Here is a 144179-nt window from a genome sequence, read left to right as displayed (position 1 = left end):
GCCTTTGCTACTCCTGTACCTAGTCCACCTGATGTTTCTTCTCATGAATCTCTTCATGAGTTGTGTCCTGATCCTTCTGGTCATGGTCCACAAATTCTCTTGGTGAACCTGGTAATCCCAGTGCTCCTGGTCTTCTTGGTTGCCCTTGTCCCTCTACTCCTCCTGGTCAGTCTCCTCTTCCTGGTCTCCCACCTGTATCCTTACATCTTCATGCTCCTGGTTTACCAAGTCTTCCTTTTCCTAGTCCCCCTAATCTTTGTGTCGATTTTCATGGTCTTCTTTTTTCTAGATATCTTCCTCCTGAACATCCTCTTACTATTCTTTCCCCTCTGCCACCTCATAGTTTTCCTCAAACTCATCCTCCTGGTCTTCATCTACATATTCTTGGTCCTAGTGTTCTGGGTATTGTTCATTGTTCATAAGGGGCCCTCATCCTCCTGAGACCCTCCTTCTGTTGGTAAATATTATCTTCACCATGGTGCTTCTTGCTGTGCCAGTCCTTGTTCTTCCTTTTGGTCTGAGTCCTATTGGTCGTCATGATCTTCCTTGTCCTTCTTCTTGTGGTCAAGCTAGTCCTGGTCATCCCCATCCTGGTTCTCTGAATCTTCTGGTGCTATTCCTCCTAGCAGATCTGGTGTTGGCCCTCATGATGGTCATGGTGGTGAATGTTGTTCTGGACCTCCTGACCTCCTATTTCTCTTCTTGGTCCTCCTCCTCTTTCTGGTCTTCCTCCTCCTTGGTTTCCTCTTTTTTCTCCTACCTCTTGGAAGTCCTTTTACTTTGCCTCCTGGTCTTGATCCTCTTGGTTTTCCTGGTTCTTGGGCATGATATTGGTCCCCTGTTGGTTCTAGTGTTCCAAATCCTTCTGGTGGTCTTGACGTTCCAAAATTTGCTGAGAGCGAACTTGACCCGGTATTGGGTATCAGAGCGCTTTACATAGCATCAGTTGCGTTACATGAGGACAAATTCCTTTTTTAAGGCACAGAGAGATTAAGTGATTTGCCTAGAGTCACAGGATGTTCAGCGTCATTGCCAAAACTCGAACCCGGTTCCCCAGATTCAAGGTCAACCGCCCTAGCCATTAGGCCAACTCCTCTCCCCACTTGACCACCTACTAATCATCCTCATGGTCATCTTCCTTCTCCTCCTCCTGTGTGAGGAATTCATAGTGGTCTAGGTTACCCTTGTGGATATGGCCAACTTTTTTCTTCTTCTTCTGGTAGTCTTCACCCTCCTGATAGTCCTCCTTTTCTACTTACCCATCCTTCTCCCCCTTTTGGTATTGGTATTGGTATTGGTATTTGTAAAGCGCGGCTGTCGCTCCGGAAGAAGCATCCCGGCGCTAACTGGAAAGTGTGCAGGAAATTGAATTTAGGCAGGATTAGATGGTGCCCCGCACATACTCGTCAGGTAGGCTGAAGATCCATGTTTTTAGTTGTTTCCTGAAATGGCTTTCCTTGGTCAGGGATCTCAGATGTTGGGGCATAGAGTTCCATGCTTTGGAGGATAGGTGGGTAAGAGTTTTACCCCCTTTAGTTTTTAGGTTGAAGTTAGCTAGTTTTAGAAGGTTATTTTTAGAGGATCTCAGAGTCCTCTGGGGGTTGTAGTGGGGATAGCGTCTGATTAGGTATTTGGGGCCAGTGTGGTTAAATGCCCGAAAAGCAACAGTTAGGATCTTGAAAAGGATCCTTTTGTGCAAGGGCAACCAGTGGAGGGTTCTTAGAGCGGTAGAGGCTGAAGATCTCCTGGGGAGTTTAAGTACCAGCCTGGCAGCCGAATGCTGAACACTCTGCAGTTTTTTGAGTGTGGCTTTTTTCACACCTGCCAGTAGACCATTACAGTAATCTATGCGCGAAAGAATTAGCGCCACAGTTACCGCCTTTCTGGCTTCTATTGGTAGGAAGTCAAAAATTTTTTTGAGGGATTTAATGATTCCAAAGCAGCTTCCTGCCACTTTCCTGACATGCTGGTCGAAGGATAGGTCAGTATCGAAGATGACTCCAAGGTTTCTTGCAGTTGCGACGGTCTGGGGGGGGGCTGTGGAATCCTCTGGCCACCAGAGATGAGGACAGAAGTTGACGTTTTTCCCCATGGGGAGGATCTCTGTCTTACCTGTGTAACACTTGAGATGGTTAGTTTCCATCCATAGGAAGACATCTTTCAGGCAGTTTGTTAGATTTTGTTCGGCAGTCGTAGAGTTCTCCTCTAGCGGGACTATGAGTTGGGTATCGTCGGCATAAGATGTAACAGTGATGCCGAATGATTCGATCAGGGAGATAAGGGGTATGAGGTAAACGTTAAAAAGCAAGGGGCTTAGAATGGAACCTTGTGGAACTCCTGATCGAATCTTTTTCTCTACAGAGCTGAAAGGTCCTAGTTTGATGGATTGGGATCTTTCAGTTAGGAAAGATGTTATCCAGTCTAATGCCAGGTCGGAGATGCCGATATCCCTAAGTCTGTCCAGGAGTATAAGGTGGGAGATGGTGTCGAACGCTGCTGTGAGGTCCAACAAGATCAATACGGCGTTTTTTCTTTGATCTTGGAGGAGTTTTATGGAGTCAGTCAATTCGATCAAGGCTGTTTCTGTTGAGTGCTGGGGGCGGAAGCCTGATTGTTGGGGGTGGAGAATATTGTTCGTTTCCAGATGGTTCTTGAGTTCCCTGTAGACTATTTGTTCTGTGATTTTCCCCAACACTGGGAGAAGGGAGAATGGGCGGAGGTTGGTCAGGTCCGAAGGGGGTTTGTTCGGTTTTTTCATTAGAGGTTTAACAATGCCATGTTTCCATGCACTCGGGACAATACCAGTGCTGAGGGAGGTGTTTACTATTTCATTTATGATGGAATTGACAGTTTCAATCAGTTGGTGAAGGATTCTGGGAGGGCAGGAGTCGGAGGGGGCGCCTGACTTGCATGCTAGAATGACTTCCCTGGTTTGTGCTAGGGTGACCTGTGAAAAAGTCTTTAGGTAACCAGTGGTGTTTCCTTCTTGTTCTTGAGTGAAGGGGGACTGGGAGTGTTGGTATGGAGGAAAATCTTTCTGAATGAGATTGATTTTCTCTTCAAAGAAGTCTGCTATTTGGTCGCAGAGATCTTGAGAGGGAGGTATTTCAGATTGCAAGGCTTTAGGATGAGTGAAAGACTTCACTATTGCAAACAGGGTTTTTTTCCGCCTTCTGGTTCTGGTTCTTCTGGGCTTCCTCATTCTTCTTCTCATAATGGTTTTACTGAGCCTCCTCTTGTTCTTGGTCTCACTGATCCTCATGTCCTGTTGGTCCCAGTCATCCTGGCTGTGTGATCCTCCAAGTCTTTCTCATGGTCCTCCTGCTATTGCTTTCTCGTCATTCTCCAGGACATCCAGTTCCTTGTGTTCTTAATCCTGCTGGTGGGCCTGGTCCTCCTCCTCCATTAATTCCTCCTCATCTGTGTGACCTCCTCTTCATTCCCCTGGTTCTCCCTCTTCATCCCAGAGGACCTTTAGGTATCTGCCTGCTTCTCAAAGTGCCCCACCCCCCACAATATAATCTCATACAAAGTCAACCAGATAAACCCCCAGCTAGAGGGCACACTGAGATGCAGCACGGGTAGATGGGACCTATTGAAAGGAAATCAGCCCCTTGTTTCCTGTTAGATAGTACAATACAGTATGAATTGGGGTGCTCCTCTAAGCCTGGATCCCGATGCCACTGCACCTGTTTCACTTTTAACATTTGTGGACCAAGGTTCCTTAATGTCCCCCTTGCAGCCCTGCAGACTGAACCAAGGGAGTACAGAGGTGCCTACATGTGGTAGCATTTGCTTATGAGAATCTAATACAACTTGGAGGCAGAAGCTGCAGGACAAAAGATGTGTCACTAAAAACAGGAACACATTTAGCTTCACCGATACTAATGAGGAGAATGCTCATCTACATTGAAGGCTCAGAAGAATCATCGGAAAAATTGCCTAAAATTAGGTGCATGGTCAGTATGTCTTACACCAAACCTTTGTGATTTGTTTTTTTGGTTTGTAGCTGGCTTTCACATGTTTATTCCAAGTGGAGTCTGTCAAAAGAAGGCCTGGTGGGGGAATTTGAACATCCTGTCCTTTATTGAACTGTAAGTGATCAGACGCACAGAAACTGACCCACTTAGAGCCTCAGCACTAATCTTTTATTCTAAAGCCTCTCCAAACAATATTTCTGTGGAAATGAAAATTGGAAGTTTTGAGAAGCAATGATCCCAATAATGTTTCCACCAAGCTCTATGTCTCTCTTGCTTTTTCATTAAATACAGTATGAACCCGAGTAACTGTGGACTATTTTCTTTGCTAATGTTATTTTAAAATTTCACATAGCAACCAAAAGTAGTATTCAATACTGCCAACAAATTATTGATCACCAACATGATACAATTCCAGGGCCCCTCTTAAAATTACCTTGTTTTACCTGTATGTTCGGTCACCAGGAGTGTAATGCAAAGTCAATGTGCTCTTTAGTGAAGGTCATTTAAAAATGTACTTGTCGTAGCCGACTTGTATTTCAAAGGGTGTAAGCAGCCCCTCAGACTACAATGTCCCTCTGTATGTTCTAAGTGGTCACCGGGGCTTCAGTATGCCTCATAGCTGCTCAGGACCTATCTCTGGGCTCTAGTGACTGAAGATTTGCTGTTCTGTTGTGATTACCGCACAAATATGGGGTGTCAGTATGCTTGATTTCACTTAAATAGCCAGATTTGACTTACCCAGTATCACAACCAGTGGAAAAATTGCAGCAAGGTTGATGTTTTTTAAATTCTAGCACAATTGTTTGGTTCACATTTTTCCTTCATTTATCCTGATTTCATATGTAACAAATAAGAATTCAAGTTTTGCTTCTCAAGCTGTCTTCACAAATTGTGTACAAATCAGAATTTAGCTGGTTTGATATTTAGAATGAATGCTTGGAAAACTATATTCACCGTAATCCCTTCATCGCTCCACACAATATACCAGTTCAAAGCCGAAGAAATTATCAGGCGTGAACGTGTCAAACAGTGGGGAGTTACAGTCTGAATTGATGTGGTATTTCTATTTCTCACAGTTACCTTAGGGGCAAACTTGGATTCATAAATTTTTCCTGTAACTCAAAATTACTGATACTCAGAACATTGGTAGTGTCAGGTGTGGAATACCAATATGTTGGCCCAAAGTGCACATGATGGCGGCCTGAACCATTGCACAACTCCACCTGTAGTGTAACTGACTCACCAATGGGATTCATTAGTTCCGTATTTGGTCCTCATTTCTCAGTAATTTATTATTTAATTGAAGCTAATCTCTCACTATGGGATAGGGTGTTCATTATGAGCGGATCACTTGGGATTGGTTGCAGTGGCAGGCATGGACAGCAAATGGAGGTCATACTTACCTTGAGCAAACGAAATGCCATATCAGTAGGCAGCTGGGGTTAAAGGCTTTCAACCTCTTTAACCAATCATGGAAGCTCTTTATCTAGTTGCTCCTCTGGCAGGACGGAGGCCAAATGTCCAAGAGTGGTGATATCCTGCCCCCAGACCTGTTAAGAGAAATTGCACCTGGTTTTCAGTTCCACACCCTTGACATTAACTACTAAGAAAACATGAGCCACATCTGGAAGTAGGCGGTTCTTTGGAGAGGCCGTGCACTTCACACCCGTTCTCCAGGAAGTGGTTTTGCCATGCAAAGGCAGAGGCTTTGTTTTACTGGCAGTATAAAAAAAATAGACAAGACTGATTCTGGAAAATAGAAATCTTATCCATGAATTTGTTTCCACAAATACTTCAAATAAATAATAATCCCAAGTTGTACATTTATCCTGATTAATGAATTTTATTTCAGAGTAATTCCCTCCAATTCCTTTGTTGAAATTGCATAGACCCTTGGGTTCGCCGCCATACCCTTCCTATCCCTCACAAACCTCTCTTCTTATTTGGATGAGAGTTCTACATCCACTCTCTCCACTTTTGTATTTTATATGTTTCCCCTGCCCCCACCACGTCTCTCAGCTGTTTTCAACAATTTCTACTCCCCTACTAAAGTCATCTCTTCCCCGAAGCCGCTCACTACCACTCCTGCCATTAATCCTCACTACCACTTTAAATCTGTACCATCATTTTATTCCAATACCCATTATTCTCCTTGCTTCCTCTTCATGTTAAGATTGTGGTGGACATAAAAAAGAGACTCCTGCAACTCTGATTCTATTAAATTACCCTAGAATCTCACTCCGTCACTTTCTTTTTCAAAAATAATTATTACACTTAATGTTCCTTAATACTTAAGTATTATAGCATTGTTTATCTTTGATTTTGTTTTACATATCTGACTTGATATGCATTAGATACTTGGTATGGTACAATACAGGGTTTTACAAACTTTAGTCATCTACAAGAATAGATATCACAAGTCTGGATCAAGAGAAGGAATTACATTTTGTTTGTATTTCATCGAATGAAGTGCATATGCAAAGGTAGAGGGAGGGGTAGTCTTGAGTATGAATCAGTCGTCTCACTAAATGGTACAGCTCTAATCCATCATCCTCTGCGCTCTGTCCTTTCCCCACTTTTCCAACTCACCTCCTGGAGACTGGGGATGGTTTCAAGAAGAAACATCTAACAGGCTGAGTAGGCTTCAAAGAGAAGTGTGACTAGAGGAGCGTCTACAGTGGCAGCAAACTGGCCTGCTAACATCTCAATGACTGCAGAAAAATAAAAAATAAATCACAGTTAAAGTTCAAAGGCTTAGGTTTTGCATTTATGTGCACATTTACCACCGTGCCTGGTAGGACATACTGAACAAAAACAGTGCAATGTGTCTACTGACAGCAAATGATTTTTTGCGGGTATTAGACTCAATTCACAGAGGTTTTCTTTGACTCTCATGGGTCATGTAATGTCATCCATTTCAGTCCTGCATCGTATTGCACTTTTTTAGCATTCTAGACTCTAGATATTACATGGTAATAATTCCAAATTACTGCAACTCACTGTATTGAACTCAAAAGAATGAAAGAACAAATATGTATCACCACGGTGTTTAATACTTAAAATTTGCAACAAAGTAATTCTATTTTGCACGGTGTTGTTGTTTGTGGAATAAGATTGGAGAAATTAGATTTTGCACAAGTTAATATTGTATGAAGATATTGGCCCTCTGGGCCAAATAACAAAAAAATGAATATAAAAATATAACATATGATGCATCAAAGCATTCCGTATTACTAAATATGTGAATAATTTAATGTGCTTAACAAAGAAGTGCTGGTTCGGGTATCACCAGAGTAAAAAGTGGTGTAATGATTCACTATTTTGCTCCTCAGGAAGGAAGAAACTGAACCAATTTAATCTCACACATCTGAAAAAACACTGATTCACTCAATTTTCTATTTTAAACATAACAAAAAGTGTGGAATCACATTTCCCCCTTTTCTGTCCTATTATTGTAAATGTTTAGTTGGGAGCAAATCGTGCTTCCCGCATTCTCTATTTTTCAAGTGGCAAAATTGGTTAAAATATTTTAACACCATGATTTGCACCAGTCAAAACCTTTACTTAATATGGTGCTTAGTTTGCATTGTGTGAGCTGTAGGTTGCAAAAAGATGTCTGTGCCAATTAAATGAACAAATACCTCTTGATAATTGTGTACGGTTTCTACAGATTTTAATGCTCCTCTTCCTATAGAGGTAATTTCATAACTTAAGACCTGATTCTGGTTTTGTCAGATGGGTATCCCGTCATAAACCTGATGGAGAACCGGTCCGTCTAATTACAGGTACAATAAGATATAAAGGATTTGTAATAAGTCCGCGGGAACAGACGCCAAGTTCCTAATGGAGCAATTCTTCCACCAAACTCTAAATCAGGCCCTTAGATTTTTGTTACTAAAAAGAATAGGTTGTTTCCTGGAGGTGTGCTCTTCAGACAAGAGCGATGCGGTCCCCTCATGACATGGTAAACTTGACACAGCAGCACACATGCAAGTTCAGTTGGCAGATGTACTAGAATGTAGTGTTGTTACACTTTATGCAGACCAATTTTGCAGTTGAATTCTGATTTGGGCCACAAATGAGAGTTCAATGAAGATAAGTTATCACTTGTTGAAAACTATGGGATGAATATGGACTGTTATTCTCTGCACTGATCAGACAGAGAGAAATTGTGTCTCTTTGCATGAAGGGTGTTCTCAGGTAATGTTACAAAAGGGAACTTAATAAAGGTGTCCTTTCCCCACACTCCCCCAACCATAATACAGAACCTCACCCTGCCACCAGTGCAGGTACACACCAAGGCTAAACCAATATTTCTGGTTGACTGTAGAAGCAGTCTTCATTACAGGATAGAACGTTCTGAGAATCAGACCTAGGTGTGGTTCAATTTCTGGTCCTGCAAGGGAAAATAAAAAAAACAATGTTAATTAAAAGAAAGACAAATGCCAACTTAAAATGACGAGTGTGCTGCAAACTTCATGTGTTTGTTACGATACATATTGAAAAATAACTTGGCGCATGGCTTTCTAAGATTTCCACTCAGCAACAAATGAAACTTCTAACCTCTGAGGATAAAGGGAACCAGATTTCACCAGATTTTTTTTTTCACAACCGTGTTTATTGATTGATTAGGCAGAGCATAAATACAGTTCTCCACAATCAGGAGGACACTGTCAAATGGCAGACATATATCAAGGTGTATTCAAACCTAATCACTCAAAACGCCCCCCGCCTGCCCCCCTCACCCCCCCTACCACCCAAGGCCCCAACTACCCACCCCTTATCCCACCCTAATCCAATGCACGTGATCACCTTCAACCGCAGTACATGAATAGAGTACAGCAATCATCGAGTCCCCATCTACAGGCAGTCCATCGTCCGAGTCTGTTGGGGGCTCCAAAGTTAACCCCCTGTAGTCTGCCTACCGTTTCCAGATCTTGTAATGTTTCCGGGGGCATCCCCTGGCTTCAAACACAGGTAACCCTAACCCCATGAAATAATCCAGGCCCGCTTTCCAGGCATTCAGTGGAGGAGCACGCTCACCCTTCCATGCCCTCGCCAGGTCTCGCTTGGCAACTACCAGGCCTAACAACAAGAGGTGACGTTTGTAGATGTTCCCACCCACATTCTCCAGGATATGCAGAAGACCCAGCCTGGGCGTACGGGGAAGATCCCACCCCAGCACCTCCGACAAACAATTCCACACACCGTTCCAGAACCGGGTCAGACCCACACATGACCACACCGTATGCAATAGTGTACCTCTCTCATTCCCACAGTGCAGGCAATCCGGAGTCGCAATTAGGCCAGCCTTCCATAGTCTCTCCCTGGTGTAATAGGCCCTATGCAGGTATTTAAATTGTATTAACCAGAGTTGCACGGCAATGGCAGCCCCACGGGGGGATTCCAGGGCCTCCCTCCAGTCATCCTCGTCCAATGGACCAATATCTGTTTCCCAGGATTCTTTCAGCGGTAGTAAGGAAGAGGAGCAATGGGTGACCAGTGTTTGGTAGATTTGGGATACTTTTTTATCCCCTAGGTCTCCCATGAAGAGCTTGGCTTCCACTGGACTGAATTCGGGGAGCTGATCCTAGCCAACCAGACTAGGTGCAAGCGCATGACGGAATTGTAGATATTTCAAGAATTCGGTCTTGGGCACACTAAATTCAGCGCTGAGTCCCAGTCACCAAACTCCGTCAGCGAGGCCAGTGCGGGGAGCTGTCCATTTTTCCACAGTGGGGTTTCTGCCGTCAGTCTACCCCACCAGTCTACCCCACCAGCCCATGCGGCGCAGTACTTGTCTCCAAATCATGAAGACCACCTGTGTGACTTGCGGCAGCCTCCTCCGTTGCCCAGCCGAGTACAATAGCGTATGTAATGTGGTATCTCCCATCAACAAGCGTTCGAGGGCGTATGCAGGGTCACTTCTATCGTCGTACCACCATTCATTTAGAACCAACAGGTTGGAGGCCTGATAGTAGGACAGGAGGTCAGATGTGGCCAGACCCCCACAATATGTGGATAGGAAGCAAGTACGCAGCGCCACCCTGGCGGCACCCCCTGCCCACAGGAAGAAAACAAGTTACTTACCTGTAACTTTAGTTCCCCAGTATTGGTAACTTTCATAGATTCCCATGCTTTGCATCATTCCCCGTCGTCGGAATTGGAGTCTCGGTAACAAAAATACCATAGCTGTAGGTACAAAAGACAATGGAAAAAAGGCCTAGGCCTCATTCCCTTTTGTAGCATATCACCCTCTTTGTATAAAAGAGACCAAACGTTGGCATCAGCCAATCAGAAGTGCTTCACCACTTAGAACCTTCCTGAAGGAACCTCAGAGCCTCAGATTTTCGTAGCCGTTGTGTACTTAGACACCATATCTGTTGTAGGCTGAGCTTTCCCCGGGGAGGTGGGTGGGCGCATGGGAATCTATGAAAGTTACCAATACTGGGGAACTAAAGTTACAGGTAAGTAACTTGTTTTCTTACCCCAGTATTGGAACTTTCATAGATTCCCATGCTTTGTATCAGAGTAGCAAGCAGTTGGCAAGATAATCACATTTTGCATCGTAAATTATAGCAATAGATAACATGACATTAGATACAAAATGTGAAAAATTGAAGGTGGGAAAGAAAGGAAAGCTCACCGTTAGTGGAAGAGGTTCCTCAGGACAGCCTGTCCTACTGCTGCATCATCTTGTTGCAGAGATTCCAAGCAGTAATGCTTGGTAAAGGTATGAACGCTGCTCCAGATAGCAGCTCTGCAGATATCCTTAATTTGCACCCCCGCGAAGAGGGCTGTTTAAGAAGCCACAGATCTTGTGGAATGTGCTCGTATCTTTCCAGTCAGAGGTTTTCCTGCAGCCTTGTGACAATGTAAAATGGCACTCGTGATCCATCTTGAAACACCCTGTTTGGATAGTGGAAGGCCTTTACTCGGTCCCCCGAAGGCCACAAACAGTTGAGAATATTTTCGAAAACCTTTAGTACGTTCCAAATAGAATTTCAAGCATGGCTGCACATCCAACGAATGCAATGCTTTCTCTGCTGGCGTAGAAGGTTGAGGGAAGAACGTCTTCAGAATGACCGGTTCATTCAAGTGGAAATCCGAGGGAACCTTTAACATGAACCTAGGGTTAGTCCTCATGATCACAGTGTTCCTCTTGAATTGAAGGAAAGGTTCTTGGATGGTCAAAGCTTGTAATTCTCCTACACGCCGAGCCGACGTGAGAGCAAGGAGGAGAGCCAATTTCCACGAAAGATATTTGATGTCAGAACGATGGACTGGTTCAAATGGTAAGTAATTCTTTATTGTTTGATTAATTAAAATCTTACAATACTTCCATTACAAAAACATTTTCAATTTATACAATACAATAAAAAAAGAAGGTATTTCTTTTATCCTTAAAATTGAGATGATTGGACTTAAATAAAAATATAGTAAATTTTTTTAATCTATTTATTTGTTTATGATTTCATAAAAGCTTTTTTCCTCAGCTACTTTTCTAATTTGGTAGTTATAATTTTTAAAAATTTTACAAAGGCAACGTTCATAACTATATCATTTGGATCAAGACAAATTTTCAATGCCTGCCTGCATGTTCTTGTGGCCCGAAGATTAAAATGAGGTTTAAGTAATGCACATCTTTCCCTGCTAAGGCCAGGACAGATACATAGGAGATGTACAATATTTTCTTCTCCACCTTTGCAAAGTCTACACAATAAACTGGAGTTAGTTTTTTTCCATGGCAGAGCGTGACTAAGGCCTGGCAGAATTCCAAATCTTGCATTCATGAAACATTGTTTACTTTTCTCAGACCACGGTATCTCCAAGTATTCTTGCACTTTCTTTTTTTCATATCCATTTATTACTCTCCACGCGTGCTTTCTTTTTGCCAGCACGTTTTTATCATGTAATAGTGATAAGTAACTGGTTGTTCGATTCACTATTTTTTTAAACGATCCATTGTTTATTGTATTGTTCCATATATGCATCAGTGAAAACTCCTCTAGTGCATCATGAAGATATCTCCCAGCAAGTGATTTTTTATTATTATTTACTTCTTGCCAGAGTATTTGTGAAATTTTATTATCATGGTCATTCTTAAACCTTCTTTTTTTATTGTATTGTATTGTATTGTATAAATTGAAAATGTTTTTGTAATGGAAGTATTGTAAGATTTTAATTAATCAAACAATAAAGAATTACTTACTTACCAGGTTCAAATGGACCCTTCATAAGTTGAGAAAGGACCAGATTCAAATGTCATGTAGGAGGAGGCGGTCTCACCGGTGGATAGACCCTGAACAAGCCCTTAAGAAATTGCTTGATTATCCTGGAAGACCACAAGGAAGGCCCGGATTCTGTCCTTCTGAACCGTGACAAAGCAGCCAAATGGACCTTAATTGATGAATGGGCTAGTCCAGATTTGGCCAAAGACAGCAGGTAAGGTAGGATCTGATGAGGCTTGGAATTGAATGGATCAATGCTTTGTTTTCGACACCAACAACAAAATCTTTTCCACTTAAGGCTGTAAGTTTTGTTCGTTGAAGGAGCCCTTGCTTGGGACAGAACTTCCTTAACCTCCCTTGACAATGGCAGGTTCATAAATTCTCGCTGTTCAGGAGCCATGCAGTCAGGTGTAACGACTGAGGATGTGGATGCAAAATTTGTCCGCCGGACATCGTGAGAAGATCCGGCAGAATCCTCAAAGGCAAGGGAGGAGCTATCGAAAACAGATGGAGCTCCGTGAACCAGAACTGCCTCGGCCAAGCCGGGGCTATCAGGATCATCCTGCACGGTTCCACCTTGAGTTTCCTGATCAGTCGTGGTATCAGAGGAATGGGAGGAAAAGCGTAGACAAATGTCTTCGACCAGGCTATCGAAAGGGCATTTCCCAGTGAATCTTGATGGGGAAGCCTGCTTGCGTAAGACCGGCATTTCTTGTTGGTCGGAGTGGCAAAAAGGTCGATGTCCGGCCTGCCCCACAGGCTGAAGACTTGTTACAAGACTTTCTGATTCAACTCCCATTCGTGGCTGACCAAGGATGACCTGCTCAGTCTGTCGGCGTTTTCGTTTAGGACGCCTGGCAAGTGTTCTGCCGTCAGTGACATCTTGTGCTGGATCGCCCATTCCCAGACCTGCTGAGCCTCTAGCGACAATGGGCGCGATCTGGTCCCTCCTTCCTTGTTCACATAGTGCATGGCCGTGGTGTTGTCCGTCCTGATAAGCACTTGTGAACCTTCCAGGCGAGGAAGAAACGCTTGCAGAGCCAGTCGTATCGCCCTGAGTTCCAACAGGTTGATGTGGAGGCGTTTTTCCTGGGGTGACCAATGACCGCTGACATGTAGGTCCTGCATCACTGCTCCCCAACCCTCCAATGACGCGTCCGTCGTTATCACTTGTGGAGACGGGTCGTTTGCGGAGGATAGACCTTGGGACAAGTTGTTTTGATCTGTCCACCATAAGGCCGCTTCCTTCATCTCTGGAGTGATTATCACCCTGTCGTCGAATGAACCGTGGACTTGCTTCCACTGATTGTCTAGTTGCTCCTGCTAGGGACGCATCTTCAGTCTGCAATGGGGAATTAGTGGGATACACGATGATATCACTCCCAGCAGAGACTTGTAGCGGCGTACTGAAAGAGACTTTCTTGTTTGTAAGTCTTGGGCCATGGTTTGTAATTTCTGCCTCCTCTCCGGAGTAGGAAAAGCTCATCCGGAGTAGGAAAAGCTCATGATAGCTTCGAATCCAAGATGGCTCCCAGAAAAAGAGCCCTTCTGGACGGGACCTGGCAAGATTTCTCGTTGTTCAGAGTGAGTCCCAGGTTCTGAAATAAATTGGTACATGCTTGAACCGCCTTCAGCGCTGCTTCTCTGGACGGAGCTTTCAGTAACCGGTCGTCCGGATAGGGGAAGACCTGAAACTTGTGTTTTCGCAGGAAAGCTGCTACTGGTGCCAGCACCTTTGTGAAAATTCTTGGGGCGGAGTCCAAAGGGTAAAACCCTGAACTGGTAATGGCTGTTGGCTACTGTGAATCGCAGAAACCTTCTGTGCGCTGGGTGAATCGGAACGTGGAAATAGGCATCCTCGAGATCGAGTGTGGCCATGAAATCCCCCGGGCTGATCAGCTTCAAGATGTCCTGGAGGGACACCATCCAGAAGGACAGAGAAATGAGATAGGTGTTTAGCCCCCTTAGGTCTAAAATGGGGCGCCACTTGTCGAGCGTCTTCTTCACCAAGAAGAACCTGGAATAAAATCCTTGACCTCTTTGGTTTGAGGGAACTGGCTCTATCTCTCCTTTCCGGAGCATCTGTTGAACTTCGAGCCGAAGGAGACGCTGGTGTTTTGATGGAGTGGCAGCCGGGGGCTTGGGTGGAGGGACTTGTGTGAATTCCAAGGTATGCCCTTTCCGAATGATGTTGAGCACCCAACGGTCCGATGTTATCTTGGACCAGTTCTGAAGGTATTTGTTGACCCTGCCTCCAACTGATGACTTCCTGAAGGAGGGTCCAGTAGGAAGAGCCAGGAGGCCGCTATTGGCGCTTGGACGAATCTCGTCCTCGTGCCCCCTGCTTTCCTTTATTGTAAGGCCTGGAGTAATTGGAAGACTGGCCCTGCCACTGCTGGTAAGGCTGACGGTATTGCTGGGAACCTGAGCCTGTGGTGGAATAGCGTTGTTGTTGGAAGGATCCTCTGTAATTACCACCCCTGCCTCTGGATCCCTTGAAAGGAGACTTCCTGTATTGAAGGGTCCCCAAGGACCTAGCAGTCTCTGTGTCCTTTTTTATATCTTGCAGGGTGTCGTCAATGAGTTTGCCGAACAATGCTTCTCCATCAAAGGGGAGATCCAAGACGTTATTCTGAATCTCGGGCAGGAACCAAGTAGCCTTAAGCCATCCTTGGCGACGGAGTACTGCCGCTCCAGCCAATGAACGGAATGCAGTAGTTGCAATATCCATTGCACAATCGATGATTTCCATCGACGTCGTCTCTCCTTCCTGTAAAATCTTCTTTGCCTCAGACGTAGATTTGGGAGGCAGCTGGTCAAGGTACGGGGCGACATCGCACCAGAGTTGGCGGTCGTACCTACCCAGAATCGCTAAGGCATTAGCCGCTCGCACCAGCAAACTTGCCATCGATGAGAATCTTTTTCCCACGTTATCCAACCTCCGCCCTTCCTTGTCCGGAGGAGTTGTTAGTGGTGCAGAAGGGTTTCGTGATTTCCTCTGCGCCGCCTGCGAGATCACAGAGTCTGGTCTTGGATGACCTGTCAAGGCCGCAGGAGCATCATCGATCGCCTTGTACTTTTTATCGAGACGCGGTAGCACCGGGACCACCGTCGCCGGGTGTGTCATTGCCTTTATGCCCTCTTTCCATAGGTGATCCACAATAGGAATGGACCTGGCAGTTTTCCGAAAGGGTTCCTTAAAATCATATAAGAAACAATCTGTGGTAACCTTAGGCATGGCCAATTTAAATCTTGCCGCAGCTCTCTCCATCAGCTGACGGAAGCCCCCAATGTCCGCTGGCGGGGAGTCCGCCGGGTCTGGAATTGGTGATGCGGGATGCTCAATAACATATTCATCATATTCCGTGTCGGGATTAGAGACATGATCTGACTGCTGGTCCTCATCCGAGGAATCATCAACATCATGGGTCCCTGGCAATCCAGAGGAATCTTGTTGGAAGGACGCTTGAGGCTGAGGGGAAGCTGGAGCCGGAAAAGTAGGTGGCACCAATGAAGCCGGAGTCCTTGAAGGCGTAGCAGGCGCTGACGTAACTGGAAGAGGTCTACTGGCCTTAGATTTATAGTCCTGTAGCATCTTATGCAGATCTTGAAGGAAAGACGCTGGCACTGTAACCATTTCCTGTTCAGGTTGCTGCTGCTGCAGCTGAAGATGACCACTCTCCTCGTGGCCGTATTCGCCCTCTGAGTCAGTGTCCTGGCATTTGACAAAAAGCTGGGAGGGACTATTGGCATAGCTATATGCATCTTGTTCATCCTCCTCTGATTCTTCCTCTTGAAGGAGCATGGTTGGTAACAGAGGGGACACAGTCCTCGGAGAAGTCATTTCTGGCATGATCCGCGTCACAGAAATGGTAATCCGCTTTTCTGTGGATAATATTGTCGGTTCCGTAGTCGACGGTTGTATGTGCGCCGTCGAGATAGGCGTCGTGGACGTCGTCGACGATGAAACTGTCGACACGCCAGCCATTGTCATAGTCACCGTAGTAGTCGGCGACGCCCTCGTCGACGAGACTGTAGTCGTCGACATCGTCGTCATCGTCGCCGTCGGTAACATCGTCGTCGGCACCATCGCAGCCTTTGTCGTCGACAGGACTTTCGTCGTTGACGGGGCTTTCATCGTCGACGGGACCTTCGTCGTCGACGGGACCTTCGTCGTCGACGGGACTGTGGTCGTCTACGACTCCTTCGTCGACACCCTTGTAGCTGATACCTTCGTCGTCGGCGTCTTCGGTTTCTCCGTCGACGGGGAGGACTCCGCCGTCGACGGTAGCGTCGTAGACGAACCTCCTGTCGACGGAGTCTTCGACGACGTCGAAACTGATTTAGGCGTCTTCGTCGACGGGCCTTCCGCTGTCGACGTCTTCGTCGTCGAGGACTTAGAACTCCTCTCAGAAGACTGGAATGAAGGTGTTTTGAAGGCTGTAGCAGTCTTCTCACCTGTAGAAGGCGTAGAAGGTCCATCCCTCTCCTTTACACTGCTGTGAGGAGATTTGCTGGGACCTGGGCTCTCAGACTCACTGGGGGTCTTTTTAGAGGCCTTTGAAGATCTTCCCAAAGAAGTAGAAGGGGAACCCCTACCCCTTTTCACTGACCTTCTTGTAGAGGACATCGATCCTGCATCCTCACTGTCACTTGAGACAGTATCCTTCCTTGATTTAAGCTTTTGAAGCCATGTCAGGAGCCTACCCTCACGGTCCCGGAGGGTTTTGGTGGAAAAAGTGCGACAGATCTTACAGTCAGCAGCCTGGTGGTCAGGATAGAGGCAATAAATGCAGTCATTATGCTTATCCTCCACAAAAAGCCTTTTCTTGCCACAGGTGGAACAAGGCTTGAAAAGGGCTTTTTTCTTCTCAATTTCCGACATCCTGGAAGGCAGCAACAATCCTGAAGTGAATCTGGAAGATTCTGAAGAAAATCCTTTAGAAAATCCTGAAGTAATCCTTTTGAAGAGTAGAAGTTGAGCAGAGCTCAAAGGAGACTCCCTAGCACAACGTGCGGTAGAAAATCTGAGGCTCTGAGGTTCCTTCAGGAAGGTTCTAAGTGGTGAGGCACTTCTGATTGGCTGATGCCAAAGTTTGGTCTCTTTTATACAAAGAGGGTGATATGCTACAAAAGGGAATGAGGCCTAGGCCTTTTTTCCATTGTCTTTTGTACCTACAGCTATGGTATTTTTGTTACTGAGACTCCCATTCCGACGACGGGGATTGATACAAAGCATGGGAATCTATGAAAGTTCCAATACTGGGGTAAGCGGCCCAGCACCGAATTTACCCGACTGAACCACTGTGGTTCGATCTTATGCGGGTGGTTCTGCAATTGATACAATAGGCGCGGAAGGGCGACCGTCTTGAAAATTGCAGACCTACCGTAGATGTTGAGGGGCATGCGAGACCATGACTTGATATCTGATTGGACTCTATCCCACACAGGCAGCACGTTGCTCTCCCATGCGATATCAGCGGACTCGGACAGGAAGACTCCTAGGTATTTCAGACCCCGACCGCCACCTGCAAGGCCGATGCCCAGGGGTATACACCCGTCTCCCCGCCCAGCACCCAGAGGGTGGACTTGCGCGGGTTGAGAAAAAGTCCTGACACCTCACCAAATATACGCATTATCTCCAGTATTCGAGGGCCAGATCGGTTAAGATCGGTAAGAAAGAAAAGGACATCGTCCGCATACAGCGCAATTCTATCTGAGAGTCCTGCTCCCCACACAAAGCCACGAAGCTGCGCGTCGATGCGCACCCAAGAGGCCAAAGGTTCCATGGCCAGCGCAAAGAGGTATGGGGACAGAGGGCACCCCTGTCGGGTTCCCCTGGCAATCGAGAATTTCTCTGAGATCGCCCCTGACACATGTAACGAGGCAGTGATGTCTGTATATAGCAGCTTGACATATGAAATAAACACCGGGCCCAGGTTGAGGCGTGGCAAGAGAGCGAACAGGTATGTCCAGCTGACCGAATCGAACGCCCTGTCGATGTCTGCCGGTAATAATGCCGCCTGTTCCCCAGTGGCCCCCATAGCGTCCACTGCCGCCTGCGCTCGTCTGATGTTGTGTCGTGTCGCCCTATGCGGCATGAAGCCCGCCTGATCCGGATGGACCAAGTCGGCTACATATGGGAGAAGGCGGTTTGCCAACGCTTTAGCCAGTAGCTTGGCTTCAATGTTGAGCAGGGATATGGGGCGATATGACTCATGTCAGTCAGGTGGCCTACCCGTTTTCTGAAAAACTACAATTTCAGCGTGGCGCCAGTCCGCCGGCAAGCTACCCTGTTCCCGCACTGTCTCCAGTGCCCTCCTATAGTGTGGTCCCAATTGAAGGTGGAACTTCTTATAAAATTCGCAGGGGAACCCACTCGGCCCAGGCTCCTTACCCGTGTTGAGTTGCCCTAGCGCATCTCCTAGGTCCTCAGCCGTAAGGGGGAGGTCCAGGGATTTCCTGGCGTCGTCTGAGACTGCACGAGGTGGCAGGTCAGCAATGAATTTGTCTGTTGCATCCGGCGGGAGGCTGTCCCGGTGAGCATATTGCTCCGCGTAGTAGTGGGCGAAGCTCGTCGCCAGAGTCGCGGGGTCCGTTATGGCAATTCCCTCACCGTCGGTGAGGCCCGGTAGTGTGACTGGCTGCAGGGTGTGCTGACATAGCCTATGCAGCATGGTGCAGGACTTATCGCCCCACTGATATACCCTGCTCCATGTGGCTAGCCACGCCTGCCGATCCTCGTCCATTAAGACAGAAGCGTAGGATTGCTGTGCTTGCAGGAGCAGCCGTACCGCCACTTCATCCCCCCTCCCCTGACACCGCCGTTCTAGCACCTCCACCCGCGCCGCGGCGGCGACAATGGCCTCACGGCGGCGGCGACGGGCCGCAGTACACCATGCTATGTCTTTGCCCCTCAATGTGGGCTTCATGGCCTCCCAGACTGTCACCCCGTCCACACCCTCAACTAGATTCTCCTGCCAGTAGTGGGCAACTGCACTTCGCATATGTTGAGTATAGTCTGCCTGTTGAAGATGCCACGAGGACATCCTCCATCGGAATGGTTGACGTTACTTGTGCAACTCAACCCGCACCGCAACAGGGGAGTGGTCGGACAGTCCTCTAGGTTGAATTGTGGCCTCTCTCCCCCTATCAAGGAACGATCCCGGCACGAACACGCAGTCCAGCCATGAAAATGAACCATGCACAGCAGACACATACGTATATTCTCGCGCCATGGCATGCAAATGTCTCCAAACATCCACCCAGCCCAATCCGTCCACCATCGCTCTCAGTCGTGTAGGGGAGGCAGCCACCACAGTCCCCTGTAGCCTCCTGCGGTCTAGGCTCATATCCATAACATCGTTCCAGTCACCACCTATCACGGCTAGGGATTCCGGGATATCCGCCCACAGTTCAAATAGCCTCTCAGCCAGGGACCACTGTAAAGGGGGAGGGGCATACACACTACCAAACACCACCGGTTCAGTACCAATCATGCCCTTGACAAACACATAGCGACCCTGCCGGTCAATCCATTGACGTTCATGAGTGTAGGACAACCTTCGATGAATCAGAACAGCCACTCCCCTTGAACCCCTGGAGAACCCAGCATGAAATACCTGTTGGTAACCAAATCTCTGCAGGCTAAGCACCTTTGTCCCCATCATGTGCGTCTCTTGCAACAGCATCACATCGGCTGAGTCCCTTTTACCCCATCGCAAGACTGCCCCTCGCTTAATTTTGTCCAACATCCCCCTGACATTCCAGCTTAATACACGCATAGATTCCCTGGCGAGTCCCTGCATTGACATATCAACCATAGTCACAATGGAAAAATCCTTGAGGAGCCCAGAACCCGGCCCAGACACTCAATGCTATAAACTTCAAGGTATTAGAGATCACGTGCACCCCCTCAAATAACCCCCCACCCCCCGTCACACCCCTCCAACACTGCCCCCCCAACTCCCAAACACCCTTCTCCCACCCCCCTCCCCTATACCTCATGGAACACTGAAGTACCTGTCGCGGCATGGGGAACTTCGGGCCCAAAACAGTGCGCCCAAAGCCAACCATGCCAATGGATCCCAACTATGCCCACCAACTAAAGAGACCCCCCCTCGGGCCCCCCCCCATCTGTGGGGGAACTAGGCAGCCCTACAAATCAGTACCCCGAACCCCATTCCACCACCACCCTCTGAGCCCAAGCGAAGAGAGGCAGTCAGGCTCCACCAATACTGTTCCCCATGAACCAAACCAAGGTCTGTGTTGTACAGCACCGGGTGCTCACTGTTCGGCTGATGAAGGAGTCACGCATAGCCCTCCGATGAATCCTTCAGTGGGCAAGTGGCAATTGAAGAGAGTCGGACTCCCACAGGGTTCAGTTTTCTTTCCCCGATTGATCGGTGTCGAATTGTGTCTCATCCGGCAGGCCACTGCGGGACAGGGAGCGTTTCCGTGACCGAGATTTCCTGTGTCGTTTACCCCTGGCAGCGGGGTCACCCCTCTCCTGTGACGATCCACGCAATGGTCCACGCGATGGTCCAGAGCCCAGGCCTGGTATGGCGTTCGACCGGATTCTGACTGTCTCATCTGTCCATCTGAAGACATCCTCTGGAGTATCAAAGAAATGGGTTTTCGACTGAAAAATTACCCGAAGGCGGGCTGGATACAGCAATGAGTATTGTATCTTTAGTCCACGCAGTTTGGCCTTCGCTGCCAGGAAGGAGTGATGTTGTTGCTGTACCTGTTTAGTATAGTCCGGGAAACTCATAATCTTATGATTATCGAACAGAAGAGCCTCCTTGGCCCTCGCCTCCCACAGTATTGCATCTCTGTTGTGGAAGTTCAGTATTTTGGCTATGACCGGCCGATGCCATTCTTCAACGGGTGGCTTCTGCATCAGGGCCCTGTGAGCGCGCTCCACCACAAAGCATTGTGACAGAGCGTCCGGGGGAAGCCAGCTCTCCAGCCACTGTGTCAAGAATCTATCCATGGGCCCCTTCTCACAATCCTCCGGAAAACCCACGAAGCGGAGGTTATTTCTGCGTGCTCGCCCTTCGGCATCCTCGGAGCGCCAGGCCCTTTTGAATCCTGTCCATCTCAGCCACCTTCTGTTTCAATGTGCTCACATCACCTTCCACTCCCGTGATCCTGGTCTCGGCCTCCGTGATGCGGGCTACTGCGTTGCAGAGATCCTGTCGCAGCAAGGTCACATCGGCCCCCACCGCTCCTATTTTAGCGTCTAGCATGTCTCTTGACTGGGTGATGGCCGCCATCAAAGCCGCGTTGTCGGGCCCTGCACCCTGGCCACCGCCGGAGGCACCGGGTCCCCCACTGGGTCCAGTAAATTTATCAATGGGCCCCTGTTTGGCGGAGCCACTTCCACCTCGCCTCTAGTCATGGCTGGGACGTCCAGGTGGGCTGCTCCGTACCAGTAGTAGATCCTCAGCTCACCACAGCCCAGGTCCGACGCCCACTAGAAGTGTCCAGGTCTACTGAATCCGAGGCCGGGGTGGACTCACTGGTCACGCCACTGCGCCACAACCGCCACCACACAGCTCCTCCAGGACCCAGGCGCCCAGCCAGCAGGGGCCCACGGTCGTCTCTCGGGCCGGGATCGCGGCAAGGCGCCGGAGATGTTCTTGAGGCCGCAGGCGGGTCGCCCAAGCCCCCCCGGGGAGGTCAGCCCCAGGTCCGATCCCCCGCCACCGGGGGTCGCAAAACTCCAGGCCCCGGCTTCCAGGCCCCCACACAGGCCACCACCGTCCTCACGGCCCCCGCCGCCTGCACAGAGATCGGGGGGGCGAAGGGGCACAGCAGAGCTCCCAGTAATTATTCGCCCAGTTAAATGGGCAACTTTCTTTTTTGAAAAATGTGACTGCAACTCCTTTTTAACATGGTTCACACAAGTAAGACCTAATCACAATTTTTGCATCTTTGTGCAGTCTGCATCTCTGCATCTACAGCAAAGTTTATATTAACTTTGCAGCAGGAAGCAAGTAGGGCATTTAGCCAACACAATGCTCCAGGCAATGTAACTTTTTACAGCTCATGTAAGGCAATCAGCCTCCATCAGTAAGCGAAAAATAAAGTTTCACATTGTCTTTTCCCTGGATTCCCTGGATTCCCTTGCACCTTTTTATAATGGTGATGAAGGAGTGCGGAATTAGAGCAGGATTGCTGCATTTTTACAGAAATCCAAAATCCTTGTACGTAGAAAGACTTCATAGATAAGTAGTTAGTTGGTGTAGAGATGTTTTAGTTTTTAACGTTGATTAGCAAGAGACATAATAAAACAACACCTGTAAGGAACATCTGGTGCTGGCATGTGGTGCTGGAATTGATTACGAAAGACAACAAATCTAAAACAATATGTATCTTTTTAACATAATAACCAAAATAGCAGCAATACATGTTTATCCTACAAAAATTGCTGTCGGTGTACCTATATTTAAGATGCAACCATTCACTTCAAAGGCCTCTTGCTGGAAATCCATATTGGAAGTAGCACTGAGATGTTTGTTTCTTTAATGAGCACTGTCCGGAAAGCTATCTTCTTAGAATTGATTTGCATACCCAATATGACATGGGGTCGCAACAGATAGTGTTGCGGTTTTATTTCTTCCTGTTCATTGTCAAATTCCTCACAAATTAAGTGTTTCAACTATATGGGTTGAAATGACAAAGTCATGGGCTTCTATTCTCAATGCCAACATTAGTTTGAAATATATGTAGAAAAGAACTTAAATATGCCCTCTGTGGCTTTTTTCCACTTTCAATTCGCATTGAACATTGAACATGCAATGCTAGTGATTGACCCACTTTCAAACAGCCCTGTAAAATGTATAAATCCACCATACTGTCATGGGCTTATACAAAATGTGACACACTTTATTAAGGGACCAGAAAGAAGAAGCCAACATCTGTCAGGGCATGCTTCAAAGCCAACTATCTGTGTATTTGAGTGGTGTGATGACATGAGCCAAAATAGTCAGATAAAACTATCTGCAGCCAGATTTAAAAGCAATGTAGAATGGATAGATTGCCACAGATCACAGTGTTCCATAATATCATACCATTTTTGAAATTACCGTATTGAATTGTTATTTGATGGATGGCCCAAAACACAATCTCCTCTGGAATAGATGGCACCATGAATAGATTTACGATCCCAGAAGATATTGACCGTGGTATCCACTTGGTAAGAGCAATTTGACACATTAAAGCCATCCTTTCAAGTTCAGCAGAATTCTCCTAAATATGTAGAAATAGGAAATATTGGTAATTTAAATGATTTATGACAAGGAAGACGAGACAAACAAATCCAAAACAAGAATTAAGTACAAAGTATCAGGTATGGAGATGATATTGTGAAACAGGAAATGCCTAAACACATCATTTTGGGACTGATTATGAGTTTGGCAGATGGGATACTCCGTCAAAAACGTGATGGATATGCCGTTCGCCATGCTACAAGTTCCATAGGATATACTGGAATTGTAATACAGCGGACAGGATATCCCTCACGTTTGTAACAGAATATCGCTGCCTACCAAGCACTTAATCAGGCCTTAAAACTCAATCAACAATAAGATAGACCCAGAGCAGATACGAGAAATGTATTCACTCCTTAAAATAGATGAAGTAGAACCAGGAGTTTCCAAAACAGACTGAGCACCAGCAGCAAGAACTTTTAAAGGATAAAAACGGGTCATATATAAAATTATAAATATAGTGGTGCACCCAGTACATAAATAAAAAGTCCATAGCAATATCAGAAATTTTTGTCTCTTCTTTATTTCACATCCAATATACTTATATTTTTATCAGTGTCTGTCTTTCTGCACTGCAGAAGTATTTAAAAGTGACTGATACCCTTTAGGGTGTGCACCAAATATATTTCATGGGACAAGCTGGGACGTGCGCGCTATTTTACCTAGCCGATTTCAGTATTTGTATGGGGCATATACAATAAGAAATAATTAATTGCATTTGGCTGTTCTCTAGACCTTTATTGCCTTAGTGTTTTCTACATATAAAATAGCTGACTTTAGGCTGTGATTTTATTAAATATTTAACCTCTTTTCAACACAACAGAAAGATTGCAGAAGCTTTTTGATCCAAACAAATAGTACTGCCTTTAAAAATATTGAATTGATTATTTTTACAAATATTTTACCTATTTTAGGACTAACACAAATGTATTTCAAACACTCTAAAAAGGATAGACTGTTTTAGATATAAATGCAGGGACAGGGAAAATCATGATAAAACACCATGACAGTAAATCAGAAGTACCTATAATAGTATAATACATAAACTGCATCCTAATGACAATGTGGGGAATTACTAAATATGTCTACAATTGTTTAATATCGTTGTATAGCTTGCAAAAAAACGCAACCTCTCTTGCGAAGTTCTCAACTCTCAGAGGCCAGAGATAGTACAACAGTGAAACATATGTGGCACTTCCAAGCTGCTGTTCTGTTTTGCACTGCCAGCATGCATGGCTGCATGTGGAGTTTGGTACAGTCCTTAACTCCATATTCCTTCAGGGGGACGCCTGGACCTCTGAGACTCTAAGTGTCCCCTACCAAAATGTTTCTTAGTAGCTGTGCTACCTTTGCACCACTTCCCTTAAACATGTTCTGAGATCCAGTTTGCCTTTGCCAGTGCTTAGTAATTTGATAGAAACAACTGGACAAAAGTGTTCACTAATTTGTATGGAACTGAGCCTCCTAACAAATGGTGTAATGCATCTTGACACAGTGTTGGGGTGAAATGGGTGTAAATACAATGCTTGTTACAAAAGGACCAAAACATGCCTTGGCAGCATCCGCTACAAACTGGTACGGCCAAAGAGGAGCAAAACAAATGATCTAACACCACCCCCCTCCTGTGCACTTTGCTAATCTAGTCCATGTTGTGAAATGAATGGAAATCCGATCTCTGTCCCCCTTCCTCTCTCTTTTCACTGTTTTTCATACACATAAACAAATACACACGCAAACACGTATAGACATGCAGACACATTTCTGTGTGCACATCAGGCTCTAAAATAGGCCATTCATAAAGAAAATACAAATCAAGATCTACAGGAGAGCTTAACTTTTAAATCTATAAGTTTGTTACATACAGATTAAATCTATTTTGTGTTCTCAGCCCTTGCCTACATGAACATGTGGGAGGTAAAGAAGAATCTGATTCTCGGTGGCTCTACATTGCTACCTTTGTAAGATATTTAAGAAGCAGCAGTTTCTGAAAAATAGAAAACTCATGACCTACACGCTTTGGGAGTTTTCACCTAAGGTATGTGGGTCATTATTGTTTTTGTTGTCCCTCACCGCCAGGTTTTCCTTGCAGTGATGGACAAAATGAAATCATACAGTTTGAGCTAAATAGAGGGGACTTTGTGATGCCTTTATTTCAGTTCATCAGATTAAGCATTCATCGACTGAGCTACCAAGAAAACTACTGACAAAAAGGTTGTAGTCTGCCCATCTGTAAATGAGGCAGGTTGACAAAAGATTGGTGGGCAGGGTGCTCTGACACATTTACAATAGTGTAACCTGTACCACAAACTCAAAAATAAGGGCTTAATATTTGTTATAGTTTTATTAAAGGCCTTGCAAAATATATAAAAAGGGGAACAATCATATACCTGAGTTTAAATCCACTAGTTTCTCAACTAGATATAATTTGAGTATCATATTGTTACAGAGAAATATTTACTTTGGTGTATGCTCATTTACTTTTGAATTGATCTATGTATTTACAGTTTTTTTTGCATTAGTTGTGAAACAAACCTCTCTTTCTTTTACTGTCACTGTGCAGAAAAAAATAGTGTGACTAAAATGTGGTATTTATTGAATATTTTTTCTGTTTGATCAGATGATATTTTTCTAATGTATAGGGTTTGTTAGATGTATTCATGATTCAAAACCTCTGACCACAATGTGCAAAAAATTAATTAAATAGTTTTAAAAATCACAACTAAGTATACCACTATTTTACAAAAGAATCAGAAATAAAGCAGGGCTGTTTTATTAGTTGTATTTTGTGTGGGTATGTGTGTGGGATGTTATGTTTGAGAAATGGTGTAGAGAGTTTGTGAGACGTATGATTTGGATGGTGGTGAGAGTGACTGTGGTTGTGCAGGAGTGGTTGGTCAGTATGTGGGGTATAGATAATAATGTGAGTTAAATGATGTGAGTTTGATAGTGTAAGATTCATAGGATGTCTGGTGTAGGTGTTAGTGTAAGGTGTAGAAGGAGAAGGAATGTAGGTGAAGCACTGTAGGCTATTTAAAAGTATACAATGAGATATCGTATTGGTGGATTAAAAACAGGGTTCTCCAACTGGTCGGTCGCAAGTTACTATTAGCTCGCAGGCTGCTACTGAGTAGCTCACATATGATAATTGGCTACTCAACTTTCAAGGCGGGCTGACCTGTGCTGGTGGGCTGCTTTTCCTGCCTTAGCTTCGGTGTAGAAGCGCTGCTGACTGTCTTGGGACGCGGCTCCTGGCCCCGAGCTGCCAACGCTACCTTCAGGACCCGCCCTCCGCCCACACCGCTGCGGGACTGCGTGGCACTACAACAGCTGAAGCCTCTTCCCGCAGCGGCCCCGCCCCCCGCCCGGAGTGTGTATTTAACTTTCGCAGCACCCGCTGCGCGGGTGCTACTCAACTTTCAAGGCGGGCTGACCTGTGCTGGTGGGCTGCTTTTCCTGCCTTAGCTTCGGTGTAGAAGCGCTGCTGACTGTCTTGGGACGCGGCTCCTGGCCCCGAGCTGCCAACGCTACCTTCAGGACCCGCCCTCCGCCCACACCGCTGCGGGACTGCGAGGCACTACAACAGCTGAAGCCTCTTCCCGCAGCGGCCCCGCCCCCCTCGTTAGGATGTTAAAACCTGCCTACCCGTCACGCGCAGCGGGACGCGCGCGGGACGTAGCCCGGGGGCGAAGACCGGGCAAAGGGCGGGCCCTCTGAGGCCCTCGTAGGCCAGAGTAGGCTGGGCTGGGCCCTCTCCCTAACGTTTGCTGTTTAGCAGCCTGTGCCCTGCCACATCGATTATGTCTACTGAAGAGGAAACGCCTGGGAAAAAAGGAAGGTTACGCAATGGGTCATTGGACAATTATTTTCCCAAGGTTCAGAGTGAGGGTGATAAGGACTCTATCTTAGCAGAGCGTAGGGCCGAGCGGGGTCGCTCAGTTGAGAGCATGAAACAGAGACCCCTGATCGACAGCTCCCTGCTTGTTTTGACCCGGGAGGAAGGCTCTGTAGACCTGAGCGAGGATAATGCTAGTCAGGAAGGCGTTCCCCTATTGTTTCGTGATTTTGTATCCACACCTTATTTGCCCATGGATAACATTATAACTGTTTCTCCTACCCCTAGTCCTAGTCGCATCACTGTTATAACCAAGCCTTGGAAACATAAACTTAAGCATTTAGTTGCAGCCCAGATTCGCTGCCCACCACCTAGTAAAAAAAGGAGGAAACTAAGGGTGGCACCAGGTAAAGTTAAAATCTTGCATACTGAATTTGGTAAAGGGGCAAAAACCCTCAATACAATTAAGACCACCCTAGTTGAGGAACCGGATCCTACACCAGCAGTAGTTCCACCATTTCTAAATAGCCCATGTGAAACAGCTGCAAAGGCTGTGGCTCCTGGCAGTAATGTTGGAACCACAGTACCTGCTAATCCTTCTCCCCCCACATTAATAGGGAATTTAGAGTTTTTGCTGAGATCACTCCTTTTACCTATTAATGAGTCCATTAAAAAGGTGGAAATCAGACTGACCATACTGGAAACCGCCATATCTAGCATGGTTACTATGACTAAAACTCAGGGGAATGGGATGGCAGACCCTACACCTATGGCCATGCCCCCTTCTACCACTGTTCCAAAAAACCCAACTGTACCAGTTCAGCCGGCCAAACAAACTATACAACAACATGGTAGGGTTTACCTCCCCTCTCAAAACCCATTGCCTCCCAAGCAGTTAACTGCACCTGTAATTGAAAAGGCTGCTGTCCCAGAAAAACCAGCCCCAAAGGCCCCGACAAGTAACAATAACCAGAGCGTCCAGGGGGAAGGTAGCTATAATAGAATACCACGGAAAAAGGTGCCACAAGTGGAGATTCCCCCAGAAGCAGTGCCCTTTGTGGTAGTTTTGACTGCGGTCCCCCCGCTAGCAGAAAATAAGTAGGAGGGATATGTTGATCTCAAAAACAAAATTATCCATTGGTTGAGGACATATAGGCCGATTGCGCCCAATATAGATGGGGATATAGTACATGTCAGACGGATCAACTGGCTGGGGAGCAGAATCAAAGATATAGAGGGAGACCTAGTGGTGGTCAACTTCAGAGACCCCAGAGCAGTAGATTACATCTTAAAATGGCCACCTGGAAACAGGGAAACACGCATAATCCCTCGGGCTCTAACTCATTTCTATCCTAGGATAGAGGCTATCCCTCAAAAATATCCAATTAATTTTCAAACATACAGGCCGCCCCCACCCTGCCATATAATAACAACTATCCCCAGTACGGGCAACATTTTGCCCCGGTGCCGGACCAGCACTCCGTCTGGTCTACGGTGCCCCATAGACATAGGATGAACAATGACAGCAGGATGGAACATCTAAGACCCTTCACTCCCCTGGACACTTACAATCGGTTTTCGCAGCTCTCTGGGCTGGAAGATTGCGATTGAAGTTTAGCACCCGGGGGGGAGACATGTGAACATCTTGTGGAGGAGTCCCTGCGACTTCGTGGCAGTATAGATGCAGGGCAAGTTAGTCCACCTCTAGTACAAATTGCCATTACTAATAACATTACTGAGGCTTCCATGATAGCCGAGTCTACGGCCAGCACCTCTAGTTGTCCTGTAAACCCTACTCCCTTGGTCCAAGATGGGGTCAGCTGTATGACCATGGTGGATAATGAGGGCGTGAATAATGGGGGACATACCATAATGCCCAAGGGTCGGCTGGTAATAAACCTCCTATCTTGGAACGTTGCAGGGTTAAAAAGGAAGTTAGATCTACCAGAGTGGCACTCGTTCATTGAGAGGTTCGATGTTTGCCTATTTCAGGAAACTTGGAGCCTATTACCCCTATATAAATCGGGGTATACCACCCATTTTTTACCTGCAGTAAGTAAAGGAAAGGGTAGACCAGCGGGTGGTCTCATGGTCTGGATTAAAATAGAGCTGGACTGGGTGGTGACACGCTACAACTTGGAGTGCAGGGACATACTCCACCTCTCTTCTAGAGGGAATACGGAGAGTGGCAGGCTAGACCTCTTCAATGTTTATGCCAGAGGGGCACCTGGGGACACCGCCTCCTCAACTTTAACAGCTCTGGACTCTGCCCTAGCTAACTGCCCTTTATCTGCAAAAATTATCGTGGAGGGAGACTTCAATTGTACGTTTGAACCTCTCCTTGGGGATGACCCCCTGGGTATTGAAGATGAAGATTCAAACTGGTCCATCTCAACTCTAACCCTGCCCCCCATTAGGAAATGGACAGCTAGGGCAATCCAAATTAATGCACTAACTAGGGACCACAAGTTAAGAGCCCTCAATGGCAGGACTATATCTGACCAGGCAGGTGCACTGACCTTCAATAGACTTACTGGGCCGTCCCGAATCGACTACATCCTAATGAATGTTAGTTTTTGGGTAGACCTTATTGACATGGAAGTGCTTCCAATTCAGGATAGCGACCACAATCCGCTGTGTTGTAAGTTTAATTGGGGCACCTCTAAAGAGAGTAGGGTGAATGCCCCATTAAAAACCTCTAAAGAGATTATCCCATATAACAACAATCGTAGACTAAAATGGGATAAGGCTAACCTGAAGGAGGGTGACCTAGGGGCAATTAAATCCCTGGTAGAGGGCCTGTCCTCTGATCTGGAGGCCTGGGTCTGTGAAAATGAGATTAGTACGCCGCCGCACTCTTCCCTTGACTCAGCTTATAAGGCTACAATAGATCATGTCAGCCAATTTTTCATCACGAAAGGTAAAAGCCACAGGAAATCGATTACACCTCCCACTTCAAAAAAACCTTGGTATACAGATCAGTGTAAGGGCAAAAGGAAAAATCTGACAAAAGCCCTGCTTTCTGGGGATCCTTTGCTGGTTAGAGCGGCCAGGAAGGACTACCTAAAAGCACTATCGTTGGCTAAACGCGAGTGGGAGGAACAGCATTGGCAGGACCTAGCCAATGCTGTGAGCAGAAGGAACCCAAACCTTTTTTGGGATCTGATTAATAGAACTAGGCAGAGGAATTTGCAACCATTAGCAGCTCACATAACCAGCCAGCAATGGTTTAACCACTTTTCATCCCTATATGGAGGTAACGATGAACTAATCAGCCCCGGAACAATTAGTTTTGGCGCTGGGGATATCCTAGGGGTGGATGACCCCCAATTTTCGACCACCGAGGTAGTGACGGCGATTAAACATCTAACCCCAAAGAAGGCGGCTGGGCCAGATGGGATCCCTGGGGACCTGTTGATCGCAGAGCCGCAGGCTTGGGCCAAGTTAATTGCCACAATTATGAATTTGATATCCAGGGGTCACCAGGTGCCAGACTCTTGGAAGGGGGCAGAGGTGGTAACTGTGTTCAAGAAGGGGGCAAGAGATGATCCTGCGAACTACAGACCTATCAGCTTGATAGATATAATTCAGAAAGTGGTTGGCAGGGTCATCATTTCAAGGGTAGACGATTGGATGGAGGAAGCCAGCATTCTCTCCCACCTTCAAGCAGGCTTTAGAAGGAAGGTAGGCACGATGGACCAGGTCTTTCGCTTTTTTGCCATCTATTGGAAGGCAGTTACCATCAAGAAAGGCAGTTTATACATGGCCTTCATAGATCTCAAGACGGCTTTTGACCTGGTCCCACGGGCAAAATTATGGGAGATCTTAGGTGAGATGGGATTTCCCAGTAGGCTCCTGAGTCTGATCGTAAAGCTCCACGAGGGGAATTATGCGAGGGTCAGATGGGGATCCCAGGGACAATTAACAGACAGGGTCTCTGTGAGGAGAGGAGTACGCCAGGGCTGTGTTATGGCTCCGACCCTTTTCTCCCTATTCGTGAATGGAGTGGTGGACCATCTGAAGGGGGAGGAGACGGATGCCCCATCCCTGGCGGGGGAAAGAGTCCTGACTCTACTCTTCGCCGACGACACCTTATTGATCTCCAAATCCCCAGTGGGTTTGCAAAAACTCTTGAACCGGTTTAGTTCTTTTTGTACCAACAGAGGCTTAACCATCAATACCTCGAAAACTAAACTGATGGCACTCTCCCCCTCTAAAAGATTTAAAAATAACTTCTTGCTTAATGGTGCGCCCCTGGAGTTGGTCAACTCATTTGATTATCTTGGTGTCCGGATAAATAGTCGAATGTCTTGGAAGGACCACTTGGCCAAAATGTTACTCAGCCACCAAAGAGTATCCGGGGTGACTCTGAGAGAGCTCCGTGAGTCAAGTAGCAAACCAGTCTCCCCTGCCATGGCGATTTATGAGGGCCAGATTCTCCCGGCGGCACTATATGGCTCCGAACTCTGGGGGTTCGAAAACGTCTCAGATCTATTGACAGCGGAAAACAATTTTCTAAGGAAGGTGGTGGCTCTTCCTGCTTCCACCCCGCTGATCCCCCTGAGATTAGATTTGGGCAGAAGATCTCTAAAGGACTTGGTAAGGTTACGCCCATTGCTCTTTTGGACTCGTTTAAGAAGAACTGAGGAGCTCGCAAAATATGCTGAAGGGTTGGACGATCTCCTTTTGCTGGACACGGGGAAAAAAATAGGATGGCTGAAGAAATTGAGAGACATGGTTCTTAACTTGGGTCTAAGGGATGCTTGGGAGTCACAAACGCCGCCACCTAAGGACGTGATTAAAAAGTTATATTGGGATTGGGTTCAGAGCAATGCACTGAGGGTCATGGATGGGGGCTCACTCACGGACCATTTTCTGTTAATTAAATGGGTAAAAAAACTGGAACCCTTCCTTGACCTGATAACCAAACCTTTAGATCGAGCACTATATCTAAAATTGAGATATGGGACGCTTCCGGTGCATGACTTTACGGCGAGGTGGTCGAACTCTGGGGCCGCCCAGTATTCGTGCCCTGGATGTGCAGCACCATAGGAATCTGTGGCCCACCTATTTTTTGCCTGCCCCGCTTACAAAGTGGCGCGGAAATTCTGGCTGAAACCTGTGTGTAGGGAATTGGGGCTGAGGTGCCATAGCCAGGCACTACGTATACTCTCTACTGACTCTTCTTCCTCCACCATGATTTGCGGGGTGGCAAAATTCCTGGGCAGTGCGTGGGTGACGCGCTCCCGTCTACTGAAATTGCACACGGGGGGACCGATGGTCTGACGCTTGAAACAGCTTGTAGCAAACTAGTGACTGCGGTGCATTTCTTCCCTTTTATCCGTACTTTTTAAAGTTTTCTTTTCCCTCATTTTATCATTCTTTCCTATTGTTTTTTCCCCTTCTCTGTTATGTCATGAAATATTAAAGAATTTGTAAAGCACATGGCTGCCCCAGCATCAGGGCATCCCAGCATTAATTCCAGGTCATATCGTGGAAGGAGAGAAGAAGCTGAGAAATAGACCGGAAATTCCCAAGTCTTTATGGCCTTTATGAAAGCCTAATGATTGTGGATACTCCTGATGGTCACTGGGAGCGTGTTTGAGAGGGCGGTACCTTTTCTCGGAATGAGCGCCCTCCTGCTCTTGCTCTTCTGACTCGGGGAACAGACAACAAGTTTAGATCTTTAGAACGCAGCTCACAAAGTGGGACGTACGGAAATAATATATTAGATAGAATAGGGTGCGCAGGGAAATAAGGATTCTGTGTGCAATGCACAGTCTCTTGAAGTGGATTCTCTTATCCACCGGGAGCCAGTGCAATTTGTGAATAAATGTAGCAAATGAGCAGAATTTAGGGAGGGCGAATAGAGATCGCAATGCGGCATTATGAGCCCTCTGAAGATGTTTGATCCCTGTTTTATTAGCGTCCAGATAGAAAGAGTTACAGTAGTCCAGTCTAGAGAGTAAAGTAGACTGGATAATGATCAGGCATGTCTGTGAGTCAAAGAACCCATGCAAAGGCTTACGTCCTCCTAAAAGTCCAAAACAGACACCTGCGACTGATTTAGTCTTTGCTTCGAAGGACAATGCGCTATCTACCCAGACACTCAGATTGTTTTACAGTCTCCTTGGGCAAAGGGGAGGAGCCTAGCGAGGTGGCCCACCAATGATCACCCCATATGTGGGTATCTCTTCCTAAAGGAAGAATCTCTGATTTGTTAGCATTTAGCTGCAGACAGTTGGCCAACATCCAATCCGTAACGACCACCATATCATCATGAAATTTGATCAGACTCTAATTAGAGTTGTTTGAGAAGGAGATTACGAGCTGAGTAACATCACCATAGGATACTAATGAGAGCCCCCTGTCTTTTGCCACCACCGCAAGAGGCTGTTTATAATTAAATAGCCTGTGGCTCAGAGCTGATCCCTGGGGTACTCCATGACATAAGGTGTGCACCTGAAAGCAATAAGTGGAAGAAACAACTTGGAATGATCTCTCTGAGAGAAATGACATAGGCAGGTTAGGACCGAACCTCCAAAACCTATCTCTTGTAAACGCCTCAAAAGGATCTCAAGTAATACTGTGTCAAACGGGGCACTTAGATAGAGAAGGATCACAGTAGAATTGTTGCAGAGTCCCGCAGATGTTGAGTAACCGCCAACAGGGCAGATTCGGTACTGTGATGGGATCTAAAACCATTGGGAGTACAAGATTTCGATGGACTCCACAAATTTGGTTAAAATAGAATTGATGTAGGATTTAATAGTTTTAGCCAGGAAGGGAAGAAGGGAGATGGGATGAAAGTTTTCCGGTTTAGATACATTCACAGTAGTTCTTCTCTTTTTCCCCTCACATCATTGCCTGCCTGTCTTTCTCTCTCTCTCTATTTCACACTTTTGGTGTTTCAAGAGCAAAGGGACACAACTTACCCACAGGACCCCAAATGTAAACCTTTGCGATACATCTCCTATTCTATTAACACTTTATGGTCCCTGTATCTGGAATGAGTTACTGTAGGGTATCTAGGTGCAGTGTTTACGTTGTTTGGCCTCTGTGTGCATTTATCACTCCTATATTAGACAGTAGATCAGAAAAGGGTGAAGACACCTGAATTAACGAATGTTTATGGCAGTGTACACTGCATGTGGTGGTGAAGGAAGGATTAGTTACTTACCTGTAATCCTAGTTCTCATCCAGGGGTATACTGATCAAAGTCATAATCTATGAATAATCCCCGCCCATGTGCGGGATCCCGGAGCATATAGAAAATACATATAAATATATATGTATATATATATGTGAAACATATATTTGCAGCCTAAAAACCATTTTCTAACTGGCAAAAAAGCCGCAAATTACATAAATTAGCATACATACAGTAGTACTCTTCCAAACCCTAAGGAAGAAAGAGAGCAGAAAACATTTGTATACAACAATGCTTTATTGCCATAGGCAAACCTGTAATTGCAGGCATTTGCCAGTAGGCTGCAGTAGAGTATAAAGCAAACAGAGAAAACTGACACCTTGCCTTTAAGGCATTAGAGTAGGGGTACCGTGCCTTTAAGACCTGAAGGCAACACCATGCTCCCATGGTGCACCACAGGTGACAGTTGGGTCAGTTCTTTTTGGAGGTGCATAACACCTGAGGAGATCCACAATAAAACATCTCATAACTGTGTAACTCTGCTCGTCCGGGGAGGTGGGCGGGAGCTTATGACTTTGATGAGTATACCCTTGGATGAGAACTAGGATTACAGGTAAGTAACTAATCCTTCTCATCCAGGGGATACTCATCAATAGTCATAATCTATGAATAGATTAGCAAGCTCATACCCAAAGTCTCGCGGACGAGCAAGAAGTATTTAAAAAACTTCACAGAAAAGCTAAGACATATATTGCAAATACATCTTATGCAAATAAGTTCCTCAAAGAGGCCTGCCCTACTCTGGCATCGGCCTGAGTATCTAAATCCAGGCAATAATGGCGGGTAAAGGTATGGACAGACCGCCAAGTTGCCGCTTTACAAATTTCAGAAATAGGAACATTACGAAGGAGAGCTGTAGTGGAAGCTTTCCCTCTAGTAGAATGTGCATGTGGTTTACCCTGCAAGGTCTTGTTAGCTAGTTGATAAGCAAAAGCTATACAGGAGACAATCCAGCGAGAAATGGATCTTTTGGAAGCTGACAGACCAGTATTAGTACTGCCATAGTTAACAAAAAGCCGGTCAGACTTTCTAAGAGGCAGGGTTTTAGACAAGTAAAACTTCAGGACCCTCCGGAGATCAAGGGAGTGTAATGACCTCTCCGGGGGAGTGAAAGGATTAGGAAAAAAGGTAGGTAAGGTAATAGACTGGTTGATATGAAAGTCTGAAACCACCTTAGGCAGAAAACTTGGATGCGTTCTTAAAACCACCCTATTGGCATGAAAAACTGTGTAAGGTTCCTTGCAACACAAGGCCTGGATTTCACTGACCCTACGGGCAGAGGTAATCGCCACTAAAAAGGCAGCTTTCCAAGTCAAGTGCTGCAAAGAGGCCTTATGGATAGGCTCGAAAGGAGCACTCATCAGCTTAGTCAGTACAACATTAAGCTCCCAGGGAGGGGAGGGAGACCTCACCGGTGGGAAGACTTTTTTCAGACCTTCTAGGAAATCTTTAACTACAGGCATAAGGAAGAAAGATGTCTGATTAGGAGACTTCCTATATGCCGTGATGGCAGCTAAATGAACCCTGATGGAGGGGTATTTCAAGCCTGATCTCGCTAAATGCAATAGATATGGAAGAATCACCTGCTCTTGGCCATGGACCGGGTCAAGAGAATGTTCATGACACCATAAGAAGAACCTCTTCCACTTGAAAGCGTAGGACTTCCTAGTGGAGAGTCGCTTTGATTCTTTAAGAATAGTCATGCAGTCTGCTGGGAGGTCTAAATGTTCATACTGGATGACCTCAGGAGCCATGCCGTCAAGCAAAGGGAAGGAAGGTTGGGGTGCAACACCGTCCCCTGGTCTTTGGTCAGCAAGTCTGGACGGCATGGTAGGCGCCGGTGAGGAACCTCCGACATCTGAAGAAGATCGGGGTACCACCACTGGCGTGGCCACTCTGGTGCTATCAGGATCATTCTGGTGTTGGTCCTGTAGAACTTCTGGATCACCGCCGGGATCAGAGGCAGGGGAGGAAAGGCGTAGAGTAACGTCTGAGACCAGCTGATCAAAAGGCCATTCCCCAGTGATCCCTGTTGGGGGAACCTGGATGCGAAGACGGGGCATTTTGTATTGGCTGCGTCTGCGAACAGGTCTACGTCCGGTACGCCCCAACACCGAAAAACCTCTTGAGCCACTTCCTCGTTGAGCACCCAATCGTGCGCTTCTACGAAGATTCTGCTGAGGCAGTCTGCTTGGACGTTTTGAATTCCTGGTAGATGAACTGCCACGATGGATAGGCCTCTTGCTAGGAGCCAGTGCCAGATGGCTTGTGCTTCCAGAGACAAGACTCTTGACCTCGTGCCTCCCTGCTTGTTCAGATAGAACATAGTTGGTGTGTTGTCCGTCTGAACCTGGAGGTGATTGGTGCGCAGAGCAGGATAAAGAGACTTGAGAGCAAGATGAACTGCTCGAAGCTCCAGGAAGTTGATATGGTAGCCTTGCTCTACCTCGTACCAAAGGCCTTGAACTTGGAGTTGGTCCATGTGAGCACCCCAGCCTTGAAGGGAGGCATCTGTGACAATTGACTGAGATGGAGGAGGACGATGGAATGGCACTCCTCGGAGAAGATTGGATCATTTCAACCACCATCTGATCGAGTCCCTGGCTCCTTGAGGAAGCAAGACTCGGTCTTCCCACTGATCCGATCTCTGAGACCACTGATCTTCGAGGGCTTGTTGTAGAGGTCTCATGTGAAGGCGAGCATTGGGCACAATGTAAATGCATGATGCCATCGATCCCAGCAGAGAGGACACTTGTCTGGCTGTGGGGGCCTGATTTTCCAGAAGATTGCGACCCTTCAGAAGCATAGATGACAACCTCTCTTCCGAAGGACACACGCTTGCCTGAAGTGAGTCCAGAGAAGCACCCAGGTAGTGGATCCGCTGGGAAGGGTTGAGAACTGATTTCTTCAGATTGACGTGAAGACCCAGCGACTCCATCAGTTTGAGGCAGAACGACAGATTGTTCTGAAGCAGAGACGGGGTGGAGCTCTTCAACAACAAGTCGTCTAGATATGGATAGACGAAGATCTTTCTTTTGCGGAGAAAAGCAGCCACCACCGCCATGCATTTTGAGAATGTCCGAGGTGCAGATTTCAGGCCCAACGGTAGCACTCGATATTGGTAGTGACGACGTCCGATCTGAAATCTTAGAAACTTCCGATGCCTGATTGACACTGGTATGTGGAAGTAGGCGTCCTGCAAGTCGATGGCACACATACAGTCCCCCTGATGTAGATGTGGGAAGATCTGGTGCAGGGCAAGCATACAGAACTTTTCTTTTCGTATGAACTTGTTTAGCCTTCGAAGGTCTAGAATGGGCCTGTATTCCTTGACAGTTCCTCGTTTTTGAACCAGGAAATATCTGGAGTACACTCCTTGATTTTTGTGATTTGAGGGAATCTCCTCTATGGCCATTTTCTCTAGAAGGACAGAGACTTCGTCTCTTAGCAATTGAGTCTTGTAACGTGGAAGATGTTGCAATTGGGGGAACACCTGCGGAGGAGGAGATTTGAACCTCAGCAAGTAACCATGCTGCACAATACTCAGCACCCATTTGTCTTTTGTAATGGATTCCCACTCTGTCAGATGATGAGAAACACTCCCTCCCACCGGAGTGGTGAACAGACGTGGAGGAAGCAATGGCTCAGGGCTTAGGAGGTTGCTTTGAGGTGGGCTGCTGTCTGTTATTGCCACCTCTTCCTCTGCCAGGACGACGCTGCTGGAACTGCGTCTTCTGCTGAGACTGGGATTGCCACTGAGGGGTTTGAACCCTCTGTTGGAAGGCCTTCCTGTCTCCTTGACGAAAGCGTTTCTTGAACTCCTTGCGCTTTTCTAATCCCACAGCTTTGACGGTATCCATTTCAGCTTTCATTTTGGACATTTCGTCGTCCGTGTGTGGACCAAACAGAGATTTTCCATTGAAGGGCAAATTCAAAATCTTCTTCTGGGCATCTGGTTTGAGCCCTGTCAGGCGGAGCCAGGCCAAACGACGGGAACAAATACCACTTGAGTAGCCATGAGCTGCAAGGTCAGAGGCATCCACTGCGGCGCTAATAACTTGATTGGCTACCAGGCCTCCCTCCTGTAAAGTCTCCAGAAAATCTTGGCGATCTTCCTTGGGGAGTTTGTCTGTAAAGCGAGTCAGGGAGTCCCAAAGGGACCTGTCGTACCTTCCAAGCAAGGCAGAGGCACTAGCCACCTTCATAAAGGAAGAAGAGGTGTTGCATACCTTCCTTCCAAAAGAGTCCATAAGCTTGCTATCTTTTTCAGGTGGTACTGAAGAAGAAGTAGAGCCTGCATGGGACTTCATGGCAGCCGCCACAATGATGAATCCGCAGGAGGATCCGATCTGAGGAACAAGGGATCCTCTGCAGGGGCCTTGTACTTTTTGGCTATCCGAGATGTAACAGATCCCACCACTGCTGGTGTGAGGAAAGTAGCCATAGCTGGTTCTAAGAGACCGGGAACCAGAGGTAGTAGAGGCCTGGGCGCTGTACGATGATGGAGGGTATCAAAAATCACAGGGAACCACTGGAGTGTTCAGCGTGATATTCAGCTTCTTTCCTCCCCCGACCAGTACATCGGAGAAAGTCGCGAGGTCATCAATTGGAGAGACTCGGGAAGGGGGCGTAGAGGAATAGGTCGGAGAATAATCTCGGTAAGACGACCTAGTCGAGGACGACCTTGTGGAAGATCTTGTACGCCGCCTCCTATGGGACCTGTCACGATTCCTGCTGTGACTGTCCCTAGACCTAGAACGATGTCTTGATGGAGACCTTGGCCTTGGCCTGATTGGAGATTTTGGTCTGACAGCTGTCTTTGACTGCACTGGAGAACGTGATCTGACTCGAGAGCTCGGGTCTGGGTGACATCCTGGGACTCCGAGGAGATCTAGCTGGTCTGGCTGGAGTCTTTGCCTTAGAAGGGGAATATGTACGGGAGTAATCCGAGCCCGGACTACTCTGTCCAGATACAGCCCCTTGAGGATGTTGAGAAATCAAGCTGCCCGCTGATCTGGGCGTAGATTCTGGGGAAACCTGCACAATGTTCAAGCCAGGAGATGATGATTTTTTCTCCTGAAGTCTTAGAACCAGGTGACTCCACCTCCGCCGTCACTTTATCCCTCGACGGCGAAATCCTCGACGTCGAAGAAGTCTGAGTGACTAGCGGCGTCGAGCGGTGTCTTGATGCTCTCGCCGGTGATCGATCACGTCGTGTAAGGCTCGACTGAGAACCTCGACGTCGATCCGGAGACTTCGACGTCGATCTCCCTCGACGTCGATCAGATGTAGGTACATCATGACGTCGAGTCGACGACGATTCTCGACGTCGTCTAGGCGATGATCTTCCTCGACGTTGCGTCGACGGCGACCTTTCCTGGCGTCGACTCGGCGTCGACCTCCTTGACGTCGAAGGATGGGATCTGGCAGTCCCTCTCGACGGGGGCCCGCTAGCCAGCGGCGACCTAGATGCCGTCCTAGCTCTCGACGCCGAAACCTTCCGGGGTGGCGGAGAGTGTCTCAACGTCGACGGAAGCCTCGACGGAGACTTAGATGTAGCAGCAGCCATGGACTTCGAGCCCGAAGCACAAGTTACTACTTGTGTAACGATATATCTGTAAGAGACATTAGTTAGTGATAGATTCCTTACCTTAGAATATCCCCAGGCGTCAAACTGGATCCGGAAACTTTTGCGTAGCAATACCCCTGCGCGCCGGTAGGCGTCGTCTGCGGCTCCGCGTCCGTTGTCGGCGTCGTGAGCGCCGGGATGACGTCGTCGGAGTACTTAGACGGCGCCCATGCGCGCTGACGTCAGTTCTGATACACAGCTTTTCCGCGCCAGATACGCAGAGCCATGATAGAACTAACACTGGGTCCATGAAACTAGGGCCCTGAAAGGGGATGACTTTAACCCTAGATATCGGTTCGCAGAACGGGGAGGATGGGTGGGTCGGTAAGGAATCTATCACTAACTAATGTCTCTTACAGATATATCGTTACACAAGTAGTAACTTGTGCATCTGAAAGAGACACGTTAGTGATAGATTCCTTACCTTAGAATAGATACCCCATCAATACCAACCCCGGTGGTGGGTCTGCGAACCAATATCACACCAGAAAGTCCTGGAGGACGGAACGGCCAAAAAAGCCATCCCTCCGGACTTGACTGTCCAGGCAGTAGTGTCTTGCAAACGTGTGCAGCGAGGCCCACGTAGCTGCCTGGCAAATGTCCTGTAAGGGGACTCCTCGGCCCAGGGCAGTTGTTGTCGCCGTGGTCCGAGTGGAGTGAGCCCGCAGCCCAGCCGGGGGCTCCTTCCTCGCCATGGAGTAACATGCTTGAATACAAAAGATGATCCACCTCAAGATGGTCCTCTTGTGTACAGCCTTTCCCTTCTTCGCACCCACGTAACCAAGAAAGAGTTGGTCATCCACCCGGAATTGGCGTGTGCGATCTAAGTAGTAGGAGAGCGCACGTTTTGGATCCAGACGGTGGAGCCTCTCTTCCTCTTTCGAGGGATGCGGAGGCGGAAAGAAGGTGGGCAAAGTGATGGACTGCCCGATGTGGAAGGCCGTGACAACCTTGGGCAGAAAGGAAGGTCGTGTACGTAACACCACCTTGTCAGGATGAACAGATAGGAAAGGTGGAGAAGAAGAAAGAGCCTGGAGCTCACTCACTCTCCTGGCAGAGGTGATGGCAACCAAGAAGGCAGTTTTCAATGTGAGAAGACGGAGAGGACAGTTATGAAGTGGCTCAAAGGGAGCACACATCAGGTAAGTGAGAACAAGATTCAAGTCCCACTGGGGCATCACGAAGGGAACAGGAGGGAACATGTGTGTGATGCCTTTCAGAAATCTACTTACAATGGGGGACTTGAATAAAGAAGGCTGATCAGGTAGCCTTAAGAAGGCGGATAGAGCAGAAAGGCACCCTTTAAGAGTGCCCAGAGCAGAGCCCTGCTGGGCAAGGGAAAGAAGGAAGAGCAGCACTTCCGAAAGGGGTGCAGAGAGAGGATCCACAGCCTTTGCTGTGCACCATGCCACAAATCTGTTCCACCGGCAGGCGTATACCGACTTCGTGGAGGGACGCCTGGCTGCCAGAATGATATCACAGACTTCAGGAGGCAAGTCAAATGGCCTCAACTGCCACCGATCAATCTCCAAGCTTGTAGGTGGAGACTGGACAGGTTCGGGTGCAGGACCGTCCCCTGCTGCTGCGACAGAAGGTCCTCCCGAAGAGGCAGACGAATCGGGGGATCGACTGACATGCTGAGTAGCTCGGGATACCAGTATCTTCATGCCCAGTCCGGAGCCACAAGGATAACCTGGGCCCGGTCGCGCCTGATCTTCTTCAGCACTCTGGGCAGAAGTGGTATAGGCGAAAAGGCGTACAACAGACCGCAGCTCCACCTGCGACGAAAAGCGTCTCCGAGCGAGTGCCGCCTTGGAAATTCCAACGCGCAGAACTGATGACATTGCGCGTTCTCTTCTGTGGCGAATAGATCTAACCAAGGCTCTCCCCACTGCTGAAAGAGACCTTGCGCCACGTCCGAGTTCAGACGCCATTCGTGATCCATCATGCACCGACGGCTGAGTTCGTCCGCCCTGGCATTCAGAGAGCCTGCCAGGTGTTGAACCACCAGGGTCACGCCCTGATGTTCCAGCCATTGCCATAGGCGCAGAGCCTCCTGGCAAAGGGTCCACGACCCCACCCCGCCCTGTTTGTTGCAGTACCACATGGCGGTGGTGTTGTCGGTGAACACTTGCACTACACGTCCCCAGACAGAGGGGAGGAATGCCTTCAGTGCTAGACGAATCGCCCGAAGCTCCAGCAGGTTGATATGGAGCAGGGACTCCGCCGGAGACCAGAGGCCTCTGATCTCCGCCTCTCCCATGTGGCCTCCCCAGCCCTGGAGGGACGCGTCCGTCACAACTACGTGCTCTGGGTGGGGCAGGGAGAGGGATCTGCCACTGACCCAGTCGCGGTCCGTGAGCCACCACTGCAGTTGTCTCGCAGTGCCCTCCGAGATCAAGACATGATCGGACAGGTTGCCCTGGTGCTGGGCCCACTGAAACTTCAGGTCCCACTGCAGAGCCCGCATCCGCCACCTGGAGTGACGCAACAGAAGGATGCAGGAGGCTATCAGTCCCAGAAGCCGCAGCGTAAACCTGACCGAGACTCGGGATAACGGCTGGAAGATGGGAACCAGAGCCTGAATATCCCAACCCCGCTGTTCGGGTGGGTAAACCCGAAACTGCGCCGAGTCGAAAACCGCTCCGATGAAGAGGAGCTTCTGAGAGGGACACAGGTGTGACTTCGGCACATTGATGGAGAACCCCAGCAGATGCAGGAGGTCGGCCGTAGTCTGGAGGTGGCTGACGACTGTCTGGGGCGAGCCCGCCTTCAACAACCAGTCGTCGAGGTAGGGGAAGACTGATACCCCCTGCCTGCGCAGATGAGCTACGACCACCGCCATCACCTTCGTGAACACCCGTGGGGCACTGGTAAGGCCGAAGGGGAGCACGGTAAACTGAAAGTGCTCTTGGCCTACCGTGAACCGCAGGTAACGCCGGTGGGCCGGCAGGACGGGGATGTGGAAATAGGCGTCCTGCAGGTCCAACGCTACCATCCAGTCTCCCGGGTCCAGGGCAGCCAGGACCTGAGCCAAAGTGAGCATCTTGAACTTCTCCGTCCGGAGGAAGCCGTTGACGTTCCGCAAGTCCAAGATAGGGCGTAGGCCCCCTTTGCCCTTCTTGGGCACCAGAAAGTAGTGGGAGTAACATCCACACCCTACTTCTGGCCCAGGAACGCGCTCGATGGCCCTCTTGGCCAAGAGGGCCGTGACTTCCTCTTGCAGAAGTTGCAAGTGATCCCCCGGCACACGGTGGTATTGCGGTGGCATGGATGGAGGGGATGCCTCGAAGGGGAGGGAGTAGCCCCTTCGGACAATCTGCAGCACCCATCTGTCCGAAGTGACTGTATGCCAGTGGGAGAGGTGATGGTGAACTCTGCCCCCCACAGGCGTCACATGGGCCTGAAAACTCGGACTAGGAAGGTTTTGAGGCAGGTGCTGCTGAGGGAGGTGTGGACTGGCCTCGCCGCGGTCCCCGACCGCCGCAACGGCAGTTTCCACGTCCGCCACCGCGCTGCTGGACATTTTGCGGTGTGTGGCTGACGGTACGTGGTGGGGCGCCCCTTCCGTGGCCACGAAAGGAGCGAAAGGCACCCGTTTGCTGGCGTGGGGCCATGAGGCCCAAGGACTTGGCCGTAGCCCTGGAGTCCTTGAAACGTTCCAGCGCATGGTCTGCCTTGTCGCCGAAGAGGCGACGGCCATCAAACGGCATGTCCAGGAGGGTGGCCTGGACATCGGCCGAGAAGTTGGCGGACCTCAACCAGGCGTGGCGTCGAACCGCCACCGTCGTTGCCATCGCCCTGCCCAGTGAGTCCGTTGTATCCAGCCTATACCGGATAGAAAAGCGTGCTGCATCTCGGCCGTCCGCAAGGGCTTGGCCGAGTGTAGCCTGGACCTCCTCCGGGCATCTTGGCAGCACCTCCGCAACCGTGTCCCACAGAGTGTGGGTGTAGCGGCCCAAGAGACAGGCGGTGTTCACAGACCGCAGCCCCAAGCTAACAGACGAGAAAACCTTCTTCCCGAACTGTTCATATCTCTTGGATTCCCTGTCGGGCGGGGCAGACGGGAATGCGGTCTGGGAGTGGGATGGGTGGACAAAAAGCATGGGTCGCCCGGGGCCGGGCGGTAGCGTCTGGCCACGTTCCTATCCACAGGAGGGCCTGTGGCGGGCTTGGACCAAGTGCCCAGAAGAACGTCACATAAGGCCTCATTGAACGGCAGCAGGGGCTCCGCGGAGCTTGACTGCGGTTTGAGGACCTCAGTTAGGAGATTAGTCCTCACGGCCGCGACAGGGAGCTGAAGGGTCTGGCGATGTGTCAATACCACTGGCCTGCCCAAGCTCATATGTCCAGTCCTGCTGTGACTGGCAATCTTGTGCCAGAGGGTCCTTGGACCCCTCCCAATGTTCCTCGTCACCTGTGTCCTGGAAACCAGGATTAGCAGACAGGGCCTCCTCGTGGAGATAAAAATCCCCAAAGGCCGACGGAATCGGCACCCAGCGGCGCCCTTCCGGCGCCTGAGTAGGACCGCAGGAAACATTCGGGGCGGCAACCACATTGGCCGCCGGGGGCGACACCTGAAGGGACGGCACCGGCGAGGTCGTAAGGTCGACCGGCGAGGTCCCATATCCGGAACCGGATCCAGCGAGGTCCTGCGGCGCCGAGACCGAAGTCGCCAGCGGCGTCGGAGCCGAAGCTCCCGACGGCGTCGGGCCGAAGCGCCCGACCCGGAAGGACATCCAGACGGAACCGATCGGCCCGAAGGCCCTCATGGCCATGAGGTACCTCTCGACCTCCTCCGGCGTCGCGCCGTGCCCAGGGACCCGACGGTGTGGGGCAGGCGGCGACGCTTGCGACTTCCGCGGATCCGCGTGGGCGGTGTAGCCCGAGCCCCCGGCCGCATCGTGCGAGTGTCGGGGCGGGTCGGAGGATCGATGACGTCGCTCCGACCTCTCATGCCTCTTACCTGAGGACTTGAAACCAGACGATCGGTGTCCACTTCCGGAGCTTCGATGACTCCGACCTCGCGACCTGTCCCTCGACCTCCCGTGGGACCGGGACCGGGACCTGGAGCGGCGCGGCCCGACTGCCTCAGCTCAAGACGCTTGCGGGACCGCTCCCGCCTAGCCTTCGACGTCAGGGCCCGGCAGTCGGAGCAGGTTCGATCGTCGTGGTCGAGGCCTAAGCACTTCAGGCACCGGCGATGGGGGTCCGTGACCGACATGAGTCGATCGCACTTCGAGCAAGGCTTCAACTCGGGCATCCCTGGCACCGATCAGTCGAGAATTCGACAACAAAGAGAGAGATCAAAAGGATCAAAAAGTTCAGTCAAAAATTGACTGGGGGTAGAGCTTCTTCCGGATCTGCGCTAGCTGACGCAGAAAAAAGAAGAACTAACGTCAGCGCGCATGGGCGCCGTCTAAGTACTCCGACGACGTCATCCTGGCGCTCACGACGCTGACGACGGACGCGGAGCCGCAGACGACGCCTACCGGCGCGCAGGGATATTGCTACGCAAAAGTTTCCGGATCCAGTCTGACGCCTGGGGATATTCTAAGGTAAGGAATCTATCACTAACGTGTCTCTTTCAGATGCATGGCGCCTCGACGCCGACTTACTTGACTGCGGCGGAGATCTTCAACGTCGTGAAGACGATCTGGGCCTTTTCGACGGCGTCCTCGACGTCGACGGAGATCTTCTACCTTCATTCCTCTTTCTGGAGGCCGGAGAGGTGGAATGACGCCGTTTTTGGCCATGCTTGCTTGTAGGAGACGATCTAGGGGCTGTAGAAACACCCACCTGGTGACTTTTGTCCATCTCCTGCATGGCATGAAGTTGAATCTTCTCCTTGTCGCGAAGAGTCCAACTTTTAAATTTTCTACAATGATGGCACTGATCAGGAATGTGTGAAGATGGAAGGCACACAATACACACAGAATGTGGGTCATTCAGAGCCATCTTTTTGTCACAAGAAGGACATTTCCTAAAAAGAGCAGGCATTCTGACCGGAAATTCTTGTGGGTTACCACAGAAAAATAAATCAGAAGCCTTATTTATTCAAAAAATTTCGAAATATTTGAGAAAACTCTCTCAAAAAACCAATTTCAGTTGAAAACTGAAGAGCTCAAGCTCCAGGATCCTCACAGAAGGAGCCGGAAAAAAGAACTGACCCAACTGTCACCTGTGGTGCACCATGGGAGCAAGGGGTTGCCTTCAGGTCTTAAAGGCACGGTACCTCTACTCTAATGCCTTAAAGGCAAGGTGTCAGTTTTCTCTGTTTGCTTTATACTCTACTGCAGCCTACTTGCAAATGCCTGCAATTACAGGTTTTCCTATGGCAATAAAGCATTGTTGTATACAAATGTTTTCTGCTCTCTTTCTTCCTTAGGGTTTAGAAGAGTACTACTGTATGTATGCTCATTTATGTAATTTGCGGCTTTTTTGCCAGTTAGAAAATGGTTTTTAGGCTGCAAATATATGTTTCACATATATATATATATATATATATATACATATATATTTATATGTATTTTCTATATGCTCCGGGATCCCGCACATGGGCGGGGATTATTCATAGATTATGACTATTGATGAGTATCCCCTGGATGAGAAGTATATGCTAGCTAGTCATACCTGATTTTGTTTGTGTTGCAGGTGTGTAGAACAGCAAACATTGGGGTGTAGGTTTCATGTAAGTTGTAAGTAGGTAAGGTGCGATATGTAAGTGCAGTGTTGGTGCAGGTTAGAGTTTTCTTGGTGGTGTCAAATGTCCCTAAAATGTATCAGAGTGGCGTGTTTACACTAATTTGCATTGCACCATGGTGTTCAGTACACTCATTTTATAGAGTCAGACCATTCTCCATGCTTCCTTTCTAGGGACACTCTTTACTATCAATATACTAATTATCCCTGTCAACTCTAAAATACCACTACACCAAACTACCGGGCCTGGAATGATTAAAAAAAACAATAACGTGCAAACACTAGGTAGCAAAGAAATTGACTGTTGTCTTGAGAGTACTAACAGTAGAGAGACTCGTAACTAAAACCCTTAAAAGGGAATAATAGAATATTGCACCCACAATAGCATTGGTGGCTCTTCCGCTAAGGCGGATGTGCATCACCCCACTGTTTGAATTGCAAGCTGAATACAAAAAATAAAATGCTAATAACATTTGTTATTATCATTTTGTTTTCTGTATTCAACTTGCAGCTGAAGCCAGAGGTTGGGGCTGGGCTCCGCGTGTCACAGGGGGAGGAGTCGTGGCAGCACCTAAAGTGCACATTATGGTTTGGCCGGTCATCTCAGGCCAGCCAAAGCATCATGTGCACACTGCATGTTCTCCAGGGAAGCTGTATTACAGCCTGCGTGGAGAACATGCACAGCCTGCCAGCCCCTGTCTGAGCGCCAAACCACGGCGATCCAACCAATCACAACGCTGCTGTAAGGCAGCCTTGTGACTGGTCAGGGGATTCTGGGAGGCTGTGTGCTTCCAGTGAAAAGAGGAGGTAGGAATAAGAGGCAGCAGCCGGCAGTCGGTGATATAAGGAAGTGCTTTTTAATTATTTTTATTATTTCCCACCACCTCCCTCTGTCCCCCCGCCCCACCACCACTATTCGGCAGCAGTCAGTACTGAATAATAGTATCAGTTATGGTAGTTAAAAAGTCCAGCACTTTGTATTATACTCCTACTTAAAGGTTTTTTAATGGAAATAAATGAGAAACCGGTGTGTAAATGAAAAAAACTGTTTAATAAAAAGCCATATTTTACAGTTCATTATTTTTCTGATTTTATTATCTGTGTAATAGTTTTAATTAACCATGCACTTTGCAAATCAAACTTACTTACTTAAAATTAGTTAAAAATGCTATTGTTTAAAATAATTTGTGTGGATACAGTGTCACGTTAAGTTTTTATATTTTTATTGAAAATGAAATACTACGACTGCATTTCACACAGTGTGAAACAAGTTATACTTTCTTGCTAAACGCACTACTGGACTGCACCTGATATTTTCTACAGGTCCTCCTGACAAAATCTAATGATGCAGTAGCAGCTGGTGTCAATGCAGTATTTTACATAGAGTTATTCTGCTCTGCCTTCAAAGAACGGGCCCATGCGCAAGATCAACATATGGCCATACATACTGGATTTTAATATGGTGCCTGTCGAGCACTACTGATTTACCTCCTATCACCACTTACTTTATTGAATCTGACATACTGTGCCACATTCATTGAAGGTCTGGTACTAGAATATCTTTGTCAGTATATTGCCTGGCATAAATATTCTGTACTAAACATTGTTGATAAAAGTTATCACCACCTTTAGGACAGGATATTGATGTCAAATGATATTCTATATGTGATATTCTGATATATAGTCCTATTAATTATTACATTCCCACCAACTGTAAAACTAAGTCAGTGCTCTCTTTTCAAGAGCTGTTATATTTTCTGCAGCTCCCACAATATTACCAATCATGTGGTACATCCTAAAAAATCCCTTCTATTGCCATTGGATAATTAATTTGACTTTTTCATATCAGGAATATCTTGCTATTTGTGTGCCCATTTGGGTCTCACATGCACTACTTCAGCTGGGTTCTCTACTCACATCCATTGTGGCATCAAGATAATCATCCTGTGTAAATTATTTCACAACCTCTGGGAGAGCCGTCTGTATAAGCCTGTTAACATTCCAATGGCACATCTGCTCGTATCCATATTGACTGCAGATCACGACGGAACTATTTGGGATACCAAAAGTCTCACCGGATGATCAGTAGTAACTCTGCTTTGCCACACCAATAAAGACGCAGTGCTTTGCTGCACCTGCCCTGAAGCTCCCACTTTTCCCAAGATTGAGTGAATAATTACCATCTGTCAGTGAGAACCTGTTGCTGACCGAGTACTTCAGGATGCTGTCCAGAGTTTCATCAGTCACCAACATGTTGCTCTGTGTCAAATCCCCTTGTGTGACGGTAGTGTACATACAACGTACAATAGCTAGTTCCTGCAGGGGTGTTAACTGGGAAAAAAACACATTTTATGCATTTGAACAACAGGGTTAATCAGGGACTTATTCACAAACTGTAACATACTATAACATGCTTTTCACAAAACCTATATTTGAAGACTTCTGCCTCCAACTCTCACATCTTTTCTACGAGGAGATAAATGCCCAGCATGTATACCTACCATTTTCTTCTACCTGTTGGAAGGATAGGGGTGATTGGCTGGAAACTGGGGAACATTTATTACAAAATCAGAGGGATTTAGGAAAAGGTAAGGAGGGGTAAAGGAAGGAATAAAAAGGTTTTTAGGGAGGGACAAACACCCACCCACAAAAAGGTAAGCTTGTTGCTATTCACAAACTGTACTTACTTTATTACTTAAACCATAAAGGTCATAAAACAGTTACAAATGTTTTTTAGCCCAGATGTGGAGTAAGTGCAGAATCACACATGGCAATATATATATATATATATATGTGTGTGTATATATATATATATATAGATATATATATATATATATATATAAGAGCACAAGTTCCCTCCCTCCAGATCTGCGTACGCGGTCAAAGCCTCCACGCCAACCACAGGAAGGAAAGACAGACCACCAATTCAGCAAGCATATTTTGTTTTATTTCAGTTCACAAGCCAATTTTCAGCGACGCGTTTCGAGCACGAGTGCCCTTGTTCACGCTGCAGTGAAAGAATAAAGCAATCACAAGCCATTTTTAAATGCAGTGCACCTGTGTGTGTTACCGCCCCCTGGTGGTAACTTCCCGTGTCATGTGAATGATAACAGTGAAAACAGACTATCGCTGCAAAGTCAGTATATCAAGGGCACGCTATGAAAGCTAATCACAGGTTAAATCCAGGATTGTGTAAAAGGGTTATTGAAATAAATAGAATAAATAACTGGTTAAATCCATGATACCTCTTAAATGGTCACTGTTTCTGAAAACATGTAATGGTAACTGTCAACTCGACTTATCACTACCATAATTACATAAACAACAAACTGTATACAAATTGGTATTGCTAATACAGTGATTAGGATCTGAAATGTTCAGAAACATGTGAACCATAGCTTTAGTGTGCAAAATTCAGCAATGTTATACTAGCAGCAAATAGACCTTAATAAAGTGCATATGTGAAAAAAGTGCAAAGAAAGTGATTGCGACGAAAAAATATATGTAAAATATGAAAGTGCAATGTAAGCCGCATTACCACCAGACTAGAGATGCCGTATGAGCATATATTTCAAAATTCAGAGCCCTGAATAAAAATGATCATAAACACATTTAGGCAATCAACGTCATAAATGGTAAAAGTTGGTATCAAAAGTGCAGTGATAAAAAAGTGTTAAAAAACGGGTATATGTATATACAAAAGTTTACAAAACTTCCTGTATTTACATACAGACTAGACAGATCACTTTGTCATCAATACATAGGTAATTTGCGCAGATGTGCAGAATGTAGAACCATAAAGTGCTTATAAAGTGCAGAGTCAAAAAACTATCATATTTACACAGAAATAGATATTTACAAAGTTGCAACACGACTAAGATGGAAAAAGATTTTAAGTTCAATGTACACACATAGGGAACCTAACTTGTGTAAATATATGGTCTTGCAGACGAAAACATTCAAGGATATAAAATGGGCACATTCGTCTTGATATCACAAATAGGGAACCTAACTTGAGATATTTATACTGATGCAACCGTAGCCGCTAGAAAGAGAAGGGGATATATAGTAATGCACAGGGAGCGATGATAATGCTATGTGCCTATATTGAGAGTGGACACTTATTCTAGGAAGTGGTGCATCTCTTCAATGTTATTAAGCCCATTAGGCCAGCGGCTGTCTAGCTCTAGAATGAATCTTGATTCCAGCTTTCTCAATAACAATTCTCTATTGCCACCTTTCCTTGACGGGGGTACAGAACCGATCACGAAATAAGAAAGGCAAGACAAATCTCTCTTGTGGGTGTGATCGAAATGCCTGGCGACCGGGTAAGCCGGGTCATTATGGAGTATGGCTCGTAGGTGCTGTAATATGCGCATATGTACCTGGAGTTTGGTACTACCCACGTACCGAAGTCCGCAGGCACATACCAAAACGTACACGGCATAATCGGTTTTGCAAGAGTAATTGCCCAATATAGGTTTGTCTGTAGAGCTAAATGGAGTCGTGTAGTGGGTGGTAGACATGCCGAATTTGCATGCCCGACAGCTGGAGCATTTAAAAAAACCCCTAGAGGGTCGTAGCCAAGCTGCTTTAGTTTTTAATTCAGGCGCAGCGGTATCTAAATAGCTACCCATAGTTTTTGCTCTCCTAAAGGTCACCTGAGGAGCAGAGGGTAACACCGAATTGAGGACCTGATCACTTAGAACTATCGGCCAATTCTTGTTAAGAATGGCCTTAATTTTCTTTTCCTCCCTACTGAAGGTAGTGATCATGCGAGGACCAGAATCTGGGGGCTCGCTGGTAGTGGGGTTCTCAATATCAGAATTGCTCACTGGGAATAGGCTTTCTCTAGTGCGAGATAAGGATTTTTTATAGGCTTTTTTCAGTACTGCATCAGAATACCCCCTAGCTTTGAGGCGGGAATTAAGGTCTTTTAAGCATTGCTCGTAATCAGAAGCAGAGCTGCATATTCTTTTAAGCCTTAACATTTCACCATAAGGGATGCCTGTGATGGTGTGTCTTGGGTGCATACTGGTAGCTTGTAATGTGGCATTACCAGCTGTCTTTTTTCTGTGTAAAGTAGTGTTGACTTTGTTATTTTTTATGTACACTTCTACATCAAGAAATTGAATTCTCTCTTTTTCTACATGTGCAGTAAAATTGAGGTTGAGGTCATTCTGGTTGATATCATCAATAAATTCAATTGCTTCAGCCTTGGTACCATGCCAGCCTATGAAAATATCGTCAATATAACGCAAAAAACTAATAACATGATTGTCCATCCAAGCCTTGTGGTGCGTCCTGAGGACCTGCTCCTCCCACCAGCCTACGTGTAAACATGCATAGCTGGGAGAGAAGCAGGCCCCCATTGCCACACCCCTAAGCTGCCGAAATATTTCCTTGCCAAAAGAAAAGAAATTGTGATGAAGACACCATTCCATCAAGTTGATGATGACCTTGTTGTGTTCGTAAAGTTTGATGGAGCGCTTAGATAGAAAATGTATATATATATATATATATGTATATATATATATATATGTTTGCTCCGATTTCTCCAAATAATACCCAGCCGGGTTAGAAGAAGTACAGCACTCTCGGGGTTCCAATTGTCAGCAAAAAGGTTCATTACCAAAACAAACGCGTTTCGGGAGAAGCTCCCTTCGTCAGTGTTACAAACGAGCGCTCTGCGCAGCGCCATTATGTACATCCGTTGTCGGTGGTAGTAACAAACATAGGACTGCTTCAAACATTCATGTGTAAGCACCATCTTTGAATATGCATGTTATTTTTGCAAAAAACCACCAAACCATAATCACGCCGTGAATCGGCAGAAATAAACTTAATACTCAAATTTCTGACATATACAGTGTCTCTTGTGTATGGGTCAACGGGATATATCTCATTCCTGAATTATGATGTCAAAAATTCTTTAAAACATCTCTTCCCGCATACTAAGCGTCAAATATAATGTCCATATATGATTACTATCTTGCCGTGTATCGGCAATTGCAGCCATTAGGCCGCCACAAGTCCAGGTTAACGAAATGCTCCCAAATGGACCCATGTTATCACATTTGCTCAACACTCTGTTTACACTGAATATGATTACCAAATAATGCCTTTTAAAAACAAATTTCACCTTCATACCAAATATATCAATCATTAGATAATCCCTTCAACAATTCATTGTTCAAAAAATAGTTCACTGTTACATTAGGATTATCACACGTATATCATCATTTTTCAGAATTCACATTTCAATAACTGACGTTCCAAATTCATCCTAAATGAGATGACATTTCTTCTCCCATATTCAGACCTCCCGGTGCCTTAGTCTCTAAGTCGATTATATATCGAGACTCTAATCTCCTGAGTGTCTGTAACTTGTTGCCACCACGTGGCCTTCCTGGAACACAATCCAAGCAGAAAAATCTCAGGAGATCCCTATTGCTATTGTGCTTTATTGCCAAATGTCGGGCGACAGGATATGAAAAGTCTTTGGTGGCTATGGCCCGCATATGCTCTAGCACTCTCAGTTTCACTGGGTTGATGTTACTGCCAATATATTTTAACTGGCATGGACACATCAAGCAGTAAACTGCATGGTCTGTATGGCAAGACATACATTTGTTTATTCTTTTTCCACCCTTACAGCCCCTCACATCAAATGTTAATGTTCGTTTGCTCAATGCGCAGGCTTTGCACCTTCCACAAGGGAAAAAGCCCTTTGCATCTTTCAATGTACCTTGGATCTTTCGTGTGGAGTTTAAATGACTTTGAACCACACAATCTCGTAAAGATCTCGCCTTTTTAAAGGTGATCAGGAGAACAGCCGGTATATCAGGCCCAACAATATGGTCAATTTTTAAGATATGCCAGTGTTTTGTCATGATGGATCTTAATCTAGAGGAGTTGGCTGAATAGGTGGTGATCATACGAAATTTCCCATCAGTATTTGGACGTGACTTCTTCTGAAAGAGACAACCTCGATCCAATTTCCTCACCCTGTTCAATGCATCATAGAGAAGATTCCGTTTATATCCTCTATCAGAGAATCTATCCAAACTCTCACTGGCTGCCTTCTCAAAGTCTTCTACTAGAGTACAGTTACGTCTTAGCCTAAGAAATTCCCCATACGGATACTGTTTATGAGTCTGCGGGGGTGACTGCTAGATGAGTGTAACACGCTATTGCCTGCCGTGGGCTTACGATATAAAAGGGTTATGATTTTACCATCTCTTACGCTCACTTGCAGGTCTAGATAATTAACCTTTTCTTGGCTCACTTCCCCCGTGAATCTTAGGTTGCAATCATTGTTATTTAACAGTCGTATGTACTCATTGGCCTCTGCCACAGACCCATCCCATACTAGGAACAGGTCATCAATGTACCTGCACCAAGTCACCACCTTGGTGTTCCATGTGGCATTCCCAGGGGCCCAGGCTCCCTGCTCCTCCCACCAGCCAACGAACAAGTACATATATATATATAGATGAAGGCTTCACAAGTCAAACACGTAGATGTTTTGTCTGCCACTTGCTATGTTTCATAAAATTTCATTTCTTTTCACGGAGTGCCGTCCCTGAGTGATTCTTTTGGAGCAGCCCTCTTTCCCCCTTTGCTATTTTCAGATCCCCCGATCGGGATGTATGATGGTGTTCCCATATAAAAATACACTCTTCTAAGATGTCCCTTTCACTGTTAACCCCTTCGATGCTCATGACAGAATGGTTCCGTCATGAGCATCGGTTGAGCTGTGCTCATGACGGAACCATTCCGTCATGACCACACCCATTAACATTTGGGGTCAGCACTGGTGATAAATCTGGGCAGGAGTCAAGGTGTTAAGCAAGGACTGAAAAAGGCTAACACCGAAACACGTCTACTTGCTAATTTAAGAACAAACTGTGATCCCTTGAGTGCTCCGTGTTGTCCCGTTGAACCTAAGTTGTAGTAAAGCATGTCAGCAGATTTCAAGCAATAACAGTGACTCAGGCCAATCTTAGGAGAATGGTTGTACATGTATATACGCTTGAAAATGGTGAAGTGCCAAAAGCAGTAAAGTTACTACAAAGTCTAAGAGTAAATGTACGTGTGTGTGTGTGTGTCCTTTTGCACTGGTAATCATTGACCTTTTTCTGGTGCTTCATTTTTCTCAACTATCCATACCCAGAGGATGAACAAGCCATGAATGCTTGCTCTCTCAGAAATCTCTCCTTCATATGACTCTCAACATAACCGGTCCCAGGATGCTTGTTTCGGGTGCAGGGAGGACCTGGCTTGGCAGTTCGGGCTGGACTGTTACTATGAGGCCCAGGGTCAAGACTAGTTTGCATATGGCTGGGACTGAACTGGGGTTGCAAAGTGAGCTAAATAACTATGATGAATTCAACCCAAATCTGTGACTAGGAGGTGAGCATCTGAGGGGTTTCAGCGCTCCATCCGTCATCTCCTTGTGTTTGCAGAAATATGATATAACACTACAATACCGCACAATAACTTATTTATACTGTACACTACAGCAACACACTGTATTACAACCCAATACAACCTAACCTATTACAGCTGTACTTCACACCACACAGTCCTTCACAGTACAGTAAAGCACAAAACGTCACACTACAACCCTACACAATATAACACAATGTTAGACAGCCACATATGTAGCTAAAGCTCACTGCCTCTCATTACCTTGAGTGTCATGTAAAGCAATGGAGACTCACAGATACCTTTTTTCGATGTTCCAGGATTTTACAACACGTTATAATGGTCTCATCTGGTTTCACAGAAGCAGACGTATCCAAAAAACCCATAAGGATTTCTATGTCCACGCACCGTACTGATTCCATATGTCGAACTGTAATGACAACCCCAAGAAACAGACACATGTATGAATAATGTCTAGGCAGTTGTTGCTCTTTAGTCATTTAGAAAAAAGTATCACAAGACATTTGTAACTCACAGCGCAATCTGCATGAATTTTTAAAGGTAGGACAGATATCTAAGATTCATTTGTGATTGCGCAAATTATGTTGTGTTTTATTTTTTTACGGCTTCATTACATATGGAATTTAAGTGTTGTGCATTCTATATATATATTTGCTTATGAACTACTGGTAAAACTAGCATTGGCATAGGCAATAGATCTCGACCCCTAACTTGGGCTGCCACCTTTCAAAGAGAAAAATACAGTAATATGTTGATGTTTTAAGAGTCTGCAGAGGCCCAAAGAACAAGTTACTTACCTTCGGTAATGCTTTTTCTGGTAGATAGTGTATCTGCCTGTGGATTCCTCACCTTGTGAATATCCCCCTTGCCTCCCCCTGACTCAGTTACAGTTCGGGACAACGACGGACAGAGCGGGGTCTCACATGTCCTGAGCCAGGTCCAGGAAGAGGTGAGGTCCATTCCCCGGACACCCTGGATACTACTAAGATACCAGGTGTCGAAGAGGATCTCAAGCAGTAGAAGGAACATTATATCCTTTACTGTAGTTGTCTCACGATTGTGTGTTTTTTTGTAATTATTTTTTCACACTTTAGTCACTTACAGGCAGTAGCTATATTGCAGAACAGAGGCCCTGAAGAAAGCCTTGGTCATATTCCATTATAGGCTGAAACATGTTGGCCATCTCGCTGTTATTTGTTTACACTGCGATCATCGTATTGCACTGTTCTTGTTTTTAAATAGGAAGGGGCTCACGCCCAATAAAATAGTTGTTGTGAAGTTCCCTATCCTTTTTTAATCACCACTTAGATATTATTTTTGCACTGCACTTTCCCATTATATCAACATCATGTGGTAAAACCGAGTGATTGCGGGTTATTACCCCTAGCCAACCAACAGGGTATGTAGGCTGTCTCAAGGATCAAGAGACACAACACCCGGGTAGGATTACCAAATGATAATATTGATCACTACATGACATTGATGGGAATCCTCATTTCGGTTGACTGACAATCACGGGTGTTGCACATTTTGGTGATATGTTCTGTTGGTATAATATAATTTATCTTTTCCCGGTGTACTCTATGAGACATCAGGATAATTGAGAGAAATCCCTAATGGATTTCTAACCTAGACCCCTAAGTTGTCTTTGTTGTATTTATCAGTTCTCCTGGGGGATAATACTTAGGCAAGGTCTTTAAACATCCCTCTAGCCCTCATCCATCGTATTGTTATTAAAATCCCCCTTGCGCCAGCAACGTTCGGAAAATTCTTTGTAGCACGCCGGCATGGTCGACGTCATAGGAGCACGGCATTGCGCGCGACTCCGTCTGACGTCACCGACTCCTCATAAGGCCCACGTCGGCGTGATGACGTCAGTTCCGCCCTTTTTTCCATGCCTTCGAGGCACCCGGACGGACCAACAAATATATACAAATATACAATGTACACAGTACACGCAATCCAAAAACCCACTAAAAGTGCATAGCAAAAGCATAAAATACCAGAAATATAAGTTCATAAATACATATGTACATAAACCCAGGTATAGCAGAGTGGACAACGGGGAGGCGGGTGGGTCAGTGAGGAATCCACAGGCAGATACAGTATCTACCAGAAAAAGCGTTACCGAAGGTAAGTAACTTGTTCTTCTGATAGATAGATCTGCCTTGTGGATTCCTCACCTTGTGAATAGAGTCCCACAGCAGTCCCCACTCCCGGAGGAGGGTGTCCACTCTGCTACACCAGGAAATCTTGGAGGACAAAGCGCGCGAAGTGGCCGTCCCTCCTCACCTCAGCATCCAAGCAGTAGTGCTTCGCAAAAGTGTGGAGGGAGGCCCATGTTGCGGCCCTGCAAATGTCCTCAACAGGAACACCTCTAGACAATGCAGAAGTTGCAGACTTCACTCTAGTTGAATGAGCTCTAATACCCTCAGGAGGGTCCTTACCCGCCAGAGAGTAGCAAATCTTGATGCAGAGGATAATCCACCTGGAAAGTGTGCGCTTGTGCACCGCTCTGCCCTGTTTGTAGCCAGCAAAACCCACGAAGAGCTGATCATCAACACGATAGTCTTTAGTCCTATCAAGATAGAAACTAACCGCTCTCTTCGGGTCCAAGCGATGAAGCCTCTCCTCCTCCTTGGAAGGGTGTGGGGGAGGATAATAGGTAGGAAGGGTAATGGATTGTTCTAGATGGAAGGGAGTTATCACCTTAGGCAGAAAAGCAGCCCTGGTCCTGAGAACCATTCTTTCAGCATGAATGGACAAGAACGGGGGCTTGGAACTAAGAGCCTGAAGCTCACTTACCCTCCTTGTCGAGGTAATTGCAACCAAGAAGATCGTTTTAAAAGAAAGAAGCCTCATGGGACACTTGTGCAAGGGTTTAAACGGAGAACCCATCAGATAAGTTAACACAAGATTCAAGTCCCAATGAGGAACAATAAAGGGAGAAGGAGGGAACTTATTAGTAAGTCCCTTCAAAAATCTTAATACTACAGGAGACTTAAAAAGAGAGGGCGGATCGGGCAAACAAAGAAATGCTGATAAGGCCGAAAGATATCCTTTGACCGTAGCAACAGCAAACCCTTGCCGTGCCAGAGAAAGAGCAAACAACAAAATGTCATACAAATGAGCCTTCAAAGGGTCAACATCCCTCTCCCTGCACCAAGAGACAAACTTAGACCACCTATACGAATAGATGGACTTGGTGGAGTCGCGCCTGGCAGAAAGAATGACATCCACCACATCGTGAGGGAGAGAAACGGAATTCAAGTTGCCCCGTTCAATCTCCAGGCATGAAGGTGTAATTGTTGGAGGTAGGGGTGTAGAACCTGCCCCTCCATCTGAGAGAGGAGGTCTGCCCTGAGAGGGAGACGGAGCGGCGGGTGAGAGGAGAGGTGGAGAAGGTCCGAGTACCACACCCTTCTTGGCCAATCCGGGGCGACCAATATGACTTGGGCCCGGTCTTGGCGAATCTTCCTCAGAACCCGAGGAATCAAGGGTATGGGGGAAACGCGTAAAGGAGTTGATCTCCCCAACCCAACTGAAACGCGTCCCCCAATGCTCCTTGCATCGGATACTGGAGACTGCAGAATGACGGGCAGTGAGCATTCTCGCAAGTGGCAAACAGGTCCACCCGAGGAGCTCCCCACATCTGAAAGATGTCGTGAACAACCTCCGGGTGAAGCCTCCACTCGTGGTCGGCAGAGAACTGCCGACTGAGAACGTCTGCACGAACGTTCAGAACTCCGGCCAGATGATTTGCCATCAGACAAATCTGATGATCCTGAACCCAGGACCAGAGACGCAGAGCCTCTTTGCAGAGACACTGCGACCCTACGCCTCCCTGCTTGTTGATGTACCACATCGCGGTCGTGTTGTCCGTCAGGACTTGGATCGACTGACCGCGAAGGGAAGGGAGGAAGGCCTTGAGCGCCAGATGTATCGCCCGCAACTCTAGAAGGTTGATGAGAAGCAACCTTTCCTCTGGAGACCAAAGACCCTTGACCTCCAGATCCCCCAGATGGGCACCCACCCTAGAGTGGATGCATCCGTTATCACTGTGGCCACCGATGGTGGCAGCTGAAAAGGCTTTCCTTGTCACAGATTGCCTTCCACGCCCCACCAAGACAGATCCGCTGCAGTTTCTCTGGAGATCTTCACTGACTCCCTGAGATCTCCGTTGTGCTGATACCACTGCCTGCGGAGGCACCACTGGAGTGCCCTCATGTGCCAGCGTGCATGGTTGACCAACAGAATGCAAGAAGCCATCAGACCGAGCAGGCGAAGGACCTTCAGGACTGGAACAACCGCTCCATTTTATGACAAAGGAATAATTTCCTGAATGTCGCGAATCCTTTGAGGAGGAGGGAATGCACGACATACAGTAGTGTCCAGTACCGCACCTATGAACAGGTTGCGCGGGAGGGCACCAGGTGAGATATGGGCATGTTTATCGAAAAACCCAATCTGTACAACAGCTGCGATGTCTCTTGCAGGTGATGAAGCACCTTCTCGGGCGACTCCGCTTTGATCAGCCAGTCGTCCAGATAGGGGAACACAGGAATCCCGACCTCCTGAGATGCGCAGCCACCCCCACCATCAACTTGGTGAAAACTCGAGGCGCAGTAGTAAGTCCAAACGGAAGGATCGCAAACTGGTAGTGTTGCGATCCCACCGTAAAACGGAGATACTTCCTGTGCGACTACAGGATTGGGATGTGAAAATACGCATCCTGCAAGTCGATTGACACCATCCAGTCTTCTTCCAACAGCGCTTGAAGAACCTGCGCAAGCGTGAGCATTTTGAACTTCTCCTGTTTGAGGTAGAGATTCAAAATCCTGATGTCCAAGATTGGACGTAACCTGCCATCCTTCTTGGGGATCAGGAAATATCGGGAGTAGCACCCCTGACCCCACTCCTGCTCCGGGACCACCTCTATCGCACCTTTTCTGAACAGAGCAGGACTTCTTCCTGCAGGCGAAGCAGGTGGTCCTCCGAACAATAACCCTGGCAAGGAGGGTAATTGGGAGGGAACTCCTGGAAAGGAAGTGCATACCCATTTTCTACGAGATTGAGAACCCAAAGATCTGATGTAACCGATTCCCAATCCCGTAGAAAATGAGTAAGCCGACCCCCCACCGGAGCCACATGATCTAGAATGGCGGATCTAGGGCTGCTTTGCTGTTGAGGGAGGGGGTTGATTATTAGAGGAGGAGGAGGAGGAGGAGGCCTGGCGTCCACGAGCACGGCCCCTTTGTTTTCCTCTGTATGTCTTATACAGAGGGTTCTGTCGCTGCTGCTGCTGCTGCTGCTGCTGACCTTGGTTATAGGAATGAAAAGTGGATCTGCCAAATCCCCTAAACTTCCTAGTTGCAGAACCCCTTGCCTGAAGGCCCAAAGACCTCGCCGTCGCCCGGCTGTCCTTGAATCTCTCCAGGGCCACGTCCGCTTTCTTACCAAAGAGGCCTGTCCCATCAAATGGCAAGTCCAACAAGGTAGACTGTACATCAGTTGAAAAATCAGAAGATTTAAGCCATGCGGCCCTTCTGGTAGCAACAGTAGAGCCCATAATCCTGGCAACAGAGTCCACCGTGTCCATGCCACTCTGTATTACCATACGGGCTGCAGCCTGAGTATCGGAGACCACTTTATTAAAGTTCTTCCTATCATCCTCTGGAAGCTTAGATGAGAGTTGTTTCACAGAGTCCTTCAATGCATGAACATATCTCCCCAACAGGCAAGTAGCATTAGTAGATTTTAAAGCCATGCTACCCGAGGAGAAAATCTTTTTCGCAGACTGGTCCAATTTTTTAGAGTCCTTGTCTGCCGGCACCTGAGGGAATGAACCTGCAGACCTGTTGGAACAAGCGGCCTGCACCACCAGACTCTCCGGAGAAGGATGTGAAGAAAGAAATTCAGGGTCACCAGGAGCCACCCTGTAACGCTTTGCCACCGACCTGGAAACCGCAGGAGCAGTCAAAGGCCTCTTCCAAACCTCCTTTATAGGCTCAGTCAATGCGTCAGTGAAAGGAAGAGTAGGCTCTATTATAGAAGAAGGCGAATGTAAAACCTCCGTGAGGATGTTGGGCTTGTACTCAACAGTGGGCAAAGTCAAGCCGAGCAAATCCGCAGCCTTCCTAATCACGACGTGATAAGGTGCAACGTCCTTGGATGGTGTATCCGAAACGGATGGCAAACCCCATTCAGGAGAAAGTTCCAGGCCACTAGCGCTTTGTAGGTCCTCAAAACAATCCCCCTGATCTTGTAGCTCTCCTTCCTCAACCTCAGAATCCATATACTCCTTCTCCTCCAAGAGGCGCTGAGCCCTGCGCCTCGACCATTCCATGCGGACCGAAGTCGATGGATCCGGCAAAGACTCCGACGGAGCCGGAGACGACGTCGAACAAGGAGCTTGAGGACAGGAAGCACCACGATCTGAATCACCACGAGGTCAATACGGAGCCGGCGAAGCCGCATGCGAAGTCGACGACCTCGGCGGCGCCGTACCGAGCCAAGGAGCACAAGGCATCGGCATAAACGGCATAAAGGGGGCCGGGGCGTAAGCCTGAGGCACGCCTAAATTAAAAGACAATGGACCCATGAGACCAACCGGTGCGCCAGTGGGGTACATCACCCTTGCATAAACACCAAACATGGCATTTAGAAACTGCGAGGGATCCTGACCTGGACCAGGAAAGGGAGGGTACGAACCCAACGGCCGCTCCGAAGGAGGCTGATCCGGCAAAGGTGCACCCTGGCCCTCTTGACTTTCAGGCTCCACATCCGGAGTCGGAGCTCGAGGAACCTCTTCTTCATCATGCACTGAAGAATGGTGCGACTCCAGATCCGGTTCCTGCTCCTGAACAAGAGAACCTTCACGAGACTGCGCCGGAGAAGGAGACACAAAGTCTTTATGATGCTTACGAGACTTCTTCTTCGAATCCGAAGACTCCTTGCCAGAGTGATGTTTAGGTTTAAAGCATTTTATTGATACAAAGAAAACATAGGGAAAGGGAACAGGAGGTTAGGGTTACATACAGTGCAATAAAGGAAAGAAGCGCACCTCCGGGGTATTGGCGAGGAACAGTTCTTCAGTCCAAAGGAGAAGCAATGATAAATGGCAAAAGAAAGTGTAACCCGTGCATCCCCTGTGCGCATATCCAACACCCCAATCTGAGCAGTGAAAGCCATTAGCAACCCCACGAAACACAGCCCAATCCCCCTGCCCCCCCCTAGAAAAGGAAACAATTCCCAAACCCCCCGTCCAATGGCCCATCGCTAGCAATATTCGCCCCAAGAAATCGCACCCCCCACCCCCAGGGACCCAACCCCCACTCATCCTACTCCGCCGGGACTACCGGTGGCGTCAACCTAAGAAGCCTGAGGTACCTTGGGCAGGTGAGCTCCCTGAATTCGGTGGACAGCAGCGCAAGGAAGGGTTGCCACAGCTCCTCAAATTGATCTCTCTCCCCCGCCACTGTGAGCGACAGTTTCTCCATCCCTAACACATGCCATAGCCTATGCAACCAGCCCGTAATGGAGGGGACAGTGGCGGTGCGCCAGTGGATAAGGATGTTCTGGACCGCAGATCCCAGTGCAATTGCAATCTGCCTACCCCTGCGGGACTTCAGTGGATACATCAGATCATTGGGAAGGCCCAGAAAGACATACGCCAGGAAGCGTGGCAGCTCGATTTCAAAGTGCTTATCCACCTCATCCAAAACCTCCTTCCAATAGGTAGTCAGCACGGGGCAATCCCAGAGAATGTGTGAGAGGGTACCCACCTGCCCGCAGCCCCGCCAGCACCCCTTGTCGGTGTGTCTATGCATCTCATACAATCTCTCCGGGGTATAGTACCAGTATGTGGACACCTTGGTGAAGGTCTCCGTAAGGCCAGTATGGTACGCTGAGTGCCGTGCCCGGTATGCTATCTTATCCCATTCCTTGTGGCTAAGTGTCCTACCCAATTCCCTGTGCCATCGCTCCCTCCCTGGGTTGTAATAGTGAAACGGCGGGGGCTGCAGATACTTGTATAGATCGGAAATCAGTTTAGCATTGGAGGTCCGAGTCACCAGCCACCGCTCATACGGTGTAATTTGACGTGCAGCGGAGTCTCGCACCTGGGGCTGGAGGGCCCAATGCCGAACCTGCATATAGCGCAATCTATCCAGCTCCGTCAGGCCGAAGTCCTGCCGAAGTTGCTGAAAAGGAATCACGCCTTCCGGCCCGTAGAGCTGGAAGAGCACTCTGCAGCCCGCGGTCGTCCAATGGGAAAAAGCCCCCGGCTCCATCCCCGGGGAGAAATCCGGGTTGCCCACTATGGGCGTGAACGGCGAAGGGAAGGTGGTAAGGCCCCGAACCTCGCAGACCGCATCCCACACCCTCAGGGGGACCCGCGTGACAAAAGAAGCGTAGAGGTTAGGGGGACGGTGCGCGCGGCGCAAAAACGGAACATCCTGCAGGGTGCGGCCCGCCACCGCCTGATCTTGAAAAAGCCAGTGCTTGTCGGACTCCCACCTACTCCATTCCACTAAGTATCGTAGCTGCGCCGCTTGAAAGTATTTACGGAGGTCCGGGATACCAAGCCCCCCCGCCTCCGGGGCAAGCGTGGAGAGGACCCTCTTCATCCGCGGTTTGCGGCCTTGCCAGACAAAGCGGGAGATGTCGGCCTGAGTCTGTCGAATCCAGCCCACCGGGGGCTGGAGAGGCAGAGCACGAAAAAGATACAGTATCTGGGGCAGCACCGTCATCTTAACCGCCGCGATTCGTCCCAGCCAGGACAACAGGCCCTTACTCCAGCGGCCGAGCTCCTCCTTGATCTTCCTACCAAGGGAAGCGTAATTAGCCGCCACCATCTCCGATAACGTAGGTGCTAGGAGAATCCCTAAGTATGGCACTGTGGACGAGGACCATTGCATGGGGAAGAGGCGCTGAAGGTCCCTCCTAGTATCCGCAGACAAAGACACGTCCAGGGCCGCCGACTTGCTCATGTTCATTTTGAAGCCGGCCACTCGTGCAAAGGTGTCCAGCTCCTGCACGCAAGCGGGTAGTGATCTCCTAGGGTCGTCCAAGGTCCGCAGGACATCGTCCGCATAGAGGCTGACTGTGTGGACATACTGGCCCATTTTAACCCCGACAGCATCCGGGTTGTTGCGGATCCTCTGGGCAAACGGCTCCATATAGAGGGCAAACAGGAGCGGCGAGAGGGGGCAACCCTGCCTCGTGCCGCGTTCGATGGCGAAGCCGCGAGAGCTACATCCATTGACCCGCACTGACACCGAAGGATGTTTATAGCAGTTGAATACCATAGTGCGGAATTTATCACCGATTCCCAGTTTCCTGAGAACCAGTTCGAGATATGGCCAATGAACCCTATCGAAGGCCTTCTCCGCATCAACTGACAGCAGCATTCGCTCCCCCGGGATCCTCGAGGCCTTCTCTAGAACATGCACCGCCCGCTTGGTATTGTCGACCGTCTGCCTTCCGGGTACAAAGCCAGCCTGGTCCGCTTCCACCAGACCGGGGAGATGCCGGGCCAGCCTGGACGCTAGAATCCCCGTATACAGCTTGAGGTCAACATTTAGGAGCGAGATGGGTCTATACGAACCGCATAAGGCCCGGTCCTTCCCAGGTTTCGGAATCACCAAGACCGTCGCATTCAGGAGATCCGGTGGGATGGCTCCCGGGTCGGAGAAGGAATTATACAATCGAGCCAGCACAGGGGCCACAACCGGGCAAAAAGTCTTGTAAAACAGGGACGTGTATCCGTCCGGGCCCGGGGCCTTACCATGCTTCAGTCGAGCTATAGCGGAAATCACCTCCTCCACATGAATGTCCCGCGCCAGATACTCCGCTTGAGCGGGATCCAGCACCGGGAGGGTCACCGACTCCAAATAGTCTTCAGCGTCTCGAGGCGAGGAGGGCTCCCCAGCGTATAGCGACTCATAGAAGCTGCGGAAGGTTTCCGCCACCTCGGCGTCCCCGGAAACGGCCACCCCGTCCGCACCCATCAGTTCCTTCACTACACTACGCTGCTGCGCAACCCGGAGCCGATGTGCCAAAAGCTTGCCACATCTGTCCCCCCCTGTGTAATAGGTATGCCTCAAGCGCAAGGCAGCATATTCCGCTCTATCAAGGTCCAGCGCCGACAGGAGCTTCCTTGCAGCCTTCAGCTGCCTCCACACCCTTGGAGCCCCCGTACGGCGGTGGACCTGCTCAAGCTCCCGAACCTGAACAGTCAGTTCATCCCTCTTCCGCTGCCGTTCCTTATTTTCGGCCGAGGAGATGGAGATGAACTCCCCCCGGAGGACTGCCTTCAATGCTGCCCATTGTGTTGCTTGGGAAGTATCGGTGTTGCTATTGTGAGTCTGATAGTCCTGTATGACCTCCTCAATGCGTTTCACTACCGACTTTTTGTGTCAGAGTGTATCTCTGAGGCGCCACATCCCCCGAGAGGGGGAGGACGTCGGCCACACGAACTCGCCAGCAACCGGTGCATGGTCAGACAAAGTCAGGACCCCAATGTCCGCCGCCGTGGCGGCGGCACGCACTGGACCGCTAACAAGGAGGTAATCCAATCGAGAGTAAGTGCGGTGTGCATGCGAAAAATAAGAGTAGTCCCTATCCGTGGGATGCATGGAGCGCCAAAGGTCGTGTAGGTCCATGTCTGCAATCCGGCCCTTCACAGCCTGGGACAATTCTCCTGTCTGCGGGGAACGCTGCGCCGACCTATCCAGAACAGAGTCAAAAACAATATTAAGGTCCCCCCCTATGATGACATGCCGGTCGGGAGAGGCAGTGACGTCCACCAGCACAGAATCCAAGAAGCGCTCCTGGTGATCATTTGGGCTATAAACGGAGCCAACTGTGAGCGCTATGCCTCCCAAGCGCAGGCGATATGCAAGAAGCCTCCCCTTCTGCTCAGCATACTTATACAATACCTCCCCCTTAAAGGAGCCCGCTATAAGAATGGCCACCCCCGCGGTTTTGGTCGCTGCAGAGGAGAAAAACTGGGTGGGAAATTTCGCAGAGCGCAACCTGTGGCAGTCCCGGGACAGTAAGTGGGTCTCCTGCAAAAGGCAGATGTCAGCCTGCGTCCCCTCTAGCAAAGACAAAATCGCCCTGCGCTTCACAGGATTATTCAGTCCCTTAACATTAAGGGTCACCACCTTCATGGACGACATGCCTCCCAGTGAACAGGAACGCTATGTTGCGGGTGGGGAACCAGCGGGTGGGGCGCGCGGGGCCGCTGCGCGGGATAGGCCAAAGTAGGCCAAGCACGGGCATGGACAACATCGGACGGGACTTCCCCAACTTTGAAACAACCCCTAACCCCCCCCGAAACACACTCATGGCAACCAGCCAAATACCAACGTAAACACCCCATTGTCCCAGTCAAGCCCCAAAACGGGCAAGTCCGTAGAAAAATAGAAAAGTGGACGTTCAGCCACTCACCTCCGTCCGCTCCCTCCCGACCCCCCCCCCAGCCCCGAACCAGGCATCGAAGAAGCTAAGAACATCTCCCCCCGGAGTGAGTTTAGGCCGTTATTGCCACGCCGTTGGAGTCGGCCAAGTCCCTGGCTGCCGCCCTCAAAGCGTCGGCCATGTCAGCTCTGATAGTAGGGGAATCAGGACGTCCAGCGCTAGCCGTCGACTGTCTCCTTGCTGACCTTCGCCGGCTCCTTCTCTCCGAGCGCCTCCACGACGGAGTGGCTCCCTCCTCCTCTGTGGCCATAAGCCCTAGGACCCCACAGATGTCCTGCAAAGAGCGTAGTTGATGCAACACTCCATTCCATCGGAAGATCAGGCGAAAGGGATGTCCCCAGGAATACGGTGTCTCGTTTTCGCGCAAAAAGTCAGTGGCGATCCTGAAGGACCTGCGTTTCTGCAGAGCGATGGCGGACAAATCCTGATAGAGCGCGACAGGCCGCTCCCGGAAAGTCAGGGGCTGCTTCCTATGGGCCTCAGCCATGATGCGTTCCTTAAGCGGAAAGTCGGGCAGGAAAGCCAAGATATCTGGGGGGGGCGCCGATGCCCCCCGCTGTCGACCAACCCTGTGCGCCCTGTCAATGCGAATAGGGAAGTCTGCCGCTTCCCCCAGGATCTCTCGAAACAGGTCTTGCAGATAGCCCACCAAATCAGCCCCTTCGTCCGTGGACGGCACACCCCGTACTCGGATGTTGTTCCTCCGTGACCTGTTCTCCAGGTCCTCAGAGTGGGCCTGAAGTTCAACACACTGTTCCCGGAGTCGGAGAACGTCCTGCTGGAGGTGGACTATCTCGTCGTCCCGGCGCTGGGCCTCCGTCTCCACCGTCTCCACTCGCTCACCGAGGCCCTCCACTTCCCTGCGCACCTCACGGACCTCACTGGCCACCTCACGTTTTAGCGTTTGGAAGTCCTCTTTGAGGGAGCTAAACAGTTCTTCCATAAAAGACCTCGTGACCGGGGGTTCTCCCCCAGTCGCATCCGCCGAGGCCCGGGAGGACCCCGGCGACGGCTGCGTCCTGTCCTGCAGCTGCTGGGCCCTGCCAAGCATGTCCGGCAGGGTGCGGTCCCCCTTCCTCGATCCACCTCTTCCAGTCATTTCAGGCGCTGTAGTCGATGAGTGGGCACAGGCCCGGCCGCTTCAGGAATGTCCTGCAGCTAGGAAGCACTCGGCATGGGGAGCTCCCAGCCGATTCGGAGTGCTGCGTCACAGGCGACAAAATGGCGGGCAGCCCTGGCACTGCCAGCCGTTGGCGCCTAGTCGAGGCGGCTGTAGGGAGCAAAATCAGGGGCCACCCGTCAGTGCGCTTCACCCAGAGGTAGCCTTGCAGCGGCGAAGGGTACAGACACCCGCCAGCAAAGGACTCCGGAGGAGGCCGACGACACCGATCCCTCGGGGACAAAATGGCGGCCGGGTGGGACCCGGCAGAGCGACCAAGTTCGGCGACACCACCCGGGCACCTCAGGAACCAAGCAATCCGAGAAGTTCCACAGCCGTCACCATACTGTTATGGCGAAAGGCCGGTAGATCCAATCCCGGCCCTCATCCGAACGTCCCCCGGGCACGGGACCGGGTCCCTCGTAGTTCGGGGTGGCACCGCCTCAGGTCCGGGCGCCAGAGAACACGGCCAAGGTCCTCCGCGTAGTCGGTTCTCAATCTGTAGCTCCCTTTGAATCTCCGGCAAGTGCTGGGACGGACTCCCTCCAGATAGTTAGCTTTCAGCACCAGGCCCAGCCGGGACGCCTGGACAGCACACCAAAGCGCTCCGCTTCCCGGGCGCTCCGTCGGTCCTCGATCTTCAATCGATCTTTTGAGGTGCTTTCGCCGGGGCGATGGTGACCAAAGTGACCTCAATGTGCACGCCAGGTTCTCAGCCACTCTCCTCTCACACGCTGAGCATCAGCGGGGGGAGAAAAGCGTAAGAAAAGGGCTCGAGCCTAGTCGGGTCGGAGGAGCTGCAGGAGGAAGCGTCCGCTCACCCCGCCATCTTGGCCACGCCCCCCCCCCAGAGTGATGTTTAGAGCAATGCTTACTCCTCTTGTGCTTCTTCCTCGAGGAGCTCGAAGCATGACCCGAAGCCGACTTGGATCCAGACCTCGACCTCTCTCTGGATCTCGACCTCGCTCTGGACCTCGATCTCGAAGCCGACCTCGACCTCGACTTCGACCGCGACATCTGCCTCGACTTCGAGCGCCTGGAAACCGACCTTGAAGACCTTCCAGCTTCTCTTTCTTTCACCTTCGCAAGAAGAAGCTTCGCCTCCCGCTCTCGTAAGGCCTTGGGCTTCATCTTGAAGCAGGAATGCGGATCAGTGATCGACATCATTCGGGCACAAGAACCACACTGCTTGAACCCCGTCTTCCTCAACGACATCCTCGACGAAGAAGAAAATCTCAAAAGAGAAACAGTAACACAAAATAGCAACAAAATACTCAAAGTATCGCAGAAGATCCCAGAAACCGTTAGCGTCGACGACGCGGAAAAAAGGGAACTGACGTCATCACGCCGACGTGGGCCTTATGAGGAGTCGGTGACGTCAGACGGAGTCGTGCGCAATGCCGTGCTCCTATGACGTCGACCACGCCGGCGTGCTACAAAGAATTTTCCAAACGTTGCTGGCGCAAGGGGGATATTCACAAGGTGAGGAATCCACAAGGCAGATGTATCTATCAGAAATAGGACTTTAAACACAATTGTATGTATTAATTTGCAAAATGACTCTTCTGTCTTTGTTCACTTTAATCATTTGTCATGGATCATTAACTCACGCCTAGAACACATTTAAATGGGTTTTGTATTTATATTTCCCCTTTGAAGTATACACAGATAAGGCCTAACAATTCCTGCAATAGGTGATTTAGCTTTTTTTGTTCTGACTGAGACATTAAAATGACAGTGGTGCTGCTAGGAAAGAAGCTAGGTGGCAACCCTACCCATGAACCATATTGGTTTTGCCAACTGCTTTATAAATGACTTCTGTGGATGTACTCACATTCACAGTAGTCAGCTTTGAATAGATTTTCCTAAGCTTTAAGAAAATCCATTCAAAGATGATCCCTGCACATGAAAACACATCCATGTCAGCCATCTTAGAATGGATTTTCTTAAAGCTGATAAGAATTAATTGGGAAATGTCTTTTATGTATATTTGTGCACGTGGAAGTACAGGCAGCCATCTTGGAATGTTTAAAAAACACTTTATGATTACCGCCTCCCAATACAACAGTGAGCTGAGTTAAGAGCCCGAAATCTCTGGAGGGTCAAGGAAATGTAGAGGGGGCAGTTTTAACAAAGAGCGGGTGGTGGCAGAAGACCTGGCAGCAGGAGAAAAGAAGACAAAATAATACTTCATATGCACTGCAGTGCAAGATCTGATGCCTGTAGTGGAAGGATTCATGCCATACAATCAAAACTGAGTTAGTAGAAAAGGCTCAAATGAGCGACAAGCACAAGAATAGGGCGGAAAGCCATCAAAACATTAGCAGAGAAGTGAGAGAGACAAGAAAACCATCCAATCATGAGCAAAGAACTGACAAAAAACACAAAGACTACTATCTGTTTTGTATTGCTCAATAGGTCTTCAACAATAGACAACTAAAACTAAAGAGGCCTAAAAATAGCCCCAAAACAAGAGAGTCAGACATATTCCTTTTTCTAGGTTATTGGGACAGGTAGAACAACTGATTGAATTTTTTGAGTGATATACAAGTCAGTGGCTGACATATGGCATGTTATCATATAGATTCTTGGAGAATAGATCACAAAGATTTTTAGTTAATCAAAAACTATCATCACCATTCCCTATTACAATTGGTGTACCGCAAGGATCAACTCTTTCCCCAACTCTTTTTAACTTGTACATGGAACCGCTGGCTGAGAGTCTGCGACAGCCAACATCTTGTTTCATATATATGCTGACGACAGACAGATCTACATTAAAGTCTCGTCACTGAAGGAGATCAAGTCAATGAATGAAGTGCTAACGATGACCATTCAATGGCCAACAAGTAATCAACTTGAACAAAATGAGTAAAAAACTGAATTCTTATTAATTTCCCCCCGCAAAATCTCTTCTAAAATAAAGGAATGGACCACACTGATTCACCGCGCTTGAATTTGAATTTGAATTGAATTTAAAATATTTATTAAGCGCAGCATTCACCAGCGGTTTCTTGGCGCTATGGAGGGTAGGTTACCAATGGGGGAGAGTGACCACCGTACCAAGGACTGGTGGACCTAGGGAGTAGTGAGAGCAATGCACAAAGGAAAGGCCTGTTTAAAAAGAAAGGTTTTGAGGTCTTTCCGAAAAGGAAGATAATGTGTTGCCAGTCTTAGGTGGTCCGGTAAAGAGTTCCAAAAGGTGGGTGCCAACGTAGAAAAGTTCGCCCCACCCCACTTCTTGCGCTTAAATCGGGGGACCACCAACAAAGACTGGGAAGAAGAGCGAAGCTCTCGGGTGGGGGTATACTCCCTGATCATGGAAGAAATGAAGGCGGGAGCCGAGCCCCGCCGTGAGTGAAAGACCATGCAACCTAACTTAAACAAGGCCCTCTCTTTAACAGGCAACCAATGGAGTGCCTTAAGAATAGGAGTGCAGTGATGCGAACGAGAAAGGCCATGAATAAGTCGGGCTGCCTGGTTTTGAACCAACTGAAGTTTCCGTAGACTATACGCTGGAATGCCATTATACAGGGCATTTGCGTAGTCCAGCCGGGAGACGACAAGAGCGGACATAATCAACTTAAGTGCCAAAGGAGAAAAAAAACGAGAAACAGTGCGAATTGTGCGAAGAGTGAGAAAGCAAGAAGAAACAACATGACTAACTTGTGAGTGAAGAGTGAGTTGATTATTGAGTTTAACACCTAATGTCTTGACTGAAGCAGAAGGAGAAGGAGGGGGCCCAAAAGAAGAAGGCCAAAATAGAGAGTTCCAGGGACTGGAGCAACCACCCGTGAGGACCAACTCGGTCTTATCCGGGTTCAACTTTAGGTGGTTGTGGTTCATCCAGTCCCTGATGAAAACCATAACTGACTGGAAATTTGAAATAGAATGAGGAGAGGAAGAAAGATTAAAGATAAGCTGGAGGTCATCCGCATAGTTGAAAACGGTGACCTCCAGCTGCTGAAGAGCAAAAATCAAAGGACAGATATAGAGATTAAACAAGAGAGGGGAAAGAGAAGAACCCTGAGGGACACCACAAGTGACAGGTAATAAGGTAGCCAAAAAGTCTCCCAGCCGGACCGCCTGGGTGCGGTCCCTTAAAAAGGAGGAGAGCCAGACCAAGGCCGAGCCCCCAATTCCCGCCGCTCCGACACGGGACAGCAAGATGGAATGGTCCACCGTGTCGAAAGCGGCGGAGAGGTCGAGGAGCACCAGGGCCTGATGATGGTTTTGGTCTGCTCCCTCCCTGAGATTGTTAAGGACCGACACCACAACGGACTCAGTGGAGTGTCTAGGTCGGAATCCTGCTTGTCGGGGCGCTAAGCCGCCATTATCCTCAATAAAGGAGCTGAAAACCGTTGTTACATGCCCCTCCAGCACCTTGCCCAAATAGGGCAGCAGCGAAATTGGACGATAATTGGCTGGAGCGGATGGATCACCACCCCTTGTGTCAAAGAATTGTTAAGAAAAGTAAGAGGGGGCAAGGGACAGGCTGTATAGATATGTTTGAGGATGCAGGCTGGACAAACATCCGTCGGAGAACCCAATTTGCCTTTTGGGAGAATGGCCAGAAACGCATCCTCAGTGAGCGGTGGAATAGAAATGAGGGAAGACCGGGCAGTAGGGGGGGAAGGATCAACGAAGGCAGGAGAGGGAGGAGGAATATTTAATTTGATGTTGGTTATTTTATCCAAAAAATAAAAGTTAAGGGAATCACATAACTGTTGAGTGGGCAAGGGCTTAAGGGATGCCCTGTCTGAGTAGGCCAGGTCGTGGACTATGGAGAAGATCTCTCTGGGTTGATTTTCTGCCACCAATATTTTGGCGGAAAAGTAAGCAGTCTTTACCTCGAGTATAGCTCTCTTATACTCTCCCAGAAGGATGGTGTAGCTGACTTTCAGTGTAGGACAGTAGTCCCTTCTCCACAGTCTCTCCGCTCACCTAAGAGCAAGCTTCTTCTCCTTTAACTCCTCGTTGAACCAACGATTAGATTCGTTGGGACGTCTGGTTGATATCCGACGTAAGGGAGCTACCAAGTCGCATCCCTTGGCAAGCCAGGTATTAAGGGTAGCGGCTTGGGATGAGGAGGAGAGGCCTGTCAACTCAGGCGAGGAGTCCCGTAAGGAGGATGACAGGGACTGGAGGTCAACACGTCCCCAGTTACGAGCCCAGGTGTTTTTGGCTAATGGGACTTTCACCATTGACCTATAAAAGAGGGAAAAAGCAACTAAAAAGTGATCCGGCCACGGACAAGGGGAAACAGAGATGGGTGAGATAGAGCAATTGAGGGACCAAACCTGGTCCAACACATGGCCATGTTTATGTGTAGGAACCTGGACGTGAGAAACCAAGTTCAAGGCTAAAAGCAGTTCAGAGAACTGTTTGGAAGAGGTACATTCTTGGGCATCCGCCGGCCAGTAATTAAAATCCCCAAGTACAAGGACCGAGGCATAATTGACCATCAAGGTGGCCAAAAGATCCTGAATGGAGGGCAAAAATAAAGGTGAATGCTGGGGCGGGCGATATACCAATAAACAGGTAAGAGGGGGAGATAAAGTAGGGAAGGAAACTACAAGATGGTCTGTGGACGTAATCGGGGATGATGGGAGAAGTTGCATATTAAGGTCAGACCGGGCAATAATGGACACTCCACCCCCCACTTTGCCACCTGGACGATCTGAGCGTAGGGCGACATAGAATGGGGGAAGGGTAGCCAATAGAGAGGGCAAGGACGACTCGCTAAACCAAGTCTCGGTCAGGAATAGTATATCTGGCTTCTGTACCTCAAGCAGGACAAAGAGGTCCTGACAAAGCCTGACCGCCGACCTCGTATTAAGTAAGAGAATGGATAAAGGGCAAAGTGGCGAGGCGTTTAGGCCAGGAGGCTGCTGAATCGGGCAACTAATCGAAGGAGCCAGGTAGACAGGAACTGGCTCGTGGATAGAGGGGCATAACCCAATAGATGCAATGTCAGCAATAGTGGCATCCGCCAGGGGCCACTGGCCCTGTAATGCCGCGAGGTCATTGGCAGAATAAATGTGTCGGCGGGCATAAGGACGTGCCCCTAGCCCCGTCTGGCTTACCTGCACTAAGACCTTAGTGGACTCAGCCAAATCACTAGGATTCATGTTGGACAAGAAATAAATATGCAAAGCCACATCAACTTAATGGCTAAAAATGCCTGGTACCACCTGAGTTGTCTTAGAAAACTGAAACCATTCCTAGAAACGTCACACCTCAAAATGGCGTTTCAGGCGTTGGTCATCACGAGGATCGAATACGGTTGTTCAACTTTATCTGGCCTGCCCAAGACCTCTACAACACCCCTAAAAGCTTGTCTCAACTGAGCCACAAGAGTCATAACTGGATTTAGAAACTTTGATCACATCTCTCCACATTTAAAAGCTCTGAACTGGCTACCATACGAAGCCAGAGTACAACTCAAACTGGCCTGTATCACACATAAGGCGCTAGACTCAAAATCACTGGCATACCTTGCCCAGAAAGTGATGATATCTGGAGGAGGCAGGTACCACCAAACATTAGAAGAAACCATTGTATTCAAAATTCAAGAAGGAAGCTAGGATCTTCCTAATGGGGAAATTGCTACCATAACTCTTTACAAAGAATCAACTAATTCATCTGTCAATCGAATCACTTTCCGTTCGCTACAGATTTATAAATCAGAGGGTCTTTTGATGGTAAAAGATAATTTGTAATTTTACGTATTCGTTCATTCTCAGATATTATTGTAAGTCCTGAGAACTTTCACTGTCCACTGTTTTTATACTGTTTTATGTTATCTGTATGCATAAGTTTATGTTGCTTGCTATTGGTCAGATTCTAGACCACTATATCTCTGTTAATCGCTCTGACACACTAACGGGTCATGTTCGTGCTATATAAAACACAAAATAAATAAATAAATATAGATGCCATGGAGCCTTTAGTCTTGCATGTGGTGGCTGGCAATTGACCCTCTCTTCAATCAGTTTGGAAGGTTTTGCACAGTGCTCATTTTGTCTTGGTAAGTTAACATGAAGTGTAAAGGGTAAATTTAGGGTAGGGTTGCAAGATGAAAGTGGTCTGATAATTCATCCTAAAGAAAAGTTAAGTTACATTTTCAGAACTTAAGATAACCAGTGTAAGATGTATTAGATGCTGTTAATAAGAACAGTGAGATAAAGCAGGATTAGACAATGTGCAGGTAGGTGTGGCTCCCAGAGGATCATGTATACCCAGGTTGACAAAGGACCCTTATTTCATTAAGAAGGAAGCAACAAGTAGGCCAGTGGGGGACAGTAGGTCAAGTCTGAGAAGTGAACATTAGGCCACAGGACAAAATGTAGACGCGAAACATAACAGAGGACCAGCACCAAAATAATAAGGAAATGTGTAAAAGGTGAAACATAAGTGAGGGAAGGGGAGATAATGTTATAGCAAAATAATGGTGGAATGATTTGTTCACTTAAACATATATTTTGATAAAAAAACCTGTGAACACTCCAATGATCGACTTAAAAGCAACCCATCATAAATTTCATATATCAACCTTTCGAAACTTAAGACCTAAATATTGGGGTACAAAGCTAAATAATTGGTATTTTGCATTGCAACTGTAGGTTGTCTCATATTTAATTAAATGCATTACCTACTGCTAAATGTATCTGCTTTTTTAACACATTTCAGGCATTTGCATAGTGCACATTTTGCCTTTGGTTGGTCTTATGGGATTTTCCATAGTTTGGTGGCTTTCTACATGGTGCTGGTGGTAATAAAGCAGACCTGTGTCATTTAGCAAAATTAAGATATGTTATTGCTGTTGTGTGCTGGTCATGCTTTGGGTTAGCTGGATAGTTAAGGCTGTAAGTCTTCCCCAACTGTTCATGCATTTTCTGCATTGTTAAACATACATGTGGATGTGTTTGAATCCTATGTATGCCTTGTGTGTGTGTAGTATTTTTTTAACATTGGTGCTTTTGGGTACTGCAATAGCCTACTAAACAGTGTATCTGTGTTCAATGTATGTTAGGAGTATTAATGTTTTCTGTAGAATGTCTATTGTGAAAGCCATCTATACTGCATACCTGTACTACTTTGCATGTTGAATATGTTTGTAGTATTCTATTTAATGTGTTCTGGAACTTGGTTTGTTTCATAATCGGTGGTGCTGCTGTGAGTCACATGCTAGACAGCTAAATTACATATCTTGTATGAGTTGGGTTTGTGAAATATGTTCTGTCTTCTGTGTTGTATTGGAATTGTGTAAGGCGTTTCCTAAGTGCAGTTGTGACCTCCATGATGGCTGACCATAGATTCATCTTCTTGAGTGTGTGTTGTATTTATGAGATATGTTCTGTCTCGAGTATTTTATTTTATTTTGGAGCATTCTTTGGGAGAAATACAGATGGTAAATGATCAACTTTGGAAAATTCCCTTATCTTACTTCAGTTTAGAGCTGATTGGTTGAACTATACCTTCCACCTGAAGAAGCCTACGAAGAGAAATGCAATGAGAATTGCCCCTCCATGGTGTTGGCATCTGAAATCCCATAAATGTGATAATGTATTCCTTTACATTTTCAGTGGTGGCTTATGAACCAAACTAACCATTATTTATTTAGTTGTTTAATTGGTTGACAACTGCAACAAAACTTCCATGAATATGCAGATGTACTGAAAGTACCAATAAGGATATAATGCTAGAGCTGGTTGTTGGAACGGAAAAGTCCTCTGCATGGTAAAGGACCTGTACCCCTGCCCTGAGTGCCCAACTGTACTGTTGCCTAGATCCCTAATGCTGGTTGTTAACTGCAATCGCATATCATGCATTTGGTCCATGACATAGACCTGTCTCACACATTGCGTACTTGTTGGATCGGGATGGGTGCCCACAGCACTACACTCATAGTGCTGTTGTGTGGTTCCTATAAACCTATATAGGATCAACGCGTTTAGACAACATAGAATGTTGGATTGGTGTCCAGACTGATTCCTGACACCCCCACTGGATATGTTCCCCTGTATACCAGATAGCTCTCAGTGCCACTGTAAACTCCTCTTACCAAGGAGAGAATAGTTCTTGGCAACCATCAAACATGACAACTCTGTCCCATTGGGGATCATGGCAACAGTACAGTACTTTTCGCTCAGCCACTCGTGCTCACTTTGTCTCAGAGAGATAAACAGAATATATGGTGGGATCGTTTTCAATAAGCATTTAGTGAACCAGCGTCATTCTAGTCTAAAATATGTGTGCTGAAACAACCATTTGACAGAAACAGATATATATGAATATAAGCACCAGCATATTAAAGAATGGTAGATTTCTACCATAGTGCTAAAACAATGAATACAGGCAGGTATAAAAATACATCACAGTAATAATGCGTACTCCTACGATGCAACTGTATCTAGATGTACCCAAGTGTACCTAGCATGCATGTAGGCATAAAGCCAAGACTCCCACTTTGATCAAATCAATCCCATTACATGAATTGGGAGACTGTCTTGGTCTCGAGATGGACACCCCGTGAGGGATGTTAGACCGCTGCAAGCTGGAGTGTCTGCGTGCAGGAATCTCAGAGTCTTATGTCAGTGTGTCAGTATGGAAGTCCTTTTTCTCCTCTCCCTGCCTCAGCAAATATATGGTGTATATATACCCGAAGTGGTACCCTCAGGGGATCTACCTTGCTGTGTCATGTCAGACTTCGGATGACGGAAGGAATGACCCTTAAACATAGTTATTATGCAGGAGATGGTAGTCCTGCTGAGTTTCCAAGAATCTTCATGCATAATGGATGAGGCTAGGTTTCAGGGAAAACCCTTCATCCTGTTAGAAGTACCATAACTAGGTAAAAGGTCAGTCCCAAGAACTGTTATGTAGTGTAATGGCAGCGGAAATATAGGTGAGAGGTTAGGTTGCTACCTGGGTCTATATTGAGTGGTCTATGTGGAACATAAAAGTGCTGGAAGGCCACTGCCTTCACCAGACATTAAGCATCATGAGGGCTGTGGTGGCAGCATACTGTGTAGTGATTCTAAGAGTGAACAGGTCCTTTTTACCCTGTGTCACTGGAGTTAGGACTACAGGCTCACTCGCCAGGAGTTAGGACTACAGGCTCACTCACCATTTTAAAAGTTTCACTGCTGTGTGCCTAGCTCACCCTTCTCCTTTATGCCTAAAGTGCTGCACCGGGGTGGTGACTATGCACTGGTTGTATGTGTGCCTGGGAACAGTACAGTACAGGGATAGAGCAGTGCTGTACAGTACATGCATGGTGAGCGCAGTACTGGCTGTATGTATGCCTGTGAGGAATACAGGATAAGAGAGATTTAGTGCTGTTCAATTTGAGCACAGTGGAAGCATATGCTGGCTATATAGATACTTGCGAAAAGTACAATACATGAAAGGTTAAGTGTTGTGCAATGCATGCCTGATGAACATGTGTACTGGCAGTGTGTGTGTTTTCAAGTAGCGCATCATGACACAACACAGAAATGCTACAGTAATGAACAGTGCTTAGAGTGAATGAGTGTGCTGATTGCATGTGTGCCTGTGAGGGCACTATGCATGAAAGTAACAGTACTGTGTGGAGTGTGTACTGTGCCCATACACTGGGTGCAAATGTGTCTGCAATGGTACATTATATAGAAGACCCTGGGTTCCATTTTGGGAAGCTCTGACCTGCCTAGTGAAGACGTTAGGAGTAGAGGAATACTCTCAGAGAGTTTTGTGTATGGCTGCATTCCTGTGATCTGGGTGGGACCCACTGGAGAAGGGAGAGAGACCCCCAGTACACTTCAATGGGTGCTCTTTCATTCAGTAATAGATCACAAAGGCAAGGGCCAAAACACATTTCAGGAAGGCGATGGGGCTAATAAGGGAATGTACCAGAAAGACTAGAGCTGGAAGCCTGGGATTAACCTTTTGATGCACATGTTGCTGTGGTTGGCATCGAGGTGTGAACTCTAGTTACTCCTATGACCTCTGTTGTGTGACTATCAGCTTCAGAGGATTCACTCCTACTGTAATAGACAGCCTTTCAAGAGAAAGCAGGGAGAGAAAAGTGTTCACTTCTAAAAGAAGCACAACTCCAACTTAAAACTTAAAAGAATCAGACCCTACATTACATTTGGCATCTGGAAAATTACTATAAAAAAAGGGTGGTTGAGTCTTCTGCCAAGCTGCCAGTCTGGCTGCGTGAGGAGGAGAAGCTTTGCAAGACTTCTGCCGGTGACCTGGATTGGGGGCCAAGGCCTGCTAGTTTTCCTGCTGGGTAAGAGGAGGGCAACACCAAATGAAACCAAGGCCAGCTGCTCTGGAGCCTGGAGCATCATCACCTGCCTGCTTGCCAAGATCAGTGTGCCCTGTGAGGAAGAGGAGAGCGTTAAAGGGAGAGAGGTCCAGTAGGGAGCTCTGACAAAAACTCCCAGTGTGAGCATTGAGGAGACAGCTGTGCACTGGATGGGTCCTTGTCAGCCTGTACCACTTGGTTGCAATTACTCTGTATGCCAGGAGGGGCCACCATGTAAGTAATTGTTGACAACAAAGTGCCAAGAACTGTGCGGGCCTTAGCGGTGACATCATATGCCAGGAGGGATTGTCGTGGTATATGTTCCAGCGAAGTACAGACTGATGTCTTGCCAGCGGGTACTGCAGCAACCCAGTGTGCCAGGAGGGATTACCAGTACCCAGTACCCACCATCTTAAAAGATTGCTTAGCCCTGGATAGAGCCCTCTACATTCCTTGGTTAAGATACGTTAAAACACAGCTTATCTTGGCAGGCCGCCCGGAGCTCTTCTCTTCTCCAGAGGGGATAACTTATGATGATTTACAATCAGTCAAAAACACTTTGACAAACTTATACGCCATGGAGAGAGAAGAAGTAGAGCTAAAAAAACCTATGATTAGGAAACATTGCATGCTCTCTTCAGCTCCAGGAATGGAACCTTATCTCCTTTTTATTACAAATTCCTATCATCGTTTTCTCTTAACGAGATTTCGTTTTGATTTAATTCATTTCGTACTGGGTAACTTCAGAACTTGGTCTAGACCTGATGATGCCGAACCATGCGACTGTGACCACTTCTCAACACAGGACACAATGCACTTTATTATGTTCTGCGGACATTACACTGAGATCAGGAAAAGTTATCTACTCCCTATTTTACGTAACCAGGGCTTTATACAGGTTAAACCAGCCCTGTTGTTTCTGCAACTTCTCCCCAATGTTAAAGTAGCTTTCTCGGTTGCTAGTTTCTTAGTTGCAGGTGCACATTTAAACAAGCATCGCACAAGGCACAGGCACTTTATCTTTGAAAATTGATCTTTCTCTTTTTTCCATTTATTTAAATGAGTTGTGTTTTAACAAGCCCTTCTTCTTAACTGGTTTTTAGATATTTATGTATGTCGTATTGTAGATTAATTGTTTACATTGTTTACATAATAATGACTATACGTTTTAAATTTGCAAAAATGTTTTGTGCTTCAATGAAATCGTGATATGTAACATTGCTCGATCTTTTATGATTTTCAATAATCGAATAAAGATAATTGACTGACTGACAGTACCCAGTATTACAAATATTAGGGCTGTCTCCTGAGTATACTGAAGCTGCGATCTGCGGGTCGGAAAGAAGCACTAAGACTAGCCCTTCGACCTGACCCGTGGACTCCAAAGTAGAATGAGAGGACTTAACCCCGTCCCTGGTACCGGGTCGGGGCACAAGGATCAACCCTCTCCCCTTGTGTAGAAAAAGCTGAATTTACCATGCCAATGGAAGCCAGGAGCACCTCTGATTGCTGTTGAAGCCGGCTGTGCTCCTGAAAATAGAACTGCACCTGCTCGGTGCTGCCACGCATCCAGTGTACAGATCAACTCGACTGAGCAGGAGTGGAGCATTGGAAGCACCCAAAGTCAAGGCACCCTCTGTAGTGCTGAATGCTTCTTTGCTGCTGGAGCAGGTAAGTATTAATACAGGCCTTTCAGGTCCAGGGTCACTCGCTGATGAGGTGCTGTGGCACCATAGACACTTTTAACTGCTTCCAAAGAGTGGCCATCAGTGAATGGGGGAAACCTCAAACCACATTACAAGAAAGAGTGTGATACCGGGATTTGCCAGTTAAACACTAGAGCCCCAACCTCAAGGGGATTGTGTTATTGCTTACGAATGCTGAAATACTTTTTTGAAAAGAAAATCAAATACTTCACTGGTCATTGATTTATTGACATTACTGAGTGCACTTCGAGTCGTGTTAATCAACCTGAATCTACACTTCCCCCACGAGGGAGCCTTTAACTGCTTATCCGCAGCTATCACTGAGAGTCAAGTGCAGCAGGGGTACTAGGTTCAGTTGCTCAGACCCATAGTAGGTCGGGCACTGGGAGCTCAGGAGAAGAAGATCTCAACCACAACAGTTGGGTCCAATAGTCCCTTCATGCACGTGGCCCTCTTAAAGAGGTTTTGGAACTGTTACTCTTAATTTCTATAGTCAGACTCCTCAATTGTTATGTTATGCAAAAGCCCTCCAGCATACAAGACAACAGACCCCATGAGCTCTCTACCCTATTTAAAGGGCCTTGATTGGAGTTCATCATATTGGACACTATTGGTACCTGTTAATCACAAAGAGTCCATGGTCAAAAATTAAGGTTAGATTGAGGGAATGAGAATCACTAGATTCAATATGACTTTCGATTACAGAGTCCTATATGTCTGCACAACCTGAAGATAGTGGATCCCAGATGGTCCTCCTTTCATGCCCAAGTTGCTGGTGCTTGAAACAATAACATAACATAACATAACATGACATACCATAACAACATAACAAAACGTAACATAACATGACATAACACAACATAACAAAACATAACATGACATATCAAATGATAACATAACACAACAAAACACAACAATGCATATTTGTGATTGTTGCATTGATATATATAAATTTAGAAGGTTCTCCTAATTTGCCCCTGCAGCGAAGCATGATATTTTTTAATAGAGGCTTACAAGTGGAGTGCCTGTTCTCATGCATCCCATTGGAATGTATTGTCTCTTGGTCACTGTTTTGGGCAGGCACTTCTGAATCTACTTACTGCAACCATGAAACTGCTATAATTTCTGCAGTGTTGCTCATGGCCCAGTCTACAATTGGTAATTTTGCTTTGGAATTCTAGGGCCATGGACCTCCTACCTAAATACCAGGAGTGCTGTGCTAATTTTGCCACACTGAAGAAAAGTGTAATTTGAGAGTGTGGATTGCTGAGGTGAGCAGACTTCTCCATTTCAAAGCATACATTGTCCCTTTAGACTCTGTAGACTAGCTACTTCCAAAGGACCCCTGTTGTGTAAAGTAGCTCTGCGGCCATCACCAACATTTGGCAGCATGCATTCAAAGGCCAGACTACCTGTGATCATTTTCAGTGTCATCTTAAAGATTTTGTAGGCAAAACATAATATAAAGGCCCCTGTACAGTACAAATTAGAATTGTGTTACCCATTTCCTGGTAATTCAAGCCCACATGATGCCAAACAGTACTAAATTATATGTTAACAGGGTCACATAACTAGTTGAAACATGTCTTGACCAGGATGCCAAAAGTCCTTAAAATGACACAGGGTAAAATGAGTCAGTTGTAGCAGTATGCAAAGAGTGTAGATACAGAATTAGAATAGCCAGAGATCAAATAGAGAGAAAGTTCACTTTTCCATAGGGTCTTTTAGGAGGCAGTGGGGCATCTTGCCCATCCATCCTGTGGCCTCCACGCCAAACACCCACATGCCATTGTGCTCTAATAATTTATCAGTGCTGCCTTTGGTTGTCTTTTGAGCATTCTGCTGGGGTGGTGCCAGGATTAGAAATCCAGTAAGTACCTTCCTCCTCAATGACTGATGGCCCAATATGCCCAGAACTGAAATACTGAATGATTGATGCTGCCACCACATCCACCATACATTCTAATATTGAGTGACTGCTGCTTCCATACCCCCATGTACTTCAATACTGAGTGGTTGATTCCCCCTGCAGTACATGTACTATAATATTACACAATAGCTTCAAGGACAGCTTGTACTGTGCTGAAATTGTACTTGTTTCAGAACTACATTCATTTGTTTACATTAAGCATGGGCGAATTTTGCGAATTCGCGATCCGTGAATTTGCGGATTTGCGAATTCGCGATCCGCAAAATTCACGCGAATTTGCGTATTTTTGTTTTTTTGCGTGTTCGCGGGTTTTTTGCGTGTTCGCTGGTTTTTTTGCGTGTTCGCGGGGCTTTTTGCGTCTCCGCGAGCCGCTTGCATAGCGAAGTTACCCATGCAGTCGTTTATGGGAGAGGGAGATAGATAGATAGATAGATAGATAGATAGATAGATAGATAGATAGATAGATAGATAGATAGATAGATAGATAGATAGATAGATAGAGAAAGAGAGGGAAAGAGAGAGGGAGAGAGAGAACGAGAGAAAGAAAGAGAGGCCGGATCTCTGAAGGGCCAGATTCCTGAGTTGCCCCTACAGAACATACAGCTTTTTATTTTTAGCAAAATGCATATGAAAATTGTGCTGTAAAGGTCTCCTTTAGTTTAACCCCTCCTGACAACTCAAAATGGGTGTATTTGCCATCCTCTCCCTTCTTCCTATTTTTTATATCTGTAAGTGCTTCCTGATGAGGTTTAATTCCTTGGACAGGTGCCTCGTTGCCTACTTGTAACTATTCTCTGACCCTGCTTCAAGGGTCAGAGCAGGGTCAGAGAATAGTTGCAAGTAGGCAACGAGGCGCCAGGAAGCAATTAGCAGCAGGTGTCCAAGTTGAAGTTAATTTGTTTGTAACCCTTTTGTAAAAGGTTACAAAGAAATTAGGTTCCAATTTTGCACCTGCTGCTGTAACCCTTGCTTGGCTGAAAATTCGTCCCCGCTGATTCGCGGATTTTACCGCGATTTCGCGAGATTCGCGGATCGCGAAATCGCGGAAAATCCGCAAATTCGCCAGCGAAACGGATTTTACGACCACCCTTAGTTTACATGCAGCTATAAACAATCAAAGAAGGCACACAAAAGGAGAGCACCCAGAGTACATTTATGTCTAGTACAATGAGGTAATGAGGGGTTTCGTTTTTGACCACTTACCTCCCTCAGGCACTGCATATGGTCTACAGCAGCGGATTACTGACCTCAGGTGGGCTCACATTTGCACCTACAGGAGAAGCAGAAGCAAATCATGTGCTCATTCTCTCTAAAACCAAATTTGACCATTAAGTCATGTTGTTATACAGTGTCACGCCCTGTGCAGCCACCTTATTGTTGAAATGCAGTAGCTAACTACTCATGGGAACACCTACATATTCAACTGCCATGATCTCCATGTTACTGGGCTCACCAAATTCTATGAGCCTCCTCGGTGTGCTGCCCTATATCTCAGCGATGCCTTGAAGGGGAAGTAAATTGTTTAGCTCAGTGTAACTCTTTCACTTCACATTGAAGGCCTGTAGTGGGATGAGAACTAAACATGATGTTTATGCAACTTTCGTAAAAAGATCAATCTCCCACACTTTTTTGGAGACACTGAATCAATTGCGAACAAATCTGAGAAAATCCAAATTGACAAACTCTTTTCACCAAGGGGTAAACTTTAAAGTGAGCACTATAATTTACTCACTACTTATTCTCCCAATCCTTTAAACTCACGCTGTGAGTTGGGAAGGAACCATATGTCTAGCTCCAATAATTTCTCAGTTACCAAACAAAAACAAAGTTCAAAGGTTACTCCAAAAACTGTTACCGCTCCCTGTGTTTTTAGTGACACTACATTGTATACCTCTCATATTTTAAAAAATGTGCATGTCTCATGCTTTCCCTTGCTCACTTGCAGCTTCCTTTATCCCATTCTGCTGTATTTGCTGCTATTGTCTTGGTCTCTTAAGCTGTAAACTTTCACACTAATTAAGAGTACACTTTTGTATTTCAGAAACTCAAACCCTGGTAATGACAACTAAGCATGATACCCTATTTACACTTACAGGCATGAAATAAAAACTCACATTGTGGACATCTTGAATTGAGTAAAATTCCAAATTCAGCTGTTTTTGATGGTGCTCACCCAACTGGACGGTAGGCAAACAGCTAGGAATTAAAAAAAAAAAAGTTAGTGTGTGAAGTCTAGAACTTCAGTTGTCACACATTCCATGAGTTGTGAAAGCCTGAGATCAATAACATATCCTCCCAATTAGGAAACAGTATACAATAAATGGCCCATTTACAAAACAATGCTGGAGCGTGGTGTGACGGCAAACTTGGCAACAAAGCGCTCGGACATTTTTTAAATGTAGGGATCAGCCGTATTCACAAAAATACAGTGCACCCCTGCGTTTTCTCTAGCGTTGGCGCTAAAAAAGCTGCCTATCCCCAGCTCAGGCCCCCTTGTGCCATGTTGCAAGGGTGAAACAAGATTCCTGGGCACACGTTATTGGGTAAGTATGCTATTACGCAAAGTCTTTTTTACCACAATTACTCTCATAGATGGTCCATTCAAGATTAATAGGAATTTTTAAATTCATTTAATATTTAACATTGGCAGACACAACCAGCCAACACTTGTTTTGTCACAATGGAAGGTGTCCCGTGATTTCTTCAGTGCTGTTAACAGAACAGAACAAACTCCATGAAAACACCATCCTAGTAATACAATTACTGACTGTGAATCTCTGGCAGGCCACCAGGAAAGCGTCAGCGAGGACCCGCTATCCATACACACTTCAGTTCAACACAAGCGGGTAACTTCTGCAAACATATCCATTCTTGATCTCCCACCCCAATCAGCGCCCTTATTAGCTGTGCTTTTGGGGGTTCCTCCACTTACATCTGGAAGTAGGGGAACCTCATTAGATCTGATACATAAGACCACTCATTGGTGTAATAACAATGTGACAAATGGCTCGAATATTACTCCAGGCATCATAATGGCCAGAAGGGTTGATTGGATTGGCCATGGGACTAGGAAAAATATTGAGGGAGATTGTATAATTGTCAACTTCAAGCACTCTATGCAAACCAAAGCATTAGTAGATTGTCAACACAAAAATTGTATCAAATCTAAAATTAAAATAGTCCCATTGCAAACTTTTTATCCTCCCAAATATTCCTAAGTAAACTGTGACTGGCAGATGCCTGGATGGCAGAGGCCATGTAGGTTGATTACAACCCCCCAGGAAAGCATCTTGAATACTACATTACCACTAACAAATCAGTTTCCACCACTAGCTAACCCGCAGGGTCTTGATGCAAATTATTGACTGGCTATGGTAGCGGGGACAACACAGGTCAAGAATTTACAACCAAAAGCTTACATTGAACCAATAACAGTTGCCCCCACACCCCAAAGTTTGTTGGATAATCCTCCTAACTCTACCTCTATCCCAGTTATTTCCAATGATGCCTCTATGAAGGTATTGTCTTGGAATATAGCTGGACTTAGGGCAAAGAAGGGTGATGTTTCTAGGGGTACACTTCCTTGCCAAACACCATATTATTGCTCTACAAGAGACCTGGGAACCCAATGATTGTTTTTATCTTGACGGCTTCATCTCGTTTTGCCAACACGCAATCCCGTATAATATGGGTAGAGCCAAGGGAGGCCTCCTTTTAATGTTCAGTCTCAAGCTGATTGATTCCCCATCACCCCGCTTCTTAGTGGTGAATTTTTATAATTTATTTTCCAGGACTAAGGTGACCGAACACCTCTGGCCTTAGAAGACCTAGTAAAAATGTATGAGGAAGGCAGCCATGTTTATCATGACATGCTAATTGTGGGGGATTTTAACACTCGAAAATGTTGCTTTAACTGTCCCTAAATGTTGGAGGAGGAAGACGATTTACAGGGGTCAAACCTATACATTTTAATATTGGTTCCTTCTGTTTTTATAAATTGTAATATTCATCCCTTCTTTTTGGCTCTCGTCGTCGGAGTCGATTTGGGACTCTTTTACCTGTTTTTTCTTATATTGCTTCATGGTTCCAAGGAGGGCTTGTGACTAATGAGACAGATGTTTTAATGAAACTGGGATACGAAACCCTATTGTCAAAGCCACTTTCGAAACACCAATATTTTAGGTATGTGATAGGAGAGTAGTTCATATATGGAGGGATGAGACGAGTCCCTTGCATCATCTTCAGACCAGTGCTGGAAAGACTTAAGCTTAAAAATGTAATTGGTTTTTATGGTTTCATTTTCTTTATTGGTATTGTCAGCATAGAGAACAAAATACAAGTTTGAGGGTATATAGTCAAATTCATATATAATCTTCGCACACCTGTCATTTTTATTAATATTATGACCTCCAATGTATTAGGCTTTGCTGTTTTGATGAGTGCAAGATGGTGTGCACATTAGGCGCCTTGACGCCTGATGGGCTAAGTTGCGCTATATAAGTTTATTTTCATTCATTCATTCATTCACCTGTGCCTTGGAGCTCCAAGTATGTATGGACCCAGCACTACAGGATAGAGTTACCTTAGGTGCCTTTGATATCATTATTAAACAGGCCGGCTCTAATTTAGTGACTAAAACTAAAGCGAAATCCCCAAGACTAAAAAGGTGGTTTGATGGTACTTGCTCAGCCAACCTTAAGGAGTTAATGAAGCCTGTTAATCAAAAACCGAGGGACCCAACACTAACCAGGAGCTGCAGGAAGGCATATACATTAGCAGTCTATGAGAGGAAAAAACAACTAAGAGAGCATGCCTGGGAGGAGCTTGGTCAAGCTAGCATCCTGTCTGATAGCTCTAGATTTTGGTCTATAGTCAACAGTCCCTTTTTTCAGATGTATCAAACTCCACCAAGGATTGCATAATACCTGCAGAGAAATGGGTCCAGCACTTTGGCAATATTTATAGTAACACCAATCCAGCAGAAACTGTGGAACACACAGTTCCCGGACTAGTTATCTACCCTCTCCATCTCAGAACAGATGAGGTCTATAAAGCCATTAGTTCAACATCGGGGGAAAGGCCCCTGGCCCTGATTGGATACCAGCTGACCTGTATAAGGCAGACCCCAAAGTCTGGGCCAAGATTTTAACAAATGTTTTTAATGCCGGCTGTGCTTACGGCTCCCCCCCTGTCTTGGGCAAAGGCAGTCATTGCCCCCATTTTTAAAGAGGGCCCCATGCCAACCCGGCATGTTATAGGCGAATTTAGCTTTTAGATTTGCATCTAAAATTATGGGTAAGGTAGTTCTGGATCGCCTCACCGCCTGGCTTGATCACACTATTGTTATTTCCGATCTCCAATATGGATTCAGGCAGGGGAAAGGGACACTAGATCAATGCCTGAATCTCCATTTGGTGATCGTGAAGTACAACGTTGCCAAGGGAGCTGTAATTCATCTGGCCTTCATGGATCTAACCTCAGCTTTTGATCTTGTCAATAGGTCTAAGCTGTGGTTGATCCTTCGTGATATAGGGCTAGATGCAGAACTGATCTCCTTCCTGCATAACGCACATGCTAACACCACGGACGCAGTACGGTTTAATGAAGACCACAGCCCGACGCATTCTTGGCCAGTAGGAAGCGGGGTCCGGCAGGGATGCATTTTTACTCCCCTGCTATTTACTCTGTACATTAATAAATTGGGAGACACTTTAATATCATGCTGCAAGGACATACCTAGGGCCGGCACCAAAATGATCCCCGCATTGCTGTATGCAGACAATGAGGTCTTATTGTCGAGAACTACAAGGGGCTTGCAACAACTTCTAAATTGTTATATAGATTTTATGAATTTACTAGATTTAATCACGAACTTTAAGAAATCCCATGCAATGTCCATAGGTCCTCGAAAGGTGGCCAAGGCCACATGTTATTGTAATGAGACAAACTAACTAAGGTACTCACGTTCCCATACTTAGGGGTACCCTTTGATGACCAAGGTACATGGTGTGCGCAATGAATACTTAAAAAGAACGTCCTAGCTATAGCGACTGGAGCTACTCTAGACTTTGCAAAAAGACTAGGGTCAAAATCCCTCCCTGCACTTTTGAAAGTCTATAACGCAAAATGTATTCCCATGGCTACGTATGGATGTGATATTTGGGGCTACAAGGACGTGAAGGGCATACAAGTGGTGGAGAATGATTTTTTGCGCAAACTCCTCGGGTCCCTGTAGCTACTCCTGTTTACTGTTTGCATGAAGAATTGGGGATGGGGTATATTTCGGACCAGATCACAGTTGCCCCACTGTTACGATGGCTCAGACTTTGGGCGCAACCTTCCCCAAATTTAAACCAACTCATAATTTCGGATTGCACTGCGCTAGAGAGAGCACTACACATCCCTTAGCTGAAATACATAAAGGAAGAGACAAAATGTCTTAGCTGTCCAGAATTGTTTTTGCCAAGAGGCCCCTGGGCAAAACCGCGTTCATAGATTTTAAACTGCAGTTTTTTGGATAGGCGGAAATGCCCCAGGGAGGAGACTGAATTAGTTACACCTTCAGTGAGGAGGTACGTTACATTGAGCCTAGGCCCGCAACTACAACCATATTTATCAAATGTCAACAAACCGTACCATTGTTTTGTTTTGACAAGATTTCGCTTAAATATGGTTCCCTGGCTGCTGGCGTTCCCGAGGGATATTTAAAACCTGAATCCATAAAACCTTGCCCTTGTGATAACTTCTCGGAACAAGATACATTGCACCTAATGTTCTTCTGTGCTTACTATGATTCTTTGTGCAGGCAGCACATTCTTCCTTCACTTAGAGATTGTCAGTTTGCCCAATTGAGGCCAGCGCTACTCTATATACACATGCTAGCCTCACCTATGGTTTGCTTTGGGGTCGCAAACTTTTTAGTCGGGCCATTAGATATAGGACCAGACTATCGCTGTAATAGCAATCCTGTGTTACTTGCTGGTTCAAATATGTCTTCTTTTTTAAACAATACCATGCATTTTTAAATGTTATATTAACTACGGACTTGGTTTACTATTCTAGCACAGTGCACTTTATATGATATCGTTTTTTAAAGGTTTTTAATATGAATAACTGTGACTGTAATGCGGGATGACTCTGTTGTAATGTATTTTGGTGGAATGTGTATTTTTATAATATTGTACGCTTTTATGACTCTTGGCTGTCGAATAAAGTATTTTTGACTGACTGATTGAAAGGGGGGTCACCTGGGTTTTTGGCCCTGGGCTCAGCGGCCATCTAGGGAAACCTACCAAACCCACACATTTCTGAAAACTAGACACCAGGGGGAGTCTAATGAGGTGTGACTTGTGTTGGTCCCCCAACGTTTCCCTACCCAAAATCCCCTGCAAATCTCAAATTTAGCTAAAAAAAAAACAAATTTTCCACATATTTTTGTGTGGAATCACCATGCCGGCACAAATGTCCTACCCCACAGCGTTCTCCTTAGTGTCCCGAGTAAAATGATACCTCACTATGTGGGGTGTCCAATGCAAAATTGGCTAAAAACTATTATCTGTGCTATTCCCTTATTCCCTATGTTTTGGGCTCTTCCCAGTCACAGGCCCTTGCCCCACTCCCACACGTGAGGCATAAATTTACTTGGGAGACTGAGGGGAATGCTGTGGGGAAGGAATTTTTTGCTGGAACGGTGATTCCACCCAAGAATATGTGGAAAATGTGTTTTTTGCATGGCTTTCTGGGTAGGAAAACATTGGAAGATCCACGCAACCCATACCTCGCTGGACTCACCCGGTTGTCTAGTTTTCATAAATGTGTGGATTTACTAGCTTCCAAAAATGGCCCTCTAGCCCGGAGCCAAAAACCCAGGCGACCCCCTTGCAAAACCAGGTTGGTTTGTGATAGGTCATTTGCTCAATATGTTTTGGGCCCTTGCCTGTCGCGGGTACTTGACCCACCCATGCGAGTGAGGTATCATTTTTATCGGGAGACCTGGGGGAACGCTGGGGGGATTCTGGGTAGGGAAATGTTGGGGGACCCACGCAAGCCATACCTTGCTGTACTCTCCCGGGTGTCTAGTTTTAAAAAATGTGTAGGTTTGGTAGGTTTCCCTAGATGGCCGCCGAGCCCGTGGCCAAAATCCCATGGGACCCCCCTTGCAAAACCAGGTTGCTTTGTGATAGGTAATTTTGATGTAGCCTCAATAGATTTTTGGCCCTTGCCTGTCTCCGGTACTTGACCAATCCACACAAGTGTGGTACCATTTTTCTTGGAAGACTTTGGGGAATGCGGGGTGGGTTGAATTTTGTGAATCAGTGCAGATTCCAGGACTTTCCACGACAGTAATGTGAGGAAAATGTGTTTTTTTTTTTTTTACAAATTTGCAGTTTGCAAGGGATTTTGTGTAACAGAACCTGGTGAGAGCCAAAAATCCAGGTGACCCCCATTGCAAAACCAGGTTGTTTTGTGATAGGTCATTTTGAGTTTGCAAGGGATTTTGGGTAACAGAACCTGGAGAGAGCCAGACAAGTCACCCCATCATGGATTTCCCTGGGTGTCTAGTTTAAAAAAATATATAGGTATGCTAGGTTTCCCTAGGTGCCGGCAGAGCTAGGGTTCAAAATCTACAGCCAGGCACTTTGCAAAATAGTGTCAACTTTCACTGTAAAATGTGGTGTGTCCACGATGCGTTTTAGGCCGTTTCCTGTCACGGGCACTAGGCCTACCCACACAAGTGAGGTACCATTTTTCTTGGAGGACTTTGGGAAATGCGAGGTGAGTAGAATTTTGTGTATCGACACAGATTCCAGAACTTTCCACCACCGAAATATCAGGGAAATGGTTTTTTCTTTTTTTTTTTTTTTACAAATTTTGAGGTTTGCAAGGGATTTGGGGTAACAGAACCTGTTGAGTGCCAGTCTAATCACACCATCCTGGATTCCCCTGGGTGTCTACTTTTCAAAAATGTATAGGTTTGCTAGATTTCCCTGGGTGCCGGCAGAGCTAGGGTTCAAAATCTACAGCTAGGCACTTTGCCAAAAAAGGGTCGTTTTCATTGTGAAAATGTGGCGTATCCACGTTGTGTTTTAGCCCATTTTCTGTTGCCGGCACTATGCCTACCCAGGTTTTTTCGTTTTAAAGTCTTTATTTCGATAATAAAATCATAAAAGACATTTTTTTAAAACGTGAAGTTTTGGACATACAGATTATTATAAAGAGTTGGTATTACCGCAAACACAATTATAGTTTCAATTACTGTATACAAATTCGAATTTCATAAAATTCATACATATAGAATATAACATTTTTTTTTAATTACAATTAAACAGCCTGACAATACAAAGACAAACCTGACCTAAAAATTAAAAAAGATTAAAAAGGTTGGAATTAAAAATGTTGGAATTAAAAAAGAGACAGGATCTTAATCATTTCTGCTTACTTCTCATTCTGATCACCCATGCCCACCCCAAGAATTTGGCTACGCTCACAACAATCACATCAGAGGTGTTAGTTCTAAGTGCCCAAATAGCCTCAGCACACCCTTTGTATTTAAGTCGCTGGCAAAGGGGTTTTATCCATTTACTTCGAGGGGCTTGATAAATCGAACAGGCAAATAGAAGATGACCCACACTCTCCTTGTGTCCCGGGCACCAAGGGCAATATTCACTCACTCCATTAGACCAGTTTTTAGTGAACGAATTCAAGGACAAGGATCCCACACGAAACTGGTGGTAACGTTTCTTGTCAAGTGGCCTAGTGATAATGTCCCAATAGTTCTCTAGGAAGGGATCCAACTTGTGAGTCAGGAACCTTCCTGTTAAACTAGCGGAGCCAGAAGCAGTGACCAAAGCTTGACGAACAGAGGCCCAATAAAGTGCCTTGTACTCCTGTTTTGATAGAAAAATATTAGATCCCGGGGAAACCCACAACTGTTCAAGGCCCATTTCAACCAGGATCGATTTTACTGCACGCAGCCATGGAATACCACCAGACCCCCAAATTGATCTTAATTCTGCAAGCTCATTAGCAAAAAGGCTAAGGTCAGGAGAGGTCCAAAAACGTCTCCAAAAAGCCACCAGTCTGTACCTTGCCATTTCGTTTATTGGGTTACAACCCATATCCAGACAAAGTGGTTTAGATGGAGAGGATTGGGGTAGACCTACAAGTTTCCGCATGAACTTGCACTGCGTTTTCACCAGGGTAGAGAGGTCCATATGTCCCCAGAGAGCTGCCCCATACAAAATTGCAGCGTTAACCTTGGTGGTATAGATCCGAAGTGCAGGTTTTAACTCGTTTAGTAAGGGACCTTTTTTGCTCTTGTAGGAGACAACCCGTGAGACGCGCAAATTTTAAATGTAATGTGTCCACCTGCGCTTTCCAACGGAGACGATAGTCCAATGTTACTCCCAAATAGGTCATAACCTCGACTTGTTCCAAACTCTCTCCATTCATAGTCACTGCACTCCTTAGGGGATGACTCTTAGTGAGCACCATAAAATTCGTTTTGCTCACATTAATCTTAAGATCATTGATGCGACAGAACTCCTCAAAGCGGTCCAGTGCTGACTGTAAACCGCTACTGGTCTTAGAGAGGAGTAATGTGTCATCAGCGAAGATGAGCATAGGAAACCTGGTCCCCCCCAGAGTGGGTGCATCAGTGGGGATACTAGCAAAAAACGTAACCACTTGATCGATGAACAATAGAAAGAGCGTGGGTGCCAGTACGCACCCCTGACGGACGCCCCCATGTTACGGGGAAGCAGTACATCACCTGTCCTTGGCCTCCCCACCTAACCCTTGCAAAATTGCCCTCGTGTAATCTGACAATCAGATCTAATAATTCTATTGGCAATCCCAGGTCTCTAAAAACGGACCAAAGTTTAGCCCTTGGCACCAAGTCGAAGGCCGACTTCAGATCGATAAACGCGGCATAGATAGTTCCACCGCCCAGCAGCACCACCTTCCAGTAGATCAGACAAATTCTGAAAACCTGATCGATGGTACTTGTACCAGATCTGAAGCCGGTCTGCATTGGGGACAAAATACCCTCTAGCTCCATCCAGCCCTGAACTCTTGCAAGGACCATCCTTGCTATGACCTTTTGGAAGGAGTCTATAAGGCTAATTGGACGTTAATTCCCTGGGTTCGAGCGATCACCTTTTTTAAAAATTGTGAGAATCTCAGCCCCCTTCCATGACACGGGGATCCTGGCCCCCTTAGCAATAGTATTTGCGATCCTGGTTATGTAGGGAACCCAAAGTTGGGGATTGTTTTTATATAGATCAGCTGGGATTAGATCCATCCCCGGTACTTTCCCCCGCTGGGTCAGGCCAAGTGCAATCTCGGTCTCATGTTCTGTAAAAGTCAGCTCTTCTGTATGGACAAACATAGTTTGTAACCTGGGTAAGCCTGTAGTGGATTCTAAATTCAAATCCTTGAATTGACCGGAGTAGAACTCCACCCAGGCTTCTGTGGATACATGGTTAGTAGGTGTTTGGGAGTCGGGGTTTCGGCCCCACTTTACAATTTCCCAGAACTTAATCTGGTTATTGAAAGTGCAGGCGTCCAGAAGGTCTGACCAATAATTATCTTCCCACTCTCTTTTTGCTTCCCACTGGATTTTTTTTATACTGTGCCCTGGTTTCCTTTATGTCACTCAAAATCCTGGACCTAACTGCTTTCACTAATCTGCTGTGGGCCTCCCTACATTGCTTGTTATACCATTTCTAATGGGAGGCATGCACCTTTGGGGTGCCTTTGGTTGGCGGCAGCGTTAAAAGGACCTTGAGCTGGGCGAAGCATTGTTCATGAAGTTCACAAATATTATCAATATCACCCCTAGTGGTGACAAGGGTCGAAATTTCGTTAGCAGTCTTGGAAACCACATTCATAATGCTATCCAGAATAGTCTCATCCCCCACAATCCTTGTCCATTTAAGCCTTCTTCTATCGTTGGTCAGGATAGTGTCCCCTGTCGAGTCAACAACTGGTGGAATCCTTCCACATGCACCCGGAAGTCTCAGGCTAAGTGACAGAGGATTATGATCGCTTTCAGGGCGGGGTACTACCTCCATTTCTATCAGAAGTGGCCAATATTCCATCTTCAACAAGATATAATCTATACAGCTTTTCCTTACCCCATTATCAAAGGTGGAATTGCCTCCCTGATCAGAGGCAGTACGGCCATTTGTAGCTCTTAGCCCCAATTCAGGCACAAGCCCATCCAATGTAGAGCTGCCTCAGTCCCTTTTGTGATTTTATCAATGGACAGTTCTGGGATCTTCCAAACCACATCCTCTGCTAACCCCCAATTATCCCCTACAGCATAAAGGGGCTCAAAGGTACAGTTGAGATCCCCAGCTAGAACAAGTATCTTGTCTCTCCCTATCCTTTCAAGATATGTGTCCACAAAGTCTACAATGCTAGGGCAGCGGCCACCCGGTTGGCCTCGTGCATAGATATTAATGACTATGAGATCCTGGTAGCCGTCCTTGCTTAATTTAATACCCAAGAGGTCTGGGTGATCCGCAAGTATTTCAGTTGGATGGTATCCTATTGCCTGCTTAACCTATGTCACTAGCCCTCCTGATGCCCGGCCCTTGCTGCCCCTTATAGCTGGTTTGTAAAAATTTAAAAACCCGGCCCTATGAATTGGATCCGGTGCCCAGGTTTCTTGAAATAATAAAACATCATATGTATCAATGTATTCTAACCAATCCTCAGAATCCATCCGCCCCTTAATCCCTGCCACATTCCAAGAGGCTAGTTTGAGTGTTTCCTGTATTGTTGTTATGCTACGTGGGCCACTCCGGTCCACTGCCATGGGTGCAGCTAAGCTCACTTGATGACTCTCCACCCTAGTCGCATCTCGAGCCATTACCACCTTGCTAGTGTCCCCCTGCTCGAACCCCACCCCACCAGAACCTTTTAGCACACCCCCTGTGGATATTTCAGAACTCTCCCCTGAATCCAGCACCTCCATTCTCTCTTTCCCAACAACCCCCTGAGGCATCTCCAAACCAGCTCCGTCTGCCTCGCTCACCCGATTCCTCATAACCTTTTCATTCCCTGCAACCGGGTAGAGTCAATCAATGGCCTCCAGGCCAGAGAGGGGCTCAAAGCGGTTAAACAATAATGGGTACTGCGGGAGGTAGGGTGTTCTATCAACTTGGTGCCTCCTGACTGGCAATCTTGAGGGTAGATGTCTCGAGGGAAACTCACAGAATCGTCTTGGATAAAATTAGCCAAGACCTAAGGTCTGCACATCCCCCAATCTTGCAAACCTTGCTTCCCTACGTAAGAAATCTACCACCCAGGGATCTTTAAAAGATATAATATTACAATCCCCCTCTAAGTCCTTACTGCCGTGACCCACCCATTCAACTCTCCTCACAAACAGAATTTCAGTCGAGGATGATGGGGGAAGGGGGCGATTTTTGTTTAACCAGAATACCACTTTGTTACGAAGGTCCCCATAAGATCCGTTTGCACCCTCCCTAAGTTGTGCTACACCAGTTAAAACTATCGTGTGCCGGGTTTTTTCAGGGGTAGGTCTGTGCGAGGGTGAGCCCACTTGTTAGGTTTCCCTAAGGGGGTGGTAGAGTTCATGCTCCCTTTAGCTGCCTGCCCTGGGGTAGACTGAGACGATGTACTAGGAGCACCCTTTGCACGGTCTTGCGGCCGTAACGCCGGTGTTCGTTGGGGATTAGATTTGGAGGTGGCCTTCTTTGGCACCTGCAACAAAGAGCCTACAACCGGAGTACAATCCTTAACCCTAGAGGATCCCCCTGCCACTGAATCTTTATTTGTTTTAGGGTCAGGATAATTTAATGCTAAACCAGTGATCACGGAGGTTACTGTTTTACCAGTTAATGCAATTTTCTGGCCCTTTGTGTTGATCGTAGAGGAACAAGGATTCCCCACGACATTTTTGGGGCTAGTAAACTTATGTAGTAAACCAGTATTAGTATTTACAATGGACTCAAGTACATCCAATTTAGAGGTCATCAGCCTTGTTCTCTCAAGTACAGGAAGTAAAAGAGTTTTAATCATGGCCTCCATTTTTACCAATAAGCTTTCATCGCTACTAAAACAGGTTGGGCATGGGTCAGAGGAACCAAAGGGGATATGGGAGGGGCGTAATGGATCTATTGGTACCAGGGCAGGACAAAGGGTAGGAAGGGCCTCGGGATTTGGGGCACTAGTGTTGGCCAGATCAATAGTCTTTGGTATCTTGTAAGCTCCCCCCCCCTGGTGGCCCAAGCGCCTTTTCCTTTTGCGAGGTGCAATTCTCAACGGGTCCTCGTCACCTGGTAAGTCCGACTCAGAATTGCTGGCCAAGAGCACACTTTCATTTTCATTTTCATTTCCCCTGCTATCTTGGGTATCATCCAGATACAAATCACTATGCCTACCCACACAAGTGAGGTATCATTTTTCTCAGAAGCCTTTGGGGAACGCGGGGTGGGTAGAATTTTGTGAATCGATGCAGATTCCAGAACTTTCCACCACAGAAATATGAGGAAAATGTGTTTTTTTAACAAATTTTTAGGTATGCAAGGGATTCTGGGTTACAGAACCTCGTTAGAGCCACACAAGTCACCCCATTCAGGATTCCCCTCTGTGTCTGTTTTTCAAAAATATATAGGTTTGAGGTGCCGGCTGCGCTAGGCCCAAAATCCACAGGTAGGCACATTCTGAAAACAAATCAGTGCCTCCTGGGCTTTCTGCCGCCTTGGGGAGGGGGAAATCAGGGGCTATTACCCCGATATGCCACTGAGGGGGGCAGAAAGTCAGTGGCTATTCTTTTGGGGGGTTGGGGGTCTTGGGAAGCCCATTCTGTTCAGCCCTTACCGCTGCGTATGAAAAAGCCATAATATTCATTTGTGCATAGTGGGCTTTATACCCCCGGGGGGCAGATCAGGGGCTACTGCCCCATCTGCCTCCTGGGAAGAATAGAAAGACTGTGGCATCTTTTTGGGATGGATGGGGGCATTGGCATGTCCATTCTTGGCAGACACACCCTGAACTTTGGAGGAAATAAATCCCTGGTTCCTAGTGAGCTTTTTGCCCCCAGTGGGGTGCAGATAAGGTGCTATTGCCCCATCTGCCTCCCAGGAGGGTGCAGAAAGACTGTAGTACTTTTTATTTGGGTGGGGGCATTGAGATGCCCATTCTGGGCAGCCCCCACCCCATCATATATGTACAAAAATAAATCCCTAGTGCTTAGTGGGCTTTCTGCCCCCCGGGGGGGGGGGCAAATCAGGGGCCATTGCCCCATCTGCCTCCTGGGAGGGGGTAGAAAGTCTTTTGTTTTCTTTGGGTGGTAGGGTGGGGGCATTTGCATGCCCATTCTGGGCCGCCTCCACACCGGACATGGAAAAAAAAGAATCCCTGGCATCTAAAGTGCTTTCTGTCCCCTGGGGTGACAGAATGGGGCTACTGCCCCATCTTCATCCTTGGGGGGGGCAGAAAGATTAGCATTTTGTGGGAGGGAAGGTTGGGGGCACATCTTGGGCAACCCCCACCCCTATATTCATTGGGATAGATTGGGAGCTACTGTCCCGATATGCCCACTAGGGGGGGGCATAAAGACTATACCTTTGTGGCGGGGGTGGGCAGCCCCCATCCCAATTATAATTTTTACCAGGGATTAAAAAAAAAATCCCTGGTATCTTGTGGGCTTTCTGCCCCGCCGGGGTGCTGAAAGACTGTACCTTTGCAGCGTGAGGGGATGGGGGCATTGGCATGCCCATATTGGGCAGCCCCTACCCTAAATTATATATTTTTTTAAATCCCTGGTATCCACAATTTCTTTTCCCCCCTCAGGGGTGATTTTGTGGCCGGGGTGGGGGTGGGGGCATATGCATGACCATATTGGGCAGCCCCACCCCTACTTAAAATTAAAATGTAAACAAAAAACCCTGGTATCTACTGGGCTTTCTGCCCCCCCCCCCTTTGGGGCAGATTTGGGGCTACTGCCCCACCTGCCCTCCGGGGGGGCTGAAAGACTACATTTGCCCAAATTCATATGGGGGAGCAAAGGCCCTTGCCCAAGGGCCTGCTCCCTCCTCCCTGGTGCCTAGTAGGTGGATCCCTGCTTGTGGATTGCCCTCCTGGATCAATACCCAAGCAGAGATCCACTAGGGAGGTGCCAAAAGAGGCAAGAGAGGTGCAGAAAGAAGCAAGTGAAGTACAGAAAGAGGCAACAGAGGTGGAGAAAGAAGGAAGAGAAGTATAGAAAGAGGCAAGGGAAGTGCAGAAAGAAGGAAGAGCAGTGCAGAACGAACAGAGGGAGGTGCTAAAAGAGGCAAGAGGAGTGCAGAAAGAGGTAGGAGAGATACATAAAAAGGCAAGAGAGGTACAGAAAGAGGCAGGAGGGTTGCAGAAAGAGGCAAGATAATTGGTGAAAGAAGCAACAGAGGTGTAGAAAGAAGCAAGAGAAGTGCAGAAAGAGGCAAGAGAATTGATGGAAGAAGCAACAGAGGTGTAGAAAGAAGCAAGAGAAGTGCAGAAAGAGGCAAGTGAGGTACAGAAAGAAGCAACTGCAGTGCAAAAAGAACCAACAGAGGTGCAAAAAGAGGCAGGACAAAGGGAAGAGAGGTGCACAAAGGAGCAGGAGAGATACAGAAAGAGGCAGGAGGGGTGCAAAAAGAAGGAAGAGAAGTACAGAAAGAAGCAACGGAGGTTCTGAAAGAGGCGTGAAAGGTGCAGAAAGAGCAAGAGATATGCAAAAAGAGGCAAGTGAGGTACAGATGGAGGCAAGAGAACTGTAAAAAGAGACAGGAGAGTTGCAGAAATGGGTAAAGGGGCACAGAAAGAGGGAACAGGTGTGCAGACAGATGCAAGAGAGGTACAAAAAGAGGGAAGAGGGGTACAGAAAGAAGCAAGAGGGGTGCAGAAATTGGCAAGAGGAGTGTAGAAAGAGAAGAGGGGTGCAGAAAGAGGCACAAGGGGTGAAGAAAGAAGCAAGATAACTGCAGAAAGGAACAACAGATGCAGAAAGAAGGAAGAGGGGTGGAGAAAGAGACAAGATAAGTACAGAAAGAAGCAACAGACATGCAGAAAGGGAAAGAGGGGAGCAGAAAGAAGAAAGAGAGGTGCAGAAAGAAACAAAAGGAGTGCAGAAAGAAGGAAGAGGGGTGCAGAAAGAGGCAAGAAAGGTGCAGAAAGGGACAAGAGGGGTACACAAAAAAGCAAGTGAGGTGCACAAAGAAGCAACAGAGGTGCAGAAAGAGGCAAAAGAGTTGCATAAAGTAGAAGAGATATGCAGAAAGAGGCAAGAGAAGTGCAGAAAATGAAAGAGGTGCAGAAAGAAGCAACATAAATTCAGAAAGAGGGAAGAGAGATGCAGAAAGAAGCAAGAGTGGCTTGCACACCATTAGTACGAATTTAACACCCACATTTAGCAATGAGTAACAGGTGACCATTCTAGGTTTACAAAGGACCTTCCAGCACACTGTAACATTTGTCTCTGCATTTTTGGTAACGTTTGATCCGTTTGAGCTAGAAACAAGGCTTTTTTGTTCGAATCTGAAGATTAGGCAGCAGATGATGAATTATGTGGCTAATGTGGAAAATGTATAATTGTGCCAAAGTTGGTGCAGCCAAATAGTCGCATAATTCCAGTGGCCCTGCTCATACCTCTGACTAGGTCCAGAAGTGCTCCTCAGTGATACCTTCTTTTTTTTGTCTCGGGGATGAGGTCCCCTTTAGTCCTGAGGTCCTCAGGACACAAGAATCCCTCATTATCCCACCAGCAGTGTGCCAAGAGGCTAGTTTACAGAGAGATGTAAAAAGGGGCATGGCTTCATACCACCTCTCAACAATCCCGCTGTGTGGGGCTTACTGGAGGTACCTGGTGGACTAGTTGGCATTGACGGACCCTCAGGATCATGGGTACTTAATCCCCTCACTTAGAATGCACCAGGAGGTGTGTTTGCACAGTGGTGAAGGGAGGGGGCGGGGCCTTCCGTTAGACACTGGCTTTTTTTATTATGCTTTTTCTGAAGGGGGCTGTGTGGCCCCCCTTCCCTTTATTCTTGGGCCCTGGGGACCCCATCCACCAGAGCCTGAGCATTTTTTCCCTTTTTAAAACAAAAAACAGGAAGGGAGCCACCGGGCCCCCCTCCCATGGCTGATTTCGGCCCCGGGGACCCCATCCCCCGTGGCATTGCCACATATTTATTTTTGTTTAAAAGATTATTTGTAAGGAGGGGTGCCGCATGGCCCCCGCTCATGAGGCAAGTTTTGGCCCCGGGGACTCCATCCGTGGGGCCCGCCCTTATTTATTATAATTTTTTTTAAATACAAAAGAGAGGGGGGCTGCATTGCCCCCCTTCCATGGGCCACTTTTAACCCCAGGGACCCCATCCCCTGGGGCATGGCTTCTTTGATGGGGACCGTATGGGGAGTTACAATGCCCCCACGGTCTCTGCCCGCTCTCAGCCTAATGCGGGAGCTGGCATTGCTTTTGGACAAGGGGAGCAGCTGACATGCAGCTTCCCTTGTCCAAAAGGATTCTTGGAAGCGTGAGCAGGTTTCCTGCTCATGCTTCCAAGAAGCAAAGCAGTGTTTGCTATGGCAGGGCGGGAGCCGTGCTCCCGCCCTCCCATAGCAAACAGAAATGTCCTGGGGTGGGAACCACGGGACATTGCAGGAGCCGGCCCTGGGGGGTGTTGGTCCCCAGGGCCATCGAGGGCTCCAGGAGGGGGGCCATGTGGCCACCCCCTCCCATCATTTGCACAGTCCCGGGAAGGTGGTGGTCCCCAGGGCCCACAACAGACCCCCATATGTAAATGAAGTATGCCATGGGGAGGTGGTCGTCCCTGGGGCCATGTGGAGGTGCTCGAAACCACCCACACCTTTTTTTAAAAATCAAAGCCCCGGGGAGGTGGCGGTTCCTGGGGCTGCAGTGGCTTCATGAGCCCTACATTTAATTAATAAAGCCCCAGGAAGGTGGCAGCCCCCGGGGTGCATGGGGGGAGGCATAATTTGCTCTATGCCTTTTAACTATAATAAAACCCCGGGAGATGGCGGTCCCTGGGGCTGCGGGGGGCTGCGTGCCCCGCATATAATTGGCATGGCCTGGGGAGGTGGCAGTCCCAGGGCCGCAACAGACCCCTATATGTAAATGAAGTTTTCCCCTTGGAGGTGGTGGTCACTGGGGCCGTGTCGGAGTGCTCGAAACCCCCCCACATTTTTTTAAAAATCAGAGCCATGGGGAGGTGGTGGTTCCCAGGGCTGCAAGGGCTTTGTGCGCCCCACATTTAATTAATAAAGCCCCCGGGAGGTGGCAGCCCCTGGGGCTGCATGGGGGGAGGCATAGTCCCCCCCTATGCCTTTTCACTATAATAAAGCCCCGGGAGGTGGCATTCTCCGGGGCTGCGGAGCTCCGTGGGCCATCACACTATATTTTGTGATTGCCCCCAGGACCTGGCCCACGCGGGGGCTTAATTAAACAAAGCATAGGAGACCTTTCTTTGTTTTTTTACATTTTCGTCCTGATTCGTGAAAATTTCTCTAAGCGCTGTTTGTTCAGAAATAGTTGATTTGCTGAGGTGCTAAGGCAGAATTTACCCATGATAGTCAGAGTAGATGATCTCTGTTCTTGCAGCACAGTCAGCAGGGTTGAGGGCACAGTGGGAGGAAGCACTGATTTCTCAGATGATAACAGGTCACAGAAAGAGGTGGTGGAGTACTCATCAATCGTAATTGTAGTTCACAAGTTTGCTGTGGGCTGATCTGTCAGAGGACTAGGGACCCGATGTTCAGAGTATTAACATCAATGGCTGTATAACTTCATGAAATTTTATTTGAAAATTCAGTTTGTCTTTTTTTTTATTTATCTGTATTCATCCTGCATTATGAGTCATGCTATTTTTTCAAGTATGATGTCCTTTGTTCAACCATAAGAATATAAATGCCAAAATTCACATACATTTGGGGGGATATTTTTCCACTTCTATTCTAGTTAAATTTCAAGGAATGGGAAGTAATAAGTCAAAGGACATACCTGACTCACATGTAGTTCAGACTCACAATATCCGTGCTGAGGAAAATCTTTGTTTCTCTCAAGCTAACATAGCTTTAACCTTCTCTCTCCACGTATCCAAGGAAAGAAACCACTGCAGCTGAAATCCGGAAGCCTCAGCCTCAGCCTCACTGTTCTAGGATCGAGTAATGGAGCCGTTGTGACATCATTAGCAATCCCAGGCTTGTTATGTTTCTATCTCTGCAGCCTGGCAATGCTTAATGATGTCACTGACACAGATACATAGTGTTTGTGGGATTTTCAGTTATGTAGCAGAAAGTTTTTACCCCAAAGAAGGGATTGTTCACGTTTGTGAATTGAAATGGAAAGTGCATAATATCTATGAACGTTTTTGCCTTGCTCACCAGACCCAAACATTTTACTGTTGACCTGAAACTGAAATCTCTAGGCTGTTCTGTGACTTGCTCACCAGCCATCAATATTTTATGTTTGACTATCACAGAGAGTGATTAGCATGAATACCAGATTCTAAACTCCTGTTATTGCTATGACATGGGAAACCTAAGTGTTGGACTTGGCTTTTTGTCCCTAAAATGTTTTGCTTTTCCTCGTATCCTTTTATCATGTGTGAGAAAATGCCTGCTGCACAATGGCGTGCGCAGATTTATTTGTACTATTTTGTGAATAAATGTCACTTTTAAAATGGACACCATTTCTGTCTGCTTGTGTTGCCTGCCTGAGGTGGGTTGGCGGTCTAGTGTTTGAAGTGACAAGGTGCTCTACACTTCCCCCACAGTGACAATGAGGCTGGAACTGCCAGGGAGCGTCTAGAAGCTTCCAGCCCTTTCTGGTAGGTGGGAGGAGGGGTGTATATGTAGAGCAGTAGAGATGCCATGCGCTCAGACTGAAGGTGGACTGGATTGAGAGGGGACACTCTGCCAGGAGGTACCGCCGCAAGGGCCTGTGCGCTGGCCCCTGAGCCCATCTGTACCCCTCTGCTGTCCATAGGGCCAGTGATAGCCTTTGCTGGAGTGAGGACTGCTATGTCAGGTGGAGTGCCACTTTATGGGAGATGACTGCTTCTAGGAGCTGCTGTCCTGTACTGATGAGTGCCCACTGTCTGCTGATCTTGCCCAGCCTGGCCTGCCTGCTCTGCTGGCCTAGCGCCTCGTGAACACTATACTTTGACTGCCTGTATTCCTGGGAGTGTGGGAACTACTTTCTTGTGTGGGGCTCTGGATCCTCGCCAGCTCCATAGTGCTTGGGAGGCACTATTTTCTTGGTTGCCAGAGGAGGAGTGACGCATGCAGCGCTATGCTGTCAAAGCACTATCTTCTGGTTGCCAGCACTCCAAGGAGGTGAGGAGCGTGAGGGCTACTCAATCGGCTGGGACCCTGGGACTGTGATCCATCTATGCCTCGTGAGCGCTGCCTTCAGCCCCTGCCCAGGAGAAGAAGGTACGTGGGTCCTGCAGCACTGTGCTGTCAAAGCGCTATATTTCAATTCCCCTGCGTGAGTGCTGCATTGTGGTACTGACAGAGCCCCTAATTCGCATCGACTGTGCTCTTCTTGCTGCCAAGGCGCTACAACTGTGCCTAGGAGAAGAGGAGCGGACGTCTGCAGCGCCGGGATTCTAAAGCGCTACAAGGGTATCCCGGCGTGTGGAATTCCCTCCTGCCTGCTTGGTTGACAGTGGGCAGCTGCAAGGTATTGGGGGGCATTGTACTCCTCAGGAGAAGAAAGAGAGGAGTGAGAGACACTCCTGCCCTGCCCAAGTGCTTTGCGCACGTTGCTTTTGCTGTTTTTGCAGCCAGCCCTGACTTTGCAGGACATAGAGCATTTGAGCCCCGGAGAGAGGCCAGTTTGCCTGGGGCCAGTTTCAGAGTGTTGTGCCCCCGATTGGGGTGAACTGTGTCTATGCTGGCGAGGCCTATTGCCCCATATGAATCCTTGCATAATATTGTTACATAATGCATTTGTACCTAGGATGATACCTAATGCTTTTCCCTCCGGTTTGCAGTGCTGATTTTGGGCCATTGGTAATTTGAGAGCCCCCGAGTAGGGGTTCCCCAGGCACAGTAGCACCAGAAGTGAATCTGCAATTTTGAGGCAGATATTCCAGGTGTATTTAAATAAAGTGTAATGTTAATGTTGCTTATGCCTAATGCTAGTGGTTATATCGCTAATGGTTTCTTTCCCCCCTAATGCTTACAGGATGTTTGGGGGTTACTAGGGATGCACCATTATGCTAATGTTCTGTCCTAATGTGCGCAATGATGAAATCCCTCATGTGTATGCCCATTCTAATATGATTAGGCCCCATGTACCGCAGGAGGTGCCTTATGCATCTGCTAATGCCTAAGGTGATGTTGCCTGGCGTTTTTACCCTAATGAGAATGCTTCATGCCTAGTATGTTTGTGCCCACAGGTTGATGCCTAATGCTTTTCCCGCCTAATAGGTTATTCATTTTGTTGTGTGCCTAATGCATTAATGCTGGCAATGCTTTTACCCATATGCTACCTTGTGGAGGTCCTGCGTAAAGTGCCTAATCTAAGGTGATTTAATGCTCCCATGGTTTAGGCCCCAGCTGAGTAAGGTTTGCCAAAAGATATGCAGAATATGCTCGCCCGTTTATGCCTAATGTATTCATGCTTTCAGGTCCACTGTTTCGGTATGCCTAAAGTGTTGATTCAAGCTTCATGCCTGACCACTGTGTGTTTTATGCCTAGTGTTAATGGTTTCTTTTCCCCTAAGGCTGCAATGCTGGTGTTCTGCATACTATGCCTAATATGAGGTTCCCATTCCAGGCTACGGCAATGAGGATTTATGCCTGAAGTTATGCATAATGCGTTTTCATGATTAATGCCTTTATGCTACTGTTTTTCCCTAATGCCTACGTGGCTGGTTTCATGTTTAGGCCTACCTTGACAAATGCCTAAAGTGATTTTTGCCAAGTGCATGTCTACTCACCAGTAGGTACGGCCGATGAGATGTTATTGCTTATGGACTTTCAGTTATCCTTCGGCTTGTGATGGTTCTGGCAGCGGCCCGATTGGCGCTGCCGTGTATATAGTCCCCCTGTGGATGATTCTCCGGTGCCGGCTGGCACAGTTTATCTGGACCTGTGATTCCCTTCTGATGTGTTTATTTTACAATACACATACAGATTTCAGTGGGAGGCCTGGGATATGTTTTTGCATCTCTTCTTCAGTGGGGGGGGGGGGGCACAAAAAGTGCTGCAGCCCACCTGTAGTTTATAATATCCAAGCCCTGGGTACATTTAGTACCATAAACCTGGGTCCTACTTGTAAAGTAAATGTAACTAATCAGGCGTAGGCCAATTATACCCTGTTTTGATGGGAGAGCAAAATCACTTTACCACTGATTGGAAGAAGCAAAGTGCACAGAGTCCTAAAAGCTAACAAAAACGGGTTAAGAAAATGAAGGAAAAAATCTGAGGTGACCTTGCATACAGGGCCAAGTTGAACACCACCTCATTCTGTTCCTGGCCATAACATCTAGAACGAATATTACCGTCTCTCTGAATATTAATATTTTGGCAGGTTGTAAGGCTGACCAACAGATATGAAACCATCACCATTGACATTGATTAGCTGCAAAAATACCTCAAAAGCATCTATTCTTTTTTCTCTTTGATAGGTATACAAGCTCAGCCCTAATATAAACATTTGTTAGATATCTTTAGATGGTAAATAGTTTTTGAACAGAACACAAGTAATCCTTCTTCCATTTCACCACAGCCTGTAGGTTTTCCTCTTGTTCTGTACCACTACCCAGGTTCATAACATGTGTGTGCAACTTGGGAGCCACACAGCGCAAGACTCACATGAACAGACAGAACGAGGAGCAGAGTTTATTAACAACAATTCCAGCCCAACTGAGCAGCAAAAAAACTAAACTTATTAGAAAACCTAAATGTGTGCAATAGCAAAGCAAAAATAGAGCTGCCTATAGAATTTTGTGGACAATAAATCACAAAAAATATGTTTTAATAAAAAAAAAATAACAACTCTAAACCACTAAGGGAATGTTTGACGATAAAAGAATTTCCCAAATTAGGTAAGGCATACCATTTACAGCCTTCACCCCCTAACACTTAAAACACTTCACGCTCAATTAACACACATTTAGATGTTTTGAAAATACAAAAGAAAACATCATCAATCACAAAAGAAAATTAAACATGGAAACATAAATCATAATCCTTTTACGAAGTGGGACATCATCTAAACTGGCACATGGTGCACAAATATCTTTGGGTATACTTAATTGAAAGCTGATAAAGAAGAAGATTGGAGAGACGTACATATTTGTCATAGAAACTATTATAGATAACAATAAAACTATGTACTAAAGGGGGTTGTGTGTGAGCGTTTGTACCTTGATATTCACATTGTTTACTGCGAAATAGGTCCAGTTATTTTGCAACACTTCTAATTGAATTACCATTAAAGTCATGTGAGTCACATTGAGATGAATTGAGTGCAATGCTACTTGTGAATAATAAACCTGCATATTTTTCTTACAGATTGGCAATAAATTCACGAAACACTCATTAACGTACTTCATATCTAAAACATTTCCATCTGTATTATTAAAGAAATGTAAAAGCAGGGTTTCTTTAATCCTGTAACCCACATCCTGAATCCTCTCCCTGATACCTTAAAAAAGATCCCCTAAATACTTAAGCCATACTTCTGTCCCTATACCTTATTCTTCAATTTTTTAACTCTTCCCTCAACCCATTAACTCTACACCCAGAATTGTCAATACCTATATCGTACATCAAACAATATCAAACTGTATCATCTGTAATTGTCATCACTCTAAATCCTAACACTTTAACTTTAATTTTCTGAAAATACAAGGCCTTCAGAGGTAGAACAGTGTCTAAATTCTATTTTAGTTAAATATGAACATAATGATTTAGAGTCAAAATGTAACAGAAGTCCCATCCATCATATTCCAAGTGTATTGTAGTCTTAGGCACATGTAATATGGCGGAAGAAGTATCTTTCCCATTTTGACTGAGTATATCATCCACATACTCTTAATAGGACCATCAGTCAAGCAATCTAATACACAAAGGGACTTACCAGTAGTAGTAATATTCAAGCACACTAATAAATGTCAGTGTTGAAAGAAATTGCAGTTCTCACAAGCTAACACAGCTCCAACTTCCTCTTTCCAAGTCTCCAAGGAAAGTGACCACTGCGCCTGAGATCTAGAACTCACATCCTCAGTGTCCTAGGCAACAGCAATGGAGCCATTATGACACTGTCAGCAATCATCTGCTTGGCTTGTTATGTTTCTATTTCTGCTAACTGGCAATGTCTGATGATGTCACAGACACAGAATCTGCATGGGGTGGAAGACTAAGTTGAGAATCCTGGTGTGTGGAAAATTCCAACAAACGAAGGAAGCGGAATTATCCTTAAATAAAATGCAGAAGAGGTCATGGTTCCTTAATAAGGGACTGCCGAGAAGCTTGTCAATGCAGGTGAAGATTTGTTCCAGTTACACAGTGTCACAGAAACCATATCTGGACATTCTCTATGTCATGGGAACCAAGCTATACCTGTCTGATTAGCCTTAACTAGGGCAAAACCAGTCTTCGGTTGCTTGTTTTTTGGTTCAGGGACAACCTTGCCTGTTCCCATTGGAACAGAGTCAAAACTGATTTGCATATGGCGGAGTCTAAACTGAGCAAGCATGCTATGGAAAATAATTATGGATTGGGATGCGGACCGAGTAATTACCAGTGGATGAGATTAATTCAAGCATTTCATCCATCACTTTTCTATACACTCTAAAGAAAAAGCAGACATTGTTTTTTTACGATTTACATCATGGGAAGGTTTTCCTAATTTCAAGATATATTTTTGGACAATTCTTGAGGGTAACTTGCATTAGTTTCCAATGTTTTTCAACACCTAAAAACCAGTGGCTATCAATTTGTACACTTTTTGTGTGTTGTTGTCATTTTGGTCCACTCTTTTTTGGTGCTTACAGGGACTGTTTCTTTTATCATGAATTACTTTCAATATGGACATTGCATGAGATATATTACAAAGTGGTTGTAGACACTCTGTATTTATAGCTAGGATCCCCAGAGTTAGGAACTTCATAGATATTGGAGCATTAATAAATGTATGTCTTTTTAATGACTCTCCACGAACCTTTGCAGGCCTATTGCTTTTCCTACATTATCAGATGATGCACAGTTTCATGTTGATTGGTCAAGGGTGTGCAAATAAATCAGAGGGTCTGAAAGCATGTTTCTTGCTGAAACATTCCTTTTCAATACACTTTTTACTTGTGGGTAGGTAAGTAGGGAATACATTTCAAAAGTTATAAGGCAATTAAACTTAGTGACATATGAGGCTGTGAAACACAGCTACATTTCACAGTAATTTTGCGTTACTTGCCAATGACAAGGGGTATATGATCGCATGATGGCTGACTTTATCAATGTAAGAGGCAGACATGTTGTTTTACCCACACTTTGGCTGAGTTCTGGGTAATCTGCTACCAGTTTAATAAAGTGGTACTAGGTAGGGCAAATTATCTATAAGTTTCTGGATATTTAAAAAATAAATCACATAGCGCTAAGGTACCATCTTGGAAGTACAGTGGAACTTGAAAGAAATTACAAACAAATACATATGTAAAAACTTGAAAAATGCACTGTACTACACTATATTTTACAAACAGTGTTCTGAACTGTTTATGACATTAAAACATTTTTTTTACTTTAAAAAATAATAATAATTCAGCATTGCAATACTACTTATAATGTGCTGCACTACTGAATATTATCTAAAAAACTGTGTAAAAAAATCCTGTTTGTTCTTTAATTTGACTTTTTTTTTCCGGTAAGTACCATGGTACTTTGTATGTATTACTTTGTCACTCCGTAAACTTTTTTTTGTATAGAAAAAAAGTAAACATTTTCCTACTATAGGAAGGTGGGTTTCAATACTCTTCCTTGCCTGAAAGAAAGACTAGGAAGACTCTCCCAGGTTTGGGTGAGTCTCCTGGCCTTTGGGCTGGTGGAGGTTTGTGTAAGAAGCTGGGTTTCTATTGCAGTAACCCTCTCACTTGTTGCCAGATTTCTGATGCACTTTGATTTGATGTGCCCTGGGTCACTGCCAATCAGGTTCCAAGGGCCTGTGTTCTTTCCCAAAACGGTACCTTTGTACCCCCAATTGACACCTCTCTGGCCAAATGTAAGTTCCTTGTTAAAGGTACCATGGGTACTAAGGCCACTATGACCAGGAAAGACTTCGAAGGGCTGCAGCACATTTTGTGCCATCCTTAGAGGTCCCTTACCTTAACACACACGCACTACCATTGCAGGCTGCATGTTTTGGTGCAGAGGAAAGTGAATAGTCGACATGGCACACATTTCTGTGTTCCATGCCTGCAACCCACTGCCTATGGTATATATCAGACACCCCTCTAGCTGGGTGCACTATAAAACTGGTGAGGGTATACTGTACCCCTACAGTGTCTAAGTCCATTCTTTGACATTGTAAGTGCAGGGTTGACCCCACCAGTACTCTACGACATCACCTGCAGACCCTGTACGGAGACCCCCCAACCGCGAGAGCCGCAGTAAGGTAAAATCAGACCTCAAAAGGCAAACCTACATCCACCTAGCCCTGTACCCTGGAGAAGAGAACCTGAGGTGCACCTATGTCTCATAGTCCTCCTACTTACCTGCTCAACTGTTGGTTCATCCCGGACGACTTCCTACACCGATATTGCAGCCAAAATCCAAAATCGTCAACTCCAATTGAAAACAACAGAGCACCAGACCCCAAAACAGCACCCTGCACACTGCCGCCCCTGTGCGGCTGTGGTTGCACTTTGTGTGCTAACTCGTATCCCCCTTTGCACTGAGCTTAAGTCCAGGAGCTTTGCTCCCACAACCTTTTGACCTTCTTGTGAGCAGCCACCAAACGGAGGCCCCCTATCACCCATTGGTTAACATTCAGCTTCATCACTCTGTACCCAGCCGCCCTAGTGCTTTTCAAGGTACTTTGAGAGCACATCCTTGACCTTTGGGGAACCCTGGCTCTAACCCCAAAAAACCAACTCTCAACCCTAAGTACTTACCTTGAAACTGTTAACATTGTTTACTCCCATAGGAAGGTATTGACTGCTTTCTTGTGAAATTTGTTCTGTGTATCGAGTTGGTTTGTATGAAACCATAAGAAACTTTATATGTACAAAAACTGATTTACTTTCCATTTTCTCTAGGAAATATCCCAGTGTGGTATCTAGGCATATCACACTGAGCAGAAAAAGTAACTTGAAAAGTAATCTGAAAAGTAATAAGCAAAGTAATCTAAAAAGTAACTGAAAAGTAAGTCCAATTGTTTTATGAATAAGTGACTTACCTGTAACCCATCCAATTGCATTCAACTGTATTCAAACTGTATTTGCTTGTATTATCGCACGTACCTGTAACAGACCTGGCTTGGTTTTAGAAAATAAAATACAAGTAAATAATATTGTTATTCAAACAAAGTGGTCTGAGTTCAGTCTTTCAGTGTGTGGCATCATTTCTTGCCTGAATAGGTAAAATAAATGCATACAACTACCCTCTGATAAAGCTTTTATACCCACTCACACTACCACATATAGAGAGTAAAGTATTATCCACTTTAGCCTCTGCCTACCTTTGGGGATCCACTGGACACGGTGCACACTAATGCTTACTTTGGTATAGTAAATACAGACCCAGCTTCCTTCATTGGTGGATCAGGGATGGGGTCCACATCTTTGCATTTGTTGAACTGACTTGGTCAGCAGCTGATCACACGACAGAACTCCTAAATAGTCTTTAGAATTTTGAATTTTTGGAATAGACACATTTTTTCAAGTGACTAAAAGCCTTGTTAGGGCCTTAGTTAAGTCCATTTAGAATTTTAGAAAAAAAAAACTCACCATAGTTATGGGTTAGAGGGTTTTGATTTTTTTCAGAACGTCTCTTAAGAAGAACCCAACTGTTAGTAAAAACATACCAATTGGCATGGAGAATATGGTTGAGGAGCTCAACCTCACCCCTTACCTCCATTTAGAATTTAAAGAGTTGAGGTCTCTGTCCAAACCTAAAAACATTGTTATGGGGTCCCATCCCTCCAAACAAAAGCTCAAAGAGCTGTTGGCAGGTTCTGCAATGGACCACTCCTCTGAGCAAGATGAGGCCCTCTCAAATGGGGAAGAAGGAGGAGTGGGTGAGGATAACTTCCAACCACCTCACTTCTTAGAGAGAACAGGGTCCCTGTGCCCCTTACTCCAGGAACACAACTCACAGCACCTAGATACCACACAGGTGGGTCAGGTGCTTTTGAGTCCCTTGAGGACAGCCTCAATGAAGAGACCAACTTTTAGGTCAGTAGCTGATTGGAAACCTAAAATGCCCCCAAAATACAGTATTTTGATTTGCAGCGCTGTAAACATCCGGTGTCAGGTATTTCCTGCTCAATGGTAATCACGTTATCGACCACAGAAGTTAGAAGGGCGGATTCGCCACTCCCGGAAACTTCTCAGCAGGGGGCACTCAACCCGCCGAGTTATCTCGCTGTATTCCAGCATGGAGGCAGCAGGAGCCAGGTGCAGGCTCTCACCTGACATTAGGCTCCACCGCTGAGTTGCAGGGCGGAGGGCGCGAGCTCAGTGTGAAGGTATAGGGGTTCCACTGAGAAGTGCCGGTACTATCCCATTGAAAGGTGAAGCACTCTTGCCGTGAAATCTCTCTCCTACCAACTGCAAATATAGCAGCCTGCATAACAAGCGCCTGCACTGTCCTAATAATAGAACAGCAGCCATGAAGTGAAACCTCGGTAATGCCCAGCTGAATGTACAGTTGCCCTGATAAGAAGGACTGGTGCTGTGCAATAAAAGTACCACAGACTCACGCGTAGCGTTGGTACTATCCCACTAAACGTTTGGCAGCCCAGTAGAGGGTAGGTACCCTTGTAAGTATAGCACTTTTGCTGAGAAGTGTGAACCCTTTCCACTAATAGTGTAACAGGCCTCGTGATAAGTGCTGATGCCATAAGCTGCTTTGCCCCGAGTGCTGGTGAAAGAAGTGCTAGTGCTCAGACCCGGACAGTATCGACCCCTGTGAAGCACAGTATACGCCATACACCTCATCCACCTACTATGTTGTTGCTTTACGCGTCCTTATATATCACCTCGTGGTTAGCATGTCTCCATCATTCCAAGGAGCTTAGTCGGTAACAGGCTTCCCCCCCTGCCTGCCCTACTACAGTATTGGCAACAGCTGATTTGCAGCGCTGTAAACATCCGGTGTCAGTTATATCCTGCTCAATGATAATCATGTTATCGACCACAGAAGGTGGAAGGGCGGATTCGCCGCTCCCGGAAACTTCTCAGCAGCGGGCACTCAACCCGCCGAGTAATCTCGCTCGATTCCAGCATGGCGGCAACAGGAGCCAGGAGCAGGCTCTCGCTGACACTAAACTCCACCGCTGAGCTGCAGGGCGGAGCGCGCGAGCTTAGTGTGAAGGTATAGGGGTTCCACTGAGAAGTGCCGGTACTATCCCATTGAAAGGTGAAGCACTCTTGCCGTGAAATCTCTCTCCTACCAACTGCAGATATAGCAGCCTGCATAACAAGCGCCTGCACTGTCCTAATAATAGAACAGCAGCCATGAAGTGAAACCTCGGTAATGCCCAGCTGAATGTACAGTTTCCCTGATAAGAAGTACTGGTGATGTGCAATATAAGTACCGCAGACTCACGAGTAGCGTTGGTACAGTCCCACTAAACGTCTGGCAGCCCAGTAGAGGGTAGGTGCCCTTGTAAGCATTGCACTTTTGCTGAGAAGTGCGAACCCTTTCCACTAATAGGGTAACATGCCTTGTGATAAGTGCTGATGCCATAAGCTGCTTTGCCCCGAGTGTTGGTGCAAGAAGTGTTAGTGCTCAGACCCGGACAGTATCGACGCTTGTAAAGCACAGGATGTGCCAGACACCGCATCCACTTACTATGTTGTTGCTTTACGTGGCCTTATATATCACCTCATGGTGAACATGTATCCATCATTCCAACGAGCCTAGTCGGTAACAGGCTTCCACCCCTGCCTGCCCTACCACAGTATTGGCAACAGCTGATTTGCAGCGCTGTAAACATCCAGTGTCAGTTATGTCCTGCTCAATGATAATCACGTTATCGACCACAGAAGGTAGAAGGGCGGATTTGGCGCTCCCGGAAACTTCTCAGCAGCGGGCACTCAATCCGCCGAGTTATCTCGCTGGATTCCAGCATGGCGGCAACAGGAGCCAGGAGCAGGCTTTCGCTGACACTAAACTCCACCGCTGATCTGCAGGGCGGAGAGAGCGAGCTCAGTGTGAAGGTATAGGGGTTCCACTGAGAAGTGCCGGTACTATCCCATTGAAAGGTGAAGCACTCTTGCCGTGAAATCTCTCTCCTAACAACTGCAGATATAGCAGCCTGCATAACAAGCACCTGCACTGTCCTAATAATAGAACAGCAGCCATGAAGTGAAACCTCGGTAATGTCCAGCTGAATGTACAGTTGTCCTGATAAGAAGTACTGGTGATGTGCAATATAAGTACCGCAGACTCACTAGTAGCGTTGGTACAGTCCCATTAAACGTCTGGCAGCCCAGTAGAGAGTAGGTGCCCTTGTAAGCATTGCACTTTTGCTGAGAAGTGCGAACCCTTTCCACTAATAGTGTATCAGGCCTCGTGATAAGTGCTGATGCCATAAGCTGCTTTGCCCCAAGTGCTGGTGAAAGAAGTGTTAGTGCTCAGACCCAGACAGTATCGACCCCTGTGAAGCACAGGATGCGTCAGACACCTCATCCACTTACTATGTTGTTGCCTTACGCTGCCTTATATATCACCTTGTGGTAAAAATCATTTCAATGAGCCTAGTCGGAAAGATGCTTCCACCCCTGCCTGCCCTACCACAGTATTGGCCATCGCTGATTTGCAGTGCTGTAAACATCCGGTGTCAGTTATATCCTGCTCAATGGTAATCACGTTATCGAACACAGAAGGGCAGATTTGCCGCTCTCGGAAACTTCTCAGCAGCAGGCACTCAAGCCGCCGAGTTATCTTGCTGGATTCCAGCATGGCGGCAGCAGGAGTCAGGTGCAGGCTCTCGCTGACATTAAACTCCTCCGCTGAGCTAGAGGGCGGAGCGCGTGAGCTCAGTGTGAAGTTATAGGAGTTCCACTGAGAAGTGCCGGTACTATCCCATTGAAAGGTGAAGCACTCTTGCCGTGAAATTTCTCTCCAACCATCTGCAGATATAGTAGCCTGCATAACAAGCGCCTGCACTGTCCTAATAATAGAACAGAGGCCATGAAGTGAAACCTCAGTAATGCCCAGCTGAATGTACAGTTGCCCTGATAAGAAGTACTGGTGCTGTGCAATAAAAGTACCGCAGACTCTTGAGTAGCGTTGGTACTGTCCCACTAAATGTCTGGCAGCCCAGTACAGGGGAGGTGTCCTTGTAAGTATTGCTCTTTTGCTGAGAAGTGCGAAACCTTTCCACTAATAGTGTAACAGGCCTCGTGATAAGTGCTGATGCAATAAGCTGCTTTGCCCTGAGTGCTGGTGAAAGAAGTGTTAGTGCTCAGACCCAGACAGTGTCGACCCCTGTAAAGCACAGGATGCGTCAGACACCTCATCCACTTACTATGTTGTTGCTTTACGCGGCCTTATATATCACCTTGTGGTGAGCATGTCTCCATCATTCCAATGAACCTTGTCTGTAACAGGCTTCCACCCCTGCCTGCCCTACCACAGTTTTGGCCACCGCTGATTTGCAGCGCTGTAAACATCCGGTGTCAGTTATATCCTGCTCATTGGTAATCACGTTATTGACCACAGAAGGTAGAAGGGCAGATATGCCGCTCCCGGAAACTTCTCAGCAGCAGGCACTCAACCAGCCGAGTTATCTCGCTGGATTCCAGCTTGGCGGCATCAGGAGCCAGGTGCAGGCTCTCGCTGACATTAAACTCCACCACTAAGCTGCATGGCGGAGCACGTGAGCTCAGTGTGAAGTTTTAGGGGTTCCACTGAGAAGTGCCGGTACTATCCCATTGAAAGGTGAAGCACTCTTGCGGTGAAATCACTCTCCTACCAACTGCAGACATAGCAGCCTGCATAACAAGCGCCTGCACTGTCCTAATAATAGAGCAGCAGCCATGAAGTGAAACCTCGGTAATGCCCAGCTGAATGTACTGTTGACCTGATAAGAAGTACTGGTGATGTGCAATAAAAGTACCACCGACTCACTAGTAGCGTTGGTACTGTCCCACTAAACGTCTGGCAGCCCAGTAGAGGGTAGGTGCCCTTGTAAGTATTGCACTTTTGCTGAGAAGTTGAGGAAATATAAATTTTATGGTCAAGACATGTTCCCTAACGTGTACCCCACCGTCTCCATGTACGAGCTTAAAGTGCATGTAACTTCCCACCTGTGCCAACTATGAAGACGCAAATACATTTGCGTCCAACGTTAACATGTCCTCTTTCAGATCCACCCTGAACGGGTTGAATATTCCGTTCCTAAGTATGCCTTGCCAACGTCTTTTTGTGGTGTACTTTACACGTTTTTCAGCTCTGGCGAAGTAGGCCCTGAATTCTGCCATCGAGCCTTTTTCTGCCTTCTGACTCTGAATGCTTCAGCCTGGGCCTGCCTCTGTACCCGTGACCTCTGCCTTACTCCCTGAGCGGCTAACGGCGCTTAGCTCAGCCTGTTGCCTGCCAAGACTGTATTCAACCTTCGAATTATCTGCTCCGCTCCTCAAAAATACATTCCTGCCTACTAGTTCAAGTAAACATCCTTCCAGCTGCAGAGCAAAGGGCCCGGCCTCACTGTCTCCGTGCAAGTAATTCATAGCTCCTGTTACCATGGTAGGCCCATGCCCCCTCGCATCTCATGCAGACACGTAGACGCTTATACCCGCACTCACAGTCAGTATAGAATAGCCTCTGCCCAAGAGACCTTTCCTTCTAGATAATATGGTCCCAAACATCAGATATCAGATATGATATAGGAACGAGTTGATCTGACATGCCAGACTTCTGTCTCTTTCCTCTAGTGTAAATGTCAAGTCCCCTGCACCCTCCAGCTTCACGTCAATCACACGTCATGCAGCTGCGCGCGCATCCCGATCTCAGATTTCTGCTGACATTGCAAGATTCTGCTATGTACCCACCCACTTGTGATACTTTCATGTGACGTTTCTAGCACACACTTCTGTGTTCACGCCTAGTTCACGCCTTCTGATTACGTATTGCTTACACGTGTGTGCTCTTGTCTTGTTTCTCTCAGCTGTTACGCCTACTGTATTGGTTTCCATTATATGATTTGAGTATAAAAGTTATGTATTGTCAATAAAGCATTGCTCTATCCCTTCCTGAACCCCAGTGGTGTCAGGAACCCGATATCCGGTTCAAGAACCATTCCTTTTTAAGGAATAAAACCCCTAAGAACTCTAACACCACGGACTCTGCGTCTTTCTTTCCGATTGAGTTATTTTATTTTTTAGTACTTACCTGCAAAGAAATTAGGACGGTAATTAAATATTTACCACATTATTTTGGCGCCCGAATAGGGACCCCTCCCCCACCCCACGCGCCGGTTGGTGCGTTGCAGCCTTTGCCCCCTGCCATAAGTCAAGACGGACAATTACGCGTACCCGCAGGATTTCCTGTATCTCCCTCAGGCCTACGGAGGTGACGGAGACTGCGATCAGCACCCAGACGAGGCGGTGAGGAGTGCGGAGGATCCCGACCAGAGCCTAGCCGAAAGAAGCAAGGTCCGAGGTGTCAAGAGGCCCACCAGTTCTGAAGTATTCACGTATCGAGTCGAGTCGAGTCGAGTCCGGTCCAGTCCAGTCGAGTTTTCCGAGGCCTTCTGTTCCGTGCTTCCCGGTGAGTACCATTGCTGGGGACGCATCTAGACGGGTGCATTATTATGTATCCGGTAAAGACGGGTTTGGGTACACAAACACGGTCTGCGCTGTTTTAGACAGTGTATCTGTACTGTTTAGCAGTACATCAGACATTCAAGTTCTTGCACTGTTCTCAACAGTGTATCTGTACTGTTTAGCAGTACATCTAGTATCAAGGGTAGTCCTATGTGTTCAAAATGTTTCATGTGATTAATGTCGTGGTATGATTGACTGTTTGATGTACATTACTGTGTTTTTGTGTAACTAGCTGTGTTCTGTCAGAGTAAGTAACAAGTATCGAGTATCCAGTACTAAGTAACAAGATGCCGTTTTTCAATAAATTAAGACAGATAGGAACTAGGAAAGGGATACTAGAGGAAGAAATTCCTATCCCCCCTAGGGACACTCCTGGTAATTTTATGTACCATAAGCATGGCTTAGACGCCATACTGTACCTAGATTTATGGGCCGATTATACCAAGCACCTAGAGGAGAGACACAGGTGGCCCGTTACAGGAACATGGGATGCCGAGTGCATCTTGAGAGTAGAGGAAGCGCTATGGAAAAAGAAAGCCAGACAATCCCAGAAAGATGCCATAGAACTGTGGCGTAAAGAGTCACATAAACGTGCCGAAAAAGCACTCCGAAAAGAAGATAAACATAGGGAGGAGTCGGATGAAGTCCGAGAAAACGAATTAGTTAATGAAGGGATCCGAGTAAAAGCAGAACAAGTAGACCGCATGCGAAACACTCTTGTAAATGGCATGTACTTTGTGGCCGAGGGTTTGCCTAAAGCCACTTCAGAAATACCGAAAGATCTGCTGCCACCATTGGTTCCAACTAAAGTAAGTCACAAGACCACCAAAGACATATTCCTTGCTTCCTATCTAGACGATGTAGCTCCCGCTTACACCAATCCACGTGCCAACGTACCGCCTACTGACGGTGACGGAGGTGGCAACCCGCTCCAAGACAATGTCCAGCCATTACCGCAACAAAGTTCACCGATTCGACAGCCTGCTCCACCTGCTCCTCCACCTCCACCACTTCCCACATCTAAGATTAATACACTAAATCCGATTGCGCCTGATCCTAATAAGAGACAAGTTCAAGTACACATACAGACTCCACAGACACACAATTTTCAAGCCTCCGTCTCAGGAGGTGCGACAGGAGGTCTCCAGACCCCGCCACCAACACACAGATTAAACCTTAGGGACATAATGAAGCAACGTACACCCCAAACACCACGTTTCGACATGCTTAAAGATCCCCTTCCAATTTGCAGATACGATCCAGTACCCGGTAAAGATGATAGAATGTTGTTAGCATCACTACGTTTACGAAAAGTCACAGATTACCTAGTGTTATTTCCAGGAATGACCGAACACCTAGATAGAATATATCATTTTATCCAGACTGGAGAAAATCCTGAAAGTATTAAAGAGGCTCTGGCTCACCAGTAAGTTAACACTCAAGGCTGTATATTACGTTTCTTCATAAATTGCTTAATAAGAGAACGAGACAGGCCTGGAGTAGACCAGGAAGAGATGGAAGCACTAAACAGGTGGGGTCAAAATATAGCCGAGGGAAACCATGATAAACTGAATTGTATAGCAAGCATGTACAAGAAAATCAGAAAAGCAGTAATAGAAATACACGAAAAAGAACGAGAAAAGGAAAAAGAAAGTGACAGGAATAACTCCTCCGAGGAGGACGAACCTGAAGAACATGACACGGCTAAAGAAATGATAGCGTATGTGGGTAAGGGAAATTACCTTAAGAAAGGCATTCGTCCAGAAAGCAAGAGAGTTTTTCTTTCTGGCATATCAAAACCGAGTTCTCCTGAATATCTGTTTCAGGGTACCGATAAAATTCTTCAAGAACGAATGGGGTACCATGTACTCAATTCTATGGATGAACAAGAACTAGCCCGGTCAGCAGTACTATGGGCTGACAACCCTAGCACATACAATGATGATACAGTAGCACAGACATTTCTGAACCTTTCCCCAGACGAGCAGAAATTAGCTGGAGTGTACATGATTCAGCATCTCATCACGTTATACAGACAACAACATTCTGATCCAGGTCCCTTACCTGATACATTAGAAGCATTACTTATGAACAGATGGAGAGGCCTAAGTACCAATTTAATTCAAATAATTCTAGAACAACGGCACAGATATAACGCTTTCTTAGGCCCACAATATGTTTCAGCTCCGCCCCCAGAAAGAAAAATGTTTCATTTTGACAGGCAGAATCCTTTACGAGAAGTACACCCAGTTATGAATGCCAATAATACCTTGGAACGTGTGTTTGTGTACACACCTTTAACAAAGTTGGAATTGTTAGAAATGAAGAAACTAGTACCCTAGGGGAGAGGGACAAGAGTGATCAAAAGTGATTGAAGCACTCAGAGTTTTGAAAAATACCCCTCACACACCAAAAGGCCCCTTGGTGTCATGCTTCATCATCGGGGTCTTCGCACCCCTCTACCGGGATGCGGCGTGCTGCGACCTACGACTACGCGGGAGCACTTGCAGTGTTGACTATGTGTGGTGTCCAGTGTGTGGGGTATATAAAGAGTGAGTGGGGGGTGTGTAGTGAGAAAAAATTATTAAAAAGTACCTGGCACTAGAGTGTGAAAGAAAAATTTATTCTGGACTCTGGCTGGTACTGTTAAAAGAAGTGCAGATTGAGGTCTAAGTTGTATAATGAACAAGACCTCTGGTGTGCGTTGTTGTCGACATGTTTCGGAGACAAGCTCCTTCCTCAGGACGGGGGCACAACCTCCCCTCCCTACTCACGTCTTGTTAAAAAATGTGTATTTACAGAAAAGTGAAATATTAAATTTAATATTAGGCTAAGTGTGCCTACAGCGGTCTGCTACAAGCACAATGACCTGTAGAAAGACAAAAAATTTTTTTTTACAACTAATGGTTACCCATGTAGCGGGTAGTTCAAACAGGTGCAGTCACCAGGAACCATACCATATGCTTATTTTATAAGCTTTGTAAAAACGGACTCACAACACATACAACATTTAACACATATAGTACTAGGGTGTACTGTAAGAGGTAATCCTACTTGTTAAGCTTTCTTGTAGGCTTCATGAGCATAGTCAGGACGCCGGGGTGTTGCTTCAATGGCTATCTGTGGTGGATAATAATGTAGCTGTAATCGTTCAGTCTGTCACACTTACGTTTGTGGACGATTATCTCAGGTCGTATGTTCTGTATCATACTCACAAGCACAGGACTCCTTGGTCACCGTCTTACCCCGCACGCTGCTCCGCTGATGTGGAGTTAGGATGTGGTTCTGAGTATTTATACCTTTTCATCCTGATTGGTGCATGTAAGGGTGTGTTAATTAGGGGTGTTACCTGCCACTGATTGTATGACCATGTATGGAGCATCCACTTCCTGACCATACAGGGCTCATGTGTATGTTTCGGCCTGCGCCGGCCTGAGGTTAGTGTCTGCATCAGAGATCCAGTATAGACGGCGCATGTGCAGTTGAGTTACTGCATGTGTACATGCCTGAAGGTAGTGAGTGTTTCACGCGCATGCGTGGTGTCCATGATTCACTCCTTGTTTTTAATCAGAACTGTTGGTCCTTTATGATGATAATTGACTCCAGGGTACATCATCATTAAGTCCGTTCAGGTGGGTCCCCAATCTGAACACCCAACGTTGTTCCTTCTGGAAGAGGCCGGTCTCTGAGGGTAGTTGTTCTATGACCGTCCATTTCAAATCATTGACACAGTGTTGTTGGGTCAGAAAATGAGTTGCCATTTTGGTAGTGCTCTTTTTGCACCTCACATTGCTTTTATGTTCATTTATACGTGTTTTTATGGCTCTCGTGGTCATTCCCACATATTCCAGGTTGCATGGGCATTTGATCATGTAAATGACGTTTTTCGAGTTGCAATTTGAGAATCTCCTTTGTTCCCATGTTGTGCCATTCCGAAAAATAAGTCTCGTACTTTTTTCAGTCAGGTGGCAGCTGCTGCAATTGCCGCAAGGGAAATGGCCTTGGATGCCAATCGTAGGTTGAAGGGCTGTTGTAGTTGGTTTTGGTCTTGTGTGTACCAATATGTCTCTAAGGTTACGTCCCCTGCGATGTGCGAACATGGGTTTCTCAAAGGTCAATTCGCCACAAGTTAGTATTCGCCAATGTTTGTTTACAATCTTAGATACATCATTTGACAAGGTGTTAAATGTTGTCACACAGATTGGCCGTTTATTCTCTGTAGGTTCTTCTGTTCTCTCCTCGAGTAAGGCCTCTCTGTTATTGTTTTTTGCCCTTTTCATCGCTTTGTTGATGATTTTTTCGGGGTATTCTCGTTGTTTGAGTTTCTTTTTCAGATCGTCTGCTTGTTGTCTGAATTCGGAAATATCTGTGCAGTTGCGCCTAAGGCGTAAAAACTGTCCATATGGCAGAATTTCTCGGAGATGTCTCGGGTGAAAGCTGTCGAATCTCAACAGGCAATTCCGGGAAGTAGGTTTGAAGTGAGTGGTGGTCTTCAGCACTCCTGACTCCGCATAAATGTTCAAATCCAGGAAGACCAATGTCTCGTTGGAAACTGTGCTTGTGAATTTTAGAAAAGTGTTTTGGTTATTTAGCCATTCCAGAAAGCTCGCTGCTGACTGTGGATCACCTTCCCAGATGACTAGGATGTCATCTATGTACCTCCTCCAGCATTTTATGTTGGCCCTGTATGGATTTTGATCATGGAGGATCTTGTTGGTCTCGAGGTGGTGCACATAGAGACCGGCTAGGCTCGGAGCAAAGGTGCTTCCCATGCTAGTCCCATGGCATTGTTGGTACAGCGTTGTTTTGTATTGGAAAAAGTTTCTTTGTAAGGCCAGTGAAATGCATTCCATAACCAACCCTCGTGGTGTTTGGTATCTCCAAGGTGTCGAGAAAAGGACTTCCTCTATGATAATCAATGTTTCGTCATGAGGAAGGCTGGTATATAGGCTTTCCACATCGAGGGACATCAGAAGTTGTGTTTGTGGATCAAAGGTTGTCTCTTGTAACAGTTGTAGGACCGCCTTTGTGTCCTTCAGGTAAGTATTTGTGGCTTGTACTAGAGGGCGTAAAAAGGCATCCGCGAATTTTGATAGTGGTTCTAGTATAGAGCCAATACCCGATACTATCGGTCTGCCTGGGGGTATCGGGTATTGGCTCTATACTAGAACCACTCATGACGAAACATTGATTATCATAGAGGAAGTCCTTTTCTCGACACCTTGGAGATACCAAACACCACGAGGGTTGGTTATGGAATGCATTTCACTGGCCTTACAAAGAAACTTTTTCCAATACAAAACAACGCTGTACCAACAATGCCATGGGACTAGCATGGGAAGCACCTTTGCTCCGAGCCTAGCCGGTCTCTATGTGCACCACCTCGAGACCAACAAGATCCTCCATGATCAAAATCCATACAGGGCCAACATAAAATGCTGGAGGAGGTACATAGATGACATCCTAGTCATCTGGGAAGGTGATCCACAGTCAGCAGCGAGCTTTCTGGAATGGCTAAATAACCAAAACACTTTTCTAAAATTCACAAGCACAGTTTCCAACGAGACATTGGTCTTCCTGGATTTGAACATTTATGCGGAGTCAGGAGTGCTGAAGACCACCACTCACTTCAAACCTACTTCCCGGAATTGCCTGTTGAGATTCGACAGCTTTCACCCGAGACATCTCCGAGAAAATCTGCCATATGGACAGTTTTTACGCCTTAGGCGCAACTGCACAGATATTTCCGAATTCAGACAACAAGCAGACGATCTGAAAAAGAAACTCAAACAACGAGAATACCCCGAAAAAATCATCAACAAAGCGATGAAAAGGGCAAAAAACAATAACAGAGAGGCCTTACTCGAGGAGAGAACAGAAGAACCTACAGAGAATAAACGGCCAATCTGTGTGACAACATTTAACACCTTGTCAAATGATGTATCTAAGATTGTAAACAAACATTGGCGAATACTAACTTGTGGCGAATTGACCTTTGAGAAACCCATGTTCGCACATCGCAGGGGACGTAACCTTAGAGACATATTGGTACACACAAGACCAAAACCAACTACAACAGCCCTTCAACCTACGATTGGCATCCAAGGCCATTTCCCTTGCGGCAATTGCAGCAGCTGCCACCTGACTGAAAAAAGTACGAGACTTATTTTTCGGAATGGCACAACATGGGAACAAAGGAGATTCTCAAATTGCAACTCGAAAAACGTCATTTACATGATCAAATGCCCATGCAACCTGGAATATGTGGGAATGACCACGAGAGCCATAAAAACACGTATAAATGAACATAAAAGCAATGTGAGGTGCAAAAAGAGCACTACCAAAATGGCAACTCATTTTCTGACCCAACAACACTGTGTCAATGATTTGAAATGGACGGTCATAGAACAACTACCCTCAGAGACCGGCCTCTTCCAGAAGGAACAACGTTGGGTGTTCAGATTGGGGACCCACCTGAACGGACTTAATGATGATGTACCCTGGAGTCAATTATCATCATAAAGGACCAACAGTTCTGATTAAAAACAAGGAGTGAATCATGGACACCACGCATGCGCGTGAAACACTCACTACCTTCAGGCATGTACACATGCAGTAACTCAACTGCACATGCGCCGTCTATACTGGATCTCTGATGCAGACACTAACCTCAGGCCGGCGCAGGCCGAAACATACACATGAGCCCTGTATGGTCAGGAAGCGGATGCTCCATACATGGTCATACAATCAGTGGCAGGTAACACCCCTAATTAACACACCCTTACATGCACCAATCAGGATGAAAAGGTATAAATACTCAGAACCACATCCTAACTCCACATCAGCGGAGCAGCGTGCGGGGTAAGACGGTGACCAAGGAGTCCTGTGCTTGTGAGTATGATACAGAACATACGACCTGAGATAATCGTCCACAAACGTAAGTGTGACAGACTGAACGATTACAGCTACATTATTATCCACCACAGATAGCCATTGAAGCAACACCCCGGCGTCCTGACTATGCTCATGAAGCCTACAAGAAAGCTTAACAAGTAGGATTACCTCTTACAGTACACCCTAGTACTATATGTGTTAAATGTTGTATGTGTTGTGAGTCCGTTTTTACAAAGCTTATAAAATAAGCATATGGTATGGTTCCTGGTGACTGCACCTGTTTGAACTACCCGCTACATGGGTAACCATTAGTTGTAAAAAAAAATTTTTTGTCTTTCTACAGGTCATTGTGCTTGTAGCAGACCGCTGTAGGCACACTTAGCCTAATATTAAATTTAATATTTCACTTTTCTGTAAATACACATTTTTTAACAAGACGTGAGTAGGGAGGGGAGGTTGTGCCCCCGTCCTGAGGAAGGAGCTTGTCTCCGAAACATGTCGACAACAACGCACACCAGAGGTCTTGTTCATTATACAACTTAGACCTCAATCTGCACTTCTTTTAACAGTACCAGCCAGAGTCCAGAATAAATTTTTCTTTCACACTCTAGTGCCAGGTACTTTTTAATAATTTTTTCTCACTACACACCCCCCACTCACTCTTTATATACCCCACACACTGGACACCACACATAGTCAACACTGCAAGTGCTCCCGCGTAGTCGTAGGTCGCAGCACGCCGCATCCCGGTAGAGGGGTGCGAAGACCCCGATGATGAAGCATGACACCAAGGGGCCTTTTGGTGTGTGAGGGGTATTTTTCAAAACTCTGAGTGCTTCAATCACTTTTGATCACTCTTGTCCCTCTCCCCTGTTGGATTCACTTTGTTTATGTAACTATTCCTGTGGAGCATGAATCCAACGACCAGCTCTACCTCCCTCATTTGATTTTTATAGAAACTAGTACCCTGTCATGATAAAGACCCTGCAGGTTTTCACCGAGAACTTAAGGACATGTTACTCATGGGAGATTACATGTATACGGATATTATGAAATTGTTAAAAGTACTGCTGCCCACCGGCATTTACGAGAAACTCAAGGAAAAAGAATGGGAGGTGGGAGATAAAAAGATTATTTGGACTGAAATAGAAGACGAGGAAAAAGGTCGTACTCCAGGGCTAGGCCTTGGGGACAAAGCTAAAGCATTACCAGGTCTAATAGTACAGGTTTTGCCAAGATTATTGACAACCAAAAAGGAAGACTGGGACGCAATCTCAGCCTGTAAACAGAAACACGATGAAGATACTAGTGACTTCTATTCGAGATTCGAGAAATGTTTCATTATTAATAGTGGCCTGAAACCAGGTAGCGAGTCATACCCACATCTTTTTGTAACAAAATTAGTTGAGAATTCCCTGACACAAGTTAAGAACCGTGTATATAAAGTTGAAAGTACATGGCAAGCAAATACGCCATCCCAGATGTTACAAATGTTACAATATCATCAGAACAGAATTAGAGAAGAACAGGATCACGAACAGAGACGTATGAAAGACACGAAAATGAAAATGTTAGTGGCCCAGTCGGTTCCAGCCGACGGTCAGAGAAAGGGTGCGACCCAGACAAGTAATTCAGCAGCTCCCGTTAAAGGGACATGCAACTATTGCAAACAGCCAGGTCACTACGTACATGAATGTCCAGTCCTGAAACACAATATATCAACAGGTAAAACTAAAGAAAGACAGCGTCAGCCTAGACAAGACCAGGTCCAGCAACAGACTTCACAGAATATACAGCCTATGCATGCTCCACCACATACAGTACAGACCGCAGCGGTATCACAGCCACAGCCACAGCCCATTGCCGCGACTCAGCAAGTGTCACAGCAGATGTACCAGTATGCCCAATCTGATTATCCCGATTATCAGCGATACACATGAAACAGCCTAGAGAGGGAGGTTGGCTTGCCTCTTATTGAGATTCCTGTAGATCAAGAGGGTCCTTATGTACACAGTCAAGTATTGGGAAAAGACAGAAAGTTTTTAATTGACACAGGGGCAAGCCGCACAACGATCAGCCATGATGAAGTCCCAGGGGCACCCCTCTCAGGCTCACAGAATGTTTCCCTTGGTTTTTCAGGACAGCCTATTGTAAATGAAGTATCGAAACCCGTTCCCCTAGCAGTAGGTCCATTATCACGCATTACAGACTTGTTACTTACGAAATCATGTCCAGAAAACTTGCTAGGTATCAAAACATTGAAGGCTCTAGGAGCAGTGATATGTTGTTCTCCGGAAGGAGTTAGACTCTTTCTACGTGACTTTAAGGGTCACTATGTATTACGAGAGTTTGATGTCAGATTGAAAAATGTACCGAAACACCTATGGGCACAAGGCCCAACCGATGTAGGTTGCATGCACATCACACCATACCGTGTTACACTCAAACCAGGAGTTGTTTTACCACGAATCAGACAATACAAGTTACCACCCGATGCTGTAGTGGCTTTACTGGAAATCATTGAAGAGCTCATTGCCCAAGGAGTGGTCGTAGAAACCGACTCCAATATCTGTAATTCCCCTATCATTCCGATTCTTAAACGTACTGATCCCAATGCACCGCCAGTATATCGGCTGGTGATTGATTTACGAGAACTGAATAAATGCATTGTTCCACAGTATCCTGTGGTTCCCGACATCTCATCCTTATTGACTGCTATTGATTCAGAAGCGACGTTATTTACTGTAATTGACCTCAAGAACGCCTTCTTCAGTGTACCCATTGATCCAGAGAGCCAATATCTCTTCGGATTCAGTTTAAATAGCCGAAGTTTCAAATTTTCACGCGCACCTCAAGGATTCACAGAAAGCCCCAGCATCTATAGCCAAGCACTGAAAAGACAACTTGACTGTATCCAAATGCCAGTTAACACTGCCTTACTACAGTACGTCGATGATCTGCTGATCACCGCACGAAGTGAACCCGAATGTGAACAAGCATCACTAACAGTTTTACATTTTCTGGCCGACAAGGGACACAAGGTGTCTCCTTCGAAGCTACAATTCTGTGTTCAGCAAGTTGTGTACCTGGGTCACTTGCTGTCCAAAGTGGGGAGACAGCTCACTCCTGATCGCATCCAGTTAATTGTAAACTTGCCACAACCCCAGACACAAAAGGAAGTGCGGGCCTTTATAGGCCTCACCTCGTACTGCAGACAATGGATTCCTCAGTATGCATTTCTAGCTAAACCACTCATTCAGTTGACAACACAGGAGGCAGCGACTTCGACTGCCCTCCCTTGGACTCAGGAACATACACAGGCTTTTGAGGAATTAAAGAAAGCTTTATGTCAAGCACCAGTTTTAGCGACACCATGTTACAGCAAACCTTTTACACTTTTTGTTACAGAACGTGATGGTACAGCGTTGTCTGTCCTCACACAAGATCAAGCAGGTTCACATAAGCCTTGTGCTTATTTTTCAAGTACATTGGATTCAGTGGCCCAGGCTTTGCCTGCGTGCTTAAAATCAGTTGCAGCGACAGCTCTAGCAATCAGACAAAGCGACTCAATAGTATTAGGACATCCATTGACAGTACAAGTTCCACATTCTGTAGAGGTCCTTCTAAACCGAACACAGACTCAACACCTGACTATAGCACGACTGACAGGTTATGAATTAACGTTATTCCAGCCACACATAGAAATCAGACGCTGTAACATTCTAAATCCTGCAACATTGTTACCTTCGATTATGACAGATTCAGCTCCGCATGATTGTATAGAGATCATTAATGCAGTAACAAAGCCCCGACGAGACTTAACAGATGTTCCACTGACAAATCCAGACCTGACACTTTACGTGGACGGTTCATGTATGAGAACAAACACAGGAGAATTAGTAGCCGCGTATGCAGTGACCACTGAAACTGAAGTCAAAGAAACACATCGTATTGATACACTGTCCGCTCAAGCAGCAGAGCTTATCGCTCTGACCCGAGCCTGTATACTAGCCAAGAACAGAAATGTTAACATATACACCGATTCACGTTATGCTTTCGGAGTCGTACACGACTTCGGAGTGTTATGGCAAGAACGAGGTTTCTTGACCTCTCACGGTTCCAAGATTCAACACGGTCCCCTCATTCAAGCACTGTTAGAAGCAATACATCTGCCCTCAGGCATATCTATCATGAAGTGTAAAGCACATACTAAAGTTACAGACTCTATTTCCCAGGGTAACGACCTGGCAGACCAAACAGCAAAACATACAGCATTGACTCACACCCAGACAACTGATGTAACAAAGATCATAGTGCCGACACATTGTATGACAGTTAGGGATCCCACACTAGATGTAATCGATATTCAGACACATGCTACTCCAGATGAAATCAAGAAATGGACTGAACTAGGAGGGATCCAGACAGACCAGGGATGGATGACGAAGGGAAAATCTACATGGTTTCTCCCCGACTCTATGGTTCAAGTCATAATAAATACAGCACATAGTCCAGCACACCTAGGAGAAAAAGCTATGTTAGACAGTTTACAGAATCTCTGGTACAACAAACATTTACGAGCAGCAGCAAAACAGAAAGTGCGTACTTGCATGATCTGTTGTCAGTTCAATCCAGGTAAAAGCGTCCCTGTAGAGCAAGGTGGATTTCATCCTCCCGATCACCCTTTTGAAGTCCTCCAGATGGATTATATCCAGATGGACCGTTGTCGAGGATTCAAGTACGTCCTCGTAGTTGTTTGTGCACTTTCCCGTTGGACCGAAGCATATCCAGTCCCAGATTACACTGCCCCGACCACTGCCAAGCAGCTGGTTCGAGAATTCTTCCCACGGTACGGCTTGCCTCGTATCGTGTACTCAGATAACGGACAGCCATTCTCATCCGAGCTCATGAAGCAGGTTTCACTTCTGCTAGGATACCAGTGGAAATTCCATTGCGTCCGACATCCCGAGGCAGCTGGCCTTGTAGAAAGGCACAATCAGACACTGAAAACACGTCTTGCGAAAATATGTAAAGAGAAAGGGGTCGACTGGATAGTCGCCCTGCCAGTTGCACTATTCTACATGAGAATGGTCCCACATTCGAGATCCGGACTATCCCCGTATGAGGTGGTCTTTGGCCGACCACCAAATATGTGGGGGACGCCCATGCCTAAGAAAATAACCGATGTTGACTGTAATATGCTGACAGATTACCTTGCCTCCTTGATGTCTGCACTCCAATCATGTCGTTCACAGGTTGCCGCAGCCTTTCCAGACAACACTGATGTGAAGCCACACGATGTCCGTCCTGGAGATACGGTCCTGATACGAAATTTCGATAGGAGGAGTCCGCAGGAGCCGAAGCTCGTCCTTCTGACCACGAGGACTGCAATCAAGGTTGAGGGCCGAAAGGGGTGGATTCATACGAGTCATATTAAAAAGTGTAATGAACTGTTGCCAGAGACTGACTCTTCCACCCCCTCAAAGGACTGCCCCGATTCCAGTGACTTTAAAGTTCCCAAGAGAGAGAAAACTCCGCAAGAGGAGTATAAATCAAAGTTGCGGTCTAGCAAGTCAGACAGTTTAATTGTTTAAGTCCTCCCCTAGGTGAATCGGTTAAATTAGTTTCTGACATGTATCCCCTAGACCGAGATAGAGAGAGAGAGAGACAACTCAAGAAACGTGCATATTGTAAATCGCTTCGTAGTCACTGTATAGTGACATTATTGGTTATGTTTTTTCTAAGCCTTCTGATTATTGCTGCCAGTATATTGTTGCATATATATTACCCTATCTTCAAGCGTGCCCAATCTGCTTACAATGTCACTGCCGAACATTCTTTTAGTGAATTACCCCCACACGAGTTATCTTACAGACTTGCGCTGCGCAACAACACATTCATTAGTATGTTACATCACTCCCATCAGACTAATAATGCTACAAACTGTTGGATATGTGGCCGACTCCCTCCCTATCAGAAATACAAGGGAGTTCTGCCTCTCTTTCCATACCCGTTCACTCACAATGGCTCATGTGGAGCATGGTTTAGATTAATTAATTCTTTAGATTCTGATATTGCTGTTTTCGAAGGAAATTGGGTTTGGGGAAACCTGAACTTAGTTCTGCTTAAAGCCTGTTACCCTGACAAGAAGGGACTTTCCACTAGGACAGGAACTGATCTAGAAAATGAAGTATATGGATTAGGTAATTATACAATTAACCTCATGATTCTTACTGTTGAATCCGAAGCTGCACCAGTTCTCCCTGCTATGTCAGTATTACCAGTCACGGGTGACTTATGTGTCAGAAAGAAGGGTTCAGTACACTTAGGTCATAGTAAATGTACTACTGTGGTCGAATTCAGTGATCAAGGCAAGTCTACATTTAGAGCTACTCGTCATTCCTACTTTGTTTGTGGCCATACCGCATACATACGCTTACCTCCAGATTGGGATGGTACCTGTTACATTGCATTCCTTCTGCCACCTGTTTTCCTAGCCCCTCCTGATTATCACAGAAATACAAATCTAGTAACCAATAGACTCCGAAGAGATCTCCCGATTGTCGACTATACTGAAACGGCATGGGAGCAATATACAGACTTCAATAAAGGTTTCTTCCCATACTTAGGTACTGTCTTTAATAGTAAACTGATACGAAAATTAACTAGAACCCTCGAAGCAGTAGTGAATGAAACTACTTCCGCTCTAGGCAACTTAACAGAGGAGCAATCTGCCATGCGGGTTGTTGTTCTTCAAAATCGTCTTGTTATTGACGTCATCCTAGCAGATAGGGGCGGAGCCTGTAAGGTCATCGGGTCGAGTTGCTGTGTTTTCATTCCAGAAAACGCGCCAACAGTATATAAAGCTATCACACGTCTTCATAAAATTGCAAGTTTGATACATCAGAATCCAGGCACCTGGACTTGGTCCGGTTGGTTCTGGACAACGTTGACCGCTTGGGGATGGAAGATCCTATCCTTCCTAGGCATTGCCCTTCTCATAGTATTCAGTTGCTGCCTGTGCCTACAATGTGGGCCAGCGATTTGTGGTCTGTGCGCCACATCATGTATTCCGCATTCAAGCTTCCACTCAAAACGCGAAAAGAAGAAAGAAGAGCAAATGATGTTACGTGAACAAACTGATCGATTCCTGAGGATCGATATATCATGAAGGGTCCGTAGGGAACAAGGAGGGAATGAGGAAATATAAATTTTATGGTCAAGACATGTTCCCTAACGTGTACCCCACCGTCTCCATGTACGAGCTTATAGTGCATGTAACTTCCCACCTGTGCCAACTATGAAGACGCAAATACATTTGCGTCCAACGTTAACATGTCCTCTTTCAGATCCACCCTGAACGGGTTGAATATTCCGTTCCTAAGTATGCCTTGCCAACGTCTTTTTGTGGTGTACTTTACACGTTTTTCAGCTCTGGCGAAGTAGGCCCTGAATTCTGCCATCGAGCCTTTTTCTGCCTTCTGACTCTGAATGCTTCAGCCTGGGCCTGCCTCTGTACCCGTGACCTCTGCCTTACTCCCTGCGCGGCTAACGGCGCTTAGCTCAGCCTGTTGCCTGCCAAGACTGTATTCAACCTTCGAATTATCTGCTCCGCTCCTCAAAAATACATTCCTGCCTACTAGTTCAAGTAAACATCCTTCCAGCTGCAGAGCAAAGGGCCCGGCCTCACTGTCTCCGTGCAAGTAATTCATAGCTCCTGTTACCATGGTAGGCCCATGCCCCCTCGCATCTCATGCAGACACGTAGACGCTTATACACGCACTCACAGTCAGTATAGAATAGCCTCTGCCCAAGAGACCTTTCCTTCTAGATAATATGGTTCCCAAACATCAGATATCAGATATGATATAGGAACGAGTTGATCTGACATGCCAGACTTCTGTCTCTTTCCTCTAGTGTAAATGTCAAGTCCCCTGCACCCTCCAGCTTCACGTCAATCACACGTCATGCAGCTGCGCGCGCATCCCGATCTCAGATTTCTGCTGACATTGCAAGATTCTGCTATGTACCCACCCACTTGTGATACTTTCATGTGACGTTTCTAGCACACACTTCTGTGTTCACGCCTAGTTCACGCCTTCTGATTACGTATTGCTAACACATGTGTGCTCTTATCTTGTTTCTCTCAGCTGTTACGCCTACTGTATTGGTTTCCATTATATGATTTGAGTATAAAAGTTATGTATTGTCAATAAAGCATTGCTCTATCCCTTCCTGAACCCCAGTGGTGTCAGGAACCCGATATCCGGTTCAAGAACCATTCTTTTTTAAGGAATAAAACCCCTAAGAACTCTAACACCACGGACTCTGCGTCTTTCTTTCCGATTGAGTTATTTTATTTTTTAGTACTTACCTGCAAAGAAATTAGGACGGTAATTAAATATTTACCACAAAGTGTTAACCCTTTTCACTAATAGTGTAACAGGCCTCGTGATAAGTGCTGATGCCATAACCTGCTTTGCCCCGAGTGCTGGTGAACGAAGTGTTAGTGCTCAGACCCGGTCAGTATCGACCCCTGTAAATAAAGCACAGGATGCGCCAGACACCGCATCCACTTACTATGTTATTGCTTTACGGGGCCTTATATATCACCTGTGGTGAACATGTCTCCATCATTCCAATGAGCCTAGTCGGTAACAGGCTTCCACCCCTGCCTGCCCTACCACAGTATTGGCTGCTGCTGATTTGCAGCGCTGTAAACATCCGGTGTCAGGTATTTCCTGCTCAATGGTAATCAGGTTATCGACCACAAAATGTAGAAGGGCGGATTCGCTGCTCTCTGAACTTCTCAGCAGCAGGCACTCAACCCCCCGAGTTATCTCGCTGGATTCCAGCATGGCGGCAGCAGGAGCCAGGTGTAGGCTCTCGCTGACATTAAACTCCACCGCTGAGCTACAGGGCGGAGCGCACGAGCTCAGTGTGAAGGTATAGGGGTTCCACTGAGAAGTTCCGGTACTATCCCATTGAAAAGTGAAGCACTCTTGCCGTGAAATTTTTCTCCTACCAACTGCAGATATAGCAGCCTGCAAAACAAGCGCCTGCACTGTCCTAATAATAGAACAGCAGCCATGAAGTGAAACCTCGGTAATGCCCAGCTGAATGTACAGTTGCTCTGATAAGAAGTACTGGTTCTGTGCAATAAAAGTACTGCAGACTCACGAGTAGCGTTGGTTCTGTCCCACTAAACCTCTGGCAGCCCAGTAGAGGGTAGGTGCCCTTGTAAGCAATGCACTTTTGCTGAGAAGTGCGAACCCTTTCCACTAATAGTGTAACAGGAGGCCTCGTGATAAGTACTGATGCCATAAGCTGCTTTGCCCCGAGTGCTGGTGAAAGAAGTCTTAGTGTTCAGACCCCGACAGAATCGACCTCTGTAAAGCACAGGATGCTCAGACACCTCATCCACTTACTATGTTGTTGCTTTCCGCGGCCTTATATATCACCTCGTGGTGAGCATGTCTCTATCATTCCAATGAGCCTAGTCGGTAACTGAAGTGCCGTAAGCAGCTTAGCACTAGGTCAGAACACTCTCCAGAATCAGTGGTGGCGTCTGTCTCCATCTCCTGATAATTGCTGCAACATAGGGTGGACTGGTTATTTGAGTGATGGGGTTGTGTTTGGGTCTGAGGAAGATTCACCCAGTGAATATTCAATGGAACACAACCAGAGAGCGGTTTGTAGTCTCCTCATTGTTGGTGCTGCTGCTGCTTGTCTTCATCAGACAGGGGCAGGTGCACCACATTTAGAAGGGAAGGTCTTGGGCAACATCAGCTGGGCTGAGGCAGAGCCACTGTGATCCCGCTTGGTGGGTTTGTAGGAAAGACAACATTCAGTGTGTTCTTGCCTTTCACTGGCACTCACAGCCTTTTGTTTGCCTGAGAAACAATAAAGATAGAAAGGTGATGTCACCCACGAAGATTTGTCATTGGATACTATCCATGATCCACCTCACCACAATTACTTGGGGGGGGAATAGACGAACATAAAAGAGTAAAAATAATAATGTTACCCACCACTTACTCTATAAAGGTTAATGACCTAATATTCATTGAAGAACTTTGTTATACCTTTCTCAGAGGAGTAGCCTAGATTAGTTCTTTAAGTCCCAGCTCACAGAGATTATTGCTTTGATAGCTGTGTATTATTTGCTTACACTCTCAAATTTATGAGCTGTATACATTAGTATGTTAGAAGTGAATTACTTTTTTTTGTGTGAAAACAATGGCTAGACCTGGATTTATTGCTGACACTGGATGTCTCATTGACTTTACCATACCCCATTTAGTAGGCACCTGGGCACCTGGCTTCCCTCTTTATTGTTGACTCTAGTTCCTGCTTGTTCCAGACGGATCTAGTGACACCGCAGGGGTTTTTCCAATTTAGCATTCTTCCTACAAACAGGCGCCTTGCCCACCCCATGACCCACTTAATGCGGCAAAGGTATACCAAAGGCAAGCCTGTCTGTGCCCGTCTGCTCATGGACCGCACCCAGTGCCATGTCCCCTGGCTCTCCTGACCCCAAAGATATACCATTGCCAAGCTCTATACCCTCAAACCCGGCTGCCGCAACAAACACTGCCACTGCGTGAGCCACGCTCCACAGTAGGACCTTTCACCTGCACCCACTGCCACCTCAGCTGCCACTGCACACATACTAGCCCCACAACCAGCCCCACCATGATTGCACCACAGACACCACCTGACCAAAAGCACAAACTCGCATGCACCTTTCTCAACACACGCTCACTATGAAAACATTCCCCTGAATTCTAGGACCTCATCACCATCCTCACACCCAACATCGTCTTCCTCACTGAGACCTAGCTCAACCCCACATCAACCTCAGGCATTGCCACAGCGATACAGACGCATATAAAATCACTCACCAGGACCGCACCAACAAACCATACAGTGTACCAACACCACCGACAACACCACCACCCCCATGGAACATCTCGACTTCAAGCTCCACACGGAAGACATGACAACCATTGGAGGCACCCTCGCATTCCCCAGGGAGATGCTCCAGCTTGTGCAACTTCATGAAAGACTTCATTGCACCCCCAGTGTTAGATTCCAAGGACTAGATGTTCCAGAGTGACCTAAATTTCCACATCCACGACCCCACCAACAAAAACACTGCACATCTCCTGGACAGTATGAGCAGCCAAATCATGTACGACCCTACAAACACCTCAGGGCACACGCTGGACCCAATTTTCATCACCAGCAGCCATGTTAAATACAGCCATGTCACAGAATTCACATGGACCTATCACTCCATCATCCACTTCAGCATCTCCAACCCCTGCACCACCACCTCCAAAATGGTCAACACCCCCTACCGGTGGTGGAACAAAATCTCAGCGATCAGCTGCTTGAATGCCCAAAACATCTCCACCCTATTAGCGCCACCAACCTCGAACAGTAAGTGACAAATTTCAACGCCTGGATCACCAATTGCGCAGACAGCATTGTCTCCATCAAGAGCAATGTCCAGAGAAAATCCTCCAAAAAGGCAAGCTGGTACACCCAAGAGTTCAGAACAGAGAAACGAGACAGCAAAGAGTTGTAGAGGAGCTGGTGCAAGGACATCTCAGACAGAGCACCCTTCAAGACCTCCCTCAAACTCTACCCTATGCCTGCTGAGGGTAATAAAGAAGACAGTCCTTGCCGCATGCATCGAAACCAGTGCCAGAAACACAAAGGACATTTTTTAAATCATTAAGGAACTCCCAACCCTCACACCCTCACAGGAGCTGTGCGACAACCTCACCCACTTCTTCATCGACAAGATTGCAACCATATACAGAAACCTCGAACCCCAACCCACACCTACAGACGTCCTCAACAGATACACCACCACCATAACTGACATGAATCACGCACTGACCACTTGTAACATCCTTTCTATGCAGGACATAAATTCCACCATGAAATTCATCCCACAGACCTATGCCCACACATCTTCAACCTTGAAAACCAAAGGATAGGCCAGGAACTCACCACCCTACTCACTACCTCTATCGCCTCTGCAACATTTCCTGATACCTTGAAAAATGCTGCGTCAACTCATGACAAACCTGGAGCAGAATCAGCTACTCAATGCCTCCCAATCCGGCTTTCATAGCAATCACAGCACTGCTCTTATCGCAACCACCGGTGACATACAAATCCTCCTCAACTGAGGAGAAACAGCAGCTTTAAACCTCCTTGACCTCTCGGCAGCCTATACCTCACGCACTGATCGAAAGACTCCACTATATCGGCATCCAAGGGGACTCACTCAGATGGATCACCTCCTTCATCACAGGAAGTACCCAGAGGATCGACCTCCCACCTTCACCTCTGAACGCAGGAGGTCACCTGCGGTGTCCCCTAGGGCTTATCCCTCAACCCCACACTCTTCAACACATATATGACCCCAGTGGCCAACATTATCAGATCCCACATTCTCAACATAATTTCCTATGCAAAGGACACCCAACTCACCCTCTCACTCACCAACAACCCCACCACCACCAGACCCAATTTCCACAGATGCATGACAAATGTCACAGACTGGATGAAAAACAACTGCTTGCAGCTGAATACAGACAAAATGGAAGTACTGATTTTGGCAATCGCAGCAACACATGGAATGTTTCCTGGTGGCCATCAGACCTAGTATCCACACTCACTCGCTCTAACCATGCCAGAAACCTCCGAATATTAATTGACAAGAAGCTCTCCATGAAATCACAGATCAACGCCATCTCCTCTGCCTGCTTTCCTCACTCTGCTCATGCTATGTAAGATCCTCAAGTTGCTCCCCTTACACAAGAGGCGCACCGTTACACAATCCGTATTCACCAGCTGAATGGACTACAGCAAAGCCCTCTATGTCGGGTTGAACAAACTTAGGTTGAGGATGCTATTAATGCCATCTGAAACATAAGCTCTCGAACACACAGCAATTAAACACAGTCTTAGCACTTAATGAATAAGACATGAGATCAAAATAAGTTTTGCGATGAGGTTATTTATATCAGAATTACTTCATTCATTGATATATATTACCAAAGTAGAGTGTCAAGATCAATAGTAAACATAAAGTGCATATTAGTGACAGATGTGCATGGTGCTCAGGTGGTGAACATTATTTACAGTGTAAGTATTTTCATATATACAAGTGTTAACAGTAGGCCAGATGTTGATTTCTATCCAAAGATTCCTATCTTTCCTAGTATAGAATCCTGGTGGTGCTGGACCTAGAAAAAGCGTTGACGTTTCAACCCTGTAGTGCCCCAATGGGTGGTCACAGTGAGTCTTCCGCAAGACAGGTGAGGGGGGGAGGGCGAACGAGAATTGTTTGAAGAAAGTCCTATTGAAGGCCGGGTGTCTCAGCCTGGAACAATGGGGCGCAATGGCCAGTTATCTCAAGTACTGGACAATTCAGCGTGAGGGAAGGATGGTCCGAACTCCCATCAAAGTACTGCTAGCAGTGGTCCGAATCAAAGGCCAAAGAGATGGCACTAAGGCTGGAACCTGAAAGTTGAAAGGTACATGGTCAGATAGGTCAAGTAGGCAATTGTCCATCCTTACAGTGCAGCAAGCAATTGAGGCATCATGAGCTCATAAAATATATTTTGCCTTGTTTTCAACATTGGCTTGCAAAGAATGTGAATACATTTAACCAAGGTGAAGGGGGAGTCAGCACTGAAGAGATTATGCCTCTTCAAATATGACAAGAGGTAAGTTAGTTCATAAAAATGTGCTGCCCTCAAATATTTTACTCCAGCAGCTGCCTCTTGTCCTCTTCAGTGTCACATCCTGTACTACACAGGAGCTACTCCACAGAATTCAAGACTCTTTGAAGTCCCTAAACAGGCAATAGGTGTTTTGTAATCAGAGGGATTATTTTTAACAATTTGATACAGGCCTGATAAATGCCAGTCTTAGACTCAAGGGGGCAGATATCAATGCTTGCTCATGGGCCCCCCTTGCATCTGAACCAGATTTTCTGAATTATTATGCTCTTCTTTTGAAATCACAAAGCATCCTTAGTGGGATTACAGCCAAGCTCTTGGTGGCTGTATTCTCAGATGATGCATCTATGAATTCCTAAAAACAAAGGGACTGATTCACAAAGTAAAGTTAGATGAAAGTCTAACTTTATGACTTTTGGTATTCACAAAGGGTCTTTACTTTAACTACTCGTAAGTGCTCTTTGTGAATACAGAAAGTCATAAAGTTAGACTTTCATCTAACTTTACCTTTGTGAATCGAGTCCACTGTCTTTCTCTTCTAAAATGTTTTGCACCCAATCTTTCCCAACATAGAGGTATTTTTTTTATGACAACTGCTTTGGACAACCCTACTCCAGAATCGCTCCTTCTCCAGCACCAATGGGATGTGATCCCTCAGTCTCTCCATGTCCATTGTTGGTTACATATTTCTCTAGACTCTTGAATACCTATGTATTTCGTACCTTTTCAACACACCCAACTGTAATGTAATTTAAAACATTAATCAAAAGCCTTCTGTCAGAAGTGCTTCTGGAATTATGAGACTATGAAGGGCCAATTGTACTCTGGAAAGTCTAGTACAAGAATATTGTGGCGCACTAATGCCATGGACAAAATATCGAGTGTCAAAATATTAAATGGTAAATGCAAAGATGGGCAGATATATTTACCATTCTTAACTCCACATAAATGAAGATATATGCATATATATTTTTGGTAGACATATGTGGAATTAGGTGCAGAAAATCTGTTCATATTTACCTTTTGATATTTAGGCTCGCTTTTTTGTCAATTATATTAGTGTCCAACAATATCAATATTCAGGAGGCACATTTGGAAGGCCAAATTATGGGACACAGTGAAAATTATGCAGCATAATTTATTACATTCTGTGAGAATACTTTTCTGCTATTTCATCACATATTAATGCTGTTCTCCCAAAAAGCGTTGCCTCTCCTATACCAGTATAGCACGTGGGTGAGGTAATCTGGTGAGTAGTTAATGTTTGCCATGGAGCAGCACCATATGTTATTTTCGATTATTCTAAACTAGCAATACATTTATTTGTGGAAATCTGCAATCGATGTAGCATAGGGTGGATTATTTGGTAAGTACAGCAAACCCAGAATTGTATGGAAGAAGCGCCTGGCTACCCTCAGGGTGACAAGCAGCACGGTACAAATCCACCTTACATTTACATTATATTCCAGTAACCCCATTGATTAGTGATGGTTTGTTGTGTGATCCTTTCAATCTGATAGTTCTCACACTCTCACTCACATTGACGGAAAACAAAAGCATCAAAATCTTACCTCACTCTACTTAGAAAGTATGTAGTCGCACAACTTGAGAGTGTTTTTCATAATTTCGATCATCTCCTCGATCTGGTAGGTAGAGTGAATGGAAACGAGAAGGCTATTTAGATGTGACAACATGCATAACAGATTACTTATTTTTCTCAAAAATGGTAAACTGTGGGCATTGCCAGTAACTGGTTGATCCCAGGGAATAGGAGATTGTTTTCTCTGTTGCTCAATGCCAATGCCAGCTGAATCCTTTGCCTGGTTTAGAAGTAGGGTAGAAAAAGCTAAATTTGCTTCTAAGGTGAAAGGGAATTTTTGATTCTATAGTTCCTTGCTCGTCCACAAATATGATTGACCCCTCTGTACTTTGTCCTCTTCTCTCACAAATGAGGTTAGTCTTGTAGTCAGAAGGGTGATTGTTTTAATTAATTCCTATTTCCAGCTAGAGATACCTTCCACCTCTGTCCATGTACATTGTGCACTAAAACCAGCGTTTAAGTTACGGAATCGGTTCTAGCTCTCTAAGGGTACCACTGGACAAGAGACGGAGTGAGTTACTACACCATTCACTCCTTGGTAATATTGTAATTAATTCCTTTTGTTTCTGAGAATGGAGGGCAGTTTCCATGGGCAGTTATTCCTGTGATATCTTGTGGATTTACTTTGATTCGTGTAGATGGAATGGAAGCGACAGAGTTTGAGAGAGAGGGCACATGAACTACAAGACTCACATATTTCTCAGCTGCAATGGTGGGCATGTCGAAGGCATCTCTGTGTTCCGGTGGTGTTACTTCTTAGAGCAGAATAGTTGGATCCTGAAAATATAATTAAAATATCAGCATTACCAAGACTGTTGTCAACACATCTAGACTCTCATGAGCCTCACAGAGACAGAAGTCACGAAAGGCTGCACACCTCAAGAAAGTAGAAAACTAAGAAAAACATTTGTACAAGAAATAGCATACTATGTTCACATCCTATTTGGGCATTTCACGGCCTTAGCACCTTGTGTTCATCACCTTTAAAAGCAGAACTATTACTTTTGTGAGTAATGGATCAAAGATGCAAAAACCGTGAATAATGGTAAGCTGACAGTGTACAAGTTTGCTGCTACCAGAAGTGGTCACTCTGCTCCTGACCCAATAAATTGTGTATGTCACTTTCTAAACAATATAGTATCTACCTTATCTGATATGAATACCATCCTGGCTCCCAAAGTTCTCGCCTACCATTGACAGATCACTCACATCCACTACATTGTAAAGAGCATCAATAAAGAAATTACTGGGAGGAGTTGCCAAGCAGTGCATGATGGAGGCTGCATTTTACGCGAGCTCCGTGCCAGTTCCAAGAATTTTGCTGAATCCGGCCTTAGGCTACTTTTTTTCAGCCGTAAGCACCGGTGCGGTGGCCCATATACTAAACCTCTTTGTCCCACTGGAGTCCATCCAGGGAGCCCGGGATGAGAGACAATTTTGGCGATCGACAGCCTGGGTGTTCGTATGACCTGCCTGGACACGTGCCTGCTGTTGACAAACATCACCTGAAGCTGTGGTCTCACTGTGAACCCCATGTGTGCATCGACTCCTGAGGTGCGCTAGGGAGAGAAGACAGCCAAGTGGCCAGGGTGTGGCAAGAAGCCGCTTTCACTTCCAAGCGGTGGCCGGAAACAGCGAAACGGGTCCCTTAGAGTGGAGGACACAGACTGGGCACCACACGTGGCCAGGGCTGCAACTGCAGACTGGGCGAGATGACTAAGGGGCGACCTTTTCTCTGATGCAAACATCCACGTTGCAGCCCCTACGCTTATACCCTTTGTCCTACCCAAGCCCATACAGGGAGGAGAAAAAAGCATTAGGCAAACAACGACATGCCGGAAGACTGGCCTGCAGCCAACGTACCCAACCAGGAGCTACAAAAATCCACTGCGGTGATACATCTTTACATTCTCATTGACTCTTGGGGCACAGAGGAAACAGCCACATGGGAGAGGAGTGGTAGGGACCGCTTTTCACTTTTAGGTAGCCACATCGGATTGTGACAGTTGAGCCGAATTGGTGGGCCAGAGTAGAGGAGATTGGATGGGCAGCATGAGCAACCAGGACTAAGATTACAGCCCAGGTCGGCCGGGACCCACACAAGATGTCTTGCCCCAAAGGGAGGAGACTGGGCACACGGCTACAACCTCAGGAGGTGATCCCTCTCTGGGAGCCCAGAAGTCCTGGGAGACTGCTATGGCCAATGGGGGGCAGTGACGTTCACAAAAGCCCAGCCTTACTCCACCCCTGATCACCGTGGTGTCTCAGGAGGACATCTGGATAGAGGAGGGGAGAGAGGTGGGCCCCAGCACTGGGCCATTAAGACATGGCCTCAAAGAGGCAAGCGAGGGCAGATGTCACCTGCATTCTGTGTAGGGAGGACCCTTCTGTCCCCTCCCAGCTAGTAGACCTGCCAGATGGCGTGGGGGACCAGCACCCGGAGAAATTCCTCACAGAGTCCCGGATTGTGAGCTATCCCCCTACATCGTTCTGGAAAGGGCACACAGAGCGCTGGACCCATGCCCTCCGCCGGTCGCAAAGCTAGAGCCATTATCATTAGGGTACTGAACTTTGTAGGCAGAGTCTCTATACCGTGACAGGCACTCCAACATCCAGAAGTCCTTTGCACCGACTCAGAGTTTCACGGCTTCACCCCTCCGGGCTTAATCACCCGGGTCCTCCTCACACTGCGGCAGGAGTCTGGGCTCCAATCATCTCCCCTGCGCAGGCCTCCGCCGCACGGCCATGCCCCTGCTGCCCACAGCCGTCTTTAAAGTTAAATCCCAGGGGTCTTCATTAATTGGGCCCCCAGCAAGTGTCCAGGCCTCACTTCTCCGCAACCCGCATCCGCGGACCGTGCAGCGTCGTCCACCGCCCCTGCAGGAAGGATCACAGACCAGGCGGGCCTACCACGGCCTTCCAGAAGCCCCGGGGTCACACAGCTCACGTCCCCGGGTACAGCCCCTGGCAACAGCGGGCAAGATTTCACGTCTCTTCACCTCCAGGTCGGCGCTCCCCTAGGATCCCTCTCAAAGCAGCAAGGATTTTGGGCTGCAATCGGCCCTTCAGCACAGGTCCCTGCAGCAGGCAGTCGGACCCAGAGCAGATGCCAGGAGGCCGCCTAGCAGGTAGTCGGGGTCCGCACTGCCATTTTGCGTGGAGGGGAACCGCCGCAGCTCTAGGGCTGAAAAGTTATTTTCCCGGTCCGCAGGCACGTAATACCACACCCGGCTAGGATCCTAGGGACCAGGGGGGTTCTGACCCCGGATTCAGCACAATGGGCACAATTCTGCCAGGGTTACGACATGGGCAGGAGCTACACTATTCTGCAACTATCCCTCCATGCTGCCACGCCCTGCCCCCCGTTGTGTCATGGTTTGTCTTGCAGAATCCAGGGTCCCACAGCAATGGGGACTCAGAAATTATTTTTCGCTTGAGGGGTGGGGCTTCTAAATGGCAGCTACCCTCTGTCATGTGTGAGAATATGAACATTGACACTCTGCAGTCTTGCAGGAAAAGATGCCTGGAGTCTGCCTTGAAGAAAGCAGCTAGCTGACTGCTGAAGAAGGGTGCTAGAGGTGCTCCTACATGAAGAAGATCATACCTATAAGGAGGAAATATTGAGGAATTGAGAGGAAGAACTGAAAGATGCAAGTGGCTAAACAGAGAAGTATGTGCATTTCAAGCTGTGTGGAGTGGAAAGGCCTTGAAACCCTAGTGGCACTGCTGTGTGTCCAGGAAATTATCTCCTGTAGCTGAGGCATGAACAGGGATACCACAAACGCATTTTGTGGTATTCTCGCCATGAAGACATGGAGCTTGCGATTACTGGAATTTGAGAAAATCATAATCACATTTTATACCCTTATCTGAAAAACTGAAGTGCCGTAAGCAGCTTAGCACTAGGTCAGACCACTCTCCAGAATCAGTGGTGACGTCTGTCTCAATCTCCTGATAATTGCTGCAACATAGGGTGGACTGGTTATTTGGGTGATGGGGTTGTGTTTGGGTC

Source organism: Lissotriton vulgaris, chromosome 3_1, assembly GCF_964263255.1.
Source record: "Lissotriton vulgaris chromosome 3_1, aLisVul1.2, whole genome shotgun sequence".
Classification (NCBI taxonomy): Eukaryota; Metazoa; Chordata; class Amphibia; order Caudata; family Salamandridae; genus Lissotriton; species Lissotriton vulgaris.
This window is presented reverse-complemented; position numbering follows the sequence as displayed.